The 144,179-nt window shown below is 43.1% G+C and overlaps 4 protein-coding genes and 4 long non-coding RNA genes across 15 annotated transcripts; 5 read left to right on the top strand and 3 right to left on the bottom strand.

The window, feature by feature from the left end:
• The first annotated feature begins 2,464 nt into the window (after positions 1–2,464).
• Positions 2,465–20,584, top strand: nkd1 (NKD inhibitor of WNT signaling pathway 1). Of its 2 annotated transcripts, XM_061276009.1 has the most exons (10): positions 2,465–2,889; positions 2,990–3,022; positions 3,174–3,262; positions 14,227–14,278; positions 16,560–16,648; positions 16,907–17,002; positions 18,122–18,269; positions 18,805–18,886; positions 18,986–19,119; positions 19,463–20,584. In XM_061276009.1, exons 1-10 carry the CDS (start codon positions 2,865–2,867, stop codon positions 19,996–19,998), a joined length of 1,284 nt encoding a protein of 427 aa, XP_061131993.1. In that variant the 5' UTR covers positions 2,465–2,864; the 3' UTR covers positions 19,999–20,584. The 2 variants fall into 2 exon arrangements, with proteins under 2 accessions (XP_061131993.1, XP_061131994.1); XM_061276010.1 differs by lacking the exons at positions 2,465–2,889; positions 2,990–3,022 and having other exon boundaries at positions 3,176–3,262; positions 16,468–16,648.
• A 5,938-nt stretch (positions 20,585–26,522) lies between these two features.
• On the top strand, positions 26,523–31,522 carry nod2 (nucleotide-binding oligomerization domain containing 2). Of its 2 annotated transcripts, none has more exons than XM_061276229.1 (10): positions 26,523–27,322; positions 27,399–27,522; positions 27,703–29,446; positions 29,510–29,593; positions 29,678–29,761; positions 29,843–29,926; positions 29,995–30,078; positions 30,510–30,593; positions 30,669–30,743; positions 31,408–31,522. In XM_061276229.1, exons 1-10 carry the CDS (start codon positions 26,900–26,902, stop codon positions 31,478–31,480), a joined length of 2,859 nt encoding a protein of 952 aa, XP_061132213.1. In that variant the 5' UTR covers positions 26,523–26,899; the 3' UTR covers positions 31,481–31,522. The 2 variants fall into 2 exon arrangements, with proteins under 2 accessions (XP_061132213.1, XP_061132210.1); XM_061276226.1 differs by having other exon boundaries at positions 26,526–27,322; positions 30,669–30,752.
• Positions 31,523–31,936: 414 nt separating this feature from the next.
• cylda (cylindromatosis (turban tumor syndrome), a) lies at positions 31,937–43,711 on the top strand. 5 transcript variants are annotated; one of them, XM_061276222.1, is made up of 17 exons: positions 31,937–32,300; positions 32,870–33,370; positions 34,238–34,549; positions 35,511–35,616; positions 36,126–36,227; positions 36,411–36,527; positions 37,743–38,131; positions 38,356–38,521; positions 38,681–38,822; positions 39,150–39,272; positions 39,350–39,441; positions 39,505–39,571; positions 39,754–39,886; positions 40,297–40,405; positions 40,578–40,696; positions 41,315–41,531; positions 42,544–43,711. In XM_061276222.1, exons 2-17 carry the CDS (start codon positions 32,879–32,881, stop codon positions 42,726–42,728), a joined length of 2,871 nt encoding a protein of 956 aa, XP_061132206.1. In that variant the 5' UTR covers positions 31,937–32,300; positions 32,870–32,878; the 3' UTR covers positions 42,729–43,711. The 5 variants fall into 5 exon arrangements, with proteins under 5 accessions (XP_061132206.1, XP_061132205.1, XP_061132209.1 ...); XM_061276221.1 differs by having other exon boundaries at positions 32,835–33,370; XM_061276223.1 differs by having other exon boundaries at positions 31,948–32,027; positions 32,835–33,370.
• LOC133152550 (uncharacterized) lies at positions 36,126–42,744 on the bottom strand. The gene is made up of 2 exons (XR_009714145.1): positions 42,603–42,744; positions 36,126–40,674 (listed from the first exon to the last, which is right to left on the bottom strand). It is a non-coding gene; the product is annotated as an uncharacterized LOC133152550 (long non-coding RNA).
• A 6,914-nt stretch (positions 43,712–50,625) lies between the features above and the next one.
• On the top strand, positions 50,626–74,706 carry LOC133153123 (uncharacterized). Its single transcript, XR_009714256.1, has 6 exons — positions 50,626–50,740; positions 52,827–52,968; positions 55,726–55,837; positions 66,655–66,704; positions 72,974–73,105; positions 74,516–74,706. It is a non-coding gene; the product is annotated as an uncharacterized LOC133153123 (long non-coding RNA).
• Positions 54,689–57,424, bottom strand: LOC133153124 (uncharacterized). The gene is made up of 3 exons (XR_009714257.1): positions 57,369–57,424; positions 56,425–56,508; positions 54,689–55,288 (listed from the first exon to the last, which is right to left on the bottom strand). It is a non-coding gene; the product is annotated as an uncharacterized LOC133153124 (long non-coding RNA).
• A 3,749-nt stretch (positions 74,707–78,455) lies between the features above and the next one.
• On the top strand, positions 78,456–85,268 carry LOC133153006 (uncharacterized). The gene is made up of 3 exons (XR_009714234.1): positions 78,456–78,520; positions 79,145–79,247; positions 82,446–85,268. It is a non-coding gene; the product is annotated as an uncharacterized LOC133153006 (long non-coding RNA).
• Positions 85,269–100,153: 14,885 nt separating this feature from the next.
• On the bottom strand, positions 100,154–111,178 carry sall1a (spalt-like transcription factor 1a). Of its 2 annotated transcripts, none has more exons than XM_061277171.1 (3): positions 110,416–111,178; positions 103,060–106,439; positions 100,154–101,378 (listed from the first exon to the last, which is right to left on the bottom strand). In XM_061277171.1, the coding sequence occupies exons 1-3, from the start codon at positions 110,486–110,488 to the stop codon at positions 100,929–100,931; spliced, it is 3,903 nt and encodes a 1,300-aa protein (XP_061133155.1). In that variant the 5' UTR covers positions 110,489–111,178; the 3' UTR covers positions 100,154–100,928. The 2 variants fall into 2 exon arrangements, with proteins under 2 accessions (XP_061133155.1, XP_061133157.1); XM_061277173.1 differs by lacking the exon at positions 110,416–111,178 and adding an exon at positions 108,754–108,921.
• Positions 111,179–144,179: the final 33,001 nt, after the last annotated feature.

Raw genomic sequence — 144,179 nt, 5'->3', positions numbered from 1 at the left:
TCCCCCCCCCCCCCCTCCAACCCGTCGCTTCAAAAAGCCAGCCAGCGCTGAAGGCAAATAGTAGCCAAGCATCGATTCTGTCAGCCAGAGTTTGCGGCAGCATTTGCCACCATTACTAACCAAAAATGATGGCAAGTACCAATAAAAACATTTTTTTTTGCACTGTATTCAAGGAGACTTTTAAATTTCAGACTTCACTTCTGCCAACCACCACGATGAGTTACACGTTGCCGCCAATTGGGCCCGGTTGGGTGTTTTATTCCTAAGATTAAAAATACACCAATACATTGAGATGTAAGTATTAAGCACATTTCATGCTCATCTTTACAAAGCGGCGATATCAACGGTACAATTTGCCGACTAATCCCGTATACAAGTTTTTTTTTTTTGCTTTACTTTTTGATCTTTGCATAAATTAAAATCCCCTCACCACCTTCACTGTCCTTTGCCACAGCTTAATGATTTTCTCGCTCAACGTGACAAAACAAATTAAGGCCAGAACAGGCTTAAAGCGGCTTACTGTAACTCTTTGAACTGCAAATGATGCTACTGAATATTTGCCGCATGAATAATATACATAAAAATCCAGCCGAAGATGTAATGCGTTGTAATTTGACACTTTTTTCCTATAAATAATTTGTGTAATATTATTAAAAGTTGTTGTCACCATTTTCTGGCACGTTGAAGGACCCACGCACGCCAGGCGAGCTTTTCCCTTCCATGCGGACCGTCCGCCTAACACGCCACACGCTGGGTGGACACAATGGGGCCCCGAGTCAGGAACCGAAACTGTACTCCAGCGCCGATTGTCTTGTGTCCTTTACAACATCTTTTGTTCCCGCGGATAAAAGCGACATGTCGGAGCTTTTTAAGCGCCCGGCAGCTGCTCTCCACATCCTCTCCCCGGACCAACCCACCCCCAATGCGTCAGCCTCCTACGATGTTATATGGACAAACCATTAGGCTGGTTTTACACTGCGGCGCCGATGTAGTTTAAAAAAAAATAAAAAAAATTGGGCTTATTATAAGCAGATTCTGGTTTTCATCAAAGCTTTTGCCTCTTGGTCACAAGAAAGGCCCGCTCCTATCTTATAAGGTCATTGAAGTTTGTCTCGAAATTGGGTTTTATGTTGGTTTTGCTTCTAACTAGTAAATATTTTGGAGGCAAAATCCAAATATAAAACAGTAAAAAAAAAAAAAAGGCTTTTAAGTTGCAACAACTTTAAAAATAGAACATATTGATTGCCATTTATGGCAAAATAATTTACAGAGTTTGAATTTGACTTTTAAGTCATGGGACAGTACAAGGGATGATTAGTTCTATAATGCCACATAACAAATACCGATTCAGTCGTTCAAATAATATCCAGAAAATTATGATGTGAGAGCCTAAGAATGCCTTCCGGCAATTCTGGTGATTAATCATAACTGGAGTCTTTGCGCTTCAAAGATGGATCTATGGAGCCGTGAGGCCGCTCCTCCATTGGCCCCCTTTCAAAGGACAGGAAGTGTGTCACATGGACAAGATTTTTTTTTCCCACAAATATTCGGGCCCATTCCTGGAATAACAACATCTCATCTGTGTGTCTAGTTCAAAGGCCAGCCTAGTTCCTCTTGGTACAACATGTGATGATAGAGTCAGGATGTGGGAAAACACTGAGTGGCATCCCCCATGCCGCCTCCCCCTCTCCGGGAGGACAACATGTGGCCTATCGTCTTTTATACCATGTGAAAGATCTTGAATGGACTTGGTATCTCAGTGAGAAAACAAAACTGTTTGGGTCCATTGTGTTTGGCGTTGGAAACTTTTTTGGGGCGGGGGTGTTTTTCTTAAAGGGCTAAAAATAAATTTCGGTGCTCGCAATACTTTTAGGGATGTTTTGCAACTTTTAATGGAATTTTTTTTTGTAAAACAACTGCTTGGACACGCATTGTATTTTGAGTGCGCTATGAATAAAGTTAAGTTGACGTTGATTTATTATTTCAAAGCTATACCAAACATGCCCCTCAATTCATGTTTCATTTACGATCTAACATGTAGGATCTATCAGCCATGACAGGAAACACTGTGTAAATGTAAAAAATGAATGAAGAAGAATATTATGTGACACACTTTTTAACTAAGTGAAATAAATAATGGCACCTGCTATTTCGAGGCCATCTGACAGAAATGGGACGAGAAGCATCCGTGTCATATTTGTGTCCGTCTATCATATTGCACCTCTGCTGACGTCTGTCTTTCATTATGTATTAGTGATGACTTCAATAGAACATCTCGCCGCCTTTCATCTGCTGCAGCAGCCACCCGAAAAGAATAAAATAAAAAATAAAAACTAGATTTTCCCAAAAAGAGCTTTTCATGTCAAAGAGCAGATGTGCAGTGACCACAGCTCCCCTCCTCCGTGACAGCCCTCTTGTCCCCTGGGACCTTTTATGCTAAATGCTTTCTTAGTAACCACTCAAACTGCCTTTTTTCCTCTTGGGTACATTAAAATTTGAATTTAAATCCCATTACATACCCATCCATCCATTTTCTATACCACTTATCCTATTCAGGGCCACAGTCAAAGGGTGTGTCTATCAAGCGGATGTAGTGGGAATATGTATTATCATTTCTTTTATTGTGAAAGGGCTTAAGCAGATGTTGACGGTTGCGGTTCTGCTAGCTTCTTTCGAATCACCCTAGCGAACCCCACCGACAGCTCAGACGCTTGTTTGCTCACCAAGCGTGCAGACGTGTTTGAGTGTGCTCCGCTCTCTCCGCGGACTCTTGTCGGATATCTCCCGCTGTCTTCGCCCACCCACTTTGACGGTTCTTTTCGGACTATATTACTCCGTCTGATGGTGTGCACCGATGCCGAGAGATGGGTAAACTGCACTCGAAACATGGTGAGGCTTATTTGGTGTTGTTAAAACTATCGCACGAGTCGTATTTGAGTGTGTTCATTGTCTACTTTCTTGTTTTTCCTCGGTCTCCATCCACTGCAAGCCGCTATTTGTAAAGCAAGGGAGAGCCCGGAAGGTGAGCAGCATGATTTTCGAGAACATTTGAGGCACTTTTTTTGGAACGGAGATTGCTAGTGGTGGGAACATGTGCACGGATCCCCCCCGCCGCCCCTCCTTCACTTTTCCCCATATAAAATACACAATAATAAAGGCGTCTTTTGTTTCAGGCGACAGCTTTGTAGTTAATGCCTGTTTGGCTCGGAAGGGACTGGACGACTGGCTGGTGAAGCAGGATTGTCATCTAAAGACCACCCGGGTGAGTCGACCGAGGGTCCCCCCTAACCTCCCCTCAACGCCCCATCCCAGTCTCACCCCAGCTTCTCTTTCTCATCCTGCCTGCATGAACGGTTCTTTTTCGCAAAGTTATTTCTTTTTGAACCTTCACTGGACATAAATGAGGGCTGCATATGGTCCACGAGGTGTATCATCCAAAATATTAAAATTCATGACGATTTAAATGATCGAATAAGAGAAGAAAAATATGGTACAACAGATGGGAAAACTCGTGAAAATGTTAAATACCTGCTTTTGAACAGCACTGCATTATACTTTACATAAGAGCTTAAAAAGATCAGAAATGACTCTTGGTATCACGCGGTGCACTACAACCACAATAGAAAATATTTATACAATTATTAATATTTTATTATTAATACATTTAATATAAAATAGATACATAACACAATTTAATAATTCAATATAACACATTTTATGTTGAACACACAATAGCAATTATTTTGAATAATTAACTAATTATTATTATTGAATAGATTCATTTGATAATTAAGTGATATATTAAAATCTAACAAATTTGTTTTAAAAAAAAATCACTCTACAAAAATTGTTGTATCAATGTATTAAATGACATTACAGTCACACATTTAAATACATGCAATATGATACAAGATGATTTATCCAGATCCTTGTCTAAATTCAATCAAGTCTTCGTTAGCCCTTAATTGCCTTAGCCCTTGATTACCTCCCTCCTTTCAACTTGAAGTGTCGTGGGAATAGGTGAAGTAGCATTTTGGCTAACCGCGCTCATAAACAATCATCTGCGTTAAAGTGCCATAATGTCTGAGAGCGTCAATCACAAGCGACAGCATTTTGGATCCAGCTCTGAGATCGGGATCTTATTTGTTGTTTGATGATGACAATGGGAATTTCAACACTTGTTTGGTCTCTGAGGGAGAATGAAATGTTGGTTTTCAGCCCAGTTGATGTTTCATTTTTTTTTAAAAAGACAACAATAGATCAAGACGTTTCTGAAAGCATGATGGGCTGACAGCCCGGTGATGTGAGGATGGTAGAAGCCGAGGAATGTTGGTCAGGCTCTGCAATGTTTTTGTCTTTTGGTATTGCCGTCGACACACACAGTGTTGTTGTTGTTGTCGTCAAGTGAAGGGGGAAATCCTTTGGAATTGCTTCAGAGGCGTTTTAAGCCTCTTTGGTTGGCGGCGGCGTCCTCAAACGGGGAAAATCGGTGGTCGTTGTGAAGGAAAACCAGAATAGGGTTCAACCACCGCCCACACTTGTCTATCTACTGAATGCAGCTTGCGAGAGCGGCTTTATTTTTTGCCAATGAGAAGGAATCCAAACCTTCTGAGACACGCCACGGTTTGTAAAGGTCACAGTAGTTGCTTTTAAAAATTAGCCCCCGCGATAGGAGCGTTTATTGATGTGGCGGCGAGAAGACAAACTAATCCGCTGAGTCGAAAGTCCTTTGAGGTGTTTCGTTATGCTCGTCTTTCAACCTTGCGTCGTTATCGGCGTTGTTGACACTCATTAAGAACGCTGGATTGTTAGTCCAGGAAATAAGAATTTAGATACACAAGCTTCCACCGTTTATGGCGGTAATAAAGAATGCCAGAAGACTCATAACCAAGGACTCCCCTTTGTTGTCGGATCGTGAGAACAAAAAAAAAAAAAAATGTAAACGTTCCCAAACAAAATGATCATTGTTGACTCACCGGCAGCTATGATGGTGCGGCAGTGACTGAGTGTTATTGGCAGGTGGGTCTTGACATATGACATTGGGGTCATGTGATACCCCGTGTCCAGCCTGTCGTGGACCCCGGCAAACGTCCCCATAAATATCACGTTGTGCCTTAGGCATGTCCTGGTGTAGTCATTGAACATTTCACAACAGCAAAGCCCTCATTTCAGTTGTTGCTGATTTTGTGTGTCGCTTCGTTTTGATGAATTTCATATTACCGCAAAAAACGTCTTTAAAGACCCCCCCCCCCCTTTTTTTTTTCCACCTCCCAACTGGTGCTCCCTTCTGCCCTCGTAGACTCCATCTGTTTGCTCCGTTTACCCGGTGGCCTTGTGTTGCCGGATGAAACGAGACGCCGTATGAAAGGGGGCCCTCGCGGGGGAGCTGTTCCCTATTGACAGTCAAGGCTCCACTTTGCTATTATCCTTTTCCCGTATTTTAAAGCTGCCTTTCCGCCAAGCGTCGACGCTCGGTACAGTTCTGACCCGTTCCCTCAGCCTCCGAGCGCAATAAAAGACAGGATGTGATTGGCCGTTGTGTTTTTGAGAGCTGGATGCTGAAAGTGCCGGGCGGCCGGGCTCCTCTTCTTTTTGTGCGCTTTTGTGACCCTCGCCCCGCCACCCTTCTTCCACCACCGCCGGCTGGCCTCTTGTGTGACGTACGGCCGACTCCCAGCAGGCTTTCCCCCTTCTGTGATCCCATGGGACGAGAGCCTGTTGTTTGCTCTTTGAAGTGGCTGCAAGGAGGGGGCGGCGGGCGCAATTTCTTAGGCACATTCTAAAGGAAAGAAAAGCTTCAGGCTTTTGGGGAGGAGTCGGGGGGGGGCGGGTCGAGGGGTAGCACCTGGCTGGAGTGGGGGGGCCATGTGATTTTTTAAAGAAGTGTTCCCATGAGAGGATGAGTGGAAAGGATGTTGCCCGGGGCGATGCGGTGGTCACTTTAATGCCACAGTTGGTGTCGCACGGTGGGAAAATAACTTTTGGAGAGTATTCCCTGGAATGATTGATTCGAAGGAGTAATAATGCAAGTGGTTAGAACATCAGTTTGAACGAAAGTGGTCCGACGACTGACACTTGCGGTACTCCGCTACGTCATGGCCGTTCGATCGGATTCAAAACGATGCTATATGTTAATATACCCATGTTCTTTTTTTTTTTTTGTCCTGTGTGGAGTCGGATATCCGGATACACTCTAGAGATCAAAGTCTGCTTTGTGGAATGTGCGTGGAATCCCCGGGGATTAGCAGCTAAGGGATTGTGCTTCGCCCCCCCCCTCGCCCACATCTGCATTTGGCAATGTGGGCAGCGGTTAAGTAATCTTCACTTTACTAGCCCTTCTTGACCGCTTCTTGGCGTCTTAGTCTGGGGAAGGTGGCAAACTCGAGGTGAGCGGCGTTCCGCGAATGCGCCGAATGCTCCTCTGAGTCTCGTGTTGTTCTCGCGGTGCACGTTTTAATCACCCACTTAAAAGGCAGCACTCGAGTGGGTGTTTAAGTGTTTAAACCCTGAATAATTCTCCCGTGTTTGTTTATCGCATTCTCTCCACCTTCCCTTGCGGATTACTCTCTGGCCCGTAATGTAAATGCTGAATAATTTCACTTTGAGCGCTATAAAGCGCCTCTCAAATAGGACAAGATCTGTGTGGGAACAATGAAGTCATGTGATTTTTGAATGTTCTCATTTTCTCATCCTAGTTAGCGCTTAGCTCGTTTATCTCTCAGGTTTAATCAGCATATGATACTGCCCGTGGTCATTATTGGCATCATTGTCACATTTTTTGATTTTGGCAAACAATTTTGTCACTAGAGAAAAAAAAAAGCAGCATAGCGGACGGCTCCACGCACGCACTCCAAGTTCCGTAAGCTCAGCTGGAGTGTTTATCCTCCACGTGTGAGAGAGGGCCGGTAACAGAGGCCAAAAGGCTACCCGAGGTAGATGGAGTCAAGGAAGCGGGCGAAGGTAAACATTCGGGAGAGCATTGTGGCGGCGCTTCCAAAGGGTCTCCTCTGCTCTTCCTGTGCCGCCATGTCTGGAGGAATGTGTTTTGGGAGGCGGGAAAAGACAAACAGACCATCTTCTCCTCCAGTGTTTATGCTCCACGGGTGCCCAGGGAGGACCCTCACCCTGTGTGTGCACTTCAAGACCTTTGAATTCACCTCCTCCTACTCAACGTTGAGAAGGACCCCCAAGTTGCCATGTTCTAGCAAAACTCTTGATGGGACGTCAACAGATCACACATGAGTTCATGGCGATTGTTGATCCAAACATATTCAATATCGTAAACAATCGGCGGATACATCGTGGTCGCCTTGTTTTTGGAATGCTCATTGTTTTTTTGCACTGGTCACTTGTTGCCAGGCGGAATTTGAGGGGCAACTGGAAGACAGATGTGATTCTGGTCCGAGTTAATTTTACGGTTGGATCGTGACTCTCTGGCACGTATTGTATTTGAAGAAAAAAACAAAACAAGCTCAGAATCATTTTGCGGTGGTTGTGTCTATCGTCACGTTATACGCAGTATAGTTAGCGCTAAAGTTAGCACGTAATTGCACCCTATATTACACAATATGCTACAGACTACAGAACCCATAATTGAGAATTGAAATGACTCAAAGAGAACTACAAGAATATGAAAACAGCAGCCATTTTCCCTAAAGCAGCATAAAGCACACATGACAATAGATTGTAGTGCAAAGTTAGCCAGCTAGCTAGAATGGGGGAAAAAAACGAACATATATACCAATATATTCAAGTAACGCGAATGGGTCCTGGTATAGTTCCTTGAGACTTTTTCCCTTCCCATGTTTTTTTTGTCCCCGTGGTTGCTACCTAGCGCATTTTCAAAGTTCATGTTCGAAACTCATAAAACAGTGTGTGTGGTTTAATGACATGTTGCAACTTTCAGTCATGCGTCGTGCTCCAAGTTCATTATAGACAAGCCATTAATTCCAGGCTGACTATGAATAGAAACGCGCCACTCGCAAATGGCCGCGCTTGCGTACAGTACTTCCAGTGTCTATTTCGAACGTCGGCATTTACTCGCCTAGCTCGGGCCGTCTTTGTAATTAGAGATTTTAGGCGCGGCGTTAAAAGGTCAGATGTGAGGGATGTTTATAGAGGTGGCGGCTGGCAGGACTGTCTTGGACACAGTAGGGGGGGAAAAAAGACTCTGGCCAAGTTGGCGCTGATTTGTCGAACATGAACACTTGAGAGGTTTACAAGGTGTGGGAAATATGAGTTAAGATAAGACGAGTTGGTTGTAAATCATAGTTAGCGTTTAACACGTTGAATCGTATCGGATCGCATGTAGGCATCTGGATTCTGTTATATATTTACAGAGGAATTTCATTTTTTAAAAGATTTGATATTTCCTCAGTTTTAGATGTTTGTATAAGACTTTTTCAAGGATACAAAGAGTGCGTGATAAATGAGTATGTTGTTTGATTGTTCATGATATATGGCACATTCGGATACAAATTTGAGATACCAAGTTGTGACCGTGTCAATAGAACTCTGTCGGAACCTGAAGACCACTTGTACGGTTAGCGTTTGAGGGAACAGTTTTTTTGGACTCATCAACATGGCACCGTTAGTTTCAATCAAGGGATTTATGAAATAGCAAGTCAGCACAATGTGGAGCAGTGAGTGCCATCTCGAGGAGTGGAAAAAAATACAACTGGTTCATGAAGCAAATTTGAAGCTTCGTTCCCCCCACCCCCCCTTTGCAGCTGCAATTTGACTCATAGCATATGTAGTATTTTTAACGGTTTACAATTTCACTGTAGTTTCGTTTCACATTTGCACTGTGTGTTTACGCTGCAACATAATTGACACGTATCGATTTTTATTGACATGTCAAAGAGACCCGATTCCGATCTGGTGTTATCCGAAACTAGGAGCGAAGGTCTTTGCAGGTGTGACTCGTGCCAAATCTGCACAATCAAGTAAAGTCTTAACAGTTAATTCATTATTACGCACATCCTTAAAGCATCGTGAAGCCGTGACACTCAAGGAACCCCAAAAAATAGGAACAATTTTAGAGGAGCCTCCTGTCCCGTGAGGAATAAGCGAGCGTTAAAAGAGGAAATCCTTTGACTTTGACACAGCCAAGTGTTTCCTTTCATCCGTCTGGTGCGCTGAAAGGTTGAAGTACCTGTCACTTCCTCTGCGCCCTTAAGGTAAGACTTCCTCATCGCGCCACTCAAGGACTGGCGTCAGACGAAGAACTAATTGTGAGAGCCCTCCAGACCCGTCTAAGCGCGCTCTGCCGCACTTAAAGATCAGCGAGGCTGCCACAGAGTCGTCTGGGCTCTTCTAATCCGTCCTGCTTTCCATTAGCGAGTGTGACACGTGTAAGCGTGGCGCCTCGCAGCAGGACAGTTCCAGAGATGACTCATTTCCTTTTGAGGACACCCGACGAAATCCAAACAAGATCCAAAGAGGCTTGTGGAAATGAGACGTGTCGTTTCACCCTCGCCGTCTTTTCTTTTCGTCATTCTTTTGGAAGTCGATTTTACTGGGAATATTCAGAGGGCAGCAATTTTATAATTTGTCACTTTTGGCAGGCTTGGAGCACCTGTAGTTCGGGGCCAAGCGACAGTCTGTCGCCTCGCTAGCCCACACCCTTAGCTTAGCGCGTCATGCAGAATCACAGCCTTAACGGGTTGCCTCTGAGAGAAAGAAACAATTCTGAGGGACCTTTCTCGAAGTTGATGTCCCGTCTATCCCAGAAGGATGCCCTTTGAAAAAAAATCTCAATTGGCAACATACACATTTTGGGCTGTGATTTAAAAAACCTATTAAAAAATATTATAAATAAAATAGTATAAAATAAATGACAAAATATATTTTTTAAAAAATCAGGTAATTAAGTCAACTAAAATAACATAAAATTATAGATAAAACAATAAAATAATATGAATGATATAACACAATATTAACAAAACAAATTCAGCTAATTGAGTTAACTAAAATAATAAATAAATCAGCTAATTAAGTCAACAATTCATTGGGAAAGAAAATCCTAAAAATGTCAACTCCAAGCATCAATGCCAAGAATTCTGTTGAGCGCATCCGCCTCTTTACTATTGATGCAGACGTTTTCATGCCAATGAAAGGTGCTTCTATCTTGCGCATGAACTGAGGGTTGCGCTTCATCTAAATTTGCTGCAGGGGCAATCATGCGCTTCAACTCTTGCTCTTGACGTATCGTATCAACCCGCTCCTCCCCTGTGCTGTGGTAGCGCTTTGATAAACAGTGTGATAAATGCTAATTGCAGCGCCTGTATGTTTTTCAAGCGCTAATAACGACGCCTACCTTGAGCTAACAGGTGGGGTTCGCAACCCCCAGGGGATGACTGCCTTGTAAAAGAAAGCGTATGAAAGCTTATCTTTGCAGGTGTAAAAGTTTTCTAAACGGGTCATTAAAATGTTGGCCAACTTCACACAAGAAACACAAAAAGGGGGAGTGGACGGCACATTGAGATCGGCATGTTTTGCAAGACGCTCAAATGAGGCTCGTAAAGCTCCACTATTAGTACACGTAGAAAAAAAAGTTGTTTGAGTTTTGGGTTGGAACAAATTTTTGGCATTTTAAGATACGGGCAATTAGCGTATAAACCTGTTTAGTGGGGTGTCAATTTTTTTTTCACTGCCTAAGAACATAATGTAAACACAAACGTGCTGAACCCCAAGCGTGACTTCAAATGTCTCCTCTGTGTGCGGTTCTGCGTCGAGAAACTTGCCAACCGACCTGCGGCGCGACGGTAACCCTTCTGGCACGTCCAGCCTCCGGTGTCGCTCAGCGTGCGCCGCGCTTTAATCACAGCGCAGCTTCCTCAGAACTGCCCGCCCGGATGCCAACGGACGGTGACTCCGTGGCTATAATTTGCTCCCCGGGGGCACAGGAAGAGAGGGTTGGCGTGACGGAAAGGATCTCAAGCGTGGGGCCTCAAAGTTTGTTCCAGAGAAGGTGTCTGTCTCGAATTGGCAAAATGGTGGACGGAATTTGGAAGCACAAGAACAGTGATCCCTCGCTACTTCACGTTTCGTTGATCGTGGCTTCACTACATCACGATCTTCCAAATTAAAAAAGAAACATTTAAAAGTCAAAATAAAACTTCTAAATTGAGGAACCGTGTCTAACCTTTAGGACAATGTAGTATTGCTCCAAAGGTTCGTTTACATTCCTTTAGAAGTCCTTTTCGCGTGTTAGCACGCAGCATCTTTCCGCTAACTCGTTAGCCTGCCCAGTACTTCTTGTTGATGACCGTCCTTCGCGGGTGGTTTTCGGAACCAATTATCCGCAATAAACGAGGGATTACTGTATGTCAAAGCCAAAAAGCTAAATAGACTTGCAGTGTTAGCGCAGGTTAGATGAGCTCCACCAGGCTAGCATTAGCTCCACCAGGCTAATGACTAAAAAAAAAAAAAAAATGACTCAACTTCGAAGACTTCCTTATCAAGTACATTAAAAAAAAAACTTCCTCTTGGCACTGCCTTCCTGCATATCTCTGCTTTGTATCAACTTTGACATCTCGCTAGTATCTCCTGCTGTTTCCCGAAACCGGTCCAACGTACCGTAATAAGCGTCAGTAACAGATTCATCTTTCGGACCGTGGAGCAACACGGAGACATTTATTTGCCATAACGATCAGTCTTCCCTACCTCCCTCCCTCCCTCCACGCACGGCTTGCATCAGCTTTGCTTTGCAACGTGTTTATCTGAGATCGTTATTTCATGTGCGGAAAACGGATCTCCTTTGAAGGCGGCCGAGTCGGACTGCTGTGGCTCATATCAACACCCTCAATCTTGGCTTCATCTCAGGAGCACTCTGGGGGTGGGAAAGCAAAAGACCCCGCGGTGTTTAATGACGGTGGTTTGTTTTTGTTTTCGGGATGTAAATTGGGAGGATGGGCGCCGTTTCGGGTTCTGGGCCTTTTGAAATCGCTTCAACTTACACTCGGTGGAAAAAGCAAAGGTATTTCCTCTGGAAGGTTTAGTAACACTACACCTTGACGTTAATTAGCAGTTTTGGCGTCGATGTTTTACAGCTGGATAAGCGCTTTGTCGAGAATCGGAACGCCACGCAGCTGTTCTTTCGTCAGACTATTCCCAAATTGAATAATTGACTTTTCTTTTCAGTAAAATCGATCCTCATTCAAATACTTTTATTCAGTTCTCTCAGACAATTTTTCGATTATCATTAATGTGTTGTATATTTACATTTTGCTTTCCTGATATCAGGTGTTATGCAACAGCTTGCCCAAGGACACATTTTCAGAAAATGACAAAATATTTACTCAGTTGATTTCACACTGTAGAAGCTCTGAAAAGTGAATTTTCCATAATATTGAAGAGCTGTCCTTCAGTGATGCCATATTAAAACTAGAAAAATCATTCCAATGTTTATGATCAAGGGACAAATAAACTTTGCTCGGAAGCGTCCGACATCCTCGAGTCGTTATGGCAAAACATGATCTGGTTGTCATTCTCTGGGAACCAGGAGTCATCTTGCTAATAGGACAACAGTTCAACCTTGGCTGTGCTCTGCGTTCAACTGAGTGACAATCTATCATTGTGGTTCCCCTCATTATTTTGGCATTGTGACCCCCCCACACACACACACACAAACTTCTGAAGGCGTTCCCGTGCTCCGGTTGAGCGGCCGAGTCGGAAGCATCCAGTCGCGGCCTTAATGAGATTTTTTCCGCGTTTTGATAGAGCGCCAGTAGCCGCCGTCGCCGCAGTTCCAGAGTCCCGCTCGACCGGGGCCCTGGCCCTCGATCAGGGGGAGCTGTCGACGGCCGCATAAATTGTCAGCTTGTGTGGCGGCTCACCGAGGCAGAAAGCTCGCAGACCAAAGAGGCCTTGTGGGACTTTCCCACAATCACATAGAAGTACGTAGTAGGTATAATTTAACGTAGCCTTTTTTTTTCTGTCTTTCTTTCAAACACAAGGAGGGAAAAAAGCCAGTAAGTCCATGTCAGCAGTGCCAAAGTTAGTAAGGTGCCAGAGGCCACTTTTTGGTGGCCAAAGCCTTTTAAATTTTTCAAACTACTCTGTAAAAACAAAAGGAAAAATCATAATGAAGTACCAAGGGATGCTAAATAACAGAAGTGAACTGAACATAATTACGCCCGATCAAAAAGTTATTCGTGGGCCAACCGAATCCTAATTTTGGTGGGGCTTTCCCAGACTGAAAAACTCACTGAATCATTGAAAGTTTAAATATCCCTCCAAACATTGTCATGATTGTATGTGTTTTTTTTTTTTGACATTTCAGAACTTGGGATTTCGCATAAGAGAAAATGGACGTGCTTGTTCCAGTGTAAAATGATCAAAAGGCTTGTGATATATCTCACATTTTTAACACAGTCCAGAACAATTCCAGTGGTCACCTCTAGTATACTTAATAAAATGGTTTCCATCCATCATCACAGACAGCAACCAATTAGCACATTCCTGCATCTCCTGTTTCTCATGCTGTTGGCTTTCCCTGCAATCATTTTGCACCATTCATCATCAACAAAAAAAAAAAAGAAAAAAACATCCAAGAGACTCGATCTTAGTGTTTATGGATTAGAGGAATTAGTGTGATGTCGACCATGGAGTCGTTTTGTCTTTGAAACAAAAAATGTAATGAAAGCCAGTTACATCAAGTTTAAAAGAAAACAGGAAAACAAACAGTTGGTGATGGAGATGTGCTTTTTTTTTTTTAATTTAATCCATGTCTGGGACAAATTATGTTCGATAGATCAATAATATATCTGTCTGATGTCTTAGTAAATTTTGACATCTCATGTGTATCTAATTGACCAAATCCTTAAAAATAATTGTCTCACATAATTCAGAACAACTTTGAACTACATTTCCATCCATGAAATATGGAGCCAAAAAAATGTTCAATATTTACTGCTGACATAAAACTGTTGTCCTGACTAAAAAGACTGAGCCCTCAAATAGTTGTTAGTGTTCCCCCTCGCTGTGCCGTCGCTTGGGCCCGACTGCCAGTCTTTGTGGCCCTGCAATTATCCTTCCCGTGCTGATGTAAAACTTTGTTTGCGTATGGACATCTGACTGCCCGCGGTTAGATGTCGGCTTGCCACTCTGTGTCGGAATGCCACGCTGTGGATTTGCACTGTTTGTTTTTTATGTGCCAGAAATGAAAGCCTCGCTGATATACTGGCATGACTCAATGTTCTCTTCTTTCTTTTTCTCCTTCAGGAGTCCATAAATGAAGCTCAGCAGATTGGCGATGAGCACTACCGCTTAGAAGGTAAGCTATCAACCAACTCTTTTTTTTTTTTTTTTTAATGCCATATATTGTGCTGGCATCCTCCAAGGTCTCCACCCCCATCACTTTCTAAACCCCAGCAATGTGCTGATGAGGTCCCCTTTACCCCCCCTCCCTTCCCCCAATGCAAAGATTGCCCCCTAGTGTGACATGATCCTCGGATTTGGAAGCCTCTCCTTCTCTGCTCAAAGTGGGACTCGCACGAGAGCTGCCGACACCCACACGGAATGCAGAAAGGTGATGGAAATGGGGGAAATTGGCAAAATGGGCACACGTTCAGGCGCTCTTATCCCTTCTCCAAGGATCCTGTTGATTTGAAAGTAGCTCAGTCTGTTTGAACAAAAGTCTGTTTTAAAAAAATAAAAAAACATCAATCTACTTCTAGTCTCAAAAGCAAAATATATTAGTCTCAAAGCCATTTCTTCTTAAAACCTAGTTTCCTCCGCTTTTTGGTCAGAAATGAGGGTTTTTGGGTGAAACCATCCTAAATTCTACTACTGACGAACAGATAAAGCTAGAATTTTTTTTTCTTTCTGCTGGGGGGAACTTTCATTTAGCAGGTAGTCTACTTCTAATAATAATTATAATAATGCATAATCTCATTTGAAAAGTAACCCGAGATGCTTTTTTGCTTACATGTGCGCTGGCTAGCAATTAGGCTGCTAAGAAAAAACCCTAAAAAAAAAAAAAGAAAAGAGTAGGATTAAGTCCCTTGATCACCAGATGAAGAAAATGTGACTTCTCCTGGCCACAAAGGCAGAGTCATCCTACTGATCCCCACGCATTTAGCCTTGGAAGAAGGACAGGAGGCAGCAGATATGTGTAATACAGCAGGCAAGCTGGATGAGCTCGAGCATGGCAGCGTTCCCAACCTGCGAGACTCGGATTGCCCTCGCCGTGCCCCTCGGAGCCAATCCCACGGCGGCTTCCTGGCGTATAGACTTCTAAAAGGGCGGGTCAGTGATCCTGCATTACTGTTTCCCCTCCCGGCGTTTCAGTAGCTATCTCGCCGCCATATTGAGCCTGCCGCCGAACAGATTTGCCCCCCTCACACACGATCAAACAGCGGGAGCCCCTCCTCTCTCAATATCCAGAAAAAAAAGTTCCCCGGGATGTCGCCTTTCATTTCCGGCTTCCTCCCAACGAGGAGGGGATGATCAGACGCTTCGGCTTTGATCCGCTTTCGGATGGCGCGGGAAGAAAGTGGGCCGTCGTGTTGTGTCTGCTGCCCCGGCTGGCGCGCAAACAAACAGTGTTTCCGATTTGACTCGGCTTAATTAATTAGCGATTCTGTTTTTATTCCACGGGCCGGACTGATCCTCTTCCAGAAGGTTGGAGGATGGGGGACTTCAAAGTGAGGATGGGAGGAGAGGCGAAAAAGAGAGGGAGAAGGGGGTGTGGTCTGTAGAGGTGGGAAAACTCAACTCGAAAGTGCTTAAGTAGAAGGACAGAAGATACCTGGGTAAGAAAATACGAGTTGAAGAAAAATAGTTTGCTGGTAAAATGTTCGCGTTGCACGTACTGAGAGAGAAAAAAAAAACAATCACAGTTTTGCGAAATTTTGATGGGATAATCAGGACTGAAATAGCAAAGTATAAAAAAATTCTTCTTACCCGAGTTTGTTTTTTTTACCCCCCCCAGATGAGAATTTTTGAATAGCAGAGGTTTGAGGTTTTAAGGCTGGCACAAGATGCAGCTTTTATTTATAGTGCATTTGCTCGTAGTTTGAACTGACGTACAACCGCACAGCCTTGTACTGAGTGCTGTTCCTAATATTTTGCGCCGCCAAAACAGTCAGGAACTCAAATGGACTGAAAAGTGCTGTCCTGCTCTAGCTGAAAAAAAAAAACCAACACTGGCCCAAAAGGCTCTATAGAATTTCTTCTTCACTGGTTTTATGGTCCTGTAAATGAAATACCAGTAAAAACGTAAAAATATCAAATAAAAAAATAAATAAAAACAGCCTCGCTTCCGTTAATTTGCCGCTGTTACTAAATTCCCCCCCAAAACTTTGAATGTCCCCAAATAATGCAAACAAATGTACGCACGAGTCTTATTCACAATCTATTTAATTTTCCAGGAAACGAAGCAGATCTTCCTTGATGTCAGGAGCTAGTTTGCCCACGGCTATATAACTATGTAACGATCTTATTACTTTTGTGTAATTACAGCTGTTTGGCTATAATCCAAGGGCCAACCTATCCTCAGGTCAGGGCGGCGCCCACCATTTGAGGCTGACAATTTTTTTTTTATGTGTTTGCAGTGGCCCTGCCCCCGGAGAAGACATCCGGCGGCTGCTGCTCAGATGACAAGACCATGCTGCAGCGCGATGGCAAGCAGCTCCAGTTTGAAGTAAGTTTGTCCACACTGAACACGATCTTTATTAACTACCGTATTTTCCGGACTATAAGTTGCACCAGCCCAAAAATGCACAATAAAGGGGGGAAAAATATATATAAGTTGCATTTTGGGGGGGAAATTTATTTGACTATATAATTTCACATATAAGTCGCTCCTGAAAAAAAAAACTGCGACTTATAGTCCGGAAAATACGGTAAATGGAAACTAGGCCAGACAAAGACACACATGTACTGTCCCATGCCATCTCAGGAGCTGGAGTGCGCCGTGTCCATGGAGGAGGACAACCGACAGGAGTGGACGTTCACCCTCTACGACTTTGACAACAACGGGAAAGTTACCCGAGAGGTAAATTAGCGCGAGCCATTGATCGATGAATGAACAAGTCAATGACACACATCTGCCAGGACAATCCCCGCCCATATGAACATCTGGAATTTTCTTTTATTAATCAACCTTAAAGTCATTTTATTTCCCGAATTAAACATCAAAGAATGAGCGCATACCTCAAAACAAAATTTCAGGGGGAACGAGACAACCACACCAAAATAATGGCAAATAAATCAAATAAAGTCAAACAGTCTGATTGTGAGCCGCCGCCGACGTGCTCAAATGAAAATTCTCCCGTCAAAAAAAAGCCTCTTTTTAGTCTTTCCCTTCCTGCCAGCCAAGGCGTGCTCGGTGCCAGTAGAGATCCAAGAGAACACCCGGAAAGTTCCGTGTCAGTGCGTATGTGGAGCCGTTGCCGGCGGCCGCTCGACTCACGAGACGGCAGCCGCTTTCTTCTCCGGCTCCTTTTCATGCTGTCACGCCACAGAAGATGTTTTTTCCTCCTTGGTGTCTGCACCTGAAACCGAAGTGTGCATCCGTTCCCGCATATTGAGCTTTCTTTTGTTGTTAGAGGGAGGGATAATCTGACAAATTCTCAGCAGTTTACAATGGAGCCCCCGTTTGGCAGATTGTACAGCGGAATCTGGATTTAACAGGAACAGGAACTCACGCTTTAACAAATGTAAACTAGTTGGCAGATTATGCTTATATATTTTTTTGGAATAACCTAAAATCAGGCCGGTCAAACTGTGGCCTGTGGGCCAAATTTGGCCCAGACTATAATTAAATTTGGCCCGCAAAAACAAATTGTGCTTCGACTTTGTGTCAAAACTAAAATTGCAGATTGTCTTCACTTGATGTTTCTAGCAATCATCTTTTTGAACAGTTTTTACTCATCTCTCATTTCAAAATTTGTTACTCATCAGTTGGTTGTGTAGACTAATATGAGACGTTCATACATTTATTTGGTTTGACAGTCATAATGGCCCTCACAGGGAAATTATGAATACCATGCAGCCCGCCACAAAAAATGAGTTTAACACCCCTGACCTAAATTAAGATCCCATTGTAGTTCCTAAAATGTCAGGTTTCTTGTGAACGGTACAGTAATGGCCGTCCGTCTTTGTGACCCTTCAGGACATCACAAGCCTCCTGCACACCATCTACGAGGTGGTGGACGCCTCCGTCAACCATTCTCCCAGCAGCAGTAAGACCTTGCGGGTCAAGCTGTCGGTAGCGCCGGACTCCAGCCAGAGATGGAGGACTTGCACGCAGGGCGGCGCAGGTACGACAAATCAAGTAGTTCACCAGAAATGAAGAGGAGTATAAAATTGTAAAAACAAAACAAACAAAAAAAAGCTGTCAAAAACTTCACCTTTCTCTATGACGACTCATGAGGCGGAAAAGTAGCACAAAAATATACATCCTTGTATTGTTACCCGCCGCCGTCCTGTTTTTAACACACCTCGAGGGAAATCCGACATCGCCCGTTCGCCTTTATGCTAATTTCAGCCTGCGTCAGATCTGCCGTCTTTATTGTTAAACTCTTTCTCAAGTCTCTTCTAACTCTGTTTTTCCCATCTTTAATTGAGAAGATGCTGGGAGTTGAACATTGAATAAATGAAGCGTTGTTGGTTTTTTTTTTCCCCCCTTCTTGTTTTTCTTCTTCTCGCTCCTCTGTAGATCTTCAAAGTAAAAATCCAGAAATAAAGGTTGCTTTCTTCTTGCGCGACTGTTGTTGTTGCGCTCGTGTGTGTGTGTGTGTATGCGCTGTTCTCATTGATAATAGCCTTCTGTCCCCCGCCCTTCCCGACACACAGATGCATCCCACCCAAGGGAGAGAAACGACAAGTGCGCCGAAGACCCCAAGAGTGCAGACAAAAAAAGTCGAGCGCTGATAAGGTAAATGGGAACTGTTTACTCTCGGTTCTACTTTTTTGGCTTCTGCTCAAATTACGAAGCGTTTTACCTTGCTCTAAATGAGAGGTGCTTAAATGGCAGGCGCCACCACAGCGACCAGCACAGCCACACCCAGCCGGGCTGCCAGCGCCATTGCGTGGATGAGAACCTGGAGCGACGGAACCACTACTTGGACCTGGCCGGCATCGAGAACTACACGTCCCGATTTGGAGCCGGTGAGTGGACGTGCTCTGGAGATACTAGTTCAATCGGTACAGTGGTAGGAACCGAACCGAGCCCTTTGGTTGTTAATGTGGGTCGTGAAAAGAAAAACTATTTAATTTTTTTGAAATGACAAGTTCTATATGTTACCAAAATCGTAAAATTGACTAGAAGGGGCTTTGAAAATGTAATCAAGTGTCAGTGGAGTCACTGACGTTTCAAAAAAATCCAAATCTTGTTTTGAAATATACGAAGCAAACTTCTGCGCCGTGTAAAAAAGTTATTGTCATGACAAAGGGGAGGAGAAAAGAAAAAGAACGTGACGCCTCAAATAACAATCTTGGATTTGTCTCAAAGCGACTGCAGAGCAACCCAAGGCAGAACCCCAGACCCGCTCGTCCAATCAGACGCGCTCCCGATCTCACGAGCCAGAAAACGGCCACTCCCACCATCCGCCGCCTCACCACCATCGGCGTTTGCAAGCCGTCACGGACGCCGGCCCTCCCGAGGGTCTCCACCCCGCTCGGACACGAGGCCAAGAACCCGGCAAATCGGCCGTCCGCTCCCCCAAGACCCACAGCCGCACTCCCCCAGCTCAGATCAGCGGGCGGGTGATGCGGAACAGGGGTCTCCCGGCCCCTCCGGCCCTCCCCAGCCAAACCCCCCCTCACCAGTCGTCCGCCCCTTACCGCAAGCACAAGCAGCGCTCCAAGGAGCAGCAGGCGTGCCGGGCGCTCGGCACCCTGCTGGGGGCCGGGACGGAGAGGGAGCAGGTCAGGAACCTGCCCGGGGTTCCTCTCTATGAGGGCCGGCTGGCGCAGGTGGTACAGCGTCACGAGCACCACCACCACCATGAACACCACCACCACTACCACCACTTCTACCAGTCCTGAACCACTTTGAGAGCCTTTTTGAGATTCTTCGGACATAGGAAGTGGGTGAGCTGCAATTTGCGAACCACCACTACCAGGAACTCCACCACTGCCACCCTCTCTTCTACGAGGCCCGATCTCCTGTCCTGCTTTGGGACCCCTCCGGGAAACCATTGTCGCCACATCCACCCTACTTCAGGACCCTTTAGGAGTCACCAGCCACTCCCAAATGTCTGCCCATTTATGGACTTCCTGGACGCCAAAACTCTAAACGGCCACCCCACATTTTTTGATACACAGGAACATAGGTGGACCCACTACCACTACTTGTCATGAAAAGCTGATAGAAGCTAAATCAGTGTTATGGACAGCTTGGAGGATTCAGGACTACTTGAAGATCACAGAGTTGGAGCCATCATCCATAGCACCCTCTTTTTACACGGTTCTGGTGCCGTTACTGGTTTGGTGCAACCCACCAGAACCTTTCCAGACCACTAAGCAACGAGGCCGAAGTTGGACTAAGATGAACACTTATGAAGGAAGCGGCGTGCGTGTGTGCGTGTTATGACACTGTGTCTGTCAAAAAAAAAAAAAAAAACATTCTGTGGCCGTGCAAGTATTTAAAGTGGAAAATGAAGAAGCCAATTTGAGTATCCCTTAATGTTGGAAGGAAGACGTTGAGGAAAAAAACAAACAAAAAAAAATCCCGAATCTGCTGCTACCTCTAATTTAATCCTAATTTTCACTTTTTTTCATGTATTTTTTCACTCTGCAGTAGCGTTCCTTACATTGACTAACTGACTGTATATAAGGTACATATATATTATATATATATAATATGAATTTTATAAGCTTTATTGATAATGTGACAACTTTGTATCAACGCTTTAAAACCTTTTTTTTTTTTTTTTTGCTTCCACTTTTTTACAACTGTGCAAAGCCTCTTTTTGTATTACAGTGACTGTCTTTATCTGCTTCGACCTTGCATGCCCATCTCGTTCCACTTTTGTACCAAATAATCTTTTTTTTTTTCATGACCAAATGATTTACAATCCCAACTCCTCCTTTTTGATGCTGTTATCGTTATATTTCATTTATAAAGCAGACAGAGCCATTTAATTCCCACAACTGTAGTCACGCTGGACGAATTTAGACACGATGATAGTGAATCAGTCAATTGTTAACGACGGCTCACCCCGTTTAAAGGCATCCGTGCTCAAGATGAGATAATAATAATAATCAAACAATCCTTTGAAGCCACCATCGACACGTGACCTGCACGTGATTCGTTCAAAGACAAAGTTCGCAATCAATCACGTTTGAGCTCAGACGAGCGATCCACTTTAGGCGGCGTGACCAATGACGTCGAGCGAAAGCCCATCTCACATGTGCTTTCATTTTTTTTTCCAGATGCCTCTTGTTATTGTTTCGGGTTTAATTGCGTGAGTACAAAACGTCTTGGTTTTTTTTTTGCATCCCTTCACAATTCGGGTTTTTCTTCACTGGTTTGGCCGCTTTCTATTCCAAGCTCGCTTTTCTGTATATCTCAGCCCTCCCTCGTCCACCCAACGCCATGGAGTGTTTCACCAGCGCCAACAACAGTTTGTTTGTGTTGTTGCTCTCCCAGCTGTCTCCATTCCTCGGGTGTCTTCATTCCCCAGGCTTGGGGGGGGGGGGGGTCACACTATCCGGCAGCCCACCCTGGGTGCAGGCAGGCGCCACAAATACGCAATACTGCGGAGTGACCACATGTGCGCAACTTTCCTCATAGCAGTTAAGTCTTAAAGCGGAGGGAGGCACCACCGTTCCCAGAAAAAGGGGGCGAGGCTTTACAGCTGGGTTCCATACGTTGACCTCCTCCACCCAGTCGTCGTGGACGTCATCATAGCTTAGAAACGGTCACAACGTGGTCTGATTGGTCGCCGCTCTTGAGGAATTTAGGGTGAGGCCATCAGTCACGCCCCAAAACCAGGCAGCAACTTATTTTAGAAAAGTGCATCCTCACTTTGTTACCCGACAGCACATTCTTGCAAATTTGTTTTAGGTTCATTTACCTGACATGTTTCGGCGGAATCTTCCGCCTTCATCAGAGTGTCACTGATGTGTTTGTGACGCGTCTTTATCATTATTTATAAAGACGCGTCACAAACACATCAGTGACACTCTGATGAAGGCGGAAGATTCCGCCGAAACATGTCAGGTAAATGAACCTAAAACAAATTTGTTTGATATAGAAGAACCAGAGAAGTAATTGAAAAAGAAAAAACAAGATGAACCTAGTACAACTAGCACATTCTTGGTTCTGTGTTTGAGTATCTGTTGAGAGTTGGGATAAGTTATTTCTTAAAATCTTTTGGTCTTATTTTGTTTTTTGGGGCACTCCTGTTATTTCAATCCTCTTTCCTCCTTGCTAATCAGCCACTTTCTCCCATTTTAAAGGGGAAGTCAAGTGATTCCCCCCCCCCCAACATCACCATATGCCATAAGAGCTCAGCTTGCAAACGTCACATGACCAAACCCAGAAAACGGGTTAGCCGTGATTGGTTGTTACCTGAGCCCTTTCGTATTGTGATGTCATTTTCAAGTAAGAAAATGGCCGCCGCCTGAGATGGGTAAAAACGGGTGGATTTATTTTCTACTTAATTCCTATTCTGGCAGCACTGGGACTTCTGGGGACGAGTAGTATAGAAGATGGATGAATGGATAATTCTTATTCCACACATGCAATACTCATTAGACCAGTAGGGGCGCTTGACTTCCCATTTAAAAGAAGGACCTTTACTCAACTCTTTTATACCATGACTTTTGTTTAGCATCTCTAACTCGTGTAGCTGACTTTATTTATTGAACAGCGTATCTGTGCCGAGGGGGTGCTTTAGAGTTTTAGGGGACACCTACCTGTTTATTAAAGTATCAACCTGTTATTAATAATTCTGCCCATTTTGTTTTCTGTTTGCAATATAATATGCAATATATTGATCCATATTTGTTAATATTTATCAATTAAGGCTATTTTATTTGGATCCTCGTCAATTTCAAGTTCTTGCCATGCACATGTGACACCCTCTACTGCCCTCTAGAGTCCAAATGCAACCCCCCCCCTTCCTTCTCAAAAGAGACAATGAATCTCATTGTAGCAAACTTTTTTCCCCTTGCATTTGGTTTCAGGCGAATGCTTTCATGTGCTCACATCTAAAAGAATAAGGAAGAAGAATGTCCTTTTAATTGTCAACCTAGGGGGAAATTGACTCACTTGTTTTTGTGTGTCTGTGTGTAAGATTTGCTTTGTGTAGTCATCAGATATGATGGATGCCATAGTCCAGTTGGGGACTTGATGTCTTGCTCAAGGACGGTCCTGAATTCCATATCTGGGGGCCGACTTGTCTGTAACAGTGTTGAAGCCAAAATACCTCCGAGCATGACCTCATGCTCATTGTCAAAATGGTGCCCCTGTGGTGACATCACGACAGGGATAAAATTCAAGAAGAAATTCAGATCCCGCTCTAATGTGAAAATCCCCTGTGGATTTACAGCGTCTAAAGCTGTTGTGGTTCCAAATGTGTGAGCACAGCTGCTCAGAACTCGCTGCTTTCATGTAGCGTCTTATCTCCGGCCTGGGCCACCGCAGAGCGCCCGGCTCCGGGCCATAAGATTGGTCTCCCCCACCTCAACAAAGATGACAAAATATGGAGATTTTTAAAGCAAGACCAAACCGTTTCACAGTTTGTTTTTTTTCCTACAGCCATGATACATTTGTTAGCCGTTAAACTGCTAAGAAATGAGATAGGTTACACAACTTCCTCTTTTGTGGCAGATTTATGCTCATTTGTAAGCATGTTTAAAGTGACGAGAGGATCTCCGGAGCATGTCAATCTTGACATTTTTCAATTTCACAGGCCTGGCTTGAGCCTCACTCAATGTAAAGTGCATTCAAAATGGTCCAAAGTGAAGCAACTGCTGTTATTTTTTTTTTGTCGTAGAAGTTGAGGTACAAATATATAATAATAATAATACAAAAATATAATATACATACAATACACACAATCATATAAAAATATACATAAAATACACACAATATAATATACAATATAAATATAATATAATAATACTACAAATTGAACTCTAACTAGGCCATTCAACGAGGCTTTCAGTAAGTAAGCGATTTGACTCCTTTGGTTCATCATTAGCTGATTAATCCGCCGGGTCAGTCAGTTAAATAGTTTTTCTTGCAAGTTAGTCAATTAGCTAACTAGCTAGTCGGTCAGTTCGAGCTACTAGTATGCCGGTAAGGTCGTTTTGTCAAATGCTGTTGACTTAAATGTGTGTACATGTCGATGAGAGTGTGTCTCGCTCGTCGCAGCTTTGATGTGTGAATTGAACTCAGCGGGGTGGAAAATTCACTCCAAAAAAAGCACACAGTCAAGATGCTAAAATATTAGCAGCGCAGGAGCAATGCTAATGTACATCTGTTCCACTCAATCTATGGCCTTTGAACACTTTTTTTTTTCCACGCCGGATAATAAGCGGAGCCTTCTTCTTCCCCCCCAATCCTTCCGACTTCAAAGCCGATGTGCCACGGATAATGCAAATGATGGCAATTCGCCGCTTACTCAAGAGCGGGAAACCAAAGCTCTGTGTGGTGGTGATGGTGGTGAGGTGGGGTTAATGCTAATTGGCAAGGCCTTGCCTTTTATGTGTGCCTAGATGGTGCAAGAAATAAAAACACTTAAGACTGTTTTTCGGGTGAGTTCAATTAACTACTAGCGTAAGGTGTTAAAAGCAACTGCAGATGAGGTGAGGCTAGCAGGTATGTGTTTATTTTGACATTTAATATTAAAGTTATGCATTTTTAACACTCAAACGTTTTTAGTTTTATTGATTAGTTTTGGACAAATCAGTTAATAAGAACAACAAGTCAACAACTGTATTAGTCTTTGAATCCCGCTCTGCCCCAATTTCGGATGGTGTTCCACAGGGTTCAATTTTGGGGCCCCTGCTGTTTTAAAACAAAGAAGGTATTTCCTTTCACTATGCAATCCCCTCAAATGACTTTTTCCCTCATTAAGGCCACATTTTACATATCTCGAGGTAAGGCTCTGAATTTCATGGAAAATAAGACCGAAGTAGTGTTTGGTCCTGGTGGCCCCTGTATATACTAGCCTGCTGTCAGAACTTTGTATACAGTGATGGTTTTAGAAGTGCTCTAGAAAAGAAGTTGAGTTGAGACGAATGTGAGCAAAAGAAATTTCAGTTGTGCCTGTGTGAGAGTTTCCGCATTGTATATGAGAGGTAATCCTGAATTATGTCCCTGACAGCCCCTCATATCACGACTGCCTCCTTCTTTCTTTGAGTCTCTCGCACTCACTCTCTCGCTTTCTCTATTTCGGCAAAACATCAAAGCTGGAGGCGGCGGCGCTTTGATGTGGCGCCGTGCTGTCGAAGGTACAAAGTGAACGCGGGGGGATGTCGAGCTGCAAGGTGCCTCTGTAGCACGGGGGGCCGCACTTGAAAGCAGGGCCTGCGCAGCCGAGGCACGGTCGTGAATGTCCAACAAGTATCAAGCCGCAACACATTGAAGGTCAGGGGGAATCTGGACGTGACCTTGAAGGGCAAGGCCCGAGTGATGACTTTTCAGATCGCAGGAGTGGTGGAGCAAATCTGGACATCGTGCGAGACTTTGGCAAATCTCGTGAGACTTTGGCTAAGTCAGCAGCTACAAGAGTTTGTTTTTAAGGTTATGTCACGACAGAACAGTACCACTGACCTAACAGAAACCTGAAATTCCAACAGTTAATAAAAAGTGTGATGATAACCATAGAACCATAGGTTATTAAAGTGTGCAGATAACCATAAAGCAAGTGCATAGTGTTGATCAGGACATGCAGGATTACAAAATAGTGTAAAATAATAGTGAGAAGTGTTACTTTATATTTGTTTGACACAGGTTGACTTAATTTTTAAATGTTGCTCGAACATTGTAGCTAGTGGTGCTATACAGACATTATGCAACCTGAGCGACGTCGCTGCAATTATTGACCGGTAATGCAACAGCGCCACCAAGTGGCTAGAAAGCCATATTGCATCTAACATTTTCTGCACACCCAGACATAATCGAAATGAGTGTCGGAAAGAGCAATAGGTTCGATTTTATATCATTCATTATTGAGGCAAAGAAATTAGCAACTGATTATTTGTATTATTTATTTTTTTTTAAAAAAACGTGTGTATTCGCAACATACAATACAGAAAAATAATAAAATTTTCTGGATTTGAAAGAAATGTAATAAAATCTAACGTTTAAATCACTCAACAATTCCCGTGACGCCTTGACTTGAAACCTTTCTTGGCCTATATTTGAATAAACCGTACCACAGCTATCAACTTGGTATCAATATTATCTTGTGTATCATGTGTATCACTTTGACCAATTTGCTGTAAAAGCACTTCCTGAATGCAAAAGACCGTTTGCCCAGAGAGGATTTAGAAAGAGGAAGTCAATTGTTGACTCCTCAACTCATTTTGCATGTACGCACACACTGACTTAGTCGGAACTTGAGTAAGTTTGAGCGTTCTCTCTCTCTCTCTCTCTCTCTCTCTCTCTCTCTCTCTCTCTCTCTCTCTCTCTCTCTCTCTCTCTCTCTCTCTCTCTCTCTCTCTCTCTCTCTCTCTCTCTCTCTCTCTCTCTCTCTCTCTCTCTCTCTCTCTCTCTCTCTCTCTCTCTCTCTAGCTACTGTGGTCACGTGACTTGGCCAAAGTTTCACTTTGTTGCGGAATGAAGAACAAGAAGACGCCCCATGTTTGCAACCAGGCATGAGGGATGGAGGAGACAAAAAGCCGTGTCATGTGCATCAAGTTCAGACCTTCCACCATGACACCTTGCTGATATCCACTGGACCGTGCCGTGTGCCTCCAGAAGGTGACCATGGCCCAGGATCTGGTGCTAAAGCAACGTAGCGAGATCCTCTGCGGTCTGTGCGCCAGCGGCTCGTCCGAGCCCCTCGAGAGGGTTCTGGATGTCCTCCTGGCCCGCGGGGAGTTTTCGTGGGAGGATTACCTCAACGTGCGAGTGCAGGGGAGGCCGCTTCATGCCAACGCCAGGCATCTGCTGGATCTGGTCTACGCCAAGGGGGAGGCAGCGTGCCAGGTCTTAACCGAGGCTGTCCGGCAGGTCCTGCCCGAATCTCCAGGCCTTGTCACTGGGACGCTTCTGACGCAAAGACCCAACCTGGTGGGAGAGCTCCAAGGCTGCGTGGACGGAGCTCTGGAAGCTCTTCTGGAATCGGGATGCTTCACCCACGAGGACTGTGGAGACGTACGCTTGCCTTTGCACACACCCGCGCAGCAGGTAACTTTATGCATCAACATTGTCTTAAACTGTCATACAAGTTCCCGTGGCGTAAATAAACCTTTGTCGCACTCAGGCGAGACGCTTGCTGGATCATGTGAGCTCCAAAGGGAAGTCGGCGGCAAACGTGGTGCTACGCTACGTTGAGCAAAAGCAACAGCAGGGGTGCAACCTGACAGTAGAGAAGACCACACCCAAAGGTTTTTTATCATTTAATTCCGTACATATCAGCATTTTATCACCCATGTGTTGGTCAGACTTGAGTCAGCGTACAGTGACTGTGCACTTCCCCAACAAGGCTGTTTACGTATTTGCCACAGAGTTCAAACAGCCACCATTTTATTTGAACATTTTAGTCTTGTGTTCCTTCTCCATTACAGAACTCCTTATCTATGAGAAAAAGTTACGCAGTTCTGTGTCGGCCCAGTCCGTCTTCCTCAGTACGTACGGAGGAACCGACCACATGTCGCTTGATGACATCTACACCCGAGGTCAATTGGAGGTGGCGCACGACTGCAAGGATCAAGCACATCTGGACCTGGAGGATATCGTAGGACCGCCAGGCACTGCGAATGAGGAGGCGGACACGGTCCTGGTATCCGGGGATGCGGGTAGCGGTAAGAGCACCTTACTCCAAAGGCTGCATCTTCTCTGGGCTCGAGGTGCCAGCCTCCCCGAGTTCGTCCTCCTGTTCCCTTTCAGCTGTCGCAAGCTCAATTCGGAACTCAATGAGCTGTCAGTCCAAGAACTGCTCTTCCGCCACTGCTGCTGGCCCGACCGCAGCCAGGATGAGATCTTCCGCTTCATCCTGGACCACCCGCACCTCGTGGTCATCACGTTTGACGGCCTCGACGAGCTCAAGCAGAGCTTCTCGGATGAGCGCAGAATCTGCTGCCCCACGCAGCCCGCCCCCGTACACGAACTATTATTCAACTTACTCCAGGGGTCCCTCCTGAAGGGGGTTCGGAAGGTGGTGACCAGTCGACCGGAAGCCGTGGGTCCGACATTGAGGAAGCATCTGCGCAAAGAACTCTTCCTTAAAGGCTTTTCCCCCGATGGGATCAATTGTTTTGTCAAGAAACAACACAGCGACTTGTCGGTGGCCTCGAAAGTCTTGGCGTCCATTCAGGCCAACACGGCTTTATTGGGACTCTGCCACAGTCCCGTCCTCTGCTGGATTGTCTCGCAGTGTCACAAGGAGCTGCTAGGTTGCGCAGATGGGACACCGCAGACCATAACGGACGTGTACCTCATGATCCTGCAGCATTTTTTGCAGCACCAAAGCCCCTCGAAGTCTTCCGCGGGCACCAGTTGGATTCAGGAGCACCTGGTCGGCATCTTGCATCTGGGTCAGCTTGCTTTCCAGGGCGTGGAAGCTTCCTCTTACGTCTTTGATGGCGCTGACCTGGAGACCTGCTGTGTTACGGACAAAGAAATCTGCGCGGGGTTCCTAACCCAAAGCAAGGAAATGTCACGTCACGAGAGTCTTCGGTACGAATTCCTTCACGTGACCATGCAGTGTTTCTTCGCTGCGCTTTACATCGTTTTGTCCAACAATACGGACCGCTCCACTGTCGCTAAGCTATTCGAGCTAAAGGCAGGGGGCTTCGGTAGCTCCTGCTTTGGCCCGTGCTTGACTGCTGACCTTGAACAGGGACTGTCCGAAAGCCCCAATTTACAAATCGCGGCCACTTTTGTGTCCGGTCTCCTATCTCAGAGACACAGACACCTGTGGTTGCACTGCACCCCGACATCCACCGTGGAGAGGAAAGCGCGACAGGTGGTCCGCTGCCTCCACAAAGGCATGCAGAAGCACTTCAAGTCCATCCCCCAGCCCGTTGAAGGGGAAAAAAAGAGCATGCACGCCATGCCGGGTTTCGTCTGGCTCATCAAGTGCATCTATGAGATGCGGGAGAGCAATGCGGCCCGGGAGGTCTTGAGCAAGCTGGAGGTGGACCACCTGAAGATGACCTACTGCAACATTGGACCGGTGGAGTGCACCGCTCTGGCCTATGTGCTCCGGCACCTGAGGAATCCTGTGGGAATCCAGCTGGACAACAACTCAGTGGGCGATGTGGGCGTGGAGCAGCTGCTTCCCTGTTTGCATATTTGCAAGTCCCTCTAGTGAGTAGAAAAAGACCTCATTTTTGTTAGCACGTAGCTAACGTATCTGCACCCCTTTAACAGTCTCAGAAATAATAACATCACCGACGAGGGGCTTCGAAAACTGATGGCAAAGGGAATCCAGTGTGACAACTTCCAGAAAATTGCGTAAGCCTTCTTGAAATTATATTATGAAGTCTTTGGTCTAAGTCCTACTGTAGTTCTCTTTCCCCACTTGTGTTCCCTTTTTAGACTCTTCAACAACAGGCTGACTGACGCTTGTACACAACACATTTCTCATCTACTGACGACCAAACAGAATTTCCTTTCATTGAGGTTAGAACAACTGGTCTTCTTGGAGTTTGAAAACCCAGCAGACCTTTATTGTTGTAGAAGAAAAAACGTCTTTCGTTTCAGGCTGGGCAACAACAATATTACATCGGAAGGAGCCAAACAACTAGCTATAGGGCTGGAGCTCAATCATTCGTTGAAGCATTTAGGGTACGTTGATATGTTCAATTAAAATGCAGAAATATGTATCTTAACTGCGTAATATTAAATTTGTTCAGGCTTTGGGGTAATAAGATTGGCGATTCAGGTGCAGAGGCCATTGCCGGTGCCCTGGAAGGCAGCAAAACGCTAGTATGGCTAAGGTAATATTTTTGCTTATTAAGTAAATTAAAATGCATACCGTAATTTTCGGACTATAAGTCGTGTTTTTTTTCATAGTTTGGGTGGGGGGGCGACTTATACTCAGGAGCGACTTATATACATATATATGTTTTTTTTTTTCACTTTTCTTGGGCATTTTATGGCTGGTGCGACTTATACTACGGTGCGACTTATAGTCCGAAAATTACGGTATTTATTTTGGGAACGTTGTCAACATTTGATGTAATTTGGTAAATGATTCATAAAATTAAAATAATAATAATAAAATAATAAATCCATTTTATTTATATTAAATGTTAGTTATTTTCCATTTCTGATTTCACGGACCACCGCCACGGACCCCGAGAGGACCGCGGACCACCTGTTGACAATCACTGATGTATTGGAATTATTTGTTGTATTTTAATGACAGCTTGGTGGGCAACGGTGTGGGCAGTGCCGGAGCTCGTGCTTTGGCCAGAATGCTTGAGAGTGGCACATCACTGGAGGAATTATGGTCAGTTCAGTTTCGTTGCGCAAGTGCTCAAATCCTCCAACTCATTCCTGTTTTTCTTCCTCTTTTCTGTACAAGGTTGACTGAAAACTGCATCACCAGGGAGGGAGTGGAGTGTTTGGTTCAAGCCTTGGAGTGTAACACACGTATCAAGTCAGTATGGTGAGCGCTTTCTACTCTTATATCAAAATCAAAGTCTGCTTTATTGTCAATTTCTTCACATGTCAAGACACACAAAGACATCGAAATTGCGTTTCCTACTATCCCACGGTGACAAGACATATTACATATTATATATATATATATACTATATATATATATATATATATATATATATATATATATATATATATATATATATATATATATTGGTCCACGAACCAACAAAACATTCAAGTAAACAATACAAAAAGTTAAAACAAGAAGGCACATACAATGAATAAATAAGAGCAATGAATAATAAATAAATAAATAAACAAATAAATAAATAAGAGCAACATGGTTGAAATGGCCAAGATCTGGTGTGGTGAGCTTTGGTGTTCAAGATTTTAAAGTTTTTAAAATAGAGGGTTCACTGGTAGATGAGATAACAAATAATGATAAACCGTTAGTTTAATTTCACTCATGTTTAGTTAATTTTCTATACTAAATGCTTATTGACACAATTAAGCCTGCTTTGTTTTGGTTTGTTTGACTAGTTTTTGAATGTACTTTTTGTAATAAATAGATTAACCTTGCCCATTGACCATACATTGTGCATCCCCGTCTTTGCAGTCAGTGCAAACTTCTTGCAATTGATGATACATTCATTTTGCAGGTTAAGGAACAATCCCCTAAGCCCCGAGGAGGTGGAGGAGATGACTCGACGTGAATCAAGACTCATCTTCTGATGCTTTTTTTTAAAAAATAAATATTTATTAAAATGACAACAACTGTGGTAACTTTGCATGCCCACTGTTCACAAACACTTGTGGTATTGCTTTTCTATTGCGAGTATAAGTGGGGATGTCTTTACATTTACTATGTCATATTTATCATATCATCAATATCAAGAGAATAATTACATTGCCAGATTTATTTTTATTTTTTATCATTGACTGTGGAGACGGTCTGAATTTTCTTTTCATATCGATCCGTGCTGCAGTCTCTTAATGTCTCGACTATGCTTTACAGATGCATTTTTATGCGTTTTAATTTTTTTTTTTTTTAAAAAGAAGCAAACTTTACCCCACTAGCTCAGACGACTGTCAAACTGCGATGCACCCTAACTATACGCAGTTTCAATGGGAAACCCGTATAGAAACAAACAGCCAATCAGGATCACGTGTAAGACTTGCTCCGCCAATGAGCGAGCTTCTTTTTGATGACGTTTTGACACCAGCTTTCCTGAGGTCGTCATGTAAATAATCTAGCTGAAGTACACCGCATCGTTACACTGTATGAATTTTGTAATATATATTTATCTAAATGTTGCTCTTATTTCCTAGATCGCGACAGTCCCCCGTCGACGTCCTAGCTGTCGGGTTGCCAGTTTGCCTCACGGTAGCCTGATTGCTCTTAGCATATTAGCATTAGCTTGCTGTTTAGGTAAGCAGAGGTGACCACAGCGGCGTTTGGGTTTAATTTTGGAGACCTTGCGCCAAATTGGAATAATGGTGGTGGTGACGTGACACGTCACCCGCAATCTTCTCGGCTAAAACCAAAACAGAGGTAAGGCAGGCCATGGTCAATGACGTTTGCTTTTGGTGAGAATGACCCGCGGTAGGTGAGTGCTGGCTGGCTGGGCTAACGCTTGCGAAGCTGGGGGGGGGCCAAGCTGTCATGTCGGTTAACTAACCTGGTGTCATTTGACATGAAATAATATCGTGAAGCTTTTATAGCACATTTGCGGGGTTTAATCATCGTAAAAAAATGTCTACAGACGGATATGGCGTGCTCACTATGGGTTTCATTTGCTCGAGGGGAAGTCCATGCGTCGCACCCTGCGCCTTGTGTATTTTTTGTGTATTCAAATGAGCAAATCCGAGCAATTAAAGAAAAGCAGAACCCATTTTATATACTCAATTGCAGCGAGTTGCAGGTGGCTTAAAGGGTTTATATTGCATTCGATGAAATTGGGAAGTCATCATTACATTCATTTAGTTATTCAAAATAACATTTGATTTCTACTGACTGCGTGATGGCGTTCATTCCAGTCAAGGCCTTTTTTTTTTTTTAAAGGAAACTTTATTTTCTGTCTCACAGACTCCAGTTGCTGTGATGCTCCCCTTGTTGTCTAGGATGAAGCCATGAGCTCAGTCCTGTGGAGCCAGGAGAAGCCCAGCGGGGGCTTCAGGGAGGACTGGCGTTTCTACATGGTGGTGAAGGAGTGCACGGTGGAGAAGCCCCCCCAGAAGACCCTGTGGATCCCACGCGGCAGCCTCGGCCAGGCGTGCCAGGAGCGCAACAACCTGGGCCGCCCGCTGCCAACGTGCAAGGGCAAGAGGAGCCTGCGCATTCTGGACCAGACCAACGTGGTGCTGAGCCTGGAGGAGCGCGACGTCCTGGAGATCGACGAGAAGCTGGCCGAGCTGCTCTTCCCCATTACCAACTGTGAGGAACGTTACGCCCTGCTCTGGAATAAGTCCCGGCTGGAGCGCGTACGTGACATCGACTGCGGCTCCAAAGTGCGTGTCCAGTTGCGTTCCGGGGATGAGCCTCTGCCCGGCGTGGTGCGCTTCAAGGGCTCGTTGCTGCCCGACAGAGCCCTCTCGGGAATCCTCTTTGGAGTGGAGTTATTGGTAAGAATGTTTCTCTTGACTGAGATGTAGCCACAATTGATCGCTTCCGGGAATCGATACTCGTACCAATTTTCACGATTTTTGTATGTGCTCGTGGAAGTAAATGTTCATTTGTTTAATGACGAAAGTTCAATGTTTTTCAATTTCACCTTTTATTTTTCAAGATGTAAAATTTGGCAACACAACATCCCGGAGTGGAATTTATAACACGATAAACAAACGGAGAATGACATAAAGCTGTAGTTTGTTGACTGACAGCAGTGAGAACATTTCCATAACACCAACGCAACTCGCCGCTTGCACTGCGCCGCATGTCCGCCGAAGCAACACACGCAACGCACAAAGCTTTGCTTATTTCAGCACAATGTTTCTATTCTGCGGCGCTCAGCTGAGTTGGCTGACGGCAGCGCTCGGGCGCTCGGGCTGCGGCTCAATGTAAATAAACACCTTACTTCATCTTCTTGGGTTCCAACTTGACACACTTTGCCAAATCCTGACGGACTTACTGAACTTGAATTCTGCAAGTCGAAAAATTGGAGTTTGACAAAAGTGAAAAAAATATGGCTTATATTTTCAGCCATCATAATGTGCGATGTCATCAGTGCATTTTTTTTGCCAATTTTTTGTGACACCATTGTAGACCGTTGTTGCGTGATTGGGTATAGTTGATGAGAAATGAGCAGCTCACCAAGTATTGATTTGGTTCTTTAATTTTGCACTTGATGGTTAACCAGAACCAATCATTTGTATACATGCAATTTGAAATACATTTTATCCTCTAATAATTGTATGTCAAGTTTTGTAGGCACATATAAAGGTTTTACATTTCCCAGCTTCTTCTGTCAGCTCTGGTTTCGACCTTTTCAGGAGGAGGGCCGAGGCCAGGGATTCACGGAGGGTTCCTTCCAGGGCCGCCAGCTTTTCCGCTGCGAGGACGAATGCGGCGTGTTTGTGGCCCTGGACAAGCTGGAGCTATGGGAGGACGACGACGACGACGACCTGGGCGATCTGGATTTAGATCATGTCACCCTGGTGGAGGAGGACCAGGACTACCCACCGCTAGAGATCAACTCCAGAGTCCTGGTACAGACCCGTGAGGGACCTGAGAGAGGCACCATCATTTTTTGTGACTTGCTGCCGGGTAACGAGAGCCTGGGCTACTACGTGGGTGTTGACATGGTAAGTCATTTGGTTCATTCAAATATATTTGTAACCTAAGAGATTTCATTTCTTTATCTAAATAAATAATCAGTTACTGTCAGTGATTTATTGTGAATGCTATGATAAAAATCTTATAATACATAATAAAGAATCTTCGAATTAATTTTGATAGCTATATTATAGTTGAATTACGAACAAATCATTCTTCTTCTTATATTTTCTTCTAGTATTTTTTGAAGCAACTGCTTACATTCACATTTTATTCATTTGTTCTTAACTCATTTACAAATTACGAGGCTCATCACTGTACTTAAAAAGTCCCTTGATCAGTTTATGGCATAAGAAAATAAAAGAAATTCCGGGAGTTTTTCATTCATTTTTAAATTTTAAGATTTTCCCATAAGCAATTGTTAGATGATTTTATCGTGTTATCCCTTCTTCTGTATCGCTCTTCATTAGGCTATATGTTCTTGTTGCCAAGGATCATCGTAGCCGGTAGCTATGACGACCGTTGTCAGGTCGGGAGTGCTGTTGTGGTCGGAGAGAGATTGTAACGGCGGCATCTGACTGCTGATGGTTAGCGGCGGCGGCGGCAAGCCCACGCCACGCATTGCATCCACTGCCCACACCAAGACGAGGAGGCAGTCACGCTCCGGGGGGGGGGTGGTCTCTGAGTGGTATGACCCGATAGTGTGGCATTGGGGCAAGCAGGCGGCTAATTGGGAGGATCGCTGCTTTTGCCCAGCCTCGCCTTCTCGCCATCTCGCGTTTGCGCTGCGTCGGATTGCAAACTGCCAGGGGGGAAGAATACCTCGGTTGTACTAGCAAGAGGGATTACAGCGCTAAGGAGGATCTGAATCAGAAGGGGGGCTGCTTATGTGGGGATGATGAACAACTGGGTTATCACCATGCCAGCGTGTTAGATAAAGTGCCACGACCTGGAAGGGTTACGCGCTTCTCATGGCTCCGACTCTTCCAGGACAATCCGATCGGCGAGTGGGACGGAATGTTTGACGGGAAGCTGCTGTGTAACTTTGCCAGTTTGGAGCACACGCGACTTGTCCCCATCTGTGACGTAATGCCAGGTGAGCTGCACCTCCTTTTTCTGACAAATGTGTTTTTCCTCATGTGCTTCTCTTCTTTTTTTTATCCACGCTGGCAACAGAGAGAGTCTTTTGTCTCGGTGCCCTGCTTGCTTTCTCAGACCAAATAGCTCTTTGTTCGCCATATCGGCATATTGATGTGGTTATGCGCGCCAGAAAGCTGCCACAACTATTTTACTTGTCCCGCCTTCAGTCAACAAGTAAACAGGCAATAAAAACAAAGCTTTGCAACCATGTAGAGACTTAAAAAAATGTGCTACTTGTATGTCCCGTCACAAGAAGTTAAAGCTAGTTCGCAAAGGCGCCATTTATTTTTAGTTTCCTGCCCAGCCATCAAGTTTGAGAATAAAGAAACTTGTCAATCTTTTGAGTCTGAATTTTGCCAAATTGTCTCGTCACCGAATATTGTTGCTCAAAAACGACAACTTCAATTTACACAGAGGGCATTTTAAATGGCGACTAATGTCCAATGTTTATTTTGGTCCGCACAGAATATTCCGTGCAGGACCAAAGGCTGCAAAAGCACACTTTTGCTTCCAGAGGCAACAACAACGACAAGTCGTCTTCTGGCCAAAGTAAACCAAAGAGCAAAGGTACTCCAAAAAAAAAAAAAAAAAAGTTTTTCCTTTGAAATGAACATTTTAGCTCCTTGTCAGTGCTAACATGGACTTTGTCTCCGCGCTGTAATCTTGCAACACACGCACACACAGAGATGCACACACCCACACGTACACTTTCCAATTTATTCTGCATCTGTGTTGTGGTGTTATTTCCAGGATTAGCTCATCAGTGCAGCAGTAGGAGCAAGTCAGAGTTTTACTATACTTTAAATGGCAGCTCTGTTGACCCCCCAGTGCAGTCCAAATCCAAAAGCACATGGTACATTGACGAAGGTAACACGTGGCCACTCGTTGAACGCCCACCGTCTTGCTGGCAAGCTCCTGCTTCCGAACGAGCATCTTTTTGGCTTTTTCCGAAATGCTACGTGATTGACTAAATATATTTTTTTACAAATAGTTACAATCACAACATGAATGTCATTGTAAACGTGGGGCTCTTCAATGATTTTTCCCAATTTTTTTAAAGCGGCGTGAAGTGCACTCGCCTGTTCTCGTAACATGAAATCATCACATAGCCAACAACATGCTCAGTCAGTCGCTGCGGCTTGCCACCAAGACATTCTCCAGCAGTCCCGTCCCCTTATTCACCATTGTTCGCGTCACGTTCATCTTGCACGGTGCTATCGGTGTTGATGTACAGGCTTTTATTCATGCTTAGTGCTCTAAATTAAATACAGAAGCGTTTGATCAATTAGAAAATAATTAGTGGCCAAAGCATTTGTAAAAGTCTGATGTCAGAGGTGCACATTGTTTCTTTTTTTTTTTTTTTTTACGTATTTCCATTGGTGTTGAGAATCATTTTTGTCATGTATTACCTGACCTGTACTTGCCAGAGAATTTCACTCCCTGTGTCTTGATGTGTTTATTAGATGACATGTTTTTTCATTTTCATAAATGCCTTGTCTCAATGTAGCAGTAGTTTATTTAATTTATTTTTTTTGCATTCATTCACACCAACATTAGAATGCAGACCTGTAATGTGAATGTCAGCAGTGACTCATAAACAGGTGGTGACCTCGAGGTGTTTAGTTGAGTGACTTATCGGGCATGTTTTGATTAGCATATCTGGACATCTTGCAGATGCTCTTTATTTATATGCATACAACGGAGGATTTTTTTTTCCTCATTCAAATTTGTTTCTGCTTAATGCTGTAAAAATACAAAAAAGTCAATGAACCAATCTTGCATGTTGTAATTCGGGAGGAAGCAATAGAAAAGCCACATAAGCTTCTGGAGAACATGCAAGTCCCGCACAGGGAGGCCATGAGTTGAGAGTGCAACCTCAAACCTGGCAGACGTCCTCAGCATGTCATACAAACCAGCTGCCAGGGTGCATGACGTTCTCCAATCATCCTCTAGATGGCGGGAAAAACCCATCTTGACATGGACTTTCCTCATCCTCATGTTCCATTTGTTGTCATTTGTAAATTGTGTCCGACATGTTTTTTTGCCTCCTTTTACATGTCTTGTCTTCTGTCTGTCCTTCAGTTGGGGAGGACCCAGCAAAGTCGCTCACCGAAACTCCCCCCGACTTCAACCAGTCCCCCCCACCCATTAGGGCGCCGCCGCCCGCCTCGTTGGCTAGCGACAACAAATTCCACTCCCTCCCCTTCAGCCTGAACCGCAAGAGCGGGCCCGTCGACAACATGAGCCACGGACCGCTCTCCCTGTCTGTCCAGTCGGTAATGGGGGAGCACGCCGAGGCACCTTCGCCCACCGCTCCCTCGTCGCCGCGGCCTGCCACCCCTACCAGAGGGCAGCCGGGTCTTGAGGTGGGCTCCCTGGTGGAGGTGAAAGAGAATCCCCCTCTGTGTGGTGTCATTCGCTGGGTGGGTCTGCCACCAGGCTTGTTGGAGCCACTGGCTGGGCTGGAACTGGTGAGAACACACCACATCACCAAGGGTGGGCAGAGTGTGAGCTAATAGTGTGCTAGTAATAAAGGAGTGTGCAAAATTGGATTAATTTAAATCACTCCATACATTTTGTCTAGATATTTTTCTTAACCTCATCCATGAACGAGTCTAGCGTACGTTTTGAAAATCCTGTGGCACACAAGCGCGCCGGTTTCCCCCCAAATATTTATCGGCTTGGCATATTTCAGGAAGAGGAGTGCCCGGGTTGCACCGATGGCACCTTCAAAGGTACGCGCTACTTCAACTGCCCGCCTAAGAAGGCCCTCTTCGTGAAGCTCAAGTGCTGCCGGCCCGACTCCCGCTTCCCGTCGCTGCACCACTCCTCCAACCCCATCGAGCGCTGCAACTCGATCGGTGAGTCATCCGTCGTCATCTTCAACGCCGTTTTCAGAGTAATTTTTTCCGTCACCTCTTGTCGTAAAGCCACGCACCCGTTGTATTTTGGACCGGCAGAGAAAGGACAGTAGAACGATGCGGGACCTCTGAGCCAACTAACTGTGTCCCTTCACACAGCTTTCGGGGGCTATTTAAGCGAGGTGGTACACGAGAACACGCCGCCCCGCAGCGAGACGGATGGTCTCGACATCATGGTCGGCAAGAAGAAAGGCATCCAGGGCCACTACAACTCGTGCTACTTGGATTCAACCCTCTTCTGGTCAGCGCTCTTTTTTGCATTTCAAACTCACCATTTATTTGTTGGATTTCTGCCGTAGTGATCAAAGATGGCGGAGTTTCTTTGTTCAAGCGTGCTGCCCTTAGGCAGGGCCTGATAAGTGAATGGTGTTGACTTTGGCTTGTTCACCCGCCAGAGGGCTTGCTTTTGGTTGGAATTATTTCTGTACAGAAATAAGATTTGATTCTGAAAAGAATGCATGTCTGTTTGGGTCACAATCAATGTGGTATCACATGTTTCCATGAGCCTCAGTATTGATAATCACCGACTTGTTCAAACAATGATATCAAACTTTCCCTTGTCGTGCAGTCTCTTTTCCTTCAGCTCCGTACTGGACACAGTTCTGCTGAGGCCGCGCTCAAAGACGGACGTGGAGTATTACAGAGAGACCCAAGAACTGTTGCGCACTGAGATAGTCAACCCCCTGCGCATGTGAGTGCGGTCAATAAAAGTTTCTTTTTTTGCCTATTATAAAGTCACCTCCCACAATGCTTCTGGTTTTCACTCAGACACGGGTATGTGTGTGCCACCAAAGTGATGAAACTCAGGAGGATCCTGGAGAAAGTAGAAGCTGCGTCTGGCTTCACCTCTGAAGAAAAAGGCAAGATCTTGTGTTGCCCTTCTGATTGTCCTCTTACTAATTGAGTCACATCTTGTGCTGCAGATCCAGAGGAGTTCCTCAATATACTATTCCATCACATATTGCGGGTGGACCCTTTGCTCAAACTAAGGTAAATGTTGCTGAGCTTGAGCTTCACCTAGTGGCCCAAAGAGGAAATGCAAGATCATAGTCGAAGTCATCTCAGCATAAGTTCTGTTATCTGAGATATCAGTGATTTCAATAGACATTGGAAACAAGATTCAGTAGTTTTGAACACAGTATAAAGGAAAAAAAATGAACTTAATTATGCAGGTCGGCGGGACAGAAGGTGCAAGACTGTTACTTTTACCAGATCTTCATGGACAAAAAAGACAAGGTTGGTGTCCCAACCATCCAGCAGCTACTGGAGTGGTCGTTCATCAACAGCGACCTCAAGTTTGCCGAGGTGAGTTTTCCAAAGGTTTTGGCATTGTTGCCTCAATGTTACGCAACAATTTTTGGACTTGGGTATCAACTTGAGAGACGGTTTGGTCGTCTTCGACTTCTCGTGGAACCATCAGTCATCAAGGCAACAGTGCGGACTAGCGAGTAGGAAACGTTTCCAGACTGATAAACCGTCTGGCCTGTTTTCCCACCGGCGGATCTTAAACGGGCCGCAATCCTACACAACACATCCTCGATGTAAAGCAGCCTCCCCTTAGTGATCAGATAGCCAGTCTGAACAAGAAACGGAGCGTGCGAGATCGCTGGGTCCTGCGTGTTTTAATTGTAAACACCCCCTCTACTTTGGTCGGTGTTGCTTTTGTGCAGGACGATAATAAGCTTTCCCTCGCCTCTGTTTTTCTCGCCCCTCAGGCTCCCTCCTGCCTTATCATCCAGATGCCGCGCTTTGGCAAGGACTTCAAAATGTTCAACAAGATTTTCCCCTCGCTGGAGTTAGACATCACAGATCTTCTGGAAGACAGTGAGTCGGAGCCGACTGCTTTTATGCGTGCGTTCGTGCGTGTGAGTGTGTGTCTTGCTCGTCTGTCTTTTTACTTTGTAATAAAACTCCACTGAGTTGTCGCCATGGCCCAAGCGAAACAAAGTCTGCGCACACATATGCCAAAGACTTTTTTTTCTTTCTTACCTTCCAGCTCCCAGGGAATGTCGCATCTGCGGAGGCCTGGCCCTCTTTGAGTGCCGAGACTGCTATGACGACGGCGACATCACGGCGGGCAAGATTAAGCAATTCTGTGAAAAGTGCAATACGCAGGTAAATAATATGCGGTGCAATACTCACAAGGCCGCTCGCTCTTCTTAGGTTGGTTTAACACCGAATGCCTGAAGTGACCCAATTGCCATTTCTTTGCTCTCAAGTGACACAATTGGAATGTGTCATGGCAATGTAAATAGAAGAAAACAAAACTTTTTTGTTATTTTTTTGGTTTGCTGTGTGTGAGCCTTTCTGCATGTAAACCAATCTACATTGGATACATGACACTTGAAATGTACATGCAAGTAGACTGACGTGTAGGGCTTAAATAGGTGCAGGCTCAGATGGCTTGGCCACGCGATGGCGCCAAATACAAAGAAATGAGAGCAGTGTCGATGTCGCGGCTCAAAAAGTTCTTCCCACTTGAACAGCATATTAGTATCGGTTAAATGATTTTATTTTATGAGGCGTTACAATCACGCAGATGCTTAAAAGTCCATTTGATTTTGTAAAATACAGGCCCCTTAATTATCTTTAAATACTGACCATCCACCCATCCATCCAATTTGTTTGGAAGGAGGGGTGGATGGTCAGTGGCGGGTCTGCTGGAGCATATCCAAAATATTGTCTGAAAATATCTGAAAAGAAAATTTGTCAATGAGAAGTTTTGCATTTCAGGTTCATCTTCACCCGAGAAGAAAAAGTCACCGGCACGGCAAGCTGTGCGTCCCCAAGGAGCTGCAAGAAGGCGGCGGGCGCCAGGGCGCGTTCCCACGCCAGACGATGGAGCTGTTTGCCGTGCTGTGCATTGAGACCAGTCACTACGTGGCCTTCGTCAAGTATGGCAGTGACGCCTCCGCCTGGCTCTTTTTCGACAGCATGGCTGACCGAGACGGTAAGCTGCGCTTCTGATGCCTTTCAACCTTTTTTGCTACGCTGGAGTGAAATTTTGCTTTTTAAAGATTTTTTTTTTACTGTTGGTAAAATGCAGTATGACAGTAATTGATATAATACTAGTGTTACTGTAAAGCATATATAAAATATATCTATAAAAATACCAAAACAACATATTTTTTAAAACTCTTGACTCAGACAAAAAGTTGTATATGACTATGAATTAATATTATATTTATAGTTATCCTTATTATTACTATTATTGCTATTGTCATCAGATTTTAGTGTTTTTTGTAGTATTAGTAACAAACAAATGACTTAAATATTTCTCTAGTATATTTCTCTGTCTTTTATATTTTTTATATTGTTATTTTTTTGAAACTTGCATTGTATTTTATGCGTGCGTGGGGGAAATATAGTCTGAAAAACAAAATTCTGCTAAGGCAAATTTAAAATAGAAATATATAAATAATACTTAAACTAGAAATCCTAAGAATCCTAGTGAATGTAATGTGTTGTTGAGTTAAATTTCATTTTAACCCCATTGTTACCCAATCAATAGAAAAGTATTGGCTTTATACAAATGTTTTTCAAAAATGGGCAGCTATGGTATTAGGCTTATGTTATATATATAATAAAATAAGTAACTATTGTTGTTAATCAAAATCACTTGAATAAAATAAATTTAATAAGTAAAAGCGTATATGAAAAAAAAAATAGAATCATGCAATGAAATAAAAAACAAACAGTTGTCATCACATCACAGCCGAAAGAGAATAAATTAGATTAATCTAAAAAAAAAAAGACCTATATTTATAGATGTATATCTTTTTTCCAAGCAATAAGAAGTATCTTTTTGTTCCATGTCACATTTGGTTCAAAGAGCAACGTGGCTGCATGTTGTCGTTGACCCAGCTTTTGGGACGCACCATCACAACTGTGCCAAGAAGGAAATGAGATGAAGGTTTAACACTGTGTTGTTCTTCAATCTGTTCCCCCTTGTGCTTGGGCAGGAGGCCAGAATGGCTTCAACATTCCGCAGGTGTCGCCGTGCCCCGAGGTGGAGGCCTACCTGAAGATGACGCCCGAGGAGCTGCACACGCTCGACCCCAAGAGCATCCAAGGCCAGGCCCGACGGCTGCTGTGCGACGCCTACATGTGCATGTACCAGAGCCCCACCATGAGCCTGTACAAGTAGCCCCTGACGCGCCGACACCCTCCATCCTCTTCGTCGTCATCCTCTAGCCCCGCGGCCACTACGCGGCGCCCCTCCCTACCTCATCGCTGTGGACTTCCCAGAAAGACCCACAATGAGAAAAAAAAAAGAACTAAACCGAAAGAAGGCTTGCCTAGTTTGGAGTTAACCCTCTCCACTCTTGTCAGGTTCTGCAGGGGGAGGGTTGGGGGGAGGGGTGATGCGGGCTTTATTTGCACTGTGCTTTCGGTGAAGTATTGTGTTCTTCATGTCGTCCTACGTAGCTTCTCCTTATCTCTCAGCCGAGCCTTTGCAAAGCTCAAGAAGGATCTAAAAGACGGAGGGAGCCGAGAGGTGAGGGAGTGGGGGGGGCAAGTTGGAGGACCCTTAAGAAGAGGAGTCCCGCTCGTCTTAATAAGCGGGAAGGACGGGAGCGCTTCCTAACACCTCGTTAGAGAAGCGGGGGACACGGTCCCCACTACACGACTCGCTCTCTCGTGACCCGGTTCGGTCTTACCCTCGGTCACAGATCGTGTGTTGCAGAAAACAATGTAGCTGTTATAACCCTTTGACTGCACATTTACACAGTCCCCCCCCCCACCCCACCCCCCCCAAGTTCCACTCCCTCCACCCTGGGAAAAACTGCACTTTGGTGCCGAGTCCTCTTAAGGTGGAAGTAATGGGGGAGAGCTAATTTATTGGTCAAGGGATGCGGTTTTATTTTTATTTTTTTTTGGTGTGTTCCCGCTACTGGCGGAACGTCCGCTTCTAACATGTACAGTGTTTGCCCTGCACATCTTTTATGTTTACGAAGCCTTTTTGAGAGTCCGGGCCCACGACTCACCGCCTTTCTCTAAGATGTGACATGCAGCAGATTAATACAAAAAAAAAAAAGAAAACGAGATGTGATCAAATATTGATATTATTTATTTGAAACTAATCATGTTTGTCCCTTTTTAAGGAAATAAAAACAGGGTTGATGATGATATTGATGATGCTGTCAGGTTTTCAACTACTGACACACACACACCAACACACAAGGCTGGTAACCTTGAAGATATTGTAAATGAATTAAGTGGAAAAAAGAGCAACTCGATGAGGTGCTTTTGAAGTGGAAGCAGAGAAACGTGTGTGCCAGAACCGTTTCAAGACGGAGGCGCCTTTTCTGGTAGTTTGCACTTTTCCAGGGACTCTTACTGCACTGCTGAGTTCCGCCACTGATTCCCTTCAGGAGACGTCTTGAGAACTGAATGACTTTTTTTTTTGTATTGATTTCCCTCTGTCCAGTCTCTCTAGTGTACACAAATGTAACAGGTGGAGTTTGATGTCAGTCACATTGCTGTACATGTTTCATTCAATAAATGCCGTTTTGGAAGGGAGCAACATGGCCACGGCGTGTTCTCGTAGCAGACTTCAACAACTGCTCCGAGAATATTTTGCAGTTAGGTGAGTTTTTGTCTTACTCCTTTCGTTTGTTTTCATTGAGTTTTTGACACGGTTCTTGTATTGGATGACAGGTTGCGGCGGTAGGTGGATTTTGACCAGGCCTGGTGAACACGAGAGGTGAGTTTGTCACTTTATTGTAAATACAATTTGTGCATATGGTGGTTTTGGGTCTGGGTTCTGACTCGGCTGTTCCAAAACTAATGTGAGAATTTCGATTGCTGAGGAGAACATACGTTGGGCCACAAACAAAAGCAAGTGTGTTTGTCCAGATCATTGGTAATCGGATGAGCGGGGTGAAAAGCCCGTTTAGCGGGGATCATCCTCCGTCTTGTAAACAAACAACGGTAATAAAGCGCAGATTGTTATTCTTACAGGAGGATGACAAAAGATGAAGTCGTACGGTCTTCTTCCATTTCCTAGTTCTGGTTCTCACGTTCCCTGAGGAAAAAAAAAAAAGTCCTTGTCGTTTTTTTGTTGTCATTCCCATGGGAAACGATAAGTAGACGTTTTAAGTTAATCAGCTTGTAATCGAGTTGACCACTTTGTTGTGTTCAGTTTGTCTCGATAGTTTTTTTATTCTCTCCTTCAAAGGTCAGTGTAATGAAGTTTTTTTATTCTCTCCTTCAAAGGTCAGTGTAATGAACCTAATCAACAACAGCGCCCTATTCTTACAATAGCCTTGCTTTGATCACGCAAAATACTGTGACCCAAATCCCCAGATAATCGCTAACAAAGTGGATCCCCTCCGTTAAATTAGCATGTTATTATGAATGCAGAAAACAGCATTGGCACCACCCCCGCGCTACACCTAGCAGCTTAGCTTAGCGCTGACTTCAGAAGTGCCAGATAAGTATTTGTCAACACAACAGCTGGCACACAATGCCCTCTTGTAGCTTTATGCCACGGCATATGCCCGCCGCTCGTAGCGTGCCGTAATTTAGCCGGGCCGCTTCTGCCCGAACAGATGGGCCCGAGTATTGTTATTCTCGCTCCAGCTCGGGGGTCCCTGGGGGGATTCACTAAATAAAATCAAAGCAGATGGACCTCTCTGGGCTAAGGCTGTATTTATGATAAACAGCCTGTACAACCATTGTCCGTCAAACACCTTAACACACCTCCTTCTTGACAGAAGACTGCGGTGGAACATCCTTAGAGAGAATCCGAATCAACAGGATTCGAGCTTTTAATGACAGATCTGTAGATTTTCTGATTAGAAGTTTGGTAAACAATCTTGAAAAGTTTGAGAATCATTTAAAAATCAAGAAGGGACTTGCTTGGGTATGATAAAGCAAGTAGAGCTGCGGCCTCACTATTTGGCAAGAAATGAGACAGTGTTTTCCCCTCTGGTTCACTTTTTGGCAAGGTTAAACTTTCACAAGTGGGGCCCTAAATAAGAAGCTTTGAATGTTTATGCAAAGCTAGCGAGACACAGGTAACATCATATTTCTTTTTATAAATGAAAATGGACAACTTTGAGTAAAATTCACACATTTCCTACAACATATTTGTCACGTTATTCCCAACTTTTAAGGCCTGCGACTAAATTAAGCAGCTTTCGAAAGTACCATCCAGCAGATGTTGTCGCTCCTCGCAAGCCAGATGTGCATAAATTGCATCCGCGCAGCAAATATTTGAAAGTTGTATCTTTCACTTAAGGTGCAAAGTGCTTTTTATGGCCCATCACAGCTCTTAAGTATGACCCCCGGGGGCTGGAGCCCAGTACCTGTGGTGTTTAGACTATTTTGGAGTGGGAGGGTGCCAAGGTGCGCTTGTTTCATCCACCTGTTTGCCCTTTATTGACTCCCGCCTTCGACGCTTCGCTACACAACATGCACGAATGCTCAAAACTTTTATATCGTCTTGTCACTTGACAAAAACTAATCTCAATTTATCGAGTGGTTTCAGGCATTATATTCTTTTTTGTACAGCGTCTGGAATGAATCATCCGTTGACAGGTTCGGTGTCACTGTCATCATCTAAATTGTTTTGTTTTTTAATGTATAAAGTGACTTTAATACGATTCCAACGCAACCATTGTGGTAAGTAATTGAACATATCAGTGGTAGCGGCGAGCTAATAAGAACTACTCTTGTCATGTTACAATCGTACAATGACAAATTGATGATTGCGTCCCGGACCTCATCCGGCCTGGGCTTATTATCAGCGAGGTGTAATATAAATATGCAAATCTGCCGCTTGAACTTTACAATCCTCAACTGAGGCTATTCATCTCCTCGAATGCGTCCGTTTATACTTGGCCAGCCCCTCATACATCACGCCGTGTCATTTTGAAAGCAAATATTAATCAATTGAGCGTTGAGAATTGAGCTTAGCTGAATTTGTCCATCAGGAGAAGAACATTGTGATTCCTTATGGAGACTTCCAAATGGACATAAGGAAGAAGTCATATTTATTAATAGGTAAATGACGAAGTTGCAAATTTTGGATTTTTTTTAATTTAAATTGTTCTTAAATTCCACTTATTTTCATAAATGATGGTCACCTTATACTTGTTAATCTACAATTTAAATATTTCAGTAATGTGGCTTTTTCTTTCATTACCAAACGAGTACCACCAACCTCGTCCATATGTAGATCATGACAAAGAGTCTAGTTGAAGAGCGTCACATGTGAGATGATAACGGCCCCTAAGCTTCTCATAATCTTTCATTAAAACAAACTCTGACATCGAGTCAGGCAGACGTTTCTTATTTTCAGCTTACGCGTTAATGTTCATACAAGTCGGAGCTCATTAAGCCGGTTCCGCTGCACCGCACCGGCCTGACCATTCAGTGTCACAGGAAGCCGACCGACATTCCAACTCTGGTGTAATGACTCGGAATAATATGGCGATATCCTGCCCGCCGGCCGTCTGTGCCCGATATCCTTTGCTCGTCATAACATCATAACGTCACACAATAAGAGCTTGCGATTTGGTGTCCTGTTTTCTTTTTAATTGAGACTCTAGTTCAGGGGTGTCAAACTCATTTTTTTCGCGGGCCGCTTTGCAGTCATAGCTTCTTTCGGAAGGCCATTATGACTGTCAATCCAAATAAATATATGAGCACCTCATATAATATACAGTAAAAGCTACAAAACATACTGATAAATAGCACGTTTTCAAATCAGATGAGTAAAAACTGGTCAAATATTTAAAAAAAAACAACAATATTATTAAAAATGAAGACAATTTGCAATTCTAGTAATGACACATGAACTTGATGCACAATTTGTCTCCGCGGGCCACATAAAATGATGTGGCGGGCCGTATCTGGCCCCCCGGGCCTTGAGTTTGACACCTGTGATCGAGTTAATTACGGAGGGCGGGGCTGTAATTGGTAAAACTATCTGGTACTGTAATCAGACTTTCATCAATTAAAGCAACTCTAAAAAATCCGTCATATTTATTGATTACACATTTTAGAGCTTATGAAGTGCAAACTTATAGTGATGTCCTTTTTATTATTTAAAAACATTGAAGAACAAATGTATTTTGGTTATTAATTTTGGCCAGCTGTGGCTTACGTTCGGTGCCGATGTGATACATTAGTCAAAAAAGCCTTTCCCCGAGGGTTGCCCCCCGCTCGATGGTGTCAGACGGCGCAGACAAACGATGATAAAGTGATCGTCGCGTGACTTTGACAGGCAGCGGCACGGGCCTGCCTGCGCAATAACGCCAGCACTTCATCTGCAAGAACGCAGTCAAACTAAAGAGCCACGCTTGCCACGCCTTCATTATTGCCAGTCGCCACTTAATGAATCAGAGAATGCTCTTAGGGACGCAACATTTCAAACGCTCATTATTACGGAAGGGCTTGACAAATAAAAGAGGAAAAGCTCGAAGGAACTTTTAGCGTTGCAAAATTACTACAGTTACCGTTTTTTTCCATGTATAATGCGCCCCCATGTATAATACGCACCCTAAAAATGGCATGTTGATGCTGGAAAAAAAGCCTGTACCCATGTATAATACGCACCCAAATTCTGACTCCTACTTAAGTCCGTAAACGTAAAATTATTTCAGAAAAAAGATCATCTTTGAGAACAACCGGATGTTATTCTGCCGGTCAGTATCACTCCGCATGCGCTAGCAAACTCAATAGCGAAGAAATGTTTCGGATTTGTGTAGGGTACATTGTGACAGCAAACGAGCAGGTGATCGAGCAAGCGTCTGATACGAGAGCATTGTGTTCGTATGGAGCGTGTTTGAAGTGAACAGCAGAGAAGAAAGCGCATCTGTAATGGCGGCCTCCGTATCATATCCGGATAAAAAAAAAATACCCATGTATAATGCGCACCCCAGATTTTAGGACAATAAATTAGTTCAATTTTGCGCATTATACATGGAAAAAACGGTAGTACATCAGGCCCAGAGGTACTTCCGCGTTCGCATCATCATTAGTGTTTTCATTTATCTGACTTTCTCGTTCACACGCAATCGGCGAGTAACGAAACATCACCCGAGTGCGCCATTTCATGAGACGGTACTTCGGCGTGACCTCCTCGCCGCGGCCGTGCGGCGCTTTGCAAATCAATACAGTCAAGAGAAGCTGACAAGAGGCGAGGCGCGACATGTAATAAATGACAATTCGCCGTCAGCACCGGCGAGCGTGCGGTTGACAACCGCTGTCGGCCGCAGTCGTTTTCGTGTGACGCCTGGCTGTTATGTTGAAAGTGGGATTCATTTGGCGTGACTGTCTGGCACAGATGCTGATATTACAAGTAAGCACCCACCCCAAAACACCCTCCTCCTCCTCTCCCAATGCTGACAGACGTATTACATTTCTATCTTTTTATTGTTGTTGTCTTTCAAAAAGAAAAACACCTATATTGAAAGCAATTTTCCTCTTAACGCGGTCAAATTGTTCCGAGAAAATTGTATCTGCCATGCCTTGCGGATGATTGGCTGCACCTTTTGTTTGCTAGCCGACAATAATGGAAGGATTTCATATGCCGGATGAAGAAGATGTAGTTTGGGGTGGGGCGGGGGGGCGTTGCATATGAAACGACGTGTTGTGAACATTGAGTGTGAAATTTCACACGCACCGGATGATGAAAGTGGTTGCTTTGCTGCCAGGTAGATTGCAAAGCGAAATGTGCTGAGTATTAAAGTGCAAAAAGGAGGTGGGAAGATGTTTTTTTAAATTTCTTGCCATGTTTTAGATTCTAAAAATTGGCAGAAACAATGTTTATACTCGTTTCTTCTATAGGCATTCGTGGAGCCCGCTGATACCAGACATCGATAGCGAAAACGAAAAAAATCTGACAACGATTGCCCACTCCGGCTAATTTTTTGTGAGCCTTGCACGTGTGACTTGATCCCATCTCTGCTAATTGCCGCTGCTGCTTATCGCTTCTTACTGGCCACGTCCTGACATTTCTAACTATGGACATAATGAGTTATGAAAATGGAAGAGTCCACACTGTTACGCCTCTTATCCGATAAAGCTGTTGGTTCTCGGGCCCATCCATTAGCCGTTATTGTTTTCTCCAAACATGACATTGATTCCATTTACAGCCGATCAATGGCGAATGATTGTGACATTCAAATATGACCTTAAAGCTGGCCCATGTTTAACGCCTATGATGTGGATTAAACTTTTGCTAATGAGGTGATTTTTCTTCGCTCGGGGGACGGACGCCTGACATCGTCCCGCTGGGAACGGTCACTAAAAATTACATCAATTATTGACGATTTACTCGATTACCGTCTCTACCCTGCTAATTTACGTAATTAATAACCGGCCTCCGGATCAGGCAAAGAGCGCTTTATTAATAACAATCCCCACGTGTTGATGGAGTGGCATCATAATCAATTGCGGCAGCCGCGCAATGCTAATTAGCGCGGTTATTAATTGTTACAGTTGTGAAACGTGAGCGCGACATGCTGTCGGCGCCTTTGTAGAGCAATCAGCCCATTGAAAACGGCAAATCTAATTAGGCATTCAGCGAGCGGGCTGGGAATCCAAATGAGACAGTATCGGGCCTGACAGCTGGCAGCCTAGGCGCCGTTCACACTGGGCAAGGGGAGGGGGGGGGGGACAAAAAGCGACATTATCCTGGCAAGCCCGGCGACAACAGGAAAAGACATGTATTGCAAACTAATAAATACATTCACAGCGCCCGCCGGCCATAATCGCACAATGGAGCAATGAAATGCCTGCGTTGTGCCTTTTGTTAGGCCCACAAGGGCTGTTTATCCATCTATCCAGCTGGACAGTACCAGCTCCCACCAGTAGGGGGTGGAATTTTATACAGCAATTTCGGAATAGTTCCTGACAAAAGTTTTTTCCCCCCCACTATAACATAGTGGGAAATAATCCCCATTCATCCTTTGTGACAACATAGCTATCGAAACTATTTATGTATTGTGTATTTCCCAACTATCTATAACTAATTTATTAAATAGGTCATGCTTCTGTCATATTTATAGGCCGCCTGCTGAAAGCTAATTGCTACGAGTGAGAGTCTTCCACTTGCTGGTGTGATAAGAGCACTTGTCAAGAGAGAGAGCATATGTTGCCACGTCGAGCGTAAGGAAGCTGATATGGCCAAAAGACAATATGACGGTAATGTAATATGCGCCATATGTTGAGCATAAATGTTGGAGAAAAATGTCATCAAATAGAAGAAGCCATTATTGTAAATTCTGTAACACAAACCCTGCTTTTCAGTGCGGGCATTTGATATGTTTTTTTTTTTTTTTGGAGGAGGAGGGGGTGTTGTTTCTTTAATAAATATTTAAACTGCAGTTGATTGGATGGAATTTTGCAAGTAATTTTTCATTTCTCGTCAATCATTCTAACAGCAGTACTGATTAATTTCTATTACCTAAACCCCTCTCGTGTGCTCTCACTGGCTACGGCCTGATGATGTCAATAACAGAGTTGGCAAATTTTGTTAGCCGGAGCTTTTTAGAGCCATGTATTTTCCACTAACACGATATACAAAGAAATGTAGCAAATCGTGAATAGGTGAGAGTTCACTGATATTTCAAGCATACCTTGTCCTGCGTCAATATAAACACCTCGAGGCTTCACTAATATGAACTAAAAGTGCACGTATTTGCATTTACACTTGTGTTTGCGTGTATACTGAGAAGCTGAAGTAGCACACCGGAGCCCGTGACCAACATACGGCTTTCAATCCATTTTTGTTATTATTATGTGGTTTCCTCTAACGCAATTACAGCGAAGGACTATAATGCGATTTGGGAATTGTTTATTATTCAATTACGGGGACGTCTCTGGACCCGGCTCGCATGCGAGGCTCACCCTCGGAACGCCTCCTTAACGGCTCCGAAGTCGTGCCCTTCTGTGGAGATCATTGTGACCGCCAATTGGATTAGCGTGACGGAAGAAGTCACTCCTTATGAGGCTTAAAGTGTAACAACAAGCCCGGTCAAATTCATTTTCCACTCAGTTCTCAGTGATCATCTGCTCAGAGAAGAAGAAAAATCATTCAAATTGGTTCCCGTCTTGTCTTGTTAGGATGACAGCGATTTATGGCTCGCCGCTAGCTGCTGCCAGGGGTCTTTTCTCGGGAATTTTTCAGTCTCCAATTATCGCAGCAAATTGGATTAAATCTGCATCTCCACCACAGTTCCATTTTAATGTCCAATTCATTAGCAAAACTAACATTCTTATTAGAGCTTTAATGTTCTCCACATGGTTTATGAGGAAATATGTACTCGCAATTACACTTAGCCTCTCACTTAAGCACTCCTGGTACAGTGTGTTAAGTATACAGAGTGTCCTGACTTTATGACATGAGACTTTTTGAGGTTACGAGGGGCGCAATAAAACGTGTGGTGAATATCGGCGTTATTTATTTCATGCGATATCCTTTCTAATATTTGTAATGTGATAATATCAATCATAATTGTGTTTGGTATAATCTGCTTGATTGTCATGTCAGCGTGGGAAGCGTCAAGAGGGTCTAGCGGTGGAGCCCTCCTCCATTAATAATAGGGCCGCATCGATGAGGTACAGTTCCACTGTCACGACTTTGATAGCGACTGGCTTTCTTGGCCACCGCTGATCAATAGCTCGTCTCCTCGGGGTCCCCTCTGGCTCCGGGGGACCGAAGCGACACCTCAGTTGTGACTGCACGGGGTTTACTTTGTACACCAGCAGACAAACATTTGATTTGGATTTCGCAGTGGGAATTTTGCATGAGGGGCAAAGGGAGCAGTGCCCCAGCACATCCAGTGGATGGCGCTGTAGCATTTTGTTGTTATCCATTGAAAATTAGCACTAACTTTGTTCTCATAGTATAGACTCAATAGTTGTGAAATTACATTTTCTCAAATAAACAAAAACCAAAAAAATCATAAAATTATGAATTTTCATTTTAACATTTTTTTATTTATTTTCTTATGTTGTGACTTATTCTAAAAATATAATAACTCCATCCTTATTCTCCTGATTTTTTTTCCCTCCGACCATAACCTTAGTAATTCTTAATATTAAGATTACCCATATAAAAATCTATGACATCATTCCGCAGCGTCTCCTAACATAACAAACAAGCCGTGTTTACAAAGCAGGAACAAGTTCTCCATAGGTTCCATCACGAGTCTGTGATCACAGTGACCTCTTGCAGGGAAGCAATTGACTGTGGAGACTGCAAACTAACGTCTGCTTTTCCCCTCAGATGGGCACAGCTGGAAAAAATCCGCCACCCAGCCCGACAGAGCCAGGCTAACACCGCACCTCCCACTGCTGATACCTCCCCCAAGCACTGGCATCTCGCTCTCCTTCGCCCTCCTGCATTATGCTCGAACCCATTTGCAGACGTGAGTAGACCGCAACAAGCTTACTCAACTATTTTCCAAGTAGAATGTTAAATGAAGACCATCCTTAAGTTCTTGTTTACAACATTGTGTGGACATCATTTACGACAAATTCTAAGTGTCCCACTTACCTGTAATGTACCTTCAAGAGTGCAGTCATGTATTCAAGTGTAACCACAGTGCAACGGCTGCTTGATGCGTAAAGAGCCGCAGACATGCTGACATAATACTGATGCTAGCATAAAATCGAGCGGTACGTGTGTAAGTCATCTTTTTGTTGCGGTTTCCGCCTCATTTTTGCAATTGCTCGCTGAGGTTTGCGCTTGTCTCCAGCAGACGTGTTTCTCATCGGCTTATGTTAATGTCGGGAGCAAGTGTGACCGCTCCAATAGAAAGCCAGTGACATGGCCTGTCTGTCACCTGACACCTGCCAATAGTGGGGGTCTCGGGGCAGGGGGGGATCTCGGGGAGCAACACACACACACACACACACCTGATAATTATTGAATTATACACAGCGCGCCTCTTTCACTAACCTCTCCTCTCCCGGGACCCAGCTGTTCATGAAATACCTCCCAGTAAGACAGGGGGGGGGGGGGGCAGCTTGGGGTGGGGGGGTCATTAAAAAAAAAAGAACTATGCTTCAGTGGCTCTCAATAGCGTGGACATTTTTTAAGAGAGGCCAAGTGAAAAGATACAATTTCACTCAATGAGCCCGCTGCAATGGGACGACACAAAAGAGACAAGATAGTGCAATCTGGAGGTCAGTGACACCGTCGCCTGTTGCTGTAATGACTACACTTGCCTTCATAGCTTGCGCCGCCTTTGTGTGGCCTTCACTTGTGCCTTGTAATGCTCTCATCCCGTTCATATTCGCTGACAAAAGAGCACCGGGATGGAGGCTGTGTTACTCGCTTGACACGCGTGACAGTCACATTAAATGTCAGGTGGCGGCAGAATAATTTGGATTCTTAGTGGAGGCTTTATTAGGTACACATCAGCACACTAATAGACATTGTTCAATAAATACCTTTTTGTTATGGTAAGAAAAAAAGCGAGGACTATGATGATAATGAGGAAACCCATGCAGGCACGGGGAGACCATGCAAACTCCACACAGATAGGCCGGAGCCGGAATCTAACCTCTGAACCCTAACCTCTGAACTCTGAGGTGGACGTGCTAAACAATGTGCACGGTGTCGTCTTAAAATATAATGTTTATTCAATACATTTATAATTAGCATAGATTATACGATAAAACAAAATTCCACTAATTGCGGTAGTAAAATAAAGTCATTTGGTGGAAAATGTTTCTAGAAGTCAAAGTAATTCAATTTAAATTGAATTTATGTTTTGAAAGTTAAATTGAAAGTTAATGAAAATATTATTTGAAATAATTCTTTTCAAATGTAGGAAATTTGCCTAGGAATCAAATTTATTCCATTTCCATTAAATATGTTTAGATTTATTTTTCATTGAAATAGATTTACATTAAAAATGTTTAATTATTTTCATGTAACATTTAACAAAAATGAAATATAGTAGATTAAAAAAAACATTAAATATATAAATAAGAAAAAATAGGTACATCAAAATAAAATTAAAATTATTACGCATGTTTTTGAAAAATGTACATAATAATAAGATTTAATTAAAAGTATTCCCACTGGGAATTTTTTTTTTTTTTTATAGGAAAACAAATGAGCCGTTCAAGTGATGGGAGGATAATTTTATTGAAATTTGCTGTGCATATATTTTCTTTTTAAACCAACAAATATGAGGGTGACAGGCGTCCATTATGTGATGGACCTTAGATCTTCCATTCTATTTAATGTAGTTGGTTTGGTCTTTTTTCTTTTTTTTTAACAAGAGAACAAGAATACGGCCAGCACAAAAGTCCGTTTATTAGCAGATGAATCTTTTCCATTGTTATCTTCTTTCTACTTTGTAGTGGTGAAACCCAATCGGTGTTCAAAGAGCACACTTCCTTTCTACTTTATTGTCTTTCAAAGTTGAAAGCAGAGGAATAAATCAAATAAATAAAAGAAAAGCAAAAGCAGTGTATTTACCTCCAGTTTTGATGCGTGTTGCAGTTTTAAAGGATGGCGAGCGGGGGTAATGAAAAAGACTGCAGTAGACCAAAAAAAAAAAAAAAACCAGCCCATCCACTTAAGATATCTTTGAAGATGAATCAATCACGATATTATGGCGAAAGTCGGCAAGGTGGCTGGCCGCCGCCGATCGAACGCTCGGCGTCTTGCACTTCATAGCGGCCCGCGGGGGGCATCATTGACGCCCTTGATTGATCGCGCGGTGGAAGTGACTGCAGAGAAGAAAAGGATTACGCTTGTCAAAGGGCAGTCAATACAGCGAGGCCGACGCTCAAATGTTTGCACTAAATCTCAAATAGTGTTTGCAAAGCTGAAAAGGGGAAAAACAGGAGGACAGAAAAAAAAAAGGTTCATTTTGCTCAGAGGACCACTCGAGCTGACAGGCCGCCTAATATGTGTGCAATTCATCAGGCTAAAACTCGAAGGTTGACAGGAAAAACTCTTGATGCTTTTTAAACTTGTCCTTCTTGACCTTCTTCTTTTCTTTTTTTTTTTGTAAACTTTTCTGAGACATCCTAGCAAGATTTCACCGGTCAGAACTCACGTTTCTAATTTCTTCATTTGTACTTGTCAGAAGTGATAACACTTGGCAGTTCAAATCTTGTAAGGACGTTTCTGCCAATTAAGTGAAATTTCCCTCTCTTTGTAGAGAGCATCCATCATTATGACTGGCTCTTTTGATGGCCTCAATAGCGCCGCCTACAGGCCTTTGGTGGAAGTCTGTTTCAATCGGTACTATGATGACAGGATGCGCCATCCAGGTGAGATTTACACCATCTTCTGTTGCCGTGTGTGTTTTATATAAAAATCAAAACATGATTGATTGGGGTGTAGCATTTGTACCCTCTCCTTTTTTTATACAAAACACCAAGTTCCATAAAGTGCTATGGAGATAAATCACTGTTATCCTTGACAGCGCTGACAGCGTTTTAAGCAGCGGCAATCATGGGAAGCACCCCGGGAGCCCCCTCGCAAGCCCCCCCCCTTTGTGCTGCGTTTTTTGCAAAATGTCATGAGGGATGGAAGGAAGGCTGGTAGTGGTGTTTTGCGTAGGACTCAAACACTGACATAAACATCCCAGAGCAGTAAGCAAATTGTGTTGACGAATAAAGGTAATAAAGGTTTTGAAGGAAGGGGGGGTGGTCCCGTGTGAATTCCGCTCACCCGGGTAAGATTATGGTGTTTGCTTTTATCTGTCAAGGATCAATATTTCAAACGTCCGATAAAAGGGGAAATTGAAGTGGGAATAGACGGGAGGATCATAAAAGTACAAAAGCACAATTATCAAAACGCACTTAAAAGCGCCTAATAGGACACGCGCATATTAAAAATAGACGCCACCGCACACCCTGTAGTGAGTCATTAGATGGAGGATTCTGGAGACTTGTGAGCAGCGTCTCTCTTCTGATGCCATTTATGGACCACTTTTGTCCTTTACGAGCAAAGCATTAAGAGAAAGTGTGACACAAACATTTGTTTTAAAGCCCAACATCGCAGTATAAATGTAGCTGCAGCTTGTTGTCATATAATCTAAAGTTTCCTGTCTGTTGTAATGTTCTTCTGTTTTGATAGTAGAACTTTCCGTATGGTAAGTAAGACATGTTTCATTTCACATTTATTTGAATAGGTATCAATGCTATGATTAATTTGTAATGCACATTATCGCCATCTACAGGAATAGAGTGGAAGAGCATTGAACAAAATTTGGGATTTTACAACATGGCAGTTCATAACATTTGTCCTATTTCGCTTTCAATATTTTTTTTGTTTAGCTTTCTTTCACTATCTGATCATGTTATAAGCTAAGCTAGTAGTTGCTAGCGAATATATTTCTGTTGCTCCATTCGTTTGCACTGATTGTTACATCAAAGCAGTTTCGTTAAACATTTCCGCGGTTTGTTTTCCGAATGTTAATCTTCACTTTTAAAAGTATTCTTTTCCTCGTTTGGACGTGATGATAATGTGATATACCCTCCATTTCTTTTCTCGACATATCTAAATCATCCTTCATTAAAAACATGGGTCAATACTTCTACTCTCCTGCTGAAGCAACGTGAGGGGCGCTTCATTTTCACACTCCCCCTCAAAACAAATCAATGGCTTCTATTATCTTCTAAACACACACACACACATTCGGTGTCATTTTAGAGGACGTTTTGATAATGACTTGCATTAATTCAGCACTGCACAATTAATACTGACTTACAAATCTTGCCCTAGGACACTGAATGATGCGAAACTTTGCGAAATTTGTATAAAAATACAATCTAAATACAAATCTTGCATATTCACCAGTTCTGGTGCTGTTTCGTTCTCCCGGGTTGCTGAGGCATGAAGGCGACTCAAAGCCTCTTTCGTTGCGCGCTGCACGCTTGGCCTCATTAACAAGAACAAATAACTTCATCTTATCCTACTTTTCAAGATGTTTCTTTTGTCCCCTCAAGTTCAAGAAGCGTTTTTAAGTACATATCCCCCCTTCCAACCCTTGCCAGAGCTCAAAACAATGAGAAAAGGAGAACCCGAGTGTACTGAAACCCAACACTGTTTTTTTAAGCTTTGCTTACAAAAGAGGTCCACTCCAGTCATTCTCTGGACTTTAGTCAAAACAGTTTTTAAAATGTGAGAGATCACCGTACATGGCGAGGAAAATGTGTGCGGTGCACCACTCAAACAATGATGTGGTGAAATACAAAGAACAGGCTAAGCTAGGCTAACTGTTATATCTTGTTTGCTAATTACATTGTGAGAAAATGCTCAAATGTTTCTCAGCACGTCCCTTGCCTAAGTTCGGCTGAGCCATTCGACCTCCATCAATCCGTCTTTGCTGTCCTTCAGCTTTAATTTTCCCCTTGATTCAATTCACATTTTCTTTTGCTATTTGCTTTATATGATAGAAAAGTGAGGAGAAACATCTTGAGGGATGAATTTGAGTTCCCGCGGCGCCTTTGAGGGCTCATTTTCAAAATAGTAAAGGTCTCGGCGCGTTATGACCGTTTGTGCTGGTGCATTTGATGGCGCTCGTGCAAACACGAGGCGGACGACCTCCAGCCATATTCCGCCGTTTTCTTTTTAAAGATCGGCGGTGTACCATCTCCCTCCGAGGGGATCACGGCCGCCTTTAACGGCGTTTGGGGGAGCCTTTCAAAAGTGTTTCACGTCGTCGTCTCCGAAGGCAGGCAAAGGTGACCGACTTGAAGCGGGTCGACGCATGATCGGTGTGGGAAAAAATTCAAGGCCCGCTCTCGGTTCGATACATTCAAACAGCTCGGGTGTTATGAGACGTGGGATAGTGCAGCGCGCACACACACTGTCTCTCGGCCCCCCGACGAGGATAATTCATTAACTTCCCTTAATCCTCCAGCAAAAAAAAAAAAAGATGAAAAGCTTGCTGCATATCAAAAAAAACAATCATTTGACTGCTGCTGCTGACACCCCCCTCCTTCTCCCCTCTTACATGCATGTCATGTGTTAATGAGCTCGGAAATACATTTTGGCAGCGCCATGGGATGAGAGGAGCTCAATAAAATATACACAGGAGGTTGAAACGGCAGGAGAATTAAAAAAAAAAGGAAAAAAAAGCTTTTTGACAATGTTAAGCCCAGCAGCCGCTTTGAGGCAACAGAAGGGTTTTTATCAGCTCTTCAGATGTTAGATCATAGGGCGCGCAAAGCTTTCCAAGGGTAAGCAAAGTCAGGCGAGGCGGTACTGTACCGCTAACACGCTAATGCTACTCATCACCCATGCTAGGACGTCATTTCAAATAATTGCTTACTCTACTTAAGTAGAATCATCAGGTATCTTTGCAGGAGTAGATAATTCCAACAACTTTTACTCTCTGTTAGAAATCTTATTTTAGTTGCTAGCTAGCATTAGCTAATTTAGCATTTTCTCCGAGTCTCCGAGTTTTTGTTTCTCGTTTGTTTCTGATAGATTTGTTGAGTGAAGCAAGAAATGACTTTCTAACTAAGAAACATACACACGTTTCAACCTTGGTTGAGTTCCCGCTCCGTCTACTGAGTGCTGTTCTCGTTGACATTGCGGATGATGAAACGACAGGCACTTTAGCTACGTCGTGCTGATAAAGCTGCCCAACCCCCTCGTGGAGGATGATGGAATCAAAAGCACTTGCGCAGGTTAGCATCGCCGTCATTACTCTCGTCCCGCTCCATTAAAACTGACTGTGGGGCCTTGATGCTTGGCCAAGATGGAGTCAAAAATGTTTATTGTTGATATTAATATGCGGCTCAAAATGTGGCGGGAAAAGCTTTTTCTTCGACACTTCCAATATGGAGATGTCGGCTGTCAAAATACCGCTTACAATTTTGAGATACATGATTGATGACCATCAATATATGACGCTAACCTTATAGATACATGTTTTTTTTTTTAATTGGACTCAAATTATGGATCTTACTGCTTTTATTGTCCAGTTGGAAGCGCATTTAAATGTGCCGCGACACATAACTCAACATCAGCTCTTCAATGATGAGCAAGCACTTTTCCTGCATTAAAAAAAAAAACGTCCTTCCTTGCTCATCTCTTTTAAAAAATAAATAAAGCCGCATAAAAAACGAGCCACTCTGAAGCCGGCTTGTTTATCGAGGTGCGGCCCTTCAACCGTTAATGAATGTTGATTCAGCCAGGGCCGTATCCCGCTCGCGTCCGTATCCGGCCCTCGTGATGAAGGGCCGCACGGCTGCGGGGGAAATGGAGGCTGTTTAACATTAAAAATGATGATATTGCATCAAGGCGATAAATAAGTGCGTAAATATGTGCGACGGGAAGCAGGATGACTGATAGCGGCACTTGCCGCAACCCATTAGTTGTTGACAGCTCCTGCAAGGGAAGCAAGTGGGAATGCGCGGCCTGTAATTCTGTCTCATTACCACGCCAGACGGCACTTCCTCTCGCGCACCTTTAATTCATCTCTTATAGTTTGCCTGTCAGCCACTTTGTTTTATTGCAAACTAACTTGGCCGCTCGCTATGACGCCCGATTTACGGCGGCCAATCGAAACGCCCGCAAATCAGAGAATATTTCCATCGATTTCAAATTGTCTGATCTCTGCGACGTTCCCGCGCAGCCATTGGCCGCTCTTTGCTGATTAGCTTTTTCCTCTCATGCAAATCAATCAGCCCAAAGCAGCTGATGCCCCCTGCCATCCAATCAGCTCTGACGCATCCAAAATAATTGTTGATGATATTTATGTGAGCTGAAATACTTATCGCCCTTGAAGGGTACTCCAAGCAGATGCTTGAAATGAAATGCAGTAGCTATATTTTCGTTAATCACACATAGAGCAAGTGAATCGTTATTACATAAATTGACGTGAATCGAAAAAAGTATAAATTGATATTCCTTACTATTAACCCACAAATCCAGTTTGCAGGGAGGTGAAAGAAAACAAACGTCACGTCACAAAGGACGCTTATGTTCATAAAGAAAATTGTCAGATCGGACCCGGTTATCGGAAACGACCCTGATTCGACCTTATTATTTATTTATAGGAAATCAAAATCTTGTTTCAGCTCTTCAAGAAAAATTCAAGCCACGCCGCAAATAGCAAAAAAATCCACAACATTGACGCCAAGGGGCTTATAATTACTTTAACCTGCTGCAGCGAAGCACTACTTTTGTCCAAATGAAGCTTTGTAAATACAAAGTAGAAGACAGAACTAATTTTACATTGAAAAAGAAAAGAAAATCAAATGGGATTTTTCCCACCTTTTTCCTGCAATCGCCTCTTTCTCCTTACTACCTCTCTCCTCTCCCTGGAACTCTATCTAAATCTTATTTCATCCCCTTGCGAGCTACTTCCACTACCTTGTCACTATGAAAGCCATTTGGCTGACAGGGAGGCGGACTCTCTCCGCAGCGTACTTCCTGCTACAAGGTGTGGCAGATAATTATAGAATGCATTCAGGTCGGTGGAGGTGTGCTGCTGTCCGCTTCGAATCTAAGGCCAGTCACATGCGCTTAGCTTCAGCAGCTGGGAAGGCACCTACAGGTCTGAAGGGGGGCGGTGTAATAGTGACAATGGACAGGTTTAATGTCATGGCCACTGGCGTCTGTGTCCGCGTCATGTGTGCGTGATATGACTTTGTGATGACAAGCGGTGATTTAGATGGAGCTGGACGTGGACACGGAGAAGCCCGAGGGCGGCTCACCTACTCGCACGTTAGCGTCACTGTCAGGAAGACGCAACGATGAGAGCTGAGTGGGCACGGAGTGACATGTTGGGCAGACTGTTCGATTTATTTATTTTTTCCAATCCAAGAAAGCTAAAGAGCATAGAAAAATAGTTTTGTATTCTTCAAACAAGACGACAATGTTGTCAGGTTTGATGTTAACTTTTGTAATATTGCAACAAAAACGTGGGAGTTGGTGATGGTCCAAAATGAGAAGAAACAAGAATGGTCCCAGAAATAAATTTTATTTTATTGATACGTAGAGTAGGAAAGCTAAACAGTGAAATTATTATTATTTCTAACTAAGCTTAATGATGCTTTGGACTTACTAATATCAAATTCTCAGAAGAACAAGCTTACCTGTCATTTTGTTCTGAAAAATACTGTGGGGAAATGCAATGTTTGTGTGTGTGTGTGTGTGTGTGTGCGCGTGTGTGTGTGCGTGCTTGTGAGACCTGGCATGGGAGCAATTACCGTCAGTAATTTCATCTGCTGACATACGCTCAACATTGTGTAGTAGGATTCATTTGTAAAACTGCATGAAATAGGAACTTGTAAGCCACAAGCTGTAAAAAAAAAGGGGAAGAATTCAAATAACTTTCCTCATTGAGATGTTTTATAGATTCCACATTACCAACGACCTTGAGAGGGTTAGGAGAGGAAGCGGCTGGTGGAAGGCAGCCTTACAAAGTAGAAATATTAGTTGAGTTATTTTCAGGAATTTGGAGTTAATACAGTAGATGTTTGATTTGTGGGAGAAAATGCAACACAGATGTGAAGCACAACTAAATACGACTTTACGAAATGAGATGGAAGAACAGTGAGGAGCTTCCATGTTGCAGTTTCAGTTTTTTGGGGTGAAACGGTTCAAAACGGCCTTGTTGTGCATCATTTAATTTTTCTTCCCGGCTTGTGATCTTGTAAAGGAAAAAAAAAAAAACGACATGCAATCAACCACTGATGAGTGGGCCCATCTTTGACTGATTAAAAAAAAAAAAATCCCGGCATACATTTTTGAGGCACTTCCTGTTTGGTCTGTCCCGCCGCCTCCTCCTCCTTTTGCCTGAGAACCAAGTGCATTTACTGTCTGCTGCATGCATATTAAAAATATTTACAAAGCTCCTTTTAATAATTGCATTTCCCTCTCAACTTTGTAATTTTCAGAGAGCGGATGGTTGTGATAAGGAAGTCCAAACATCCGCCACGTTTCTCCTTTGCGTGCATTGTTCCTCGACAATTAAGAAATGTGCCGCTTGCTAGCCTTCATTGACGGACAATTCCCTCCGGGAGGAAAGGGCAGGGGCGTCTGCGCCGGCGAGGGGGTGGGGGGGGGGGGAGAAAAAAAGCGACAAGACAAAGCAGAGAAATGAGACTAGGCTTGTCCACGCGCAGGTAGCTGCTTGGTGTCAGCCTCGCAAGCATTGCAGGGGCCGGCTGCCTGAAGACGCCCATCACCACGTCGATAAATCCATCAAGGAGATCAATGATTCTGCGGATCACTAAAAGTTATCGGCTTCAGCCCTGCCAAATCAGCAAACACAATCACTATGTAAATCCATCTCCTCCGTTTTAGAAAGACTGCTCACCCCAAACCGGGACCAAAGCAGTCCTGAAAAGTGAGCTGTAAAACTCACACCAAAATTAATCAACAACTAATCGTTTATAAAATTAACAATTTTCATAATCATTAAACAACAATTATTATTATACTTTAATCTAAAATAAAATGCTGGATTATTTGATGCAATAATCGAGACAATAATTTGTGACATCCTTCGTTCATTTGATTGACGATTGTTACTCGATGCACTCTTATTGCCTTGTGATCATCTGGTCTGTTTGTCTTTGTAGCGGTTCACATAGCTAACTCGCCACTTGTAGTTTATTTGTTCGGTGTAGTGGTTCACCTGAGTGTAGGGATCAATTCAGTCTCCCTGCAATTAATCGATCACGATCCAGTTTGACTTTTGCAGTGGGTCCTAGTCCTTGTCTAGTGTCATTAATTATCATAATTGACATTTGTCAAGAGCTGATCTGATCCAATTCATGTCCCCATATAACAACCGACAGTACATGTCAAATACCAAAATAAATATCGGAATTGTCTTGCAACGTCAATCTTTGTAGTGGTTGTGTGGTAGTGGCCTTCACAGTTGCCCTGAGATTGACTGTCCGTCCGACCACGGTGTCGTCTGTCTTTGTAGTGATTCACGTTGCTGACTTGTATGCATCTGGATCGATTCCAACTCAATGTGCTGATTCTTGAAGTGAAAAAGTTTGTGAACAACTGATGGAGTGTGTACACTTCTACCAGAAGCCTGTCAAGGGGCTGTTTGTTCATACCGAGGGGACATCTGTGCCTCCTGATGCTGCCGTGACACTCCCTCTCCACACACACATGTTCTACCCCCCCTTTTCTCCTCACCTCTCCCTTAAGTTAGTGTCGCCCACCTCCCCCAAGACAGCTGGGTGACCTGCAGGCCCGGCCGGGATAGCGACTCACTGTGATGAAATAGAGGTAGGCAGTTGTTCACGCGCCCCCCCTCGGGGTCATTATTTAAAAAGTGACAGAGACTCCAGTGAGTGAAACGTGAGCGATGTAAGGAAAGGAGGCTGAGGCATAAGGGTGGTGGTGGTGGGGAGGGCGCAGGTGTATTGTCCGTTGGAGGGCGAGGCTGCCGGGAGACAAATGAATCCAGCAGGCATTTGGTACACACCGGAGATTGCTTATCGATCCGGATCGTAGTATTCAGGCGGGCCTGAGAGAAGGCTGAGAATTTTCTGAGGGAGTTAATAACCTGGCAGCTCAGCTGTCTTGTCCAATCCACCAAAGGCGGAGGCCTAATCAGGGCTGGATTCCCTTTTCTTGTCCCCCCCCGACGTCCCCCGCTACACCCCGCGTCCCCTCCCACCTCGGCCACTCACTTCCACTCCGTCGGAGCCGGGCGAGTGATTGAAATGACAGCCCCCGTTGAAAGAGGCTAATCAAATTGTTTATTATCAGTCTGAATCAATATGTATGGATTGTTAAAACATCAAAGTCGGGGGGCCTGCAGAAAATAATAGTCGGGGGGCCCGCTCACCCGGCGACAGCAGCTGCTCGCCCTGCTCTGTTTAAAACGACGTTCACTCTTACTTAAACCCCGTGACCCGACTGAAGGGGTCCCCGAAAAGATTCCCTCCGGCGCATCTGTTCTGGTGCGCCCGATGAGCTGGGGGTCCTCAAATCGGGGACCCCGAACCACCGGGGTTCCGCAAGCCGTAGCTTGAATGTCAAGCAACCACACTTCGTTTTGATCAAAATTTTGTGAGCTCCCGTCATTGGACAGCTCCACGCTCAACACGCTCTTGTTTCCCTCCTCTTAACGCGCCGGCCCGATTGCAAATGAGCTCAGGGCTGATGAATGAGTCGGCCCAAGGGCGAAAATTGGCCCGAGATGGACATTGTAGTTGGTCGGGAGACAAGCCGGCGTGGAAGATTGATGGATCGCCATTGTCCGTTCATTGGCGCCCAGCGTGACACCTCATGTTTGGCCGGGGTCCACCTCCCTGACACTTCGCAAACACGAACCGCGTCGCCGGCTTGATGGAATGATCAGACGCTGAATGATATGTTCTCCTCCGTCTTGACCTCTTTACCGGCGCCGAGCATTAAGATGGATCGCTGGCGAGTGTGAAGACCCAAGGTCAAAAGTGAGGAGGCATTCAGCCGCCTTAACACCCTCCATTGCCATCCATTCATCAATTTCTACATGTCCTATCCTCTGCAGTCATCTAAATGAACCACCAAAAAGACCGATCACGCCCCGAACCGATTCAGTGAGCGACAATTGATTTCACGCCGATCGTCAGCTACGTGAATCACGACACCGTGGTCTCATTGGCAGCCAATCAAAGGGCAACTATGATCAGCACTAAAATGTGAACCGCTGGACTGATCACGACAACGAATGAAAGTCGGTTCGCTATGTGACCCGCTACGTTCTGGACCGTCAGTCAGCGATGTCAAAGCACGACACTAGCACAGCTTGTTTTGCTCAGCGCGGTAATCTGTGCACTTGATCAGGGCATGAAGCCAACTGTCATCCAGCGCAGCACACAATGAAGGTGATTGATTGGACGCTCCGGGGATCAAACCCTCATTTTGCTCCTAATTTCGCCTGTCACTCATCTGACTTCTGCCGATGTCCACGTTCAATAACAGCCCCGCTCATCTTTTCAGACAATAGTCACGTCCTAATTGGAAGTCCATGCGACTCCTTATCATCCAGCCCATTACATAATCCACATGACGGCAGCCGTCATCCATCATACCGCAAATTTGTTCCGTCTTTTGGGCTTGGATGATCACAGGCGACGGAGACGTATTGATTTTGCACAAAACACTAATCGGAGACTCCAGAAGTGGATTGTTTGTCAGTTATTGATAATTGCTTTAATGAGCATGACGGTCAGGTGGGGGCAGAAAAATGATGGTGCCTGACACCCTTTAGTTGATGGGGTGATGTCTTTTTTTTCCTACACCGGTCAACCATTTTTTTCCCAATTTTCATAATGATAATCCCAATAATAATCACTGTGATATATTGAGTCGTGATGTCCCGCTCAAGATATTTTGCCTTCCAATTTATTTATACACTTGAGAATGTTAAATAGTTTTATGATGGTTCCAGTTTGTCCGATTTCCAATTTTTTTTTCCCATGTGGAAAAATCCAAAGCAATTTGGGGCCGATGCAAATGAGGATTATTAAAGGCCAACTCTCTACAAAGTAACCACTAGTTTGCATGAGCACAAATATGAACTGCATGTTGGAACCTCACCAAGCATCTGGGCCACAATTAAAGGAACATTACTGATTAAACATATGGACCTCTGTCCACTTCACAACTTGACAAAAACAAAACAATAATGTGTCCTTTGCGGCTTTGAAAAGAACATTAAGCCTGATGAGGCTGGCGGCTTTTGTCTGATTGAAGTGCAAACATTAAACACGCAGTGATGTGCGTGTTATGCATTTTGCCTTGGAAAAGATGTGATGGTTTATTTAGCAGGCTGGGATGATGCAAAATGGGAGATTGGAAAGTAGAGGACTTGCTGTATGCTGAGTGGGCTGGCCTAAAAAAACAATCTGTAGGTGGCCTCCCAGTCTTGACCTGCGCTACTATAATGTGCTACATAAGGCTAATGAACTGTTTTGCTAGCTAGCATGTGTATGAACCCAAGTATAGTTTCACCAGTTGTTCTAGCCCAATATTTTACATTTTACTATCCGAGTACAATGTCAAAGGACTGTGTTTTCCTTTTTTGTAGTAGTTAACTTTCCCTTCAAACTTGTATGATTGTAAAGTGACTTTCAAAGCTCAACTAACAAACGTTTTTCTTCCTTAGACGTTTTTGTTTTCCCGTCCAAAATGTGCCCCATCAGAGGTCTTCAAAGGGTGAGTAGATTCTTCTTCGTTTTACAGAGATTACCTTTTTATGTTATAGATTTACATCACGTAACTTTCAAATGTGTCCATAGAGTTAATAAAAGTTTTACGAATAAGAACATTTGACCTCGGAACAGATCAGTTTTTAAAAATGATTTCCTATGGAATAATTGGTCCAGAAAATGGCGACCAGAGGTTGCACACACACAGGAGATACTACAGACTGATATAAAATAACACAAAAGCTGTGTAGGATTTGGGACTTATTGGAGTGCACCTGCCAGGTAAGAAGATAAACCACTGGAGGTCAGCATAGTTGAAGTTGCCAGTGGCGGTGTTGGCTTTCTCCTCTTAGTCAATCTGTGACATGGTCCTCCACATATTGTATGAATGCACATTGCGGTATGAACAATCAGCTCCTAATTAGCTTGGCTTTTGATATGAAACGATGGATCATCTTCTCGCTAGGCAACAGCTGATTGGCCGCTAATACCGTTTAGCCCCCCTCGCCGAGTGGCGTGGCTTTCATGTGAGTACATATTTCCTGATAAAACGCCGGCGGTCATAACTGGAACAAGGCCCCGCTTGACTCATCATACCCAGGCCCGACATGGCCGCGGTCCACTTGCTTTATTTATCTCTTACATCTGTTTCCTGCGTGCCGAAGCCGTTGTGTCTGTCTCTCTTTCCCGCTGCAAGTCATTAAGGCCCGCAGGTAAGATCGTCTTGTCTGCCGACAAGCCTTCAGCATCTGCTCCCGCCCGGACCCCGATCAGAACCAGGATGTTTAAAATGCATGTCCGACTGCTTTGTTTTGACTCGCTCGGAGTGCTGTTTAATGACAATGGACTGCTTGTTCTGTTCCGGCACAGTTTCTAATCAAACCTTTCATCAGTAATGGATGGAGGACCTAATTGTGGGTGTATGGCTAGGCTGGGGGGTGTCCCCCTTGTAGGCTTCAATTAGAGACCACTCGGATGGGGTCTTGGGTGTAGAAAAAGTCTTTGTTTTCAATTCTTGGTGCTGCTATGTCAGCATTGCCAAGTATAGACACGCTAGCAACTAGGACACAGTCGATTTTTTTACCGTGCTGTTTTGTGATCCCGCACAATCAGCAAGTGCAGTCTGAAAAGGGCTTTAAGTATCATTTGAGGAATGTTTGAATAATTCGAAGTGAACCAGGAACCTTATTGGTACAGTCATTGGTCAAACACGAGAATTTTCCTGGTCAGCTCCTTGTTAGATAACAGCAAGTTGTGAAAGTTGTGTCAGACGTGTGTATTCAAAAACTTAGTAAAGGCCAAAAATTGTCAACTTATATATGTCCATATTTAATGTGCAAAAAGATGCCATAATGAGACCGACGCATAATATGTAACCACAGGGGGCAGCAGAATACTCTGGTTTCCATTCCGAGTTCATTTTAAGGTAGCTCAGCTAGCTCCCCTCTAACTTGGAATCAAGAGCAGCGTCACACAATGTTAGCTGCCGTGCGCCATGTTACACTCGGCCCCGTGCACTGGGGCCTAATTAAAACACACTGAAGGCTTGATAACACTGTGGCTGAAAGTAGATCTCCTTAAGAGATACTTAATCCCGCTAAAGATTTGCAGCAGCTCTCCCGCGCTGCATCGCAATCAAAGCTATCAGTCGGGTCTCTAGTGGACTCATTACTGGATTCCACCAAACTGACACCCCCTCTTCCACCTTCAGACACCCGCTCCTCGCCTCCTCCCGCTCCCATTCGCTGGATGACCCGGGCAATCACACCTATTCTTATGACATTCATTAAGCGGCGGCGATAGACAACTAACACACTTTTGTCTCATCATTGATCATCGCCTTATTGGCGAGATGCAAGCCTGTCGCTGACTGTAGGTGTGTGTGTGGGTCGCAGGTCTCCTCTTCCTTACTGGAGCAAAGGTCAGGTATCAGGCATGGCGGTGATCAGGAGCGACTCTAAGCACATTATTCAGGTTAATGAATGCGCTTGCGTCACCCTCGTTGCGGCTATTCTTACGACCTTAGGAGACCACCTACTGCCAAGGAGTAAAAAAAAAACAAAGACCTGACACGATAAGTTCAAGATAGTTAAATCTACAGTCTTTTTTATTCCAGTCAATTAGGAAGGAGGTCTTGTCATTGGGGTTGCAGGTGAATTGGGGTCTATCCTAACCCAGTCAACTGGAATAGGCTCCAGCTCACCTGTAAATGAGTGCATGGATGCTTTTCATTGGAGACATTTTTTTGGGAAGAGAAAAAAAAATAGATAATAGATAAATAATAAAAACACGTGCTTTGTTTTGGGGGTCGGCGGCACTGGCCAATTGATGCACCGGATCGGATGGGGCCCATCAGTTTGCCGCCCGTGTCATAGGGGGGTGCATGGGGTCTCGGTGTAAGTGTTCACACGACTGCATTATCCGGCTGATTTAGTTATGACAGCTGGCGCCAGCGAGGAGCACAGCGGTTGGGTAGGGGAGAGGGGGGGGGGGCGGTTCGGTGGTGCTGGGAGGGATCGGATCACCCAGGCTGCAGACAAATGATGATGAAGAGATCACTTTATGGAACAATCTCCATAATATTTCATGCTCGCTCGGCAGCTCCCAGGCGGTCGGGGTGGGGGTGGCGGTGGGGAGGGGGGCTGCGAGGCTAACTGCTCCATCAATTGATTTGATTCACGGCAGCAGCGGACTACTCGTCGCGTGGAGTATTTCAAATAAATGACAAGCGCGGAAAGGAATGATATCTACATCAATATTAACCCTGAAAGGGAATAATGGATGCCGGGCTGCAATTTGCGCCGCATCCTGAGTAATGCCTAACGCGGCAGAAGGCAGGTGACGGAAGAGTTATAGCTCAGACGTTTCCTGTCCTTAACCCCCCCCCCAACACACACACACACACTCACACACACATAACTAAAAGAACAAGAACCGGGGTTTGCAAACTTTTCGGGCTGGGGGGAACAAACAGATAACATAATATGATATAATAATGAAAATAAATAAATAATAAATAAATAACAAAATAAATAAACAAATACACTAATAAACTAATAAACAAACAAACAAACAAACAAACAAATAAATAAATAAATAAATAAATAAATAAATAAATAAATAAATAAATAAATAAATAAATAAATAAATAAATAAATAAATAAATAAATAAATAAATAAATAAATAAATAAATAAATAAATAAATACACACAAAGTGGTGGCTCACGGACCCCAATTTGAAAAGCAATGCACAAGCGTTTTTTATTTGACCTCGAGCGCACGCCGCCCAACCCCTATACAAATGTACAAGCTACATCTTCCCCTCCTCCTGAGGCGGCCATTTATTTTCCTCTTTATGAAGCACATTACAGCCGAGGAGGCTAAACCCAAGTCGTCGCTCAGCCCCCGCCTCGCACAAAAAGCAGTTTATCAGATAAATCACCCCTGACCGCCTCGCCATTAGAGCGGCCACGGAAGTGCAGCTCGGGCACGTATGGCGCTAATAATGATGGCGTGCTCGCCTGCTATTAATGCGCGGACATGATGCATGCTTGGGTGCAGCGGCGGTTTAACATGGCTCAGCACTCTTAACCTGATCCCCCTCGCACAAACAGGTGTATAATGGATTCAGATCAGGTACATGGATATTTATACTGAAAAAAGCAGGTGAATAAAGCTTCAAATTGAGACAAGGATAAATGAAAGGGGCGCTATGCAATGAAAAGCCTGTCTCCCAAGTTTGCGTTTCCTTGTTTTCATCATTAATAAAAGTTTTACGACTAGCGGAAAAAGTAGCTTGTTCAAGAAATGTATATCCAATAATAATAGTGTTAGAGTAGAAAAGAAAAAAAAAAAGTAAAGGAAGTTGCATTAATTTATTGCCATTGTCAAATGAGAACCACATTTTGAATTTTTGTGATTCTGTTTAAAACAAAAATCCATAATTAATTGAATTGGATAAATTAAATTAATAACACTAAAAAAATATGTGTTTATTGTTGTCATCTAATGAAAGGCATGTATCGGCAATTTTAAAAAAATCACTAATTTTTATGGGGATATATCTGGAAATTTATGAGTTATTCTTTTTCTGTTTTAGAGATTTCAAAAATGGAGATAGGCAAAGATGTTCCGCAGACATTATTTTGCCTCACCTTATATCAGTGCTTCTCAATTATTTTCTGTCACGCCCCCCCCTAGCAAGAAGAAAACTATTCGCGCCCCCCCTCCCCACCGTGACTATCCTAACTTGTCTTGTAAGTCGTAAAATGTTGCACTGTCGCAAACGTGACAGAAGTAACAATGAGAGCGCCACTGCCCCCTGCTGTAGTAAACGCGCAATTACACTTTATTCTAGTACTGCCAAAAAAAAAGCCTGTTCCCCAGGGTCACACGCGCCCCCCCAGGAATAGCACCGCGCCCCCCAAGGGGGGCGCGCCCCACTATTTGAGAAGCACTGCCTTATATGAATATTTGCAGGATTTTATATTTTCAAGCACTTTCAACATTAAACCTGCAGCATTTCGGTGTTTCCCGGTAATTTTCTCATCCGTGGGAGCTTTGGCGGCGGCGCAGCACTTGTCAAGCGGCATGCAGAGAGTCGCTCATCATCCTCCTCCTCTCTGGGGCCTGCTTGTTGGTGTCACTTCCCATGTGCGGGCCTGCTAGTTCATGTCAGCCGCTGCAAGCAGGGGAGAGCCCGCCTGCTGTTTTACTTCATGTTTGGCTGCTCGTGACGGGCAGAGTCCCCCCCCCCCCCACTATAGATGTTATGACAGTTAACCACGTCGCCTTGGTAAGCGAATATGACGCAGGCGGCTTTTACGGCCGCTCTTCACAGTCTGTTAGCATGGCGTCCGGGTGACTGTTTTTTACAGCCCATAAATGGAGCGCCACGCATATTTTCTGAGCCTTTAGGAGGACAGTCGAGAGACGCAAATCGCCGGGGCCTTATTGTTAAAACAACGACGGAGCCTCTCGGACGAACGTAAACCGGAGAAGCGCGTTCCACCGCGTGTCACGGAGAGACGAGCAGGCGTCTTCGGTGACACGCGATTCCTTCAGTTGCATAATTCAGCATCGGTTGTCATGCTACAGTCTTGCTATTGATGCTTTTCCAACCGCAAAACCAGGTTACACAAGGTACTCTTATTCAGTCCTGATCAGTCAGCACTCCACGGTAACATTTGAGGGTACACAGCTCGAGACGAACAAAATAAACAAATAACGATGACCTTAGTTCTGGATGCTGAAGTTTAATTCTCCAAAGTCTCCAGTCAGCTGCAGCACTCCATTTTCTCACTGTCCTGTTAAATAACATCGGTTTAACATTTAAGGAAGTCTGATTAGAAATGACAACAATAAAAATAGCTCTTTTCTTAGCTCCGGATGCTACGATAGCTAGCAGCAGTGCCCCAATGTATCTTTGAGCCCAGTCTCCTGATTAAAACCTGACTCATTTTAACATTTGAGGAAAGAAGTAGCCGCAAATCATATGCTAACACTTTAGCCTATTACTGTGCTTTCACATTATCGTACTCAACTCCGTCCCTTCTCAACCAAAAGGTTCTATCAAACCACAAAGATTGAAACTGCAAAATGAAGTTGGTTAGACATTGAAAAGTCTCTCCATAGCTTTGACCTCCTTAGCTACCTCATTGAAAATCAAGACTGGCCAATCCCTAAAATATGATTACAAACTGATGCGACTGCTTGATTCCAGACCCCCAAAGGGCAAAATCAACAATCACCATACAGTCTTCTCCAAAAGCATGGTACAAAGCCTGGATATTATTTTCCCCACAAAACATGTAGACCAGCTGCTGTCTGCTCACAAAATAGACGCCCGCTTTGTTGGGAAACAGTGACATCGGCCCGTTACATTTATATTTTCTAAACAACGTACGGACGGGCTGTACAGTGCGGCGACATCTGCATGGCGTTTACAACCCGGAGGAACAATGACGCCTCTTAGTCTGCAACACAACTGCTATTTGTCACTGTATGCTGATAATATTCATACGAGGGGGGGGGGGGGGGGGGATTGTATGGCCCTGGAAATGGATGTCGAATTCATCCATCCAATCCCTCGCCAATGAGTGATGACCACTGCACGATCTCCATGTTGATCACGAGAGCTACAGGCAGGACAAGAGAGGCGGGTTTTACATGACAGAAGTTTTTTTTTTTAACGGATAAAGAATCTTGTTTGTTATAAATGCATTCTTGGAATGTTACTGGTAAAAAGTATTTCAAAACGCGTGCTGTCTTCTCAGGGAGCAGAAAGCTCAATGCTAAGAGACAACGATTGGAGCAGACTAACACTGTGTCAACTATGTGAGTCCCGTTCCAAAAAGCAGCTGGATTCCCCGTCCACCACACCCTGCTCGCCTTCTCTCATTGGTCAGGTGGGTACAACAAGCATCACGCTGTCATTTTCCACCAGCTCAGCGAAAAAGTCTTTTACACTGCATTTTTTTTTGTCCAACAATGTGTTCCAAAGATCCACATGGCTTTGCCTTAGCTCAGCAATCTCTCCTTTCTTGTGGTCATATGGTTAATAATGGTACTGATATTGTTCTGACTCAGAGGATAAAAAAAGGTCTGCTCCATAGCTTTGGAGGTTATTTGGAGAAGTTTTTCAAGTATTATGCAATCGTCACCATCAGGTCCAAGTAGCACCCTGTTTTGTCGCTATTGCAGCATTGTGTTGCTGCTTTATTTTGCCGAGCCATAAATAATAAATATGTAAATAAATATGACATGGCTGCATGGTATATAAAATAGATGGATAACACTGGGAAGATATTTTCTTTTCACACCACTGGACCATTTGCTGGATTTGGTGGGGCAGTGCCCCTAATGGGAAATGGGCCTGTGAATGTGTATGTTATTTAAAGAAAAAAAATAAACATCAGTAAGGTGTTTAGTGTGCATCACATATTAGCGAACGGACATAGAGCTAGCTTAAAAAAAACAAAGGAAGAAAAATGTCACAAAAGCACATGTTCATGGCTACTTGCGTAATAGAATTCCCTTTTGTTGTCATAATGACACACCTACGTAGTTGATTGATTCATAAAAATCGCCTCTTCATAGGACTTCTCTCCTTCCATATGTCACACTTGGCAGCTGTTTCATTTTGGGGAGCCATCAGACGGCTCACAGAGCCAACCGTTGAAAGTGCTCTAGCTGGGCCGATTCACTTGATTTAATAAACACTGTCTGCATAATGCATTGTGTTTTTATATTGAAGAAAAAACTGAGAAACAGCTTTTCTGGTTAGAATATATATTACATTTCATTCCAGTTCCTGGCTTCTGCTGTTTTAATAAAGTCAAAAGTGAGAGTTACCAGCCACAGGCAGTGAGCCGCCTGGCATGATTCACTGACACACTTTTAATCTATGCTGCATAAATTAAAAGGTAGTCTATACAGAAAGATCAATACACGGTTTGTCAATGCTTGACATCTTTATTATCATGAAGCAAAAAAAATTGGAAAACTGGAAAAATCATTAAGTGTACTGTCCACATCATTTTATGGTGGTTTTGTTAATTGTGAGTGTAATAGTTAAGTGTTATAGAGGGATACATAGTTAGAATATGAAAATAGTCAACCTATTATTAATTATCAAAATACAATTCAAATTAAAATATCAAAAAAGTAATAAAAATTAAAAAATATGGTCTACTTAAAATTGAAAATTAATTAGGCAGCTTATATCTAAATTGGTTATTTAGTCAAATAATACAAATGTACACTATTCCTAAGAATACGATTTTACAGCACCGTTCTAATGAAGTTATTATTGTTAGGGTTTTTTTCCCCCCGGTTTCCTTCCTGCTACTGCTGCTATGCCGTGGGTGTCCTGAGAAAAGAGCCTGCATGGAGCAGACCAGTATCAACGGGCCTGATAACAAGATGGAAAGACTGAGGCCAACAGGAAGGACAACATAAAAGAATCCTTACCAAAGTTGCCACGGTTCATCTCTTTTCACTCATTGGAAGGCATGTATGTAGCGAGGCAAGTAAAAAAAAAAAAAAAAAAAAAAAGTGTGTGCACAGTCTAGTCTCATATCGTCATCATTCAAACACATACTGAAAAGTTGTTTCTTTGGGATGCGCTTTTACTTCCTCCAAATTTGTTAGTCCAGTCAATAAACAATTCTTTCCCACTAACCTCATCATAATTACAGTAAATATTTGTATGAAAAACACATGTAGGCCAGAAATATAAAGCGATTTAACGACAAACAGTACGGTGGTGAGTGTCTTCTCTTACCATGTGACCATATTGTTGTGCCACTGTCTATAAAACGATAATTTCCCATCTTAACCAGGAAAACATGAGAGAATTTGCCGCAATCGATCCTTAACCTATGATAATTCAGGATTTTATTTCATTCCATGCCATATTAATCACAGTGCATTCTTTTCAGAACAACTGTTGAGTTTCAACATTTTACAGCATTGTTCTCTTGGAACATTGTTGTCATATCCCACATTGTTCGGATTAACGTGGAATGACACGTATCCCGACGCAGCACGATATTTTTGTGCTTAATTCAAATATAATTAATAATCCGAGGCCACCTTGCTGGAAAACAGACCTAATGGCTTCATCTCACAGGTGGTCACTGAGTGAATTATGGGACGGACCACGTGGATAAACACGTCCCTCCGAGTGACCCTCGCATGATGTTACTTCCGTCCATAAACACGGGGCGGCCGCGGCCATGCAAACACGCAGCTGTAATTAGTACCATGCACTATTTCCAGCGCTCTTCCAAACACGAGCCCCCCTCAGGCACCCCTACCCCACCACCGACCCAACAATCTCCTGCTGTCGCTTCCGTCTTGTGCAGATGCGAGGAGGCTCAAACAAATAGACGCATTTCCACCTCCGCATCCACTTTGCCTCGGGTTCCCTCGGCCGATAGCCACCTGTTGCTCGTCTTTAAATGATAACTGATGTTCGACCAAGTCTTCTTATATGGAAATAAGTCCTCCACTGACATCTTTGGTCTCCACTCCCAGGAACTGTAAATGAGTTTCCTTTCGAATAAAAGATTGAGGATACGTATTGTCGCTAGAAATGCTAAACGTTAACACGCTAATATTAGCTTAGCCCTTTGATCTAATCTCCATTTTGTAGCACCTCCCCTCAAGTCTTCTCTTGAATCAACTTAATGTGTTGTTTGGACAAATGGCAAGAAATTAAAAGAAAAGGAATTAAGAAAAAAAACATACGCTAACATTATCTTACGATTAGCTTGTCGTTATATTCCACACTCCTCTTCAATAAAATATCTATCCTTATCAATATACACTTGCTGACAAGTAATTACAGGAGTTCTTCATCTCCTCGATTTTCAATGTCGGCATATCTCAAAATAATTGATGCGTTCAATCAGTGCGGCCTTGTTTTCGCCGTTTCCCGTCGCAATGGAGAAAATCTCAAGGCGGCTGCTGCAACTTGTATCCTACTTGCTCCTTCTTTTTGCCTTTTAAGTAAAGGCCAGCGTTTGCAACCTCAAACGACCGAAACGGTTCCTTTTGATGAAACCTAAATTAAACTCTGGCAATTAGTGAAGTGAAATTAGCGGCATTTAGGAGCATCCATTTACTTAATTAAAGTTAGATGATGAGAGGGCAGCGAGTGAAGCGCAATAGATCTGGATATTGGGTGTCAGCTTGAGCGCAAAGTGGGACTCTGAAGGGGAAAAAAAGAGAAAAGGAAGCCACAAGTAAATAAATGAAGAGCGATGACCGTGTCGCCTGGACCGGGTATCGTGTGGAGCCTCCACAAGTGACTTATGAGACACCGGGCCTCTCATTACAATGCAGGGAAATCCAGCCCTGCTCAGCTCTGTTACTGATGCCTTAATGCATACACGGATGTACAACTGTACATGTGACGGAATACTTTTGAACCCTAAGAACCATGACTACATGTCCCTTGTCTTTACTCTGCAGAACTATGACGCTTGGTTTTAAAGTGGTGCTTCTCAAATTGGGATCCACGCAAACTGTCGCGCTAATAATTTGAAATAAATTATTGCTGTATAATTTACATATTGGGATGCCAGTAAAATTAAGTCAAAACCAGTATGAACTTAATAGCCGAAATGCAGTGAAAGTTTTAACGTAAAAAGAACACTTGCTCTACTTAAGTTAAATACAACTGAACAGTACTTAAAATTGTACTGTACGTGAAAAGTAAAAAAGTAGGTCGAATATAATAAAGTTTAACCAACATCCATGGTAGTATGGAATGCTGGTGTTCAGACTTTCAAACAGATTGGAATGCCCCATAGCAGATGTCAACTAGATGTCCCAGGACATTCATTCAATCGCACACATTTAGCATCCTCGCTAATGATTAGCCAAAAACGAACCTGTGTCCTTTGCTCTCGTGGCGCTCCTTTCTTCCCGCTATGAATAATGAGGGCCGAAGGGTTAGCTGCGGGTCATGCCCAGCTCCCCTCTTTTGCCATGTTATTTATTCAGCCCAATGAGAAATTGATCACATGATTGCGTTAAGAGGCACCTGATTCGTTATAATCAGCCCGGTATTGGCAGGACTCGGGCCTCCGGGCCTGGCTATTGCATTAGTAGCGCTCGGGCAGTCATAGGTCAACCCCCCCTACACTCGCTCACGCCGTTTTACAACTACCGCCTTGACCTTTTCACCAGCACCGGCAAGCGGTGTATGACAGCGACGTATGACGCGGCTATATTAGCGTCCGCTTGACCACACGACAGGGGCGACGCCTCAGGGGACCCGTGCAGGAACGATGAAGCAATGACCCTGCATTTTTATTTATTGGGAGATTAGCAGGAATTTATTGATTTGGATACTTCTGAGAAAGAGGGGTTTTTCTTGGGTGTTTTTTTTTTTATTTTCTCAAATGAATGACAAACAGTGTAAACGACCAGGTGCACTAAGCTATTTCCCTCCCCCCGTGGTTACATCACGTCAGCTCATTAATCAAATGCGCCCGCCGCTCTGTTTGCACTGGGCCACTGCTGGCGTGCTTGTTGATTTAACCATAACACCTCCACACATTAAAATGGCCTTGGATCCCAGTTTAAACTTTAGCAAAACACCTTGATATTAAAAAAAAAAAAAAAAAAAAACCCTGAACACTTTTTTTGCACAGGCTACTGCGCTGCAGTTAATTCTTGTATACAAAATGTATTTTAAAATAAATAAATAAATAAATAAATAAATAAATAAATAAATAAATAAATAAATAAATAAATAAATAAATAAATAAATAAATAAATAAATAAATAAATAAATAAATAAATAAATAAATAAATAAATAAATAAATAAATACTGCATAGTGGCAAATTTAAGTACCACTACACAAACATTTCATAAATACGATTAGAATGAATAATATTGTCTTGGTCTCACCTCTAAAGTTAAATTGATAATAATAATGTACTGTCTATATAATTCCAATTTATAAAGTAGAGTGACATTTTTTTTCATTAAGTATAATGAAATTCATACGAATTATACATTATATTTACTTCTCTCTCTCTTTTTCTGGTTGTCCATGGGTGGCATGCATTTTGATTTCACTTTGTCTCGATTTGAGTATAAGTTACCAAGTATGTTTCCTTTCACTATAAATGCTTGCTGAATTCTGGCAGTTTGCGTCGTTTAATTTAATCTGCAGGTTTTTGGGCTCGTGTCAAACTAGAGCCAGTGTTCTTTTTTTTTTCTCTCTCTCTCTTTTTATAGGAGCGGTAATTAAAATGGGAATGACGCCCCGCCACTGCCACCCGGGAAGATTTTCCACTTCTGGTACGCCATCTCCACACGTCGCTGATGCCTTCCTTTCAGACTCCCCCCCCCCAGATTGCCAAGGCTGTTTACACTGCAAAACATCTGCATTGAAATGATTCCATTTCCCGGGGCTTGAATAAAATCAAGTCTCGGGCAAAACAACAACAACAGGAAGAGGGCCATTTTTACAATAGCTGTGTTTAAATATGTGGAGCCACTGGGTGCGTCGCATAGGTGGCGAGGGCTGGCGCTCAGCGGCACGCTGTTTCCACTTTCTCAGACACCGGGAGGAATGTCAACGACCCGAATAACAATGTGTGTCTTTGAGGAGGACACTTTGCTTTTCTTTCTTTGTGGCCCGAGTACACGCACGCAAAAAAGACTCAAATATTATTTAGATATACCAGCTATTCCTAAAAAATGTTTTTGTCTTTTTGGATTTAAAGCCACTTTAAGTAAAATGAAAGGTTGGCGCGCAGATTTTGTACGGGAGATTGGGAACAATGAAAAATTTAGTCCTTCAGCCAAGTGGAGACTGCGAGATATAATGTTGCAGCATTCAGAGCTAACCTTAGCGTGTGCTAATTTTTTTGTCATTTCTGGCCGCATATGTGACAAGTAAGCTGCAGTTCTATTCAACAGGAGAATAAGGGCAACGAGAAAAGGGAGAAATTCGCCAATTGCAGAGTGCGGACTTTGGCGTCTAATACTGGCAGAGCCCCAAGTGAAGGTGCATCAATTTTGGGTAAGCGAAAACTTTTGTCATTTGTTTGTATCCTCAAATGTTGCAGTGTGACCACAATTTTATTCAATAGGAGATTAAGGGCAGGGAGAATTGGAAGCGCTGTAGTGTATATTATTGCCATGTCCAGAGTGAAGGCCCACCAAGCTGTTAGCATCCATTGGACTGTGTTTGCGCATGGAAAAAACACACGTTTCTGGTTAATCATTAGCCAATAGCAGCCTCTGTTTCACATTTGGCACTTTAACACACACTCACACACAGACATGGACACACTTTTCAGTGACAGTGACAAATACACCACTTCCCTTGTGCACTCCATGCGTGTGGATTCTTACATAAAACAGAAGTAGTGTGACAGGTTTGATGACAGCAACTTCTACATTTCTGGTGGCTCTTGATGGATGCACAGTAGTGCTTGTTACCTCAAATACTGCGAAACATTTGTACAAGGCAAAGAGAAATTGACAAGAAGCATGTTTCCACACAAATCTTTTCTCTATGAAGCCTTCTGAGGTCCCAAAAAAAAAAGAGAGTAGTTTAACAATAGAACTATTCTGATGTTTTACTTTTGACTGCTACACACTCATCGCTCTTGTCGATGGCTTTTTGCAAAGCTTTTTGACTTTCACACTCTGCCGAAGAGACTTTGAAAATGTTTGCCAGCTGACACTTTGGCGCTTTGACATCTTGTGCACATGGCCATGCAACAGTCCTTATGGCTGCTTGACGGCCTCTTCAAACGTGTGGCACAACGTTAATGTTATTAACAGAGTATTGTGTCTAATAGCAACAAAAGTGTTGCTGGGAAAAATGATCAAACACAAGAAACTAAGCTAAAATAATTCAGATGGATGATTAAAAAAATGCTTAAAAAAACATACAGCGATTAGAGAAAAAAAAGTCCACTGATGTGACTCATCATAAAGTGGATAATAATCATTCATTTGTTTACATAGAGACGCCTTTGATTGCTGAGTATGAATGGAGATGTCGCTCGCTCCATACAAATAGTATGTAAAGCTCCTAAATGTGTCTTTGTTTGGACCAATGACGTGCTAAGCTATTGTTATAGCGAGTTGCACAAACAATATCAGGAAAAATAGGCTCCATAAGTTAAAACAAAACATACCAAGTTCATAAAATGTTACTCAAATTATTGCCAGTACAACTAATAATATTTTTCTGGTGACAACAATCTGACCCTGGACCATATTATTTTGATTTACATGCTGTTATAGCCTTTATAACTAATAAAGATTTTATGTTTGCTACAGTGTGACCCTGTAGATTATTTATTACTATTTACTTTTTATTATTATTTGGGGTAAAAAAAAAAATCATAACTTTAGTGTGGAATGTGTTGGACTTTTGAGCGGCTGCCGATTCAAAGCCAGTTCTTGTTAAAATAAAAAAAAAAAAGTAGAATGATGTTTTCATTAGGTAAAAAAATTTTATAGTCACGTTTTGTGACGATCCGGGTCAGTAAAGCTCCAATGGGCCGGTTAGTCTGGCAAAAACAGGCATCATTCCCCCCACACAGGATTCATTTACACTCCTGAAATAAATCAATTAAAAGTCGGCTTTCATACAGTAGATATACTTCTTGATTTAAGGTGGAACTCGACACACGTGCAACACAATCCGTTAGAGTTAACCTCAGCGTTTGGCCACGCGTTATGTCAACACGAGCGGGAGTGACTTCACAAACAAAAATGCTTACGAGCGCTCTTCCATTATGTATGATATCACGGGCAAAGTATGTAATGGAAACGACTTTTGGTCATGGAGCTCTGCGGAGGCACATGGCCGCTTTTGTCCGGGCGGGATTATCAGGAGCGACCGCTCACAAAAGGAAATGCTTGTGGAGCTACAGTAACAGAAGGATAAAATCAGCCATGTGATGATTGGGGTGACACATTTGTTTGGCTCTAATGAAAATAAGCCCCATTGAGGCGCATTCAGTCGAAGGGCCAAACGTCCCCCCCCCAGACACCCACCCTGCTCCACATCCTGTTTCTTTATCCTTCATGCAAGCGGCAGACAGATAGCAGCTCTTAGGATATTGTGGCAGCCAGCTCATGTGTGTGTGTGGTTTAATTTATCTCAAGAAATGAGTACAACTCCAATCAATTAAAATATTATAGTTAGTGCACTATTAATTAGATTTTTCTGCAATTAAATAGATGAAGGAATTAATTTAGAAATTGAGAAATACATCCATAAAATAAGCTTGTTTCCCCCCCGATTAACTGCGAATCCTGAAAATTGTTCATTAAACGTACAAGCTCAAAATGGTTGCTTCAAACCAAAAATGGCTGACTTCCTTTTCAATTTTGGGCATGGCTCTTTAATTGGCAAGTTTTCTGATATATATTTATTTGACCACTTTCATGCATAGCTTGTAGAGTCGCTTTGTTTAGCATTGCTCAATAGTTCACAATTATCTTTTGTTTCTAAGTAAGGGAAACCGGACCACCGTGCACAGACAGTCCATATCGGTATTCAGACCCAGCAGCATGGCAATGATAAAACTTCAGACTTGATTATAAAGCCAGAGCCTGATACAAGGGTTTGATCCCACATTGGGCGGCTGTGACTCACCACATGAACACACACACACACTCGTACAGTACACACGTTCAGTCACTCCCAACACATGGTGAGAACATCCCCGGCCGAAAAACCTGCCTGGGCGTATTAACCAGGATGACTTCAGACTCTGTGGACGCATCCAAAAATCCGGCCAGCAAAGCTCAGGGATCAGACGGGCTTGAGCTCACAGTTGAAATGCACACGTACAAAGTGGCAAACATGTCGGATGGGCAGCGAGCAGCTGTTGTTTCGCGGCTAGCGAGGAAGCTCACGCACCACCGGAGAGTGCAGCTGGTCTCAAACGCAGACCTCTGACTCCTCGATGATGATCTGAAACATTGCTTGCATGGGACTTCGGATTCAGTCTTTATTAAGCTCTGCGGGCACAGGAATGTTGTCGTTGAATCCCAAAAGTCAAAGCTAATGATTTATGTTTTCACTGACATGACACCCCAGTCCTCTAGGTGGCAGTAGTAGAGAATTACAACTTTGAAGTGGCGCAGTTTATGCTATTGTCCTCAATATTATGACATTTAATCTTTTGCTGATGATATTACAAGCATGTTGTTGACGGTATTGTGTGTTGCACGTCTCTCGCTCGTCAAGGCGGAACCCACCCACTGTGTCCAAGCTCCCCACCAATGCCACGACAGTGACAGTAATTTTAACCCAGCCGGAGCGGGCGGTCCCCCCGGAGGTGGGCCATTAAAGTTCAGGTGAGGTTAATTACAGAGCATTGTGAGGCCTGCCGCTGCGCACCGGGGGAGGCGGCTGGTCTGTTGACGCCTCCGATTGACGGTTCGGACATGACGCGACACCCCCTCGACGGATTTTATGCTTGAGTAGCACTGGGCATGAGAATATACTGAATGTCATATTTATCTTTTTTCATACCAAATCTAAATTTATACTAAATAACTATAAAACATTGATGCCATACCCCGCCCACATTACATTTGGATTTGGGCCTGAAGACATTTTAAATAAGCAGACAACCCGCCCCACACACACACACACGCACACTACAAGGTTATAGTAACGCAGGAAAGGAGCTCCGAGTAGCAACAGGAAAAGAGTGCACTCCACATGTGTTTGAGTAAGGATGAGATTATATTGGATTAAAGGAGGATTTTTGCAATGCAAATGAATGCACCTCCGAATCGATACGCCCTGTTCGACTCAATATACAAACTAATTAAGAGGTAATACAATCAAACCTGAATAAAATAGATTGCACGGCCCGCTCAGAAAGAAATCCAATCAAAGCTTTTTATGTGAATAGATAAAATCTAAAGCGATCTCTCTTTGCAGGAATAATGACCTGGGCTTTGTGTCCATTTAATAAGGAAAACTTGTCTTAAGAGCCCGCGCTCAATGTGCATATTCTAATCAATATGAACTACATAGGGGTTTATCTATGTTATCTGCTCCAGACCGCTAAGCTAATTAATGTTTTATCGAGTGTTTTAACTCAATTGTTTCGCAAAGTCAAAGAGGTTCCGCGCTCGTTTCCGCGTGCGGTCGGAGAAGAAGCCGGACCTTAACTCCGCAGACATTTTCTTTTGGAAAGTTTCATTTCAACTTCTTTCCTGGACCACTGGAATCATACGGATGTGGTAAATAAGTATTCCAGCATTTAGTCAGGTACTTATGACTTGAACTCGGCGTTGACAATATTGCTCTACAATAATGACCACATTTTGCTGCTGTGGACTAAATTGAAGTTTTCTGAAGCTTTGATTTGATTTGACATTCCTTAATTAATCCCATCTGAGCTGCGATTGCTTGTGATGTTATTTTCGGTCGACAACAAGGGGCAAAATGGCCGACCCCTAAAAAAAAATGGCTGAATTTCCACAAACACAATATTAATCAGAAAGCTTTGTTTTGACTAATAGGGGTACATACAACATACAACATTGTAAAGACAATTTTGAGGTCAATTTCCCTTTAAATTTGTATTTGCTGTTCTTACTGCTAATAATTCCGACTTTTGGTTGATATGGCAAAAGTTCTATTATTGCACTTGTAGCAGCAACTGTATAATATATAATAATAGTCTAATAATAGTATAGTTCTCCACCTTATGAAGTTTGTTCCCAAGTAAAATAGAGGCTGGTTATTGCCAATAATAATACTTTAATGACCAGTTATTTTCAACCGCTAATATGTAGATTCGGCCATAACTTTGCCACCACTGTTGGAGCTCCATTTTGCTGGAGGCTGTTCCCCTCCTCCATCCTGCTCCCGCCCACCCTCTTCTTGTGCTTCATTCCAGCTGATTGCTCATTTTCTAATGCTAATGCTGCTACAGGCCACAGCTCGGGTTTCTCCCCTGTCAGCCGGCCACTGGGACTGTGGGACGGCTCTAATGGGCTCTGACAGGAGGGAACTGATCTCATTCAAAGGGGATTTCATATGTGGCATGAATGCGAGCACGCTCAATGGACATATTAATGCTCGTTATCATTCACGCATTTTGTGGCCATTCATAAAGCACCCTTTTTTTTTCTCTTTCTTCCCAAGCGTCATGACTTAAAGGTGAGCGGGCCTATTCTTTTCGCTGCCTTTTAGATGTCACGTCAAAAGGTGGCAGTAAATAATAACATGGTGGGTGTTGTTTACAATTCGATTGCATGCCGGCAGAGAATAAGACAAAGGTCCATCCTGGTCACAAGAGACGCCAATGTGGGATCAGGCAGTCAATATTTAGCCTCCCTCCGCGCGATTTATGGCTGAAGCGGCTCCCTGTGCATTCAAAGTATTGTCTGTCTTAAGAAAAAGTGAAGGGGCGGACAAAAAAAAAAAAAAAAAGGCGACAACAAAAAGCCATTAAAGTTCAGGTGAGGTTAACAGCGCAGTTGTTAAACCTGTTGCTGCGCTTTTGTGCCATAATCACAATGGTTTTCTGCTGGTTTTGGGACTTTAGATTACGGCTCTCATGTTCATGCGACGTTTTCCATTTTAGACTTATGAATAGTGTTTAGTTTGGATTCCTCGGGCTTGGGTTTTGCTGTTTTCGGGCACTTTTACACGACAACAAGCTAGTAAAAACAGCAGTGGCGTAGCCTGAGCTGCCAGCTCCCAATCAAATGTTGGATGTATCTGAGCACTATATTGTAATTGTATGTTTCAAAGATCATAAAAACGAATATTTTCTCTCGAATGTTTCCAAAACTAGTCACGGCCGACATTAAAATGATATAACAAGCATGGTAAGCATTCATCAGAGGGTAAGGGGATGGTTGTGGTATAGTTGACTCCCATGTTGCACACCACATAAAGTACAGGGGGTCCTCACTTGACCGTAGCTAAGAAGACGTTCAGGAAGGCACGCTCACTTTACGCTGGACTTACTTTTTCTTTTGATTATTTTGGATTCCTGTGCTAAAAATACTTTTCCATTGAAAAACGTTTTTCTGACTTTACTACTACATTTTTACTATATTTTATTTTATTTATTTTTAATTTTTATTTTTTTATCTTTATTTTAATTTTTTTTTTTTTTAAATATTTATTTTAATTTTTTATTTTTTTTATTCATGTCACCAATAACATTTTCATTTTTTTTACATAAAGGAAGGCACGCTCACTTTACGCTGGACTTTTTCTTTTGATTGTTTTGGATTGCTGCGCCAGAAATACTTTTCCATTGAAAAACGTTTTTTTGACTTTACTACTACATTTTTACTATATTTTATTTTATTTATTTTTAATTTTTATTTTTTTATCTTTATTTTAATTTTTTATTTTTTTTAAATATCTATTTTAATTTTTTTTATTTTTTTTATTCATGTCACCAATAACATTTTCATTTTTTTACATAAAAATAAGCTAACATTATATAGCAAATTTTACATGCAGACTTGCAAGAAAATGATGGAAAGAAATTATCTGTAGTATGCATGCCAAGCCAGTAGTTGGCAATAGTAGCGAGTCCCCCACACAGAAAATCAAAATTTCTCTTTACACTATTGTTAATTGAACAACTTTTAATGAGGGAAGACATTTAACATGATATCAAAACAATAGGTGTGAAGACACCTGGTGTGTTTTGGTTACACTGCCAACTAGGGGTCGGCATGTGTACTACATCTTTTTTGTCAATTTCCAATCAGTGGTTACATTTTGTGTCAAGCACAACCCTTTGACTACAAAGATTTTTGTTATGTTGAATCGTTTATTTAGTTTGTTTTTTAAAATTTTTTGTTACATTATCCAAGAACAAACTAAATTTCAAGGGATGCTGATCCAGCATTTGTACAGCCTTGTGGAGAGCCTAGATTTTATTTTGTTATTTTTCAAAGCCAATCAACTCATCACTTTGTTGGTTTTTGGTTTCATTTCCAATGTTTATCGTTGTAAGTGCTTCTTCCTTTCATTCAGTTGATTTATATCATTAATTTAGCCTCTGTATACAAAAGATGAAACGTTCCCTGCCTGCCTTTAAAAGTATAAATAGTATCACAGTTTCAAATTATAAATACTTAAATTACCATCCTTATGCAACAAAAAAGTTCTCATGGATGAAAGCTCTAGTCAACATGTGGAGAGTTTTGGAATAAACACGTTTTGTTAGGGAGGGCAAACCCTTTTTTGCACAAAATACAGCACGCACCACAATTAAACGTTTCAGGCAGGATGCTCATCAGAGTGCGGTTCCCCCCCCAAAAGAACTTCCATACAAAACAAACAAATCTAGCTCTATAAATGGAAGAAGCAGATGGAGAAAGTCATATTTGGGCATATAAATGCATACGGCAGAGAGAAGGAAGTACAATAAGGAAAGGTTGCCTCGGCCGCGGTTGCCGCAACCCGATCTGCTACCTGGCCAAGAAATATGTCTCCAACTCATGCAGCAGCCCCGAAGGAAAAATAAACTCATGATGCGGCAATCAAAAGGATCAAACGGAGCACATTCATCAACAATTGGAGAAAGGAAGAACGCGAACGGTGCCGCAGATTCCCGCAGCAGCATCTTGGGAGGTGTTATGCTGACAGCTGCACAGGAAGTTGCATTGCCCCCCAACCCACCAACCTCACCACGCGACAAGCCGTCACCAGACTTTTTTTTTTTAAACGTTTAATGACGCGCCACCTTCGAGTGGCGCTCCCGCATCCTGATCATTTTAATGCCACCGCGTGCCAACAAGATGAATGCAGCAGGCTGTTTTGTTCAAACAAGCGCAATGTGTTGTCATGGAAAACTATCGGGATTAACAAAAGTCAGGGCCCGGCGTACATACACTTTGAATAATGACACAAATTTGAATCAGAGATGGCTTTATATGTTCCTAAACGTGTTTTGATGCTGATTATAAAACGTCTTCTTTTTTGCTAGCACATCATGTTTTTGTGTTGTTGTTGGTGTTTGTGTCAAATGTCAACTTTTTGCCCCAAAAATATGATGGTTACGCTTTCAGAAGAGACCAAAGTGTATTTAACCCGTTTCACTCGGAAGCTTCTTTTGTGGCGTAATCAAAGAGATGTTCAAGCGAGCGTAAAGCGTAACCAACGACATCCCACAAAGTGTTCTTCTTGCGTACAGCGAGGGGCGTCGGCGGCCGGGCCGGACATTTTTTAGCCGCCAACGGCCCGGAAAATCCCGCCGACATGAGCGAGCATTGTGAGAGCGACTTTAGCTTTCACAGTCCAGAGATCAAAACGGCAACGGCCATGTATCCAGGGAAGCGCCCGCCGTCCTCCTGGCTCGACTTGAACACAGATATAATGGTGACAGGAAGCCGAGGCGCTCACTTGTACAGCCGATTATGGGCAGAGCCGTGGGGGCGGCTTTTCCACACTTTGCTTGTGTGGCGCTAGACGCCCAGGCGTATGATTAACTTCTCCCCCTGAGCCTTTGAAGGTGGAAGAAGCTAGTCTAGCAAAGCAAGACTAACACCGTAAAATGTCTCAAAAGTCGCAATCAAAATAAGTCCTGCCATAATTTACACCGCACACAACGTTAGCATAATTGCTTTGAAACGTTACTATTATATTTGGATGGCTCGGTGGGGCACTGGTTAGCATGTCCGCTTTACGGTTAGAGGGGTGCGGGTTTGATTCCTGCCCTCCTTGGGTGGAGTTTGCATGTTCTCCCTGTGCCCGCGTGGGTTTTCTCTGGGAACTCTGTTTTTCTCCCACATCCCCAAAACATGCTTGGTATAGCCCGATTGAGCTACTGTTGGCTCGTGAGTGAACGATTCGTTCAAAGGAACATAAATTTCAGTGAACGAGAGTGAACGGATCACTTCCTAAAGTGATTCGTTCTTTTTTCATTTCATATGCTTTGAACCAGTAGGTGTCGGTAATGCGCATTGAAGCTGGTGCCACCTTGCCGTAAAACAAAACGAAGAAGAAATTGATTGAAATATTTTAATAAACATTCAAACCTGTTAAAACTTGTCTGGTGTTTTATTCCTTGTTTTTATTTTTTTGGGCATGAAAACTTAATCTGACATTTGGTTAACTGCTTACATGACAATATGTATATGTGTTTCACGTTGTGTAATATGTGTTGGTGTCCCCCCCCAAATAAAGAGCAAGTAGTCAAATACACATTCTTGACACGTACAAAAAATGCATAAACTTCACTTTCACTTTCAGTTAAGCTTTGGCCATGATTTTTCCCTAATGAACTGGCCTGTTATTAGGTACACTTGAAAATGGCGGTGTACCTAATGGAGTGTCCAAGTGACGTCACAGATCAACCAGCCAATCAGAAAGTGGGGGTGAGGGCGGGTGTGGCACTTTTCACTTTCAGTTAAGCTTTGGCCATGATTTTTCCCTAATGAACTGGCCTGTTATTAGGTACACTTGAAAATGGCGGTGTACCTAATGGAGTGTCCAAGTGACGTCACAGATCAACCAGCCAATCAGAAAGTGGGGGTGAGGGCGGGTGTGGCACTTTTCACTTTCAGTTAAGCTTTGGCCATGATTTTTCCCTAATGAACTGGCCTGTTATTAGGTACACTTGAAAATGGCGGTGTACCTAATGGAGTGTCCAAGTGACGTCACAGATCAACCAGCCAATCAGAAAGTGGGGGTGAGGGCGGGTGTGGCACTTTTCACTTTCAGTTAAGCTTTGGCCATGATTTTTCCCTAATGAACTGGCCTGTTATTAGGTACACTTGAAAATGGCGGTGTACCTAATGGAGTGTCCAAGTGACGTCACAGATCAACCAGCCAATCAGAAAGTGGGGGTGAGGGCGGGTGTGGCACTTTTCACTTTCAGTTAAGCTTTGGCCATGATTTTTCCCTAATGAACTGGCCTGTTATTAGGTACACTTGAAAATGGCGGTGTACCTAATGGAGTGTCCAAGTGACGTCACAGATCAACCAGCCAATCAGAAAGTGGGGGTGAGGGCGGGTGTGGCACTTTTCACTTTCAGTTAAGCTTTGGCCATGATTTTTCCCTAATGAACTGGCCTGTTATTAGGTACACTTGAAAATGGCGGTGTACCTAATGGAGTGTCCAAGTGACGTCACAGATCAACCAGCCAATCAGAAAGTGGGGGTGAGGGCGGGTGTGGCACTTTTCACTTTCAGTTAAGCTTTGGCCATGATTTTTCCCTAATGAACTGGCCTGTTATTAGGTACACTTGAAAATGGCGGTGTACCTAATGGAGTGTCCAAGTGACGTCACAGATCAACCAGCCAATCAGAAAGTGGGGGTGGCACTTTTCACTTAAACCAGGGGTGCCATCCTCCAGTCCTCGAAGGGCCGCGTTCCAACATGTTTTCCAAGTGACCCTCGTTAAGCGCACCTGCGTGAAAAGTTTTAGCTCCTTTCACGTTCTGCAGGAGCTAAAACTTTTCACGCAGGTGCAATTAAACAATAAATGAATAACACGGACACTCCATTAGGTACACCGCCATATTCAAGTGTATCTAATAACAGGCCACTTTATCAGGGAAATATCATGGTCAAAGGTCACAGGTGTCAAGCTCTAGTCCTCGGGGCCACGTTCCAACATGTTTTCCAAGTGACCCTCGTTAAGCGCACCTGCGTGAAAAGTTTTTGGTCACTTTCACGTTCCCCAGGAGCTAAAACTTTTCACGCAGGTGCACTTAACGAGGGAATAACACAGACACTCCATTAGGTACACCGCCATTCTCAAGTGTACCTAATAACAGGCCACTTTATTAGGGAAATATCATGGTCAAAGGTCACAGGTGTCAAGCTCTAGTCCTCGGGGCCGCGTTCCAACATGTTTTCCAAGTGACCCTCGTTAAGCGCACCTGCGTGAAAAGTTTTAGCTCCTGCAGAACGTGAAAGGAGCTAAAACTTTTCACGCAGGTGCACTTAACGAGGGAATCACACGGACACTCCATTAGGTACACCGCCATTTTCAAGCGTACCTAATAACAGGCCACTTTATTAGGGAAATATGATGGTCAAAGGTCACAGGTGTCAAGCTCTCGTCCTCGGGGCCGCGTTCCAACATGTTTTCCAAGTGACCCTCGTTAAGCGCACCTGCGTGAAAAGTTTTAGCTCCTGCGGAATGTGAAAGGAGCTAAAACTTTTCACGCAGGTGCACTTAACGAGGGAATCACACGGACACTCCATTAGGTACACCGCCATTTTCAAGCGTACCTAATAACAGGCCACTTTATTAGGGAAATATGATGGTCAACGGTCACAGGTGTCAAGCTCTAGTCCTCGGGGCCGCGTTCCAACATGTTTTCCAAGTGACCCTCGTTAAGCGCACCTGCGTGAAAAGTTTTAGCTCCTCGGGAACGTGAAAGGAGCTAAAACTTTTCACGCAGGTGCACTTAACGAGGGAATCACACGGACACTCCATTAGGTACACCGCCATTTTCAAGCGTATCTAATAACAGGCCACTTTATTAGGGAAATATGATGGTCAACGGTCACAAGTGTCAAGCTCTAGTCCTCGGGGCCGCGTTCCAACATGTTTTCCAAGATTGCCTTGTTAAGTGCACCTGCATGAAAAGTTTTTGTTCATTTTCACGTTGATCCATTGTTTTGATCTGCCAACTTCGGGGTGGGGTCACCTTATGTATTTACACATAAATTCTAAAAGCACGTTTAGGTTTATGCTCACACCTGGGATCGAACCAGGTACCTACCAAGTAAGAGCGCTTGTCACTGACCAGTCGGCTATTTCAACCTGGCAGGCCTTGGCCGTCTGCACTCTTTTGTACTAGTAATGTGCATTTCATCTAAGACTTTAGAATCGGTTCATTCAAAAGATTTGTTGAAAAGAATTGTTACCCAATCGTTTGCCACACTTTCTTATTTATTTATTCATTCTTTTTTTTTTTTTACCTCGTGTAGTGTACCTATTGAAGTGTCCATGAGGTGTACCTAATCACAGGCCGCTTCATTAGGGAAAAAGCTTAGGCGAAAGTGAAAAGTGCCACACCCGCCCTCACCCCCACCTCCTGATTGGTTGTTTGGTTGTGACGTCATTCGGACACTCTATTAGGTATTTTCTCATTTTCATTCATTTTCAGGTTCGTTCGCGAAGATTCACGAGTGAGTGACAGCCGACACACGTTATGCCGACATTGATGTTTTAATTTTGTATTTGTTGGATTGTACTAGTTGATGGTGTTATTATACCGAATGGGTTTGAATAAAAGGTTGAAAAAAAATCCGTTATGCCGACATTTATTATTTTTGGGGACACCAACTCATACAACAACGTAAAACACACGTCATAAAGCAGTTAACCAAATGTCAGATTTTTATGTTTTAATTGTCGAATATAAAAACAAGGAATAAAACACCAGACAAGTTTTAACGTAAATGTTTATTTAATAATAATAATAATAATAATAATGATGATGATAATATCAAAATTAAACTTCAAACCAGCAATCCAATGTGAAATTGCAGTAGATATATTGGATAACAATATTTAGGCGTATACATGCATACACGTTATTTAAAAACTACTATAAGTGTTATAAAATCAAGATTACCCAAAGAGAAGCATAATCTTCCCGTTGTTGCATAACAATAAAGTTAGCCGTTAGCTTGGAGAAAACGCGCATAAAAGAAGTGGTGTTTCAGTGAATGAGTTATTTCTTTCCTTGGCAAATCGTAAATCTACATTCCAGCTTACATAGTTCACGCCAGGAGGGAGACGCAACCTGTTCACTGACTGATCCGTTGATGCACGGGAAGGCAGGATTCGCTCCCTCACTGATCCGTTCTCACGATCAACTGGAAATACAAATCACTCACTGACTCGTTCACTCACAGATCTGTTTAGTTCATTTCCTTCTTCGTTATGTTTTACAGCGAGGTGGCACCAGCTTCAATGCGCATTACCGACACCTACTGGTTGAAGTCATATGAACTGAAAAAAGAACGAATGTCTTTAGGAAGTGATTCATTCACTCTCGTTCACTGAAAAAAGAAAGTTCTTTTTTCGGATCGTTCACTCACGAGCCAACACTACCGTCAATGTGCCCAACCGCTCGGCTATCGGTGCTTGGAAATAACATCGTTCTATGGCTCCACAATGCAATTTCACATTAGATTGCTGAAATGATTTTACTGTGGAAAATATAAAACAGAGAGAGAGAACACAACTGCCTGGTGTTCAATCGTGTTTGAATCCAAACAAGCTGTCGCCCCCTCCCCTTGTGGCATTCTACCCACAGCCCACCTCTACTGTACTTGTTTTTTTTTTTTTTAAAGCCCCTTTGACCACATCTGCCCCTCATGTGTGCAGCCTTTTCTCCCACCGCCTCACTCAAGAGATTGGCTTTCTCTCGCAGGTCGTTTCATTCAAACGGGTGAATATAACTGTCCCCGATCGTTCCCTCTTTGCATTCATGCTCGACTTGGCCCGTATAAAGAGTCTCCCAAACAAGAAGGAGCACCCAATCTGGCCGCCACTATACAAAATAGACCCCCCACCCCACCCCATCATACAACTCTACATTTCCATTTAATGACACCCTACATATTAACCCTGGTCAGCATCCAATTACACAGAATAAGTGAATGATCTGTGCCAGCCAGTTGAACATGTTCATGAAATGCGGGGGTGGGGTGGGGGGGCTTATTCATCAAACCAGCATTCATTAAAGTTCTTTGGAATCCATTAACTCTAAATTCAGGTGATTCCCAGGCTCCCTCTTTTTTTTAGGGGGAAAAAAACCATTGGACCACCATCACTTGCTCAGTGACTTCAACCAACTAAACCAAGCAAACTGTGTGGGGGATTCGATTGTATTTAATAAAATTGAATGGAACCATTACACCTACTTTTTTTTCCCCACTTGTGTTTTGTTGCAGGGCGAGTCAGCAAAAACACAGCAGCTATCTTTCATTTAATGGCATGTAAATAACACCAGGTGGTGAATATTAAGTGTAAAACTGTTTTTTGTGTGTGTGTGTGCGTGGTGTGAGGTTGTCCAGGGTTAATCGGGATGAAAGGTGGCCAGGTTCATCCATATGAAGGAAGGATGTCACATGACGTGATTTGCATGTGAGTGAATGTTTAACTACATGAAACTTGATTCTGTCGGCTGGAGTCTTTCAGCTTTGAATGGGATTGCCTGCGAAAGAAAAATAAATAAATTAGCATGACAAATATTCACTCAATTTTCACCATAATAATCTTCAAAATGCCCCAAGTCTCCAATTATTATTATTATTTTTTGCTTTAATGTACAACCTGAAAGTTGACTTCCAAGATTCTGCTCCTTTTTTCCCCACTTTGCACAACGGCAACCATCTTGGACGGCGGGATCACACATATCAGACACACAACTCACACAATCGGAGCGCGTCATTATCCCCGCACGCTGGCGCCTGTCACTCAGCGGGGGTCCGAGGCTGCGCTGTGCGGCGACCCATCGACAGGCGTCTGCGTCAATGGCTGACAAAGCTCCAGGCACCGGGCTGTAATTGGAAGGAGCGGCCTAATCCTCACATCAAGACGTGCTCATTGACAAACAGAGCGGGCAGACGTCCCGCTAGTGCCTTATTAGCAGAGCGGTCACTAATGTTACCGTCCCCCCCCCCCAAAAAAAACTCACCCGACTTGATCCAAGTCGACGCCTGCGTTGCATAAAACCAACAAATATTTGACCATTTTGTATCATTCACAGGTTCCTGGAGTAAACAGGAAGTGAATATCCAGAAGCCAACGATACCACAAAATGGAATCCAAGGAGGGCAAATTTACAAGTCAATGTTTGCCATCGTATTTGCTGCTCCCGTTCGAATCAATATGCACTTGAAAGAGTCAAACAACAACGATAGACAAGTGACATTGACAAGCCTCTCGTGGCTAAGCGTTCAGATGGAAGCTCGCAGCCGCTGTACAAATAGCCGCCGTGTTTGCCGGGAAATCGCACCGGCCATTTTGTAATCCGCTCTCGGACGACGGGAGCTGTGTTGTTGAAAAAGACGACGCGCTGGCAAAGCCAATTGGTGGCCTTGCATTCACTTCCTGTCGGCGCAGACAAGAAGAACGGAAAACTTGAACATTTGAGCTGATTTGAGATGAATTTTAATGAATTGAATTTACTTCTTTCAACAGAAGACTCCAAAATTGTTACGAAAAAAAACCCCAGCCTATATGGGCCAGTCGCCATTTTGCGTAGGCCATACTAAAGAGAAGGAAAGCATATTGAATAAGGATTTAAGTTTATTTGAATGTATTATTTACTGTGAAATTCATTTTATTTTCCTTTGTTTTTGTCAACATTTGCATCACAATGTCATTAAACCTTGGAGACAGACTGTGAACGTTTCTATTTTATTTAGCTTTAGCTAATTTTCATTCACTACTGGGTTTCAAACTAGGGTTGCACATTATGGTTACAGATTCCAACTAGGGTTAGGATTTCAAACTATGGTTTAAAACTAGGGTTATAGTTTCAAACTAGGGTTAGGGTTTCAAACTCGGGTTTAAAAGTAGGGTTAGGATTTCAAATTGGGGTTTCAAACTAGGGTTACAATTTCAAAGAACGGTTTCAAACTCGGGGTACAGTTTCAAAGTAGAATTTCTAAGATATTTCCCACCCAATGTCAGCAAGAAACCAAAGATCTGTGGTAATACTGCAAGACGCAACCCCACACCCATTTATTGATCCACAGAAGGAGAAACAAGCACTTTCAGGGCTGGTGATGCTGCACTTTATCCCCCCCCCTCCCCCAAGAAACAAGTGCATCAACAGACCCCTCCCTCCCTGCCGCCGATCTATATATATGACGGAAATTAAACGGCATAATCAAATTGTTTGCGCAACCATTTAGCATCTGTTTGGCTGGCTCGCCCCAGGCCAAAGTGACCACTGGAGACTGGCCGTCCGGCAGCCAGTAACAAAGTAGCGCAATAACTAACGGCGATTAAGGCCTTATTGATGGCCTGTGACACGCGGCGCTCCGAAAGATGCCGTACGGTCAAATAGCTGCAATAATTAAGTATATGAGGGTCGGTCAATTTTATCTCCTGCTTTTATTTGGATCGATTCTTAAAAAAACAAAAAACGTCTTCAGGCTTCAGGGAGCATTTACACTGGCTAGATGCGGTGTTGACGCCAGGCAGGCAAAGGTGTTCAAAACACATCTGCCGCATGAAAATTTCTCTTAAATGAGAATACAAGACATTAACCAAAATGAGGTTTTCTTTCTTGTTTACTATGAAAATGACAAAGTGCTATCAACTAGATGATTTTGAATGACCATGTAAACTTTTTTTTTTTTAAATGACCATTTATAAGACTTGGTAAAAAAAATGACCATGTATAGTAAGGCTTTTTTTTTGTACACACACACACGCACACGCACACACACACACACACACACACATTCACGCATAGTGCTCCAAGGAACACACTGTGGGAATATCCATGAGCTAATGTAGTTCTTATCACACATTAGATTAGACATTTCACAGAGGAAAGCAACTAACCTTGACTAAAAGAAGCAAAAGTTTCTGGGATTGTTTTTTTTCCGCTCTTGAAGTAAGGCCTGTGATGGCGAGTCATCTGATAGCACACAACACAGTAGCCGGCCCACCAATAAACGAGGGCACACCTATCAGGGCTTCTTGTGTTCCCACAGGAAGTCATCATTGAATATTCAGCCTTGTCTAGGTGGGTGGCGAGAAAAAAGAAAGTTTAGTACTTTTGTTCTCATGAAGGTTTACGACATTATTATCGTAAAACTGTTCCGTTTTCTCCCAGTATGACGTATTTTTTCATGGTTTTATATAGAGACATCGCCAACGACTGGCATTATTATCATTATCTTAAAGTTACATATTTCAACACAATTCACCTAAAATCAAGAATTTATTCTTGTAAAATGACATTTGTAACACTTTCAACACTTTTGTGACATTGCCAACTACAGGCCTGGAATGCACATTACAGGTTCTTCCCATTGTTGTAAACTGAGCTAAAGCGGAAAGAAAGTTCTTCTTAATTTTTTCTAGCATTTTGCTAGATCAACTTTTGTGCCCTGGCTTTAATGCTTTCTGCTCTGCATTCAAAGTGAAGAAATAAATATTTCAAAAGTGCTTGAGGGTTGTTCCCGTGCATCATCTGTCATCGTGTCATGCGTGCAGCGGGTCAAGAACGAAAGGGGGTGTGGGGGAGTTGTGAGGGTGGTCTTCACAGGTGCCCCTATCGCTCCCCGGGGGGCAGGAAAATGACAAATTCAATAAAGTCAAGACGTGTCTCGGCGTCACCTTATGGAATCAAACGCACCTGACAAGGCAGCTGAAGGGTATCAAAATGTCCGTCCTCCTCGGGCTTTGAATAAGTTGCCACTGCGCCACAGAGAATACGTGTCAGAGGTTGTGGGACGGCAGGAAATTGGATCTGCGAGATGACATTAACAGAGAGTGAAGATTGTCCCCCCAACTTGAGTGTTTGAAGCACCACAAAAGCAGAAGGGGTCTCTGGTTTCCAACCTTAATTCGGACACTGAATAGAGCTCCGTCGTAATCTTCAAGCCGTTCTCTTAAAACTGCCCCGAGAAAGACGATCTGTCTCCTTTCTGTTCGTACACAACGAGGAAACATGTGATTCATCCCGAAAGGGAAACGCGCATTAAATTCAATTTTGTTCAGACTCAACTCGTGATACAATCAGGTTTTCATCTCCTGAGATGACCACCAAAATAAAAACCCTGACTTGTGCTTTGTCATGTAAAAAAAAACTCGAGAACTAACCGTGATCTTTTAAGAATTAACATCACAACAGCTTATCATCGAAACGCCTGATCTTTGATATAGCGAACATAGCGAACCCATTCTAGGCCAAACAAACACCGAGCGTATCTTCTTTAACATCTCGTAACGTTCCCATCAGATCAACCTTGGACAGTACTCCTTATAAAACAGCGTCTCGTTTACAGGGTTCAAATTCAGTAACAATTAGACCAAATCTCTTCCAGGGTCGAGTTTCTCTGAAGTCCCTCAAAATGGCTGCTTCAAATCAAAACATCTTGTGTCTTGAGACTTTTTTGCTGGAGCCTACCAATAAGATTAGGGAGAAACAAAACCAATAGTCAAGTCTGCCAAATATCATCAGCATGCCCCGCCAACACTCAAATTTTAGGCTGCCAAGTGAAACTGATTATTCCTTATGGCAATTTGAATTTGGGAGTCAACCAGTGGCACTTTTGTGGTAAACAATGGTGCCCGCTCAAGTGGGTGGAAAAGAGTTGACATTTGCTCTCCCACCTGTTTGCCAGACATAATAGGCAAGGCAACATGAGCTCGCTCTTGGACTGAACTTACAATAAGACAGAAGAGCGCCAGATACGTGACCTCAGCTGCGTGCTCTCCAGACGGTGGCGGCGTAAAAAAAAAAAAAGGAAAGCCTCCGACGAGCGAACGACAGTAAAGACGCGTCTGCAAACCGTTGGACGCGTGCCTGAGGCCTCACACAATTTTGGAGGTCTGCTTGAGACTCCGAAGTTTACGACCCCCCGTGAGGCCAGCCGGTCACATGCGCGTGATTGACGCTGCATCCGGATGGGAAAAGTGAAGCGGGCTTTGATCTCCCGTCTCCAGTCCAGAAAGATCCGTGGGGAGTCCGGGCAGTGCCGGCACCCGGGGCGACGATTTGGATTCATTCAAGGTTGGCTAGTAGGAGGTGGCGAGGCCTGGTGATGATAGCGACTGTATGTTTCACACAAGAAAGCTGAATCTTGGATTCGAGTCTCCGTGTTCTGAACCGTGAAGAGGAGACTCTGCAGCAAACATCCACACATCCTTTACATTCATAATAAATAACAGGAATTTATTATCCCCCAAAAAGGCATTGTATGTCTGCTTCGTGAGCAATAAAAAGTGACATGGGAACCATTTTGGCTCCTGATTGCAGCGATTGTGTTTCAGCCTGTGTGTGTGTGTGTGTGTAAGTGTGTGTGTGTTGGGCTGTTACGCTGGAATAGATCCACACATGCAACACATTCCCACCACCTGAGATTGTAGTTTTTCTGTAAGCGTGCATGCTTGCATTTGTCCAACCATCCTTTCTTCCATCCTGTCTGCATATGGGCCAGGCGAGAATGAAAGAAATAAAGCGAGCGAGAGAGAGAGAAATAAAAAAGACGGCCAAACTGAAGTTCTACTTTTGCCGGGCCTGGTGGCACACTTGTATTTAGTCCCATGTGCTTCCTGTTTCTCTCCTCCCATGACGGAGCCCTTTAGAGACATGAGCTAACACTTAACATGACGTATACTTCCTATGCTGGTAGACGTACATATTATAATAATTTTAAACATTTGAAATGATTTACAATACGTTAGACTTGACGGCTGAATTGAAGAAAAGGTGAATAAATTAGTGATTACTCGTACCTGTAATAAATGAACGAAATCTAATTCTCCCTACATATGTTTTAAAAAGGTTAACAAACCTGCAGATGGGTGGGGGGCATACATTTTTAAATGTAAAACTTTAGCAATACGAATCAAACACTTTGCGGTATATATATTATATTGTTACACAATTCAGCTAGCTAATTTTGAATTTATCATTTGCCCTAATAAATGTATGCATACACAATATATGAATATTAGGACTATGCAAAAAAAAAAAAAAGTCATATTTGAACTAAATTAATTTATCTCAGTAATGGAAGCAAATTGCAGAACGTGTAGAAGTGATATAGAAAGTCAATGACAATATTTTAAAACGTGACTTAAACATAACAGAATTACTATACACATAACAGAAACGCCTTCCAAAACAATCAAATAAATTTAGAAATATACATACCTCAACAGAATTGCTATACTTATTCCAAATTTATGTATATTTTTCATACTGCGAAATGAAATGGAATTTGTGAAAAGCGAATGAGAGTCATTTAGCGCCGCATTCAACACGTGAAAAAAGAGCGCAAGTTCCAGAGGACGAGATACAATTGAATGCAGCATCGGATGCGCCGCGCCGCGTTCAAGGACACGCGGCTGTCGGCGCAGCCACAAAACCTCATTTGAGCGATTTGGACAGCGACAAAAAAAGAATAAAAAGAAAAAGGGCGAGACGACAAATTGCCTTTTAAATCAGAATCACGCGGTGCCACAGTCTTTGTGACAGCTTTATTTAAAACAAAAGGGTCTGAAAATATCCGTTTATTATTTAATTTAAAAGCCTTAAATTGCCACACACGGCATGTCGGCAATTGTTTTAATTGATAAAATGAAAAAAAGAATTTAAATATTTTTTTCAATTCATTCTAAACATCAAGTAAAACGTATATTTAATTAAATAAATTTAATTTAATTAAAAATTACAATAAATTAATTTTCGATTTTCCAAAACTATATTGCATGTATGTGTAGCCAAGAAACATTGTTTTTACATTTTTAATTAAAACGTGTTGGAGGAAAAATACGTTTTTTTTAAACTTAAATATATCAAGTGTGGACTAAAAATGATGTGTATAAGAATATACACATACAAGAACATAATTATGGATGTTTCTTATTTATAAAATAGCTAACAATATTGTTTTAAAAATTATTTAAAAATAAAAAAAATGAAAAATCTTGGGGCAAGAGGAGAGGTACACTCTTGACTGGTTGCCAACCAATCAAAGCGCACAGACAATCACCGTCACATTCACACCCAAAGACATTTTAGACCTATCATGCATGTTTAAATGTTCTATTTTTATTTTTATAACCAATCTATCTGTATTGTACATTGCTTGAAGTGTACACTCGGGACTTGCCAGCCAGTCCGGTGGCCAAATTAAACTTTTTTTTTTTTTTATTAACCTAAATGATCACATATGCAATTAAGGTGAACTGATACTAAATAAAACAAAGCACACCAACACAAACACTGAATGCTTCTTTTGGAAAACAGATGTATTTGATTATTATTCGAGTAAAGAATTACAGTATCTTAGAGTTTTTGTTAGTAGGTATTAAAGTGTAGCGAAACTGGACCCATTAAAGATCTTCCACCTTTCCGAGAAAGTGCATGTAACAGTCCGAAAGGTTTGTCAAACCCCAATATATTTATATTTATAAAAAAAAAAAAAACACTATCATTTTTGTGTGTCCACCGGACTTCTTCTTCTTGACATTTATGTACATCATCTTTTGGGGGCTCTTGAACACGACACTTTAGCAGCACTGTGGAGAACGATTGGCTGTTTCTGTTCCAAACATCGGGGGAGGCCGTGGGTGGTGGGGTTGTGGAAGTAAACATAAAAAGTAGCAAGAAACATCAAAATGTCCATGTTTTGTTTTCCTTAAATAATGCGTGGGGCGTGGAAGGGCGGGGGGTTCTGTGAACACACGTCAAACCGTCTACAAGATCAGTGTACAATATTTACAGCATTTTGCATCTTACAGGCAGACGTCATATCTATACGGGGACACGGAAAAAATAATTTAATGCCAGGGTCAGTATCTATCACACGTCGTCTTTAGAAGAAGCACACGCACGCACGCGCGCGCACACACACAAACGCACACACATCTGGTCTAACTGTTATAATGTTTTCCACTGCGTCTCAAGCACGGTTATAGTCACTAATAAATAAGCTCCCGGGAACTATAACATGTACATTGTACAAAACAGACTTGTCTTCACAGTTCTGGTAGTGTCTCTGCGTGTCTAATTCGTGACGATTTCTTTGTTGTCCTCCATGAATCGCGTAAACCTGAAGTGGGCGCCGTTCTCCGTGCCGGCCATTCGCTCCAGGCCGGCCAGGGCGGCGTTGGGTTCGGCGCTGTGGAGTTTGTCCAGGCTGCCCGTCAGGCCGCCGATGGGCGAGCTGCCGCCGTTGCCCATGCCGGCGCCAGACATGGGCGGCAGGCCGCCGCCCTGGATGACGGAGATCTCGTTGGCCTTCATGGCCAGGCCGCTGGAGAAGGCGGCGGCGTACTGGTTCCAGAAGCTGGCTGGGTCGCCGGCGCCCACCCGCGACACCGCCGCAGGGTCCTTCTGGAAGATTTCCGGGAACTTGACGGGGTTGGCGCCCAGAAAGGCCATGGGGCCGTCCACTGAGAGCCGGCGCCCGCGTCGGGCGGGGGCGCTGTTCCACATGTGGGTGCCCATGTGGACCTGCAAGGAAAAATCAGGGATTGAATAAAGGCCCAAACTAAATCAAACTAAAGTGGACATTTTAAAACTTTCAAAAGTTTGACCTGTCTTTGACCTGTCACATTACAGGATCAGGAATTTGCCGTTCTTGTTACATACATAAGTAAAACCGACGCGTTTAAAAGGAATCTAGCAAAAAAAAATATATAAAAAAGCATTTCATAAAAAAATTATATTTTAAGAAAGCTAAAATATTTGACCTCCCCCCCAAAAAAGTTGAATAAAATAGGCCCTTATTTATTTTGGTTGAAATATTTTTAAAATGTTTTAATGTGCAACTCCCTCCTTGAGCATTTTTTTTCCCCACATACGCGTGCCCATGTGGAACAACACAGACGCGGAGGAGGGTGGATCAGGAATGCAAATGAGAGATGATGCAATGGAAAAAATAATAGCAATGATACCACACTGCACATGAAACCGGCTTCACACCCAGGATGCAGTGAGGCGCTTCACTGCGTGTGGTGGTAAACATCTTATTTTGGGGAGGCCGCTTGGTCTGAGCCCTAATATGCTGCTCTCACGCGGGACTTGCAGGCTTGGGCGGAAAATTACACTGTCTGCTTTCATTGCTGCTGCTGTGGCACCATCAAGTTTTTTCAACAAGATACAAGAATGTTAACAACACATGATGTCGACTAAAACGAATTATTCACGGCAAATTCTGAAAATCAAGCACTTACTTTGCTATCCCAGAAATTTTCACGGGTCAGATTTAATTGTCCAGAAATGAATGAATGACAAAACTGAACACTAGTATTTATTGGGCAGTCATTATTTCCTGCAAATATTTTTTTGAATAAATTGAAAATTTGTTTTCTGTTGCTTTAGCATTTTGTGGAAACAGTTTATTGTATCAGTTATCGGGCATGTAGCTCCCAACTTGTGACCAGTTTTAAAGTTTAAATCAAGATATAAATATTTCTTTAAATTACGAAATAGGCTAAAATCCAGACGTTTTTCTTAAATAATTCTATGTATTTTTTCCAGATTATTTTAACATTTAAAAATCAACCCACTTACATGATTTGTTAAATATATTAAGTCTGTCACCAAAGTTTCAGAAGGGGGTACATAAACTTAACAACTCATATTTAACCTCCAAAATTGTTTGCGTGTGCATTTCATCTCCAAAAATCATTGTGAAAACGCAAGGGGAAAAAGTGAATGAAGTGTGTAGTTGCAGTAAATATTGCCTGAATCGCGACGGGTTAGTAGTGTGTTCTCTTTGTTTGTTTTGGAGAATTAAACATGCAGCGGGGTCAGACTGACCCACGAACATTCCTGGTGTAGCAAAGAAGCAAACATAACAAACATGTAAGTGACTCTAATTCCCATCAGCAATTTGGTTTAACCCCCGTCACCGTGATTTATCCCCTCATTCGTCACCACTCATCATTACAAGTCATTTTCTAATCGAGAGAGCGAAATTATTTCACAGCAGACAGGAAACCGATCACTATTGTGACGTCAGGGCCGTTCTTACTTTTGAAAAAAAAAACAAAAAAAACAAAAAAGCATACCGGTCTCACATTGTGAAGGCGAGTGGCAAACTCATTAGTGCAATTATTTTGTCTATTTTGTTTCGATAACAAACTGAATCCTGAAGCGAACTTCAGTCTTACGATTTTCGTGAGCATACCTTGAGGTTTCCTTTGGTGGTGAACGCACGGCCACAGATGCTGCAGGCGAAGGGCTTCTCGCCGGTGTGCGTCCGCTCGTGGATCTGCAGGGCGCTAGATGAGGAAAAGCACTTGCCGCAGGTGTTGCAGAAGTGTTGCTTGGGCGTCCGGCGGGGAGGCGCGGCCGACAGCACCGGCGAGGTGGAGGCGGACGACGTGACCATGCCCGCAGCGGCCGCTACGGAAACGACAGCGGAGGGGGCGGAGTGGTCCTTGGCCTCCGGGTGGAGGCCGTGCAGGAAGCCGTTGAGTTCCGGCTTTCCCAGGGAGCTGACGGACAGCAGGGAGGGCGTGGGGCTGGAGGACACGCTGGTGTTGGAGGGCTCGAAGAGCTGCGAGGGCAGGTCTCGCATTTGATGGGTGAGCATGTGCTGCTTGAGGTTGCCCTTGGTGGAGAATCCCCGGTTGCAGGCCGTGCAAATGAAAGGTCGCTCTTTAGTATGGCTTCGGTAGTGGATGTCCAAGGCACTCTGACACGCAAACGTCTTCCCGCAGATGTCGCAAGATGTATTCTTGGCTATACTGCGCTCGCGGAAGGGGAAAATCATGCCCAGGGGGTCCTTGGAAGCGTTGACCGACGTCAGGTCCAAGGCTCCGATGTTGGAGGGGTGAGGGTGTAGGAGGGCGCTGTGCTCCATGGAGAATGCCCTCTGGTGCCTTTCTTCCAAGCCTGGCGATTTGCGGGGCTGCGGCGGCATGCCCGCGGGGGAAGGAGCCTGCATGGAGGAGGTAGATTCGGACACAGCTGGACTACCCACACTTTGGCTTTCCACGTCCCCGCCGAGAGACGAGGAGTCGGTGAGACAATCCCCCTCTGTCAAGCCGTTAGACATGGCTTTGAGTTCTCGCAGCTCCTCCGCGTCCATACACTGGGGGTTCTCTCGTCCTTCGAGAGCGACTGGGGAGTCGCACAGGCTGTCGTGGGAAGCGTCTGCCGACCTAGGCGTGTCGGGCACACTGCTGTCGGGACCCTCCTCCATCCCCTCCATGTTGTCGTCTGAGAAGTTGTCCAGGTCGTCAAAGTTTCTTTCGTCAAACGAGCCGGTGTCAGAGACCATGGATTCCGGGTAGTTCTCGGGCAAAGGGTTGTTGGGTATCTGTCCGCCCATGTGCATGCGGATGTGCTGCTGTAGCACCACGGCGTTGGTGAATTTCTTCTGACATATTGGGCACGAGTGTTGAACTCGAAGAGGAGGCATGGCCCTGTGGACGCTGTAGTGGGTCTTCAGGTTCCCCTTGGTGGTGAAGGCTCTTCCACAAATCTTGCACTTGAAGGGCCTCTCCCCTGTGTGAGTGCGATAGTGCATCTTCAGCGCGCTCTGACAACTCAGCACCCGATGGCATATGACGCACTCGTTGGGGTCCGTCACCTTCCTGTCAATGTTCTCCACAAGCTGCTGCAGCTTGGATGTCTCTGAGCCGTGGAGGGGATCCAGAATACCTCCAAAGGGGAATTTTGCCTTGAACTGGTCTGACATGAGAGGCATGAGCGGGTTGGTCAACATCGGCGGGCTGTTGGACGTGGTGTACTCGGTGGCGCCCTCGGCAGCAGAGCTGACGTTGGTCACGAAGCCTGAGGAATGGCTGCCTTCTTCAGTTTTTCCGTTTGAGGTAGGCAGAGTTGCACCTTCGCCCTCTTCAGACGCTCGGGTACTTTTAGCTGAAGGCTCAGAAGAACCTGAGTCACTTGTAGTCGAAGGAACCGGAAGGTTAGTTATGGCTATCGAGTGATCTTCCTTTTTAATGAAATGGGGCAGGCTGGGTATGGTCGGCGGAAGCAGCATGCCGACCGAGGACGTCAGAGTGGGCAAGATGGGTTTGCTGTCCAGCCAACTGGTGACCGGCTTCTCCGGGGGCATGGACATGCCGTAGGGTATGCCGGTGCTCGTTGGGATGTTGTCCAAATGCTCGGGAACGGGGTACGGGTTCATCTGGATGTGCGGGTACTTTTCTTTATGGCGCTGGAAGTGCACCTTCAGGTTGCCCCGGGTGGAGAAGCGGTTGCCGCAGATGTTGCACTTGTACGGCCTTTCGCCGGTGTGCGAGCGCAAATGGATCTGCAAGGCACTGTCGCTACCAAACACCTTGCCGCAAAACCTGCACTTATGCTTGAAGAAAGCCTCTTCCGAGCTGCTCTTGGTCTCGAACGACGCGACGTTGGGCACCTTGCCTTTTCGCTGCTGCACCAGATTTGCCAAAGAGTTGAGGTCCTCAACGGTGGTGCCGACACTCGGAAGCGAACTGGAGAACATGGGGTTTCCTGGCGGGGGCTGAGGTAGAAGGGGATTCACCGCCGAGCTGAGCAAGCTACCAATCCCGAACGACGGGGTGGTAGACTTGGCCAGCGGGGTGTTAGTGACGTGGCACGGCCTCTTCTCAGGGGGTTGGGAGTTGCCTGTTGACGGCACCAGGGTGCTAATGCTCTGAGATGTCTCACTGCTGCTCGGGTTGGACTGAGGTAGCTGTGCCGCAGCAGCGAGCTGCTTCAGGCTGCTAATGCTGGCTGACTGACTAGCCAGGTTCTGCGCGAGGCCCGCGGCTGCGGCCAGCTGTTGCGAGAGATGGGAGCTCAGGGTGGCCAGCGGACTGGCGGCGGCGGATCCCATAGTGCCCGGAGCTGAGGTCGGGGGCACTTGCATTTCTGGGGACTGGGAGGCCAGATGCAGTATTTGGTGGCGGATCTGCTCAATGAGCTGCAGCTGATGGATCTGCTGCTGCTGCAGGGCGAGGAGCTGCTCCATCAGGGCGGGCACCGCCACCCTGGGACCCCCAGAGGTGCGTGCCTCCTGGGAGAACTGGGCCACAGCCACTTTGGTGCTCTGCAGGTTTTCGATGATGACGTTGCTGTTGATCATGGAGAAGTTGCCCAGCTCGGCCAGGTTGCCGAGCTGAGGTAGAGGGGCTGAAATTGCGGAAGTACCCACGGCGGGCCCGGCAGTGGCCTTCCCGCTGAAGCTGCTCGCCGCATTGCTGGGGCTTCCACTCTCAGCTTGGCTGCATTCCTCTTCTTGACCGCTGCTCATCCCTGAAACATCCACATCCATGGATTCGTCTTTTTCCAGCGCGGCGAGCTCAGAGAGGTCGCCGCACTCTGTCTGATCAGTGTTATTAGCAGTGTCATTCATCTGGTCGTCAGGATTAAGAGAAGGGGAACCGGGTGAGAAAGATCCAGCGGGAGAGGCTGGACTTTCATTCACAATTAGGACTAGCTGATTCTTAGTGCAATTCTTCTGGTGCTCCTCGAGCTCGCAGAGTTCAAAGAACTCGGCGCAACATCTGTTGCAGACGTGGGCGTCGGACTCTTTGCAGGGGGGGTCCTCGAAGCAAAGTTCTGTGTCCCCTGCAAAAAAAACAAAAAAAAACAACAACAAAAAAAAGAGGAAACAGGATTAGCGATCAGAAATGTTTTGCAGCCAAAGCGGCGGCTTTATCTCCTAAAGTTCCATTGTTGCTAATCTTAAGTTAATCAGTTTTACACTTATCCCCTTGATGTGTTCACCCAAAAAAGAAAAAAGAGATCGAAAAAGCAACAATAAGCTATGAGGAATGAGAAAAAAAGAGTGCAGTGGTCGCTGAAACAAGATAAGAGAGGATATAAAATCAATGAGAACTACTCCCATATCGCTTAAAAGTGATGTTTGAAGATGTACATCAGGCCGCGGCAAAAGTAATCATTTTCTTCAGATAATCCATCAAAAATATAGAACAGAGTGCAGCGGGGGCGCGGCTAGGACCCTTTAATGAAATTTCATAGAAACTCATTGATTTCCAATACAGCGCTTCAAAGTCTGCTTGTCCACTCTGCGCCAATCAAGCAGTGGACGGACTTATTAGACTTTCAATTCGCTGTCAACTTTGCTCATTTTCAGCCCGACGTCGCCATTTCGGACAGGTTAGCGGTACGGCTAAATGCGTACAAGAAAAAAAAAAAAAAAAAGGGGAGGAAATATCCACACAGAGAATGATAATGCTGTTAAATAGTTTGAAGGAGTATGATTGAATTACCTTAAACCGGTAAAACATCCCGTTTGACAAATCACAAGACGCGCCACATGACTAACGCAACTACAAAAAAAAAAAAAAGACCGAAGATCAAAAAAGATCTTAAAACTATCCAAAGTAAGAGATAAGTCATTGAAAGTGCGCCGTCAATGGTGTTGCTGGAATTCTCAACCTCATTTTGCATTCTTTGCCCCTCTTTTGTCGAAATCTGTTTAACATACAAGTTGCTTTACAAATTGCATTTTTCTATGAATCCCTTTCATTGCGACTGAGCCCCCTTCTGCCTCGCACCCTCCTCCACCCCATTCTGGAGACTTTCATCAGGGCCAAGAATTCATTTGCAAATGAAACCCTGCAGAAGTGCAAGCCCCCCCCCGCCCCACAGCGAGACAGGATGCCTCCCCATTGTTCACGCAGCATGGGAGCGGCGGGGATGGTCGGCCGGCCGGTTGGTCGGGACCCCGGCCCCCCGAGCTCATCCCCGGGGCCGGGTCCCACTCCGAAGCGCACTCAAAGGGATTATATCTTCCCTTGGTGTTCTTCAGCGCCGCCAGACAGCAGATAACCGCAAAGTTGCCATGACAATAAACCCCCTGGCCCGAACGCCGGCCAACTATGCAAACACACGCCATAACTTTTCAAGGCAAATCTCCCACTTTTGAAAAGAACACGCAGAGCTTTGCTTGAGAGTTAATTTTGGGAAGACAAATAAGAAAATGAAAAGGACACAGAAATGGAAAAAAAAAAACGGTCAAAAATGCCAGAGATTTTAGAAAACCAAACTAAATGAAGTGTGTGTAAGGAAGAATGATGAGAATCTGTCATGTACTTAAATAAATAAATTCAGCTTTTTTTTTTTTTAACCAAATGGGGTCACTACATTTTTGGAGAATATTTATTCGACATTCATTTCCGATATAAGGGTTTTAAAATTTAATGCAAATATTATTTTTGTTATTAAGTCAACAAAAACATAACATTACAGGTAATAAGCTTTTTCTTCTGTTATTTTCTGATCTTTTTAATGTATTTTCAATTTTAGTACACGTGCTTAAAAGTTACAAGGAATTAAACGCTAATTACAATACAGTACAAATACATTATATTTTTTAACATTTAGTCATGAAAAAAGCTGACTTGAAATGGATTCAAATTGAATTCTTGTTTTTCCATTTTACAAAACTACAAGATACGTTTAATTGATACTTTCCATCAACCGACGTTCCTAGATGGCGACTTGGCGATACGTTTAAATTAAACAAGATTTGAGCACAAACAAAATAAAAGAAAAGAGGTTAGTTATATTAACAGCATTGTGTTATCTTTTAAAAGCATGTGAGTTTTAATCTACACTTTGTGTCCAAAGTGTGCTATTTTACTTGAGCAAACAATCAAAGCTTTGTGTCAAACTGTTAGGACAAAAAATAGAAATCAATGCTGGAGCACAGGACATGGCGCAGATGCTAGCATTAGGCTTAATTCCCAAAATAGCAGGGATTAAGTTCGAATTAAAATTAAGAATCAAGCTAAAGCTGCCGCGAGGAGGATGCGCTGTTTATGAATCATAGTAAAGAAGGCCTCAAAAAAAAAAAAAAAAAGATGAAGGAAAAAGAAGAAGAAGGAGTGAAGATTTGAAGCAGGCGAGATCCTACATTGTGTTTTTTTAGGGGCGGCTTGGGAGCTCCACATCGCACTCAACACCAGATGGAGGTCCAGCAAAAACCATCATGGTCCAGTCTGGCCACGCAGGAGGACACTGGCGGAGCTGTGGTCCGGTGTCATGCTTAAGGCAAATGGAGGAAGGGAGGGTATGGGCTAACACCCTCCAACCAAATGACAAACACTTTCTTGTTTGCAGGGGCACACAAAAAAAAAAGAAAGAAAGAAGAGAACGAAGGAGGGGGGTTGCCCTTGCCAATTCCCCCCCAGGGGGCCACTCTGATAGGGGCTAAATATTGATAAGAGCCTCACTTAAACGCTTAATAGAAGGAGAAAAAGAGTGTCAGGGCCTGGCTCGGGCCGCCTGCGGTTCCGACTAGTCGGGTCAATGGCGACCTGAAGTGGATCTCACTGGGCCCTGAACCCTGAGCACCCCTTACACACACTCACACACACGCACAGGGCCCTGAACCCCGGTCGCCCCTCACATAGAGGGACACTGGCAAAGGTTAAAACAGCACAGCACCAACACACACACGCACACACACACACACACAAATCTTGACACACTTTTTAACCCTCATTCTTTGGGGGGTGAAAAAAAACATTTTTACAAATTCTAATTTACAAATCAATTAATTTTACAGAAGCATTATGTTGAATCCAAGTGACATATTTTGCACGTGACAGAAACTCAATAGTCTTAAAGCACATACTTAAATTAAAAGCAAGTTTAATTTGGGCAGAACAGTAGAATATTATAACACGAATGTGCATTTAAAGCAACTCCAAAAATGTGACATTCATACGTTGTTTTAAATTGCACTTCAAAATCCACATATTTTGCACGTTAATACTTTGAATTTAACTAACAGATAAAATTTTAACAACATAAGTTTTGCTCAAATATGGCTTTTTCTGTGAAAAAACATTACCTTTAAACTCCCGTAACTTTTATCCCCGAATTTATTTGCACTTTTATTCACAACTATGACAAATTATTATTTTAAATATACACATATCGACATGAAATAAAACTTCACTGATCGAACGAATCGGATCACATTTTTGACCATCAACGCAACATTTGACACGATTATTTCCTGATGATGTCATAAATTACGGCACTGTAAAAATCCCACTGTTTTCCTTTATGTAACCAAAAACGGACTTATTTGAGTCAACAATTCTTTTAACTGTCTGAGCGCGCGTGTGTTGTGTATGAATGTGTATGTGTGTGTGTGTGACTCACGCTGAGTAAGACTTTTTAATATCTAAAAGGACGATGAGCAAACTGTCTTATGTGCATTAAGACGAATGCAAGCAAACACGTTCAGTTTGTACGATTTCAAGACGACAAAGAAGCTTTAACACACTTTTTGAATGCGTTTGTGTGCGTGAGTGACTTCGCCGGGGTGGTCCGAGCCGGTTGAAAAGAGGGTTCGCTTTAAAACCCAAAAATAAAATTATAAAGTTTTTAAAAACACACGTTAAGTTGCACAAATAAAACTAAATTTAAAAAAAGTAAGTTAACATAATGGGAGCGGCGATGTGTGTGCGTGTTCTTTAGAACTATGCATTCAAATAAAAAAGTGAATCTATTAAAGTAGGAGGGATGCTGGTGGAGCGCAGGAAGAGGGGCCGGTGCTACTCACCATTGTGGCCGGCTCCGGGTAGCTGAGTGTCGGACTGAAAGTGTTGCGGCTTGGCTTGTTTCCTGCGCGACATGCTGGCTGGCACATGGGGCAAACGCCAAGCGAAGAAGAGACGAGGAAGACCAAGAAGAAAAAATGAAACGAGGGGGCCCTCAAAATTTCACGCGCATCGAGCCCATCCAACGCGCATGTGCCACGTTATGATTATCAATAATGCCTCGCGATTAATCATACGGGAGGGAGGGAGGTGGACGAGGAGGGGCTGGTAAGGAAGGAGGAGGGAGGGGGGTTCTTTGAAAGGCGATTGGCACCTCGCCAGCCCCCCCTCCTATTCAAATGAAGTCTCTTTAATCAATTAGCTCCTGATTTGCTTTGCTGGAAGGAGGGACGGTGGGGGTCCTCTTCGTCTCCCAACCCCGAGGTTCCCAAACTCCGCTTGAGGAAGGAAGGAAGCCCCCTCCAGTTTTTGGTCACCTTGGTCTTGTCCCAACTGATAAATGTTGCAGAACTTTTTCCTCCTCTCGCGCCTCAAGCAGGTAGAGTAGTCCGTCCCCAAAACCAGAGGCTTAAAAATCACCTTTTAGCGGCACCCGGTTGGCGCAAGCCTTCCCGACTGCAAAAATCCACGCGTGCCTCCGTGCACTTCACTTTAATGGAGTCATTTTTGTGCTCGGATGGTCTATTTTCGGGGTGGTAGTTTTTTACACGCGAACACGTTGTCATCACACACCGCAAACGGCGAATAAACAAACTTTTCGAGAGGGCCCCGTGCAGCAGCGGGACAGCGGGGAAAGAAACGCCCATCTATGCGCTGATTGGCTGGTGGGATGTTCAGTCACGACGCTGGACCACGCCTCCTTCCCCGCCTTCTTTTGCCTTTTTTTCATCCACTTCTCCTGTCGAACAAACACACCAACGATCAGCGGCGACAAGTTTTCATTTATTGTTATTTCGTCATCATAATCTCCATCCTAATCACCATCTTTTGTTTTATTTTTAAGTGGGCTAAATTAATCAAAACAATAACAATAAGAAAAATATATATTAAAAATGTCCTATTGTAGGCAGGATACGACTGGGTAAATTTTGCATGTGCAGCGTGGTGATATTTAACTCGCAATTAAAATTATATTAATCAAAATGTCTGAATCAGCCGCCTGAGTACACAACTTGGGGGTTGCAATTACATTAAATAAAAAAATATATATATATCATTATCGTTACTGTCTAGATTCTTTCAGGAGTGTTTAGGCGTATGGTGGGGCTGAAAAAGGAGACAAACGCAGCCTCTCTCTCCTCGTGCTGATGTTGAGAAATGAAGATAATAACGTTTCGACGGCTGATGCCATTATTTTGCTCTTAATTTTTAAAGAGGAGCTGCGGGGCCAGGATGGATGTGTTCCCTGCTTGTCAGCTATCTTTTAGTTTCGACGAGAGTATTTACTTATTCATGAGTTAACCAAAAAAAAAAGGAAAAAGAAAATGAAAGGAAGAACACCAAAAATGGGGTTCGCTGTGTCAATTGCACAATTATTAGAAAGCATAACTATAGACAAGCCATTCATTTGTGTGCTTGTGCTATGATGACAAAGTTAACATTGCAAAGGAGTGCACGGGGAGTGTTCTGCAATATTGTAACGTCCCAGGCGGGAAAATCAATGTGCAGTTAATTGATGTGAGTGTTGGTGTGAGATTGTAAACAAGGTGATTTGCAGCCCAGTCCAGCCGAGCAGAGGGATGGGAGGGGGGGGAGGGGGCGTGCGTGCGTGTTCGTGTGTGCGTGAGTCTTTTATAATGATCAGGGTACACGAACGCATCAAATTACACAAATGATTCATACAAGAACATTTAAAAAGGTTAAAGAGGAAGATGGATATGTGATAGATAGATAAAAATGGATATGCATGTACCTCGGAACAAGTTTCTGCAGTGCAAGCCAAGATGTTTTTCTTTTCTAGATTACAATCAATAAATCTTGATACATACAATGCATTCAATAGTTGACAAAAACGTGGAAATCCCTTAAATTTGGACTTTGTGTGTTGCTGTGTCTCTAACCGGAAAGCCTCATTTTTTTTTCTCTTCTGCGTGATGTTGCATTCAACACGTGGTGGGCTGCTTTTTCTTTCAATGAACCCCCTCATCCTCGACCTCCATCTTAACCGTGCATGCGGAATTACAACGAGCTGGTTGAGACCCTCATCTGGGTCAGATGTATGTATGAGACAGAGAGAGAGACAGAGAGAGACAGAGAGAAAGAGAGAGAGAGAGAGAGTGAGCAAGAGAGAAAGATACAGAGTTCTGTCACCTGAAACAGAAAGATATTTCAACTTTTATCCTTGCATTACTGTTTCATTATGTGGTATTTTAAGTGTAGTTTTTCACTTATCTTTTTTTTTTGTACTGCATGATCAAAACAAAAGAACTCAATAATTCAATCAATAACTAATTACTTGTCTTTTCCTGGTCCAAATGACTTTTGAGTGGTCTTGCTTTAGTTTTTTTTTTGCAACTTATTTCTCAAGGTTGTTGTGTTCTTACAGGATTTTAGTTGGAAATGGGGTCTAAAAGTTATAAACCACATAGGAAGAAAGCTGGATTCTAAAGTGGCAAAATTCAAAATGTGTTGAGTTGTACTATTCAGGCCCGCGACCCTTGACTATTTAGAAATGTTGGTAAGCAATACGAGTAAATATCAGTCAATGCTTGACGATGAAACTTCGACTCTTCCATCTTATCCATTGAAGTTTGACGTTACAAAACAAGTATTTTCTTGTTGTTTTAGATGCACTTAGAGAGAAAGAAGCAACTCTTTGAAGTTAATCCGGAATACCAAAGTCCTCTGACCCCCGTAGTAGGCCTCCTCACAAATATGAAGCGCAGCACGGGCCTCCGTCCTGACGTCCTGCACCAGGATTAGGAGCTTGATTAAAGGGATTGTCATAAGCCGGCCTCCTGCTCCTAGACATCGAGAAAATGTGTGACATCATCAAGCCACGCTCTATAGTTGTCGATTTAAATGAATGTTAGGTGAACAGGCAGCTGAAAAATGACTCGTGTTAAAATTCACAACCTGCAGCGGCGCAAGAGAATAACCTCCATTAATTAAGAGATCAAGCCTCTCTATTGTCCTTGAGCGTCACCCCCCCCCCCCCTTACACCCACCCCGTTAACCCCTCCCCACCAATCCCCACAAGCCCCCCATTGTGCCCCTTGACAACTTCCTGCAGCATCACCTGATATCAATGGCATCAATGGACCCTGTTTGTTGTTACATGATCCCCACCGCCGTTCCAGACGCGCACCCCCCGCCTCGTGACCCACCCCCCTTTCCTTTCAGTGGGGCTTGTTTGAGGGAAAACAAGTTGAGAGGTGTCGCAGAGGTGTTACAGGTCACAACCACACACAAACCTTTGCACTAGAACACACACGCGGAAACATACATACATACATGCATACACACATACATACACACATACATATATATAAATATTTCACACACACACGCATATATATATATATATATATATGTATAAACACAAAGAAGAAAGACAGTATTTTTCCCCCATTTTTATTCCGCTCACCATAATAAGGTAATTATATTATGCACGTGTCCCATATAATTATGGGAAAGCTTTTCCGTCTTTCTGCCTATTTCCTTATTCTGATACTACCAACAAGTCTGGAAAATTGAAGGGAACTGAGTCTTGGGTATCAAAAAAAAAAAAGAATCTGCAAGCATTGACATGCAGTGTGCAAAGGACTTACAGTGATTATTTCGATCAATTTTGTGTCAGAAGTGATCAATTAGTTTACTGGGCTGTTGTGGCCATTGAATCACAAAAGATTCGACCCGCAAACGTCAGAACTGTATGGCAGACATCCTAGCCACTGATCCTCTGTGCTTCTACAGTAAACTTTCGAAGCTTAAAATTACGATCGGGCCATGTCACCACAGCTGTGCCGTGCAGCGGAAAAGAGGCACAGGCCTTGGATTTAAGTGCTGTGTCAATCCACATCTGCATGCTCCTCCATTCTCTAAATTGGTCTATTTTAGGACAAACAGAGCTGCGAAATGCGACGCCGTTTGTAATTGTGCTTTAAAAACTAGCAACATTCGCGCGCACACGCACTCACATACTCACACACGCACACACACACGAGCGCAGTGTGAGGTCCCCATGTGTGTCCTCACACCAGGCGGCCACACACACATGCACACACACACGAGTACTTTAATATTTATGTACTTTATGAATGTAAAAGGTCAACAATGTAGTACAAGGTACAATATGTGTCTGTTATTTTTCTTATTTTAGTGATATAACTTTATTCTCAAATTAAAAATGCAGTGTCATAATTGTCTAACTTTTACAAATTACCATGACTATTTTTGCAATAGTTTTTGTATTAATTCAATTTTGTCACTTTGTTTTTTAACTTTTCTGTACTATTACGATTTTCCTAAAAAAGGAGGATTCTTTCTTGAAAATGTTACAAAATATTTGCAATAAAGATAATAAAGCTAACTCCCCCCAAAAAAATCATACTATACAAGAAGGTCAGACTTTGCCATTGCTCGAGTTGGATGGACTGAATTCTGCTTGAGGGGGCTTGTAAAGTTGTGAAAGTGTGTGAGGTGGTGGTGGAAGGGCGGGGGTTGTCCGTCTTTATTTAGCCCACTTGTACAGGTCTTGTCGGACGAGCAACATTAGACAAGAAAGGTCCCTGATGACTGGCCAAAAAACGACCCGAGGGGAGGAACTCAATAAAGTCACCTCTCAGCCGCCCGTTCTCTTTTTCTCCTCGGCCTGTCGTGTCTCTTTTCGCTCTTCCCAATTCTCTCGACCCTCACTCACAAAATCCAAACAGTGCACCTTGTGGCGACTGCAGCAACTTATGGGAAACAATCCTTGAAAGTTTGCAAAGTTTGCATTGAGGAAGGTATGCAACTTTTTTTTCAAGCACGATAGTAAGACAAAATAAATTTTCATTAATGTAACTAATTACATATTGTATTAATCGATTTATAGAAAATGAAGTAACACTAAATTTTCCATAAACAATGTCTCTCAAGCACAAAGGTTTCCCCACTCCTGCTGCCTAAGTATATAAAAATATATTTTTTTATGATCACATGCACGTTTCAAGCACCCACAGTACCACCCCCATCTTCTGCTGGTCCAGACAGGCTGGCATCAGACAAAGTGCCACTTTTCCTCCATCTTGCGGCTCACTTTGTCCTTTAAACTTAAACACCTGCCGCACCTTTTCCAATCCAATCGTTTGTATCTCACAACACACACAAGGACCCTGCGCACACAAGCGGCACTCCTTTTCTTTTTCGAAGTTTGCTTTATTTAAAATGACTTCCTTTCCAATTCGGTGCCCTCCCTACTTCTGTGCAGTGAAGGAAGCCATGCTTATTACATGCTCAGGGGTTCTTCTTATCCAAATAGCTGCTTTTCTACTTTCTTCGCTTCTCCGTCTCGCTTTAATATTCACACTTAGAGTCCTTGGCGCTCACAAGATGGCTGTTTTCCCAGTTAGACTCCCCCCCCGTCGTGTCTCACCCGTTGTTAACAGCCAAACGTGGGCCCGTCGAGTGTAAACAAGCACAAGAGGGTGGTGAGTGGACACACACATCTCCGCAAACCTCTCCAGGGATGTGCCACCCTAACCGGGTGCTGGAGTAAAACCGTTAACGCTAGCGTGCGAGCGGCCAAACGCCGAGGGGGTCGCCGGCGGCAGTGTTTCCCTGCCACCCGCCAGCCCCCACTTTTTCCCTCCCCAAAAAACACATACCCGGTGCTCACATCTGCTCGCCACACAAACAGAACCAGAGTGCAAGCGTATTGGCTCATCAAAGCTGTGAATGCAAATCGGAAGCAAAAACAAAGACTGCCGTAAAAAGCGTGTGCTTGCGAAACCAGGGCCTGCAGTCCGTATTGAAAGAAGATGTTGGTCACGGCACCTAATGGAACGTTTGCATAATAAAAGCTTCGTAAAACTTCTCTTTATATGATACTTTTGATTTTGAGCCGATTTCATGGGACGAATTCACGTTCGCAGTCGACTATTCAATAAGGTGACACTTTGTTCATTTATCTGCACGGGTCAGCAAGTGTGACAAACAAGTTGGTTGTGGCTTAGCATAGCGGTTAGCCTTGATAGCTTTGACTATTCTGATCACAGATTTTCTTAAATTTCCTTTCAGGGGGGATTGCAGGATTGTTGGTAGAGGGAACCGCCATCTTCATCATCAACATGTTAGGTCCCATAAGCAACAATGGCGTGGTAAAAAAATAACTTAAAAGTGGCAAAACAATCGAGAGCTAGCATGTTAGCAAGAATATCATAATAATTGACTGCATCAAATTATCAACGATAGATCTTTTCAAATGTCTTAAAAGCCAATTTGACATTAACAAACGGACGGTCAATGATTATGTTCCAGAAAAAAGGGAAAATGTATTTTTATTTACGATTTTCTTTCCATATTGTGTTTAAGCTTTCTGTCGTGCCAATATGATCCGAACAAGGAACGGATTCTCCCGCAATTATTGCTTTTGGCATATAAGGTGATTCTGTTCTGGAACCCTCTGCAAGTCCTTTGTTTGACCTGGTGACTGTGACACTTCTCCAGTGTGAGTCAATATCCGCCCAACATCGTCATTAGCATAAAGACTGCTGGTTCCCAACAGCCTATACTTAAAACACACTCCAAACATTCATAATGGACCACTAGCTGATGTACGCAGCCCCCTGCTATTATCGCAGGTGAGACGGCGAACCCCTTTACATCTTAATTACCAGCTAAATCGATCTAGGGGCGCACTTTGACTTCATTTATGACATTCGGCCGAGACTTAAGAATAGTAGGCAAGGGAGAAACGCCTACCCAACAAGTAACAAACAACAAAATGAAATTGTTCGCTTGACAGAGGGAGTGGTGGGAGATATTATTGATAATTACAGCTATGAATATGAAAACGCAAGTACATAAACGCTGTACACATCCTCATCTTCTGAAAGGTAAAAGCAAATCCCAAACGTGTCACTTTGCTCTCCCCGCAGAGTGACGGATGACGACTAACGATGGACGCTTCATCTCGCCGAGGCTCTGTCATGACAGAGACGGATGACATCAGCCGCAGATGAATTACGCCGCGGCCATTTATCACGACGGGGCCAATGGGAAAAATACAAATGAACGATTAGCATATTTAGCCTTAATTAAGCGCCGGGGCAGAATAGATGAGCTTGTAACGGGGACCCGCGTGTTTGAACAGGCATTTGAATGGAGTCAAAGCACAAGGTTAGTTGCTAGAATATGAACACTAATTAGGGTTAATTGGCTAATTTTCACTGATTGTGGACGTCCTGCACCGTCAAGGTGAACAAGAATAGAGGAAATGAGCGTTTGACTAATGACCTGGTAATTTGAATAGAATGGAACTCCACTTGTAAGAAACATGAACTGAACTCTCGTGGTTTTTTTCATACATTTAGCATTGAGGAAATAGCTACAATGCCTTGCAAAAGTCTTCACTCCCTTGGCTATTTTTTTTTTTTAAAAGAAATGATATACTTTTAAATATACATATACTATATACAAATATATTTTTTAATGTTTATATTTATGATTTATAACTATATATACATATACTTTTAAAAGTTACATAATTTGTGAAATTAAGTTCACTAAGTGTTTTATGATCTTTCAAACCTTTTTTGAAAGGGTTCTTAACCTGGATTAGGTGTACCTAATAATATGACAGCTGTATATTATGGAGGGAATTGAGCATAACTAGCATCTGTCAGGAGTTGACGTATTATCGAGTGATACGAAGCCGACGGTGAAGATGAAGAGGGGAAAGTCGGTGGGGAAAAAGGAGGTAAATGAATAAATGAGACAAGAGAAAACAAGGGGGAACGAATGGGTGCGGAAGGGGGGGTGGCTGTCTAATGCTTGGGATGGTGTGGGGTAGTTGCGAGGGGGGGGGTTACTAAGGTTGCAAGCAATTTCTCTTTGTTATCAAGTGAAATGACTCCGCAAATATGACAATAAATCACGGCGGGAATCAATCTGAGAGGAGGCGACTGTGAGCCGCTGATAATGCATCAATCAATATTTAATGTTTGGACTTTAATTAATCCACATGGGCACCCGGCATTCTTTAAGTGACAAAAGGGGGAGGAAGAGGCGGAGGAGGCCACGTTTGCATAGAATAGCTCTTATATCAAATGGAGACACCAGAGGCGAGTGGACCCTCATCGGTCGATGCGCTCGTGCTGCTTTATCACCTGTGCTTTCAGTTACAGGCGCTTGAACGCAGCACGGCAGAGGAAGGAATTCAAAAACATTAGAATACTAAGCTGCTTTGCAAAAATCTCTTTTTTTTTTAAACACACCTGTGCACTTTTTGACACCTGTTGCGCGAAGATCAATAGAAGCTCCAAATAATTACACTGAGTATGGTTGGACTCACGGTTAGCATTAGCAAAGACCAATAGCGTCCCATAAGCGATACATACGTGTTTATTTGTTATGTACAGCTCAACACGCACCACTTGGTCGATACACAACTGCCAAATAATTTGCCACGAGTGGAATAAGATTGTTTTGCTGGAGCTCCACCTAGCATACCTATGTACAGAATACTCCCAGGTTAGCTTAGCGCTAGCTAGCTGGTATGGCAGCTGTCCGCCAGAGTACAGCGAGGGAAGCTGGAGGTTAAATAAGTTCTTTTAAACGAGAAAAGAAATCCCCTTCCTGTATACACTGAAACTAGCCACACTATTTCCTGCTTTAGTGTTACACCTTTCTCACTTTGCTAGCTGGGATGCAACTTAAGAGGGTGCACCCGCACTATTTCGTCTGATTTGAAGGGGTTTATTATCAGTCGCAGAAATCTCTTATGAAGCCGCTCCGATCACACCGACATATCCCACAGGTACTGATTACCCAATTCACTACTCAAAAAGGCTTGTGGGAGAAAAAAAAATCATGGGACTCGACTGACATTTGGAAGCCCTGCACTGATAATTAGGAAACTGCTGAGAAGGAGGTCTTCAAGTTGAGAATCTAGCAAGACTCATCACCTGAGCAAAGTGTCCAGTAGGTCATCGCAAGCAGGACACATATCCCAAGTTTTTGGACAATTATTCCGAGGGTGGCTTAAAGTGCGGATAAAAGGCTCACTGCAGTGATATTCTTGACCACATGTAGACTCCATTTGATGTCCCTGAGATTGAAATGTCTTTTATCTGCAAAGCCATATGGACGTGGGCCGTCTGTTTCAAAGTGCCCCCCTACACCCGAGCAACACCCCAAATGGAGCACGAACAAGCAATTTGTGGGAATCGGCCTGCAAAATATCAGCGGAAGCCTTTCGTTGACTTAATGATGACTCGGGGTTCAATGATCTAAGCGCTGTGTGGTCATATTCATCTCCAACGGGAGTCCCAAAATTGTGATGAGCCTTCCGGGAGGGGCGAGGTGTAATTACGTCAAAATGAGTGGAACAAAAGATTTCTATATTGAAGGTGGTAGCTTAAGAATTTTGGGAGGAACTTTATAAAAATCTGTTGGACAAGGTGAAAAAAAATCTGCACTTTTGCCATTTCAACACCGCCAATGTGTTGCAGAGGAAGGCCGAATGGAACAATCTGATATAACTGACATTTATAACAGTTGTCAAGTCATTTCCTGCAGCCGTGGTTTATGTTTTTGCAATAACCTCCATGAATGATGTAAAGTGATATTATGATACTTCCTCCTGCTTTTATGATCGGACTTTTCTGTCGTTTCTCCACACAAAGTCTCCACTTGACGCTGTCGGCTCTGATTTGATGCAAATGAATACCAGTAAAATGGGCAAATAAATAAGTCATTTTTCAGTTCTGTTTTGTTGTTGGCCCGACACCATAAACTTCTTATTTATTTATTCATTTATTTATTTATTTATTCATTCATTCTTTATTTTAAATTTATTTACATTTTTAATGTATGCCCACTTTAACCCTCAAGGTGAAATGTGCCAATTAATTTTTTTTACATTTTTAATTTATGCCCACTATATCCCTGAAGGTGACATGTGCCAAAAAAAAAAGGGTACGAACAAAGTTAACTCCATCATGGTGGTATCTTACAATGGGTCAGTGTTAGACACAAGCGAGAGACAGTTGTGAACTGAACATATCCAATTGGTCATGCTCATTAAAAAAAGTCACACTATAACAAGGTTGACTGAAAATGTCGTTATTTTCTGTGATTTATTAGTCAGAAACAGAAATGTTAACATGGACGTGCCAAAAGGATGTTAAAGGGAGTCTGCTTCAGAGTTCAGGAACCTCCAATGTAGACCACACAGACACACAAACTATTCTGCCTCCCTTTAAGGTCAGCCATGTCAAGAACGTTTGTCTCAGGGTCAAAGGTGCATCCGGCAAAGTTGAACTTGGGCCATACAATTTTTACGGTGTTTCTATCCGACTTGAGACATCTTATCAAGAAGATGAGCACAAGCAGTTCTTCCGACACTTAGCAAGTCAGACTGTTTACCACAGGTGACAGTACACCGTCGGGGGTTAAGTGCTGTCTCGCTGGACAAGAGCCCGACAAACAAGATTTAAAGCTTCGCCTGCCCCCCCGGCTGACCCGTCCTGTCCTGTGCTGAGAGAGTTTCACTTTGTGCCTCGTAAAGAAGATTGGGCCAGGTTCAAGGTAAAACGGTCCGACAGAAACGGACGGCGTGCGTGCTGATGTCATTCGCTTTATTGGCCCCTTGATGAATTCTTCTGTCGATATGAGACACCTTTAAGAACGTGGCCTCAAAATGTTAATTCCATGTAAAGTCTTCACCTTTCTTCTACTTTGAATTGTAACAGCTTCCCCCAATAATAAAATGTAACCTTCAAACCCAAACTATTCTTCTTGGGTCTTTGCTTTAATCCATCCTGAGGCGGTATACAGTGACGCCAACAACATTTAATTCCCTAGCTTCTTAAGGGAAATGTGTATTTCCTCCGAAATATCTTCAAGCAGATGGAAATGTGCTAGCATGGCGGTAGGGGATAAATTCAATCTGACTAAGATTATCATGCTTTGATTGGAGCCCAGATTAGGATTGCAGTTGGGCATTTTCAATAATTATTCTCTGCTTGAATTAAATGTATCCTCTTAACACGGAAAAACATACGCTGGCTGGAACATCTGCACCATGTTTTAATCTTCAAATATTTATTAAACCGCGCAGGAGAGCTTGGCCCGCGGAGATAGTGATGCGCACTGTACTGCCTTAATCAAGACTATCCATTTGGCGACCGTTACCATTTGAGATCAATTATATTTGCAATTATTTGAGTCACAATGAAATAAAAAAGGGGAAAAATGTCTTGGGGAAAAAAAAAGGAATAATACAGATGCAGAGTAAAAAGGGATTTTGATACGACCTCAAAATTCATAAGATCACCATTTTGACCGTTTCCCCCAATGTCACTTTGGTGCTATTCATACAGAACGTCAACATGGGAAAAAAATTTAAAATGTGAGTTTCAAAGAACTTCTGATATGACCCCAGGAGGCCTATTGCGTGTCTTGCCATTTATTAAAAAAATCAAAAAAATAGTAGCTTGAAAAGGGCATCTGAAAATTTCCTGGTCAACTTTGTTTCCCAGTGTGTGTTTTGCTACAAAATAGCAAAATGGAAAAAAAATCCAGATTTTACAGCCAAATTTTTCGTTTTCTCATATTGAATTTTGACATTATTTTTACAAATCCTTGACAGAGCCAAAAATCGGCAAAGATGTCTGCGTTTAAAGCCAGAGTGAAAAGCTTCGACTACTGGAAACCATTCAAACAGCACGACTGAAAAATGTGGGAAAATTATGCCACTTCGACACAGCGGTGATTTCAAACATGTCCGCCGCTTTCTGTTGACAGCTTGTATGGCCTCACAGATGGGATCGTTACATTACAGCGTTGTCGGGTTGATTTAATTGACGTTAGAGAAAGGCATCTTTTTGCAGCCAGACCGTCACGCGGACAATAGAACGCAACTTATCTCCTGTCCCGCCTGCCCCGCATCAAACGTCCATTGTCTTAATTGTCTGCGGGACAATCCCAGCCAATGAGGCTTGTTTGCCAACAGCATTCATTCTCCTTCTATTTAAAGGTGCACTCCTCTTCCTGTCGTGAATTAGCCCCTCCCCCTCAGCCTGTTTAAGCCATCATTGTTCTTTTTTATAATCACTGGCCATTTCAATAAATCTCAGGTGGTTATCCCCTTCCTCACCGAACGTTACCTGCCTCCACAATAGCCTCGCTTTATCTGACAAGAATTGACAAAAGACAAACTTAATACATCCTCATCCAACGCCGATTCTCTCTTCTTCTTATCACCAATAGCGTGTAATTCTTTTATGCTTTAATAAAGGGCAAAAAAATAAAGCGATTAAAACGGGGAAAACATATGTTTTACAAGTCATTAAGCAAATCGCCCTGCTGTGGGCCTGATTTGTGCGAAAGCCCTTCACGGGTGTAAATAATGTATTTATTTTTAAAGAGATTCTCTCACTGGAAAGAAAGAAAAAACATCTCCATCTGGTCAAGTGTGAAGTAGGACAGGGTGAGATTAGAGAATGTACTACTGTGTTATCTTATCTCAGCTTAATGTCTGCACAATCAATTCTCCCAACAAGTGGTTCATTAAAACGCTATGTTTTAATTCCGCTAGCACGAAAGCGGGTTATGGATTCAGTGTAGCGTCATAACGGAACTTTGCTAAACTGTCAAATTGCCTCCAGAGGCTCATACATGAACGCACTCAAGTTCTTCAAACAGCCAAACGGGAAGTGAAAATGCTTTCGTGAGTACACTCTGATCCCAAGTCACCATTTTGTTATGTTGGGAAAGAAAAACACTTGGATAGAGAATTTCCAGGTAGAATAGAATAGATCTTTGTCATTGTAACATGTACAACGAAATTTAAAAAGTGCCAACCCATCCGCGCATGAGATAAAAAATAAACAGAATAAATAGAATAAAAGATTTAAAAAATACAAGCTAAAACCCACAGAAGAACATACACAAATATAATCATTTACGTTTAGCTGCATTCAATGCGACTACCGCTGTAGGGTAAAAACTGTTGGCAAATCTGCTAGTCCTTGACCTAATTGCTCCTAATTGGGATTTACCTTTAGTGTCTGTGTCATATTTTGCAGACCAGCCTCAGAAAAAAATGTCAGCAAGGCGGAGAATTGGGAAAGTAACATTAGCTTAAGCTAACCTCCATCCACCAATGGTGTCACATGACAGCTTCACTTATAACCCCCCAAACATCCCATGAATCTACGTGAGACCGCAAACAGGTCAACACCGCTTGCCTGCCGTTTACCCGCTCGTCCCACCTCGCCATCAATAATTCATCCAGATACCGCTGCCGGCTGTGTTCTCACGCCGCCGGCAGCCGCCTAGAAGGGCCGCGGCGGCATAAAGCTGCCGGCTGCCAATACGGCGTCATGCTCGGAATCGCAATGGCCCGGGCTCCGGGTTCCATCCATCACGCTCGGCCTGTCGGCGTACGCGTCAAATAATATTAAAAGCCCGAGTCGTAAATTTCACTGCGGTGGTGGGGAACGTCGTGTTATTACGTGTCGGAAACGGGAAGCGTGGCTGAGCATTTGCTGTGGAGTGAGTGGAAACAATGTATGGAGTGGACTCCAAAGGGGTCTTTGCTGGTGGTGGGGGAAACTGGGTGGGATTTGTGGGAATGCCTCCTTAGCAATCCCACAACACGAATTGCAGACACACCCTTTGGACAGAAAAACCTGGACGGTATCAACAAGTGCAAGCTGCAGGTTTTTGTTTTTGTTATTAATTTGCCAGGTCAGGGCAACCTGGAAGCGCAGACGAAGAAAAAGATGAGGAAGAGTAGAAGAGGCCAAACATGTGCTGTTAAGCGCAAGCAGGCTGCGGCGTGACATGTTTGCAGTCTTGTCCTCTTCAGATGTTTGGCCCGCGCCGATTCACTTCAAACGCTTCGCTGATAGCCCTCGTCTTTCTCCTTGACTCTTCATTCCTTGTTCGACGAGGCCACGTCCACACAAACACGGCAATTTAGTTTCCAAAAAATAGTGTTGTCTGTTTTTTTTGTGTTCTCCCCCCCCAAAAAAAATATTTTGGTTGTTGAAAGTGATTTCTGCTAGAATTGGTAACCAGGCAGAAATCCGAACAGGTGGTGTGAGGGGCCATTTTGGTTCTTCCCAGTTGAACTTTTCCCCCCAATTCCATGCAGTTTACAAGAACATCAACATGAGGAAAAGCTGTAAGTGTAAGCTTTTACAGGCAGTGTAAAAGGAGGCTTCCAAAACTACACTGAAGCTGGAAAAAAAACGCCAGGGTGACTCTGTCCTCCTATTTAGTGATGGTGGCCATTACGCAGAACAGCGACACCACAAGATGGCCGCCTTTTTTCGTTAATGTAAAAAAGACTTCTACTACCCCTACCTGTTCATTCGCAATTTCTTTAGAATATTTCTGGGTTTGTAAAATGTTGTTTTGCAGACCCCTGAGATATTCATTTCATTCAAACTGTCATTTCTGGGTCAACTTCTCATCTCATGCCAGTACTATGTATACATATTGTCAAGTGTGAAATATCAGCTTTTACAGGCAGTAAGAAAGAATTTGATAATTCTTCCTGGAAAATAGAATGTCTGCCAGTGCGGGCTGTCATCACTCCCTTCCCCGGACGTATTAAACATGACAGCGCTTTGCGTGTTGGCCAATGATGAGATTTGATCCACCATGCCGGATGATCCTCACCTGATATCCTGCGTCAAGGCAGATGCTTAAGCAGGTTAACTTCTAAGTCCTAAGAGGCAAGGACACCCATGTTGCCCTCTCGCAATGCAATGAAACTGGCTAAGCTGGTATTAAAGTTGAGCAATACAAAGTGACGGCATGCGAGAGGTTTCGTCATTCCAGCGACTGGACTGACAATAAAATATATATATTTTTTATTATGAATTCAGGGCAAGCTGTAATTAGAGGACACTTATGGCTTTCCTCACGCAAACGCCGTGTGTGGAGTGGATGGCGGGCGAGGCTGGCAAAAAAACAAGTGGTGATAATTGACGGGACATCTGCGGAGCTGCAGGTGTCTATTACTTCACCACTTCACCGGCATGACCTCACCGGGTGACAGACGGCTGTTTATAGCAACAGAATAAGAAATATGTCAGCCAAAGCTGCCCTGTGCAAAAAAAAGAGCATATATATTTTTTAAATATGTTACTTTTGGGGTAGATAGTCCTCCATTTTGTTGAGGATAAGAATATATTGGGTAATTAGGAGCTCCCTTGTAACCCCCCCCCATGGCCACAAAGTGAAATTTTAAGGGAAGTATCATTTGTTTCCAGTTTCCTCGGCGCTCCCGGGCCTGCTCTGAGCTCAGACCCGCGTTGATTTATGGCCTTTCAAGACACAACCACATCTGACGGAGGAATAATTAGAAGGCTTTGAAAATGCTACAGTTTAGGGCTGTTGTAATGAAATTTGTAGGCCCCTAGCTGTATTTTGCTAGGGTGGAGTCGAAGGGGAATGAGGGGGCAGATAAGGTGAGCAGTTTACACCGTAATTTTGTTTTAACTTGGTTGTGGGAATATGACATGGAAGGGGACTTTGTATTTAGCGAGTGGGAATTGCAATGCGATGAATCAAGTTGAGTCAGTTGAGCTGACGATGAGATTACATTATTTTTTTTTAAAAAATATTGGAGATGGGAAATATATTCATAAAAAATGGAGCATTAGCATGAGCACTCACATTAACAGAGATGCAGCCTTCATTTAAATTAACATGTGTGTTTCTGGAGAACCTTCACCAGATCATTTTATCATCTTAATCTGACCAACTCATCTTTGTGGTGAGTGAAAGCATTCCGGCTGCAAGGCGTCAATTACCGGGCAGCCGAGTGCCGCAAAAGTCGTCCGGGGCCAGGGCTCCGGGAGCCGTGTAAAGCGGGCTGCCCCAGCTGCCGTGTGCAACACAATACAGGAGGAGTTCCAAGGCCTAACTCAGGGATGGGCTGGCTTCCAGGGCGGAGGGGGGAGCATGGAGGGGGGGGGGGGGTTGTTGCGGGGCCTCCCCACCCCTCACAGCTGCTCAGGTTCTCTGTTCTATTTTGTCAAAGTACTTATCGCATCGCAAGTGAAATGACTATGTCAGATAAGGCAGCAAAGAAAAACAACAAAAAGAATAGCGGCCATTACAGCTGCCAAACAACTATAATCTTGTCTATGCCATCAGAATGGCAGCTTTTTCTATTTTCTGAGGATATTGTTATTGTGTTGCACAAACACACTTTGATCATCACGGCTGCTATGGACTGGTCATCGGCGCTACACAATAGGAGGGATGGCCAAAGTTTTTGGGAAACTTTGTGAGACACGCTATAAGCAATGCAATATATGGCTAATCAAGTAAAATGATTCAAATTCACAGAAGTATCAATATTTGTGAGGAAAATGTAAAGAAAATCAGGTTGAACTATATTCTTTAACAAATTTAAAAAAATGCAAAGTGATTAAAATTGCAAAAAAATAAATAAAAATAATATCGCAAAATCTTTGATGGATTATATTTTTTAAATGAATTAAACCATCAGTAATTTTAAACTAACTTTTTTAGTGTATATTCTTTAACAAATTTAAAAAAATGCAAAGTGATTAAAATTGCAAAAAAATAAATAAAAATAATATCGCTAAATCTTTGATGGATTATATTTTTTAAATGAATTAAACCATCAGTAATTTTAAACTAACTTTTTTAAAAATAAAAAAGTGAATCAAATAGCATTCAATATTTTGTAAAGCTTTTTAACCTGTTTCATTTGAAACAAAAGTTTGAAAACACAGATGTAGTGAGATTAACCGAATCAAATTCTGTCTGAAAGGCAACTAAAGGCAGGAAAAAAACGGCTGACTTTGTGGACTATAGTGTACAAACACCTCCACAACCTTCTGATGTCTCACATAAGTCAATTTCGCACTTAAGTGACCAGACTGACGCAAACGTGCACAAATCTACTCCGCACATTAGCGCAACACTTGATTGGACGTGTATGGAGACCCCCGGTATCCCCAGCCCAAGCCAAACCCCTTCCCCTTATTATTTCCCCCCCACCTCTACATGCAGTCGGCCTTTCCGCCGCTCACTTTCTAATCAGGCCAGGGGAGGGTTAAGAGGACTGAAGAATCTTACTAGGATGTAATCCCGTCCAAGTGGCACTGGTTCTTTCTTCTCTCTTGTTAAGGGCTTCTTTGTGAGGCTCCACAGCTCGGAGGCCCGGAAGGGAGGAAAGGATGTGCAGTGGATGTGGCATTCGGGGGCCTGGGGAGAGGCGGAGGGGGCGGGGGGCTTGAAGGTAGTGGGTGAGGAAGAATTTACACTGACAAATGCGTGATGTCATTGAATGAACAGCAGCCTGGCACCACAATTCAATCAAGTGGAATCAAGTTGCGTTCAAAGTAAACTCTTGTGGCCTACTTCAATGGGCCATGGGAGTGAATAGTTATGACTTGCGCATATGTTTAATACCGTATCAAATATACATAACTTCTTTCCACTGCGTAAGGAGTATATTTTAGCGGTTTGGTGCTATATGATGTAATTTGGTTCCCATGGTTACCGTAACGAGGGCAGCCAAAACCAGGCAACTCTGATGAGTCAGTGACTGATCATTTATTGTAATTTTTTTTCGTGAAACATTCAAATATGCTGTTATTATTATTACTGTTCTAAATTATTTTATTCCAATTAAATTAATTTTACTAAGATACTGTATTTACTTTTATTTATCAATGTATTTGATCTTTTTGACATATTTTTGCATCATTTCCATCTAAAAAAAATCACTGCAACTTAAAATGAATCGCGGGATTGCTGTACGTTCTAAATCTAGTACACATTTGTATGTTAGTGTATAATGGTTTGGCAGGATATCTAAAAAGTGTAACGCAATACTGTGTTATCATGTGGAACATGTTCACAAACCATGCGCTGAATGTGAATGGCTCCAATTAAAATAAACACACTTGGCGCCCCAAATTCAAATCCATGTTTTCCCTTGCACATCTGTCCCTTCTCTAAAAATGAACGACTTATGCATCCATATTGATACATGTGTATATATCTTCTTTATTGGAGCCTGTTTGTATGACAGCAGTGCCACTGGACCATCTGTGCACACTGCGTACAAGCGTCTGAAGGAAAGCTGCCTGCTTAGACAGTGACGGAATGGGTGGGGGCTCGGCAGGAATGTGGGCCCTGTGTATTGTTTGTAAAAATAAACCATGTGGACAAAGATATTTGAGTGGAATTTATATTAAACAGCTGCAAAAGCAGGCTTCTGTGAAGACCACACCACGCGTTTCAATCGGATCATCCTCAAAAGCTCGCAATAACAACAACTCAATTCCAGCACAATTTGAGGAGACAGTTCAGAGGTGTGTCGATCACATGTCTACTTCTGATTCTGTTTTGGGGACGATCCAGTCTCATGCTAATGAGCCACTGCTAACCCCGCCCTCAGAAGCTAACGCTAATCTATGCTAACACTTCCAACACCAAGCGATGTAATACTCTCCATAGTTGCTCCAAAAGTTCAATTTGGAAACGATTCTAGACCATGAACATTTCAGAAACAGTCTCACATGCTTACTTTACTTTAATCAAGTCTTGTACCATAAAAGGCCAAACCCAATTTGCTCAAAACTGAAATTATGCTAATTACCCAAAAGTTCAGCAAAGGGTTTATTGCCCGACCAGGGGCGTTAAAAATACGTTAAAACGGGCTGTCACAAAAGTAAGTTTTCATAATACGTGAAGTAATTCCCATGTAGTCGTTCGCAGACTACATTGTCTTGCTCAAGGACACGTCGAGATTACATTTTATCGTTATGAGACGGGCTAATCTAATCCGCAACATATGAAAGGATCCGCACACACACAAACACACACTACATGTGGTTCCCATGCAAACAATCTGCGATAACCGTCCGTGTGTATGTGTGTGTGTCGCGCTCCGCAAAAAGTCGGAGCTTTACAGAAAGGGACTGGATCCCATTTCCCAGGCCGGTGCCGGACCCTGAGGGCACAGTGTGGAAACTGAACTAATTGCAGGATATTGGTGCTCGCTTGATTAGAGGACAACTTGGAATGCTTGGTCTGTGATGTAAGCAGACCAAGGTGAGACTAATGACGGATATTTTTTTTTTGCCCGCAGAGAAGTCTGTCCGAAGGGCCTGCGGCTGGGAGCTTCCTGTATGTCCACAGAGGATGTTGCTAAGCGCTTGTGGGCTTTGAAATCGGTTGAATTAACGGCATGAATCGTTGATGTTGCGCACTTCGAGAAGACAACCACAAAAAACATTTTGACGGTTGTCGTTGCACGTATTTGGTCATTACAACATCATGTGGCACCAAACAGGATGAAATAAAGTAAGACTTGAGTCATCCATTTTGTCTGATTTCTGTCCCGTAATGCAGATTGCCACCTTTTGTTTTGGTGGCTTTCCTTTGTCCGCACTTGTTTGTTTGATGTGACTTTTCAAGCAACAGACACCATTGAGTGGTGGGAGTGTTGTTCCGCCGCATGCCATTCACGCCTTCTGTAGTCAAACACACAACAAGGCCCCCGGCTCATTGTTGACCACTGGAACTAATCACCCTGATGGCACCTCCAATAAATCCCCCCCCCCCCCCCCTTTCTATTCTCGACCCGGTCGACAGTGATTGGGGTGTACCTATGTGTGACCGCGGACAATACAACTTCGCCAAAGGCAAATAGAATGGGGGTGCTTTGAGGCAATATTTAGCTTGGCCAGATGGCCGCTTGCATGCAGCAGGCCGCTTGGCCCTCCACATCTGCTCCTTGTGATGTGCCAGCAACTGCGCCACACTCGCACTTTGACTTGTTGGACCACTTTCTTCCCGGGAAATCCTGCTTTGTCCCGTTTTACCCCCCACAGGCTTCAGACTTTAGCTTAACCTCGGTGAGATACAGTAAAGTTTGTTAAGTGGTTCTCAAGAAAAAAACACGACTAAATATTAGTTGGGCTATTTATAGGGAAAGCGAAATGTTTATGTATTTTTGACTTTGTAAATGTGTTTTCCAAGAAAAATCTCATTTAGGCGCCTCAAGCATACACAAATCAGTACCAATGGAAAGGCTGCCTTCACAATAAAAACTTACCAAATGATACATTGACACGAATTAAATAGCCTGCCTTCACAATAAAAACTTACCAAATGATACATTGACACCAATTAAATAGCCTTAATTAATGAATTAACTTATTTATTTATTTAGTTATGTATTTATTTACTTATTTTTTACGTAATGATCTGCTCTTACCTACTGCAGCTTTTTTTTTTTTTAAATGAAAGAGATGTGCAAGTGCTTGTAAAGAAAAATCCAACACCTATGTGAAGCAGTTCACAGTCCTTATTTGTCCACTTAAACGTATTTAAACATTAAACGTGAGGGCAGTGCAAAGACAGATTTATGTTTAAATTCCGAGGTCAGTTTGACAGTGGTTCCTTTGTGGACAATCACAGGTTGCGGATTATATCGATTTAAAAGTAAGTACAAAAGGACACATGCATGTTCATCCAAACACTGACTCAATAGGAAGCCGTCTTTTACTTTTAATTGCTTTATGAATTCTACCAATTATGCCTTTGGAATTCCCCGACTCAGAATTCACCTTTGCTAATCCCCTTCAGACCTAAATGCCGACAAAATTGAGTGAGGACAGCAAATGTGCGTGCATGCTTCTGTTGTCTTTAGTGAGTGGACATTTACAGTATTTGTGTGTGTGTGTGTTGCTCGTGTGGCCGTCACATCATGTGATTACGGCGTGAGCCAATTGGATTAGCAGATTACCACAAGAGACGCCCTATGACCCTTGAAAGACACTCGGTAACACCCTCGAATTTGGTTGACAGACGCCGGCCCAGTTCACACTACACGAATTTGCCGTGTCTGGAAGGTCAAAGATAAACACGACATTATAATTTGAGGGGGATTACAAGTATGAAGAGAGATTAGGCCATCAGGACAACGACAATAATCAGCATTAAAGACATGCTTCCTCAAGAGGCAAATCTCACGGATTTGAGCACGTGCACAACGCTTGGGCATCTGGTTCGGATTCCCGTGCTCTGGTGGATTCTTTGAGGGGGTGCGCAAAAAACAAACAAATTACAAACCATAGAAATTCTTCAGAAAATATCGATAAACATTTTTTAAGTGTTTCCTACGGGAGCTCCCGTTCTGTTCCCATTCTGTTTGAACAAATACAACCTCCTAATTTTCAAATGACTATTTTTTGGCACTGAAGAGTATCAACTGGGAGTTCCCAACATTTAGAAATTCTCCAACTCCCTTAAAACAACTTCCGACTTACCCAAATTATTAACCCTAACCCTGAAAGGTGCAAATACAAGTGACTGCCATTGGTAAAGACACCACTCAACAATACAGTCAATTTCTAATACTTCCAATGTACACAGCCAATGTTGATCCTAATCTACGACCCAACTGGCCTGCCCGTGTTTGCGGGTAGTTGCTCCATAAACAAACAGAAAAGACATGACCCCGCTGCTGCCAAAAAGCCTTTGAACCAAATTACTTCCTCTCGCACGCTAGCGCTTTAATGGCGTGTGGGAGGACATAAAACAGGTCGGATAATTTGTAGTTGGGAAATCATATTTCCAATGAAAACATGACCACTGATTTATAAGATGGGGTGTCGGAAATGTGGCAATTATTTTTTTTCCCTCGCCCGATCCGAGGATCGGGTTACAGCTAACCGACGAGCCGCTGAAAGCACTAATTAGGTTTTGTAGTGGAGTGACACAAGCAAAGAAAAGAAAAGGTGCCACAATAAATAAATTCTCCCCATGTAACTCAAAGCCTGCAATTTGAGATGCTGTTTATGGATTAGGTTGTGGGAATAAGAAAGGTCTCAACAAAACGCAAGAGTCATCACATACTGGAAAAGAAATCATCCAAAAATATGTTTTTATTCGATTGTTGTTGTTTTTGACTCTGGCTCCTTGTTGTTCTACCCAAAGATTCTTAAACCAGGTTCCAACTAGACTTATTTATTTTTGCGGGTTTTCATTTATAAACCTGAAGGGTCATCAGTTGAGGTCGTCTACTATTGCTTTCTGCTCTCTCCTCACTTTGCCAATTGCAACAGGTGTTCTTGAATGTTCTTGTCTTGCGTCTTTCATTGTGTCTTCTTCTTATTTACTATTCACCCGCCATGACTTTCTGCTATTGTTTTGTTGTCTTTTATTGCTTTTCTAACTTTTTATCATGTATGAACTGTCTGCCGTACCCCTAACAAAATAATCCATTAATATTTATAAAAAAATCAGTAAATAAATAAATATAAACTAAATAAATACATACAAACTAGTACTAAAATAATAAAAATAAAATGAAAATATTAAATTATATTAATTAATATTTAGTTAATATTAAATCAATTTCACATAAAACTATATTTTATTTCTATTCGACTCACAGAATCGTGATTGTGGCAGAATCTAAACGAATGAATGAATAAAAATAAAGAAATAAATTTCTAAAATAAAATAAGAAAGAACTATTCAGCTTGTTTTTGTCCGCCAATTTGTGGCAGAATGTACTTTGGCAGAACAAGGCATTAAAGTCACTCATGCTGAAAGACAAAAAAAAGTAAATATAATAATACATTTGTAAATTAAGAGCCATGTACTTGAGAGGGTTTTAACTTACCACATTGCGAAACCAACACATAAAATGCGGACGTTTAGACGCCCCCGCTTCTCTCTGAGGTTACAATAGAGATATTTCTGAAGGAAACGGAGTCGCTGCGTAAAGACAGATTGTTCATACTTGTCCAAACACAGCATAAATCAGGCAGGCAAATGTTGTTTTTCTTTTCTGGGTGCCTTGACATAAAAGCTATAAAATTATATAAACAGAGACTGTTACCTTTTTCTGTCTGCCGTGCGCAAACAAAAGACGTCTAACGGATGACCTACAAGCTTTGGAATTTTCCACTTTTTTTTTTTTATGAAGAGAATTCAACTTGACAATCAGAGGGCAGATCACGTGATCACACGGGCCCGTGGCGATCTGGCACGTTAAGTCGTGCATACATTCACAAATTGGCCTTTTGGATGCTGTTTTTAAAATGCGGCCAGGTGCTCTCGGCAGGTTTGACCGCCACCGCTGACAAACAACAAACAAAGTGCTCTCCCATTGACACTGATGGTTTATGTCACTCATGCGCTGGTGCTGTCCTCTACTTCTGGACGGCAAAGCAACCCGGCGGGCCAGGACACCTGATGGCTGCCAGGTTGAATGCTTGCTGCCAAGTACCAGCAGAGAAGACATCTTAGCAGCAATGGAAATGACAAGTTAGCACCGACTCCAAAGTTGGAGTACAGTTTGTTTGTGTCACTGCCATGGCGGGATTTAGCAACTTTTTTTAATGGTTTCATCTCCAAATTACAAACATTCACTTGACAACTATTTCAGACACACTGAAAAGTCTGTGTTAGATAATAAAAATGTAGCCCTTTATACATTATTATATATTTATCTTATCTCCCACTGTAAAAACCAATATATTTGCCCAAAGGGATTTTTTTTTATCTATGCTGTACATTTCTGACAGGCACAAAATAAAATAAAATAAAATTAAAAAAAAAAAAAATTGCTGGGTTTGTAAATAGACACATGGCAAACTTGGCTAGGTTTGGTTGGGTGCCGCAGAGTCATTGAAGAGTTTACAAAAGCTCAGTGAGGCAGACATGAGGTCACTGTGCATTAGAAGGTAAAAAGCATCCGAGCGGAACAGAATACTTATTAACCCCAATGAGGGAGTGTTGCTATTGTGTCTCCATCAACTGCCTGGGGTGCAGGGGCGGGGGGGGGGGGGGGGCATCTATTTGGGAAAGGTTATCTAAAATTATTTCTAACGGAACTCGTTCACCGCATATCCCCAAATAATCTAAACCATTTAAGAAATTTGGTGCTGCTGAATTCTTTCGCAACAGACTTTAAATGGGCTAAGCAGTAAATGCAGAGGGTAAAATATGTAATCCAAACAGTGTGTGAACACAACTCATTCAAGCTGGCTTGCTGAGTCAGAGTGTGAGGTTGCTGATGTATGAAATGAGGGGAGTACCTTTCATTTCCTCCCCAGCGTGGTTCTCTTGGAGTGCCCAACACACACACACACATACAGATACACTTCAGGTCCGCTTTGCCGCTTCACGCCTGTGAGTCAGAGATGAGAGAGAACACAGGAAGACAGTCAAACGCATGTATAGTCACACATATATAGAAAGAGTGCAGTCACTGGAGCCCAAAGTCATTAAAAAAAAAAAAAAGGTTCCACTTGCTGGTTATTGTCAAGGAGTGGGCAAACATTAGCCACAAGTGGTTGTGGATTTTGCCATCGGAGCAGTTTTGTCAGAATTGTTCAACATCTCAACAAGAATTAATTAAAATTTTATTGTATTTTTATTATTTCTCTTTTATTCATATTTCGTAGGTACGTTTCGGTGATCAGGCCAACATAACGTCAGGTCGTGACGACGTGCTAGGTCAGAATGCTTAGCGGAAGGATGACAGCAAGACAGTACGGATGGAAGCACGGACGGACATACAGCCTTCGGTGGTGTCCGATGCCGTCACTCACCCTCAACTTCCCCACCTGGTCACTTTTTCTGTCACCTCCCTCACCATCACCTTGTTGAGCGACATCCGTGCCACCCTGTCACCTATCCCCTTAGCCAGCCAGACTGTCAGTTCTACTGTCATGCAAACCCCCCCGCCTCCCCATCTCAGAACGCACCCCGCCTTGACCTTTGCCTCTCCGGAGGCCCAGGAGGGAGGGCTGCTGTGTCCAGACATGCCTATCTGCAAGGATCACAGGGCTTGAGACATAAATGCTATAAGGGGTCTCAGATTTATGTCGCTGTGTAATATTGTGGTTGAAGCAACCCACCCAGAGCTGTTGTGCACACAGGGGGAGGACGCTGTGTGTTTAAGCACACATACAAACCAAATCTAAAAAAAATAAATAAAATAAAAAGGAACTCGAATGCAAAAACCCCAAAACTATGATAACCCTGTGCTATTAAATTAACCCAATGTCAAATTCGCCACATCCCAAAATAAGCAGCGTGGCCAATCACAGCACAGCAGATAATTTTCACACAGAAATCAGCAATTATTCTTTTGAGTCTGCTCTAAGGTAACTTAAGTAAGATGCCATGACATTTAAAAAAAAGTATGAATCATGACCAGCAGAAAAGTTTTGGGAAGCAGTTCATTCTCATTCTACCCTTAGGGCTGCGCTATCGTGTGTTACCATAGCAACCAGGGGCAGAGTTGTTGTGCGCCCCAAATGTAAATTTTACCAACCCGATATAAGGCACAAGGCAGGTGTGACCCTCTGGACAAACATCTAATGACGCTCCAAGGAAGTTTAGATTAATTTTAAATTTCACTAAACTACCGTGCAAGTTTTTGGAACACAAAGGGAAGAACATAAAAACGCAACAAGGACGGGCTACAGATTTCTCACATCCTCAGTCTATCAAAATTTTGCTATTACTATCCTCATAAAAGCCTTGGCGGAGGTCCTGATTTTCATATTGTATGGGAACACATGTTGAACACATAAACCTCTGGACAAATACGCGCATGTGATACCATAACAACCTCGTACCGTCACTTTAGCGTGGGATGCATGCGTAGCAACAGAAGCATAATTACACATTGGCTGACTAAGTTCCGAAAGCCCGCTAAGAAAGCCTTCTTCCTTCCTCCCGCCCCTCCCCTCCCTCTTCTTCTTCACATGCTCCCACACTGATATTTAACAAAACATTAATCTTCTTGCCAGTGCCTCCAAAGAATGGGCGCTGATCGAGCTTGAGCGCCGAGGCCCGGCTAATAGTCATTCCATTGTCGCGCCCTTTTATTTACGCCTTGGCTCGAGCCGGCAGATGAGGTAAGTCTCCTTTTTTTTTTTTTCATGTTATTATTCACAAGTGGTGATACATAAAGCCAGATTACACAAATGTCTCTCTGTTTCAGGCACCTCACTCCACCCCCTCCCCTTTTGCTTAATGTCCACCACCTTCTTCCCTCCCTGTCCCCTCCGGTGGCTTTCAATAGCACATTTCTCCCCTCTCACCCTCCCCCGTTTTTTTTTTTCTAAATCACTCGGTGCATTTGCATGTGAATTGCTTGTATATCTTCTTTTATATGATGCACCCACAACAGTGGCAAAAAAAAAAAAAGGACCCCCATCCAACCCTGACCCCCACTTTTTTTCCAACACAGACACATACATACATGGACGCACTAAAAAAAAAAAAAAAAATGTTACTCTGCGACTCCCCTCCCTGCGTTGGGAACAGAGCAGGTTTTATGATATGGAGACAAGTCCTTTGTGCTCTCCCCAGAGACGAGGCCTCTGTCTGCCCATGTTACTGGGGCGATAATCCTGCTGGAATTTCTCCTAAGCACTTTTTACTGACATTTTCAATTACCGCCATGCCAGCCTGCGCTAAATGCCATTTAAGAGGGGCCCCCACGTCATCTGCATGCTGAATCATATCTGGGAATCAGCAGGATTGCTGTTGGCCAACTCCACTTGGAGGGTCACATGATTGTTGGGAAGAGCTGGGGTGCAATAAATAAAACTTTTGAGTGTTTAGACAAAAGCAAGGCAAAATGAAATATGCCCTATCTTGTGCCAGGCTGGTGTTATCACATTATATATATATATTAAACATTCAGAGCCATGCAACCTAAAAAAAAAAAAAATGTGTGAAACCACATTTCTATCGTAAAACAGCAAAAACAATCAAAAATAAAAAAAGACAGATAACTTAAATAAAAAGCTTCTCATTGAAATCACTATTTGGTTCAATGACGTGCTCAAGACTGCTGAAGAAAAAAAAAAAAAACAGCCACTCTGCAAATACTTTTTATAGCGCAACTTTTGCAACGCATTACTGCCTCAGGTCATACACGCACTTACACACCAGTCAAACCTGCCTTGTAATTTACAACATCCACATGGCTCAAATAGAGCATCCAGAGACTCAAAAGCAAACAGACACGCTGACCTCGACGGCGCATACACGGCCGAGCTTGTTTTTCGCTTTCACCTCTGTGAAAAAGCGCTCGTTCAGCACGTCGCAATAACTCACACTTGCATCGTCATATGCCCCCGCGTTCGCCCTTTCGGTGGAGCCACTTCAAAGCCTACGTGTAGATTTATAACTATCGAAGACCAACATTATACCGTCATAAGACATCGCTCTAATGAAACAACCAAACTACTGCCATCCTCAAACTGTCAACACGAGTTGCGTAATGTTCTTGTTGAACCCTGCTGTTGGGCATATTCTGATAAACATATATACTCAGCCCCCCCCCCCCCCCCCCATTCCTGGAGACCCCCTTACGATCATTGATGATCCAAGAACATCTGTTTACATGTTTTCTTTTTTTTCCCCCTCCTTGCCGCCAAGCTGACATCATCCATTGGAGCGCCCCTTCCTTCCTGTCTCGCTTTCGGATGGGCTTTGTTATGACAGGTTTAATTGAGGGTTGTCAAGGCATGACATTTTTGTAAATATCACACGCGCCAACACAGAGGAAACAGCCTGTAAAACACACACACACACATTTGATAACGTGTGTCATTGTGTGTGTACGGATTCTCAAAAGGTATTTGGATACTCAATATATGTGGCTCAATTTCTGATCATCTTAGAAATGGATTCTTCTTTCCAAGTGAGCCCAAATTCTACTGCGCATCTTTATCACTTCTTTTCAGAACCCCGTTGCTGCATTTTTCAAAACATCTTTATTAGCGCCCGAGCAATTTCTTTGTTTAAGTGATGACGCCTTCTGAGTCAGCCGGCTACCCCATCCGAAGATCGCTCCCCCCTTCCCCCATTTAGATGAGTCACTCCTCCAATGTCGCTTACCGGAACATGCTCGGCCTCGACACAATGGAGGCCGCACGTAAAAAAAAAATCGGACGTGCATGCAAAGCCGCAGCGAGAGGCTCGCTAATGACTCAGAGGTCTACTGTACGAAGACGCCATCTGACTGGCTCGTCAGGGAGCTGAAGTGTGCAACGCCAACCAGGTGCTCTTTGAAACCTGTCACACGGATGACAATAACACAATAAGATCATCTTCACGCCTGATGAATACACTCACACGAGAGATGAGCTCAGTTTTTTGACAATGGCCACACAGACACTTACTATCAACATCCAAATAAATTTTGTGCAGTAATTGTAAATCTAAATAGATAGATAGGTAGATAGGTAGATAGATAGATAGATAGATAGATAGATAGATAGATAGATAGATAGATAGATAGATAGATAGATAGATAGATAGATAGGTAGATAGGTAGATAGATAGATAGGTAGATAGGTAGATAGGTAGATAGATAGATAGATAGATAGATAGATAGATAGATAGATAGATAGATAGATAGATAGATAGATAGATAGATAGATAGATAGATAGATAGATAGATAGATAGATAGATAGATAGATAGATAGATAGATAGATAGATAGATAGATAGATAGATAGATAGATAGATAGATAGATAGATAGATAGATAGATAGATAGATAGATAGATAGATAGATAGATAGATAGATAGATAGATAGATAGATAGATAGATAGATAGATAGATAGATAGATAGATAGATAGATAGATAGATAGATAGATAGATAGATAGATAGATAGATAGATAGATAGATAGATAGATAGATAGATAGATAGATAGATAGATAGATAGATAGATAGATAGATAGATAGATAGATAGATAGATAGATAGATAGATAGATAGATAGATAGATAGATAGATAGATAGATAGATAGATAGATAGATAGATAGATAGATAGATAGATAGATAGATAGATAGATAGATAGATAGATAGATAGATAGATAGATAGATAGATAGATAGATAGATAGATAGATAGATAGATAGATAGATAGATAGATAGATAGATAGATAGATAGATAGATAGATAGATAGATAGATAGATAGATAGATAGATAGATAGATAGATAGATAGATAGATAGATAGATAGATAGATAGATAGATAGATAGATAGATAGATAGATAGATAGATAGATAGATAGATAGATAGATAGATAGATAGATAGATAGATAGATAGATAGATAGATAGATAGATAGATAGATAGATAGATAGATAGATAGATAGATAGATAGATAGATAGATAGATAGATAGATAGATAGATAGATAGATAGATAGATAGATAGATAGATAGATAGATATGCACAGATATGTGAATGAAGGTAAAAGTTGAAAATGCACAAAAGTGGCTGAGAAATTGTGCAAAATCCACACAAAAAAAAAACAAGCTCAACACACACTCCTGTATTGTCGAATCACTAAACGTTGAATATCCATGACACAGATAGCGAGTAAACACAGACCTTCTTATTTACTGTTGGAAGTCACTTTATAACAATGGAGTACGCCGGATGAATTCATTCCAGAGGCTCTTTAACGAGATTCTGGGATGGTGATATAAGTTCGTGCCGCTAAGAGATGATGAAATATGAAAATTGACAGCGCCGCCAGGCAGCCGTTTACGAGGGGGGCCTCCTTAAGCCGGACGCCTGTGTCCTCCATAAGTCATCGGGCGCGGTGCTCATCACTGAGCAGGAGGGATTTACGAGGCCGGAGAGTGCATATGACCGAAACGCACAGCCACCATCATCTCCATCATCTCGCTGCCATCAAGATGTGTGATCTGGAAGCTTCATAGATTCACTTGCAGTGTGTTAGCTCGACTAGCTTGTCAACAAGGAGGGCGATCCCACGCTTGTGTGTTTTTAAGGGGTCACTTTCATTTGAATTCCTACATGAGAATTAGTGCATTACAACTAAACGGCAAAAAGTTGGTTTGAATTTGAATCGTAATATCGGTTTTCAGGTAAAAAATGTAATTGAACCGATTCGAATCACTCCATTTTAAAACATTGAAGCATTTCTTTTTGCAGAGCTATAACATAAAAGTAAAGGCCAGGTTCATATCTCTGATAAGTTCATTCATATCGTAAAATGACAAAACCCATTGCATCATACGCTCTACCGTATCGAATTGAATCGAATCATAATCATACTGAATCAATAATGAATCAATCCGACTCTCCTTCAATTGTTTCGCACGTATCAGCAAATCCTGTTTCATTGGACAGATGAATATCCCTACTAAACTGTACTAAAACTAGTGCATGCATGATTAAAAAACACTATAAACACCAAAAATAGTTGTATTTATTTTTTTATAATGTATCTCCGAGTTTAGTTTTGACTTGTACGATTATTTTAATTGTTTTGGGGGGGAAAAACAAGTACATGTTCAACATTTATAAGAAAAAGATAACGTTATCTTTTAGACTTCCAAAACAGTTGAAGTTGAACATGGCCTCCAGCCAAAACAACGCAGGTTCGATTCTCCTGATCAGTGTGTATCAAAACCAAAGTTTTGAAAAGTTTGCTTAAGCCTGCACTGCTCTGCGTTGCGGTTTGTTTGCATATCTTTTACGCAGAGAATGTGTGCCAGTGACACACGCACTCACAGGGAGAGTCAGGTGGTCAAGGGAAGTGCCGAGGGCAGCGAGCCAAGCAGGGCCAGACAACAGCTATGACAACAAGGGGAGGGAGGCTGACGATGAACACTGTACTATGCTGCAGCAGCGCTTGCTGCTGTTAAAGCTGCCGGTCAAGTTGCCTTGGGGCTCGCGGCAAGCGAGTGAGCGAGGGCAACACGACCTGGATGTGAAGCAGAAGCACATATCCAAACCTTGGACTTCTCAAGCGCAACTTGACAGCAAGGAAAGAGCAGTTGGAGGGATTCAAGCTAGGCGCCGGACAACCTGGAAGCGGGAATTTCACACATCGGATGTGGGCCATAGCAATGACAGTGAAACTCGATCATACCAAACAAATAATCATTAAAATTGCAAGTATCAACAAGTCCTTGCAAGTCCTCAAAATGATCATTAAAGTTTGACACATACAAAATGCTGCCTAATAAAGTCCTTTCCCATCTGCACTTGCGTAAAATGACCTCAGTAGTAAGCGAGCTCGAGTTATCTTGGCAGCGATTCGGCCTGGCTCAGCTTGAGCTCGTGTCCCCGCCGTTCGCGAGACTGACGTCCATGCAAATCATAACAGAGGCGAGCGGCCGGGGTTCAGAAGGCCCCCGCCGGCCCACCCCGAGCTGCCCGCTAAGACAGACAAACAGACAGACTGGGACAAATTGGGACAATCGACCACCCCCTCACCCCCGCCACCCTACCTTCCATTACCACCCACTCTTCCTCGCCGTCGCAGCAGCTTCTGCTCAGGGGGCTAATTCCACCTTCAGATCACCATTTGTACTTATTATGCTGACATAATTAATCCCCTGTTGTGATCAGTGGGGGCATGAGTGGGGGCCTCTACGCCTCATTGGTACCCCCCCTCACCCCACCGCCCTTCTCTCTCTGTCCAACTTGTCTGGTGGCAGAGGTCTATCTCTTCATAATCCGCTGCGTGGTTATTGTTTGAGCTGGTGGCCCGCCGGCGATTTAATGGTGACATACTTTGCAGAGTGTATACATCATAATTGGGCATCATGTTGTATCTATATTTATTTCATTAATTAGTGTCATGTTGGATTGTGTTTTAAATGTTTGTTAATGAATTTAATAATGAATTGATCTCATGAATTAAGACATTTCGCATTTGTTTATATCCTTCCAAATGTCATTTTGTGCTCAGTTGACCTTGTTTAGACCTAGCAGATTCCCCAACCAAGGTCCAACAGGTGTTTTTTTTCTGTTTTCCTTTCTCAATTTCACTACCAGGCTACCCATAACTTTGTTCTGCCTGCAGCAAATTTTGGCTTGTTGTCTTTTGTTATTTTGTGAATAACAGTGTTTGAGTTGTCTCCCATTTTTATTTTGGAGTGCAGCCTCTCTTGTGTTTTGATGTGAGTCAAGGTTAAGACAAGCAGATATGGAAAGCAGAACAATGAGGGAGGATGAGGTTTAGATTGTTGGGGCGGTAGTGGTGGGGGGGCAGTCTCATCAAAAAACACCAGCTGGATTAATAAATCCACATCTTAAAGTGTCGGCCGGATTACAAGCGAAACATACGCTGGCAAGGCTGAGCAAACATTATGGGAATAATAACACGCACAAATGATCAGTGCCGGGTGGACAAACGCAAGGGTGCTTCTGAGAAATCAAAGAGACTGATGCTTGCTTGAACTTTGACGCAATGCTGTGTGTGTGTGTGTGTGTGTGTGTGTGTGTGTGAGAGAGAGAGGTCAAAGCTCGGTGGAAAAACAGTTTGTGCAAATATATAATTCAAGGAAATTGTCCGCATATTCAATATCTTCATGCAAGCTTGGTCAATAAAAAACAGGTTGCAATGAAAAGGCAAAAACAAAAAGGTAAATGTTTGCAAAATTGATCGCCTGTCAGATGAGGAACTTTAGACTTGTTTTGGTGTCGATTCCACTTCATAATGCTATTTGGGTCAAAATTAATCTATAACCGAGACTGATACACGAAAGCAAAGCATGTTGAGGAAAATAACGAACATTACAACTCCCTGTTCAAATTGTCATTATCAAAAAAAGCACATCATTTGTTTCCAAAAAGAAAATATATAATATAATATAATATAATATAATATAATATAATATAATATAATATAATATAATATAATATAATATAATATAATATAATATAATATAATATAATATAATATAATATAATATAATATAATATAATATAATATAATATAATATAATATAATATAATATAATATAATATAATATAATATAATATAATATAATATAATATAATATAATATAATATAATATAATATAATATAATATAATATAATATAATATAATATAATATAATATAATATAATATAATATAATATAATATAATATAATATAATATAATATAATATAATATAATATAATATGATATAATATAATGCTTTAAAGTTCCTCATTGACCACCTCTGGCCTTCATGCTGATGAATGGAGTAAAAAAAAAAAAAACATCCCCAGCGTCAAGGTTGCTTCTCAGCGTTATTATGGATGCGATTTCCCATGTCGCTTTGTGAACATTTCCGTGATCAGACACTACAAAACCTTATTTGACCATCCGGAACATTTGGCATTGCACCTGCTACAGTGATGGGAAGCCGCCTGTTATTTTCACCCTCAAAAGAAGACCGTGTACAGTCAACAGCTGCATGTACCACAGTAGGAATTTGTAGCAAAAAAAAAAATCACTTCATGTCATTATACGGGTAAGAAAGGAACCAGTCAAACCACAATATCGTTTACCCTGAAAGAATTCTCATCAGACATAGACCCCCCCCTCGCCCCACCCCTTTTCACTTTCCACTCCTCATATTTACATAAAAGTTCAGCTGCATATTAAAAGGCGCTAAAATATTCACACTGTCAAAGGTGGTCAAAGGCTTCTGCATTCACACAGGAGCTGACAAAGAGGCGGCGCTCAGCGCTAAGCCAAAAGACCACTGTTGAAATAAATCAGTGCATACAAAAGACACAGGGAGA

This window comes from Syngnathus typhle, linkage group LG4 (assembly GCF_033458585.1).
Source record: "Syngnathus typhle isolate RoL2023-S1 ecotype Sweden linkage group LG4, RoL_Styp_1.0, whole genome shotgun sequence".
Lineage (NCBI taxonomy): Eukaryota > Metazoa > Chordata > Actinopteri > Syngnathiformes > Syngnathidae > Syngnathus > Syngnathus typhle.
Note: the sequence above shows the minus strand (reverse complement) of the source record. Positions and strands in the feature narration are given on the sequence as shown.

Excerpts from the sequence above, each read along its gene's own strand:
- nkd1 (XM_061276009.1), top strand. The coding sequence starts at position 2,865 with ATGGGTAAACTGCACTCGAAACATG. Across the intron at positions 18,270-18,804 it reads TTGCACGCAGGGCGGCGCAG|ATGCATCCCACCCAAGGGAG; the intron begins GTACGACAAATC and ends CCCGACACACAG. Across the intron at positions 18,887-18,985 it reads AAAAGTCGAGCGCTGATAAG|GCGCCACCACAGCGACCAGC; the intron begins GTAAATGGGAAC and ends CTTAAATGGCAG.
- nod2 (XM_061276226.1), top strand. The coding sequence starts at position 26,900 with ATGGCCCAGGATCTGGTGCTAAAGCAACGTAGCGAGATCCTCTGCGGT. Across the intron at positions 27,323-27,398 it reads TGCACACACCCGCGCAGCAG|GCGAGACGCTTGCTGGATCA; the intron begins GTAACTTTATGC and ends TGTCGCACTCAG. Across the intron at positions 30,753-31,407 it reads ACACGTATCAAGTCAGTATG|GTTAAGGAACAATCCCCTAA; the intron begins GTGAGCGCTTTC and ends TTCATTTTGCAG.
- cylda (XM_061276222.1), top strand. The coding sequence starts at position 32,879 with ATGAGCTCAGTCCTGTGGAGCCAGGAGAAGCCCAGCGGGGGCTTCAGG. Across the intron at positions 35,617-36,125 it reads CATCTGTGACGTAATGCCAG|AATATTCCGTGCAGGACCAA; the intron begins GTGAGCTGCACC and ends TGGTCCGCACAG. Across the intron at positions 36,228-36,410 it reads AAGTAAACCAAAGAGCAAAG|GATTAGCTCATCAGTGCAGC; the intron begins GTACTCCAAAAA and ends TGTTATTTCCAG.
- sall1a (XM_061277171.1), bottom strand. The coding sequence starts at position 110,488 with ATGTCGCGCAGGAAACAAGCCAAGCCGCAACACTTTCAGTCCGACACT. Across the intron at positions 106,440-110,415 it reads ACCCGGAGCCGGCCACAATG|GGGACACAGAACTTTGCTTC; the intron begins GTGAGTAGCACC and ends TTTTTTTTGCAG. Across the intron at positions 101,379-103,059 it reads CCACCAAAGGAAACCTCAAG|GTCCACATGGGCACCCACAT; the intron begins GTATGCTCACGA and ends TTTTCCTTGCAG.